Below are 121,896 nucleotides of genomic sequence, written 5' to 3'. Positions count from 1 at the left end.
ACAGGATGTCTATTTTTGGGAGATGAAAATGTCACAATTATAGTCCAATATGTGACATGCCATAAGAGAGATCATGTCTGGAATGTCTGAAACACGTTTTATCACCCCCCAGTACCTAACATCACATTTGGTAGACAGTCATGCGTTTTTGATGAATGAATGACTCAGTTCCCCCAGCTGGTTGTGAACGCTCTCTTCTCTAAACTGGCCCAGATATCAGCTGTTGTCTAGTTCTACTATAGGTTGTCTTAGAGGTTTTCCTGTCCATATGCTATCTTTTCCCTAATCCCGGGAGGCAAAGAATGCCTGAGACAGAGCCAGGCAACAGGAAATCTCAGCCCCGGAACCAGAGCACAGAATGTTGTAGACGCCGGTGACAATAATACCGACTATGTTCTGGGTAACCCATGTGGCCCTTTTGTTGAGGCCGTCAGGACACAAAGGCCCCACCGACAGACGTGACCCTCCGAGGCTAGGGAGGCCCGGGGGCGGGGGCACAGCGGGAGCCCCAGCCTCGGGGGCGTCGCACCGCACAAAGGAGACAGCAGGGAGGCGGCCGCGGGCGCCGATCTTCGCTCACCAGCCACTCGCAGTTGCGGTTACAGACCTGCAGCTTCCCTCCCCCTCCCCACCCAGGCCCGCCCGCCCGCCTTTCTGTCTCCTCTCTCCCTCCGTACTGGACGGCCCGGGTCCATTTCCGGGCTCCGGATACTTGGTATCGATCGGGGCCGGGGGCGCGGGAGCAGGTGGCTGCGGCGGGGTAGCTGGACCGCCAGCCTGGGGCGCCGGGACGGGTCTCCCGACGCCTTTGTCGCCAGCCCTTCCGCGGCGGCCGCTCCTCCCCCAGGTCGGCGCGCACTGCCCGCCGGACTTTGCGCCGCGTCGGGCGCTGCTGCTGCTGCGCGCGGGGCCGCGCTCGGGCCCGGCGGCGGCGGGGAAGCGGGCGGCGAGAGGCGGCCGGGACCCCGGCCCAACATGGCTGAAGTCACCATCGACCAGTCCAAGCTGCCCGGAGTCAAGGAAGGTAGGGGCCCGGGCGCGAGGCGCGAGGGGCGTGGGGCCCCTCCCCTCTCCCAGCCTGGCTCTCTCCGGGCGGGGAAGTCGTCCTTTTGGCCCCCGAGGCCCTAGCGCGGGGCCCCCCTGGTGCCCTGGCGCCCTGGTAGGGGACAGAATTGACTTGAGGTTCTACTGTGGTACCTTGGGCGAGTCATTACGTTCTGAGCCCGGTTTCTCCACTGCGAGGAAATGGGGGGAGAGAGGAGAGCACCACCCTCAGCAAGTGGTTGTGCAAATGTTCTAGCGAAGAGCAAAGTGTTGGTGAACGCTCAAAAGCTGGGTAAATCTGACTTATTTGTGTCCTTAAAAATCAAGGCCCAGCCTAGCTGGCTTGAAGGCTAGGAAGTGGGGAGGGGTTGACGTTCAGTTCCTTGTGGAGCCTTTGTTTTGAAACTTGACTCTTTCCCTCCTTCTCGCCACTTTTCCTAGCCCAGCGTCTGGCTGGCTGACTTTCCCACCTCCCTCAAGGTTTAAAAGTTTAGTCTTGGCACTGCCCAGCGTGGGCAGGCTGATGGGAAGCTGCTATAAGCATTTTCTTAGGAAAAGCAGGGGGTAAGGGGGAACAGAGGACTCACTGGTGACCTTGATTTTTAAAGGCTCTTTATACTGATGTCCTGGGAAATTATGGTTGATCAGTACTGGTCTGGTTTAGCTACTAGCAAGTAGCCTTTTGACTTCCCTTCCCTGCTCTTGGTTGACTGCTCCAAGATCGAGCATTTTTTTGTTGTTGTTGTTGAAATTTTGGGTGCTGGATCTCCTTAACCTATAGTTATCTTTGGCTCTTCTTTGGCCCCCGGAAGTGTGGAAATCCCAGAGTGCTATCCAGGCTTGCAGAGGTTGTCTTTGTTGTGAATGTCATTGTTTCATTTGAACAATGTGGCCTGGGGTGTCTTGGGAATGTGGAATTGAAAATAAGAATTTTTGCTTTCTTGGAACTGCATGTTCCATTGACAACTTGATTTGACTCTGATGGTCTTGTGGGTGTTCAGGCCGACCCCAAAATACCAAGTAAGCTTGACTGCTTTCTTTCCCAGAGTTCGAAACACTAGGGGATAGAGTAACTGGTTTTATGTAGAATTCTTAATGGGGCCAGGCTTGTCCTATTGTTCCTGAAGGGTATTAGAACTTAGACCTGAGATCTTTCAACCTTTCAGTTTCTAGCAAGGCTTTGGTGAAGATTCAGGTATTCACATGTAAATGTAGTTTTCACAGCACTGTCAAGTCTGGTGCCCCAGTGAGAGGAAGGGCAGATCTACACTTTGAAAGTCCTAGTGTGGGGCGCCTGGGTAGTTCCGTCGTTAAGCGTCTGCCTTTGGCTCAGGTCATGATCCCAGAGTCCTGGGATTGAGCCCCACATCGGGCTCCCTGTTTGGCGGGAAGCCTGCTTCTCCCTCTCCCACTCCCCCTGCTTGTGTTCCTTCTCTCGCCTTTTCTCTCTCTCTCTCTCTCTCTCTGTCAAATAAATAAAAATCTTAGAAAAAAGAAAAAAGAAAGTCCTAGTTTCTGAGATTGTCTGGTTGTACCTAGCCTTTTGGATAGGAGTTTTATGGACAGATGTCTGTATGTTGAACGTCCCTAAAGAAAAAGTGACCCTGTGTAGTGTGTAGTGCTTCCTTGTGGGTGGGTGATGAGTAGAGTGAACACTGGAGTTCAAACACAACCTTAACAGTTAAGTATTAATCATGTGGTGCTGTGATTTTACGCAGCCCCTTGTACCTGTCCCTGACCTGGAACAAACTCAAAACTCACTTCCTTTATATGCATATATACGACTCTTAGGTCTTCTGGTTTCTAACCAAGACATGAATGATGAATGATTTATTCTAGTACATTCTCAAGGGGTTCAAAAAAACACTTTCCATCTAAAAATGCAAGATGTTTCTATTCCTAAACTCTGGAATTTTTGCACATTCAAATTGGCTTTCACTTCGCATAATGTGGTGTTTGGCAGTCCAGTTTGTGTGATATGGTTAAGTGGGAAGGAAATTTGGTGTGGCTCTTTCATTAAGTTAGAATTAAATACTGACTGATTTTGAAGGTGGTCAGAAATTGTTGAGATCATTGTCTTTGCAAGCGTCTGACTTTTCTGGTTCCAAGATCCTCAAAGGAAATGATGTATTAGGCTAGGAACCTCCTAATGGTGGTGTAGTTTTTGATCTGGGAAGTATTCAAGTCTAATAAAGGGTATCTTTCTCTAATATAACTCTTAATTATGGCCCAGTAACTCCCTAACAATGCCTTTGAACCCTAATTTAAAGAGAATAAAAGTGGTGCCCATGTTTGGGTAAAACATACACATTGAGACTGTTCTTAATACTGAAACTCCAACTCAGTTTGTAAAGAAAGTTTAGTGGTAAATTGCTTAATATCCTGGCATAGATTTTTAAACTCTGTTTTTAAAAATCTGTCTCCTCCACTTCTCTTTTCAGTCTAAACTTTGGTAGATTGATACACAATTACGATTTGGGGTCATAGGGTGGATTCCAATAGAGATTAAGAATAATGCAGTGGATGTCTGTGGCTTCCCACTGCTTTTTCTTTGGGAGAGGTTGAGGGGCCCTGTGACCTTTGTTGTGAACATGTCAACAGAGGTCATGGGTAACAGCTGACGTCAGGGAATATTTTAATATTTTAAAATTTTCTTTTCTAGGTTAAAATCCAGTGCTTGCGTGCTTAGTTTTAAGGTGGTCAAAGATATTCATCATTTGAACAGACCTTTAAAAAAACCAAAGTTACAGCAGTATTTTTACCTTAGGAAATCTCTTAAAATAGGAGATAAAGGGACACATTTGAGTTCATATGTAAGTGAAAGGAATTAAGTCTAGCTAAATGTCAGCACATCATTATTTCTGGTTTAAAAGCACATTTGGAACACATGCATACTTTTTGTGATGGAAATACTGTTGCCAATGTTTAGGAATAGTCCTTTATTTCTTCTGAAACATTTGAGCTTCTACCCAACAAGATTTGAAATAATTCCAGCTATTGTTTTTTAAAGTATAACTCAAATGCATCGTGCAATTTGCGAATGTTAGACAAAGGTATAGTCAGGTTCCAACAGTATTCTGTAAGTTTCTTAGTTTAGATCTGAGCTGGGTATACATTTTTCTAAAAATGAATGCTTTTCTTCAGTTGACAGACTTAGGTTTTTGGTCAATTTTAGCTTCTTTGCTGAATTTTCTTTCTTTCTTCCTTTTTTTTTTAAAGATTTTATTTATTCGTTTGAGATACAGAGATAGAGAGAGAGAGAGAGAGAGCATGAGAAGGGGGAGAGGGAGAGGGAGAAGCAGGCTCCCCTCTGAGTCAGAAGCCTGATGTGGGGCTCCATCCCAGTACCCTGGAATCATGACCTGAGCTGAAGGCAGACATCCTACCATCTGAGCCACCCAGGTGCCCCCAAATTTTCTTTCTGACACAATAGTCCAGACCCCTCACTTTCCTTTTTTGCCCTTTCCACTTAGATTCCCATATCACTACTTAATTTGGAGTGGCTCATTTATCATCATAATATTGCCCGTTTTTCTGTGTAACAAAGTTTTGACCCTTAAAGTGTTGGTCTAAGAGCTAATGTTAGCCTGTCCATCAAAGCCATTTCTAGACCCTTTTAAACTTTTACCAACTCCTTTGTAATTTTATAGGCATTAGAGTTTTCCCATTTTTGCCATTTAGCACAATACACCAACCCTCCCATCAGTTCCCAGTGCCAGCCTTCTTTTTTCTTCTCTTACAGCAGTAAGAGATGCAGGATGTATTATGTGTATGTACTAGTCTTCAGATGGAAAGTTCCACCATATCCAGAGTTGGTTAACTGTGTGTGTGTGTGCACGTCTGAAGTCAATGCACCTAGTGATTTTTCTTGAAGTAAAAGCAGCTAGCTGTTCTGAAAGAAAATCTTTTTTCTTTTATGAAAGATAAAGTTTAATACATTTTCAGAAATATGTCTAGAAAGCACTGATTCATTTTAGGTCCAGGACACCCCAGTGACCTAATGAGGTAAATTAAATTAATGGCACAAATCCAGAATTTTAAGGGGAAAGATACAAAGTTAGGTCTGGTGTAATAAGTTAAGCAAGTTTTCCCAGAGATCTTAAGCATATCACGTGCACACTAGGCATGTAATGTGAAGGCAGTGTCTGTGAGATATATAGCATCTGGCTCCAGGGCAAACTCACTTTCTCTCTTTTTCAAAATTCTACAGCAAGTTTTTTTTGTTACTGTTTTTTAAGGAGACAGTGGCTGGATCTACTTGAGTTGGGAGATTTGTATCTTACTTATCTTTTTTTTTTTTTAAAGATTTGTTTATTATTTATTTTGAGAGAGTGAGAATGAGAGAGAGAGAGAATACATGAGAAGGGGGAGGGTCAGAGGGAGAAGCAGACCCCCCGCTGAGCAGGGAGCCTGATGCGGGACTCCATCCCAGGACTCCAGGATCATGACCTGAGCCGAAGGCAGTCGCTTAACCAACTGAGCCACCCAGGCGCCCCTGTATCTTACTTATCTTTCTTTACCCTTGTCTGGCTTCAGGTCTTTCACATAGCCAGAAAATATTCAGCACATATTTGCATATGTGAGTGAATGAATGAGTGAATGAGTGTATTATTAAATGCTCCCTGTTGGTTCAGGAATCATACCTCTGGCATAGTATATTATTATTATTATATATTAAAAATAATATTTTATATTCCTTCTCAGAGTCTCGGCAAGGGCAGGGAGAATGCCAGAATTAAATTTATAAAAAAATATATTTTTTATTTTATTTTTTTATATAAAAACTTTTAATCTTTTTTTCCTAATGTTTATTTTTCATAGGTGCATCTTAAAAATAGATTTTATCCTGTATAAATATATAAAACATAAAAAGTAAAAAAAAAAAAGCTATGCTCTTCCTTCTGTCCTTGGAGGTAATCATTATCAAGAATAAAATTTTAGTGGGCGCCTGGGTGGCTCAGTTGGTTGGGCGACTGCCTTCGGCTCAGGTCATGATCCTGGAGTCCTGGGATTGAGTCCCGCATGGGCTCCCTGCTCAGCAGGGAGTCTGCTTCTCCCTCTGACCCTCTTCCCTCTCGTGCTCTCTCTCATTCTCTCTCTCTCAAATAAATAAATAAAATCTTAAAAAAAATAAAAAAAGAATAAAATTTTAGTGAAAACACCTAACAAATGCTCTTTTGTGGTTTTGATTTTTATTTGAGTAATAGGTTTAATGCACTTATCTCACAGTTTGGAAGTTGGAAAGAATCTTAGATACATATTTAAAAAAAATGTGTGCCCCCTGTTGCGCAAGGGTAGTTACACAATAAAACATGCCCTGTGGTGCATGGACATGATCTTCACTGTAGTGGAGAGGCAGTTGTGTAGAGTTCAAGGAGTTGCTGTAAAGAACCCTCTAAATTCATACTGCACCCAAAATGTGTCTCACATAAAGGAAAAAGAAAGACTCTTCCAGTATGTTGTCATATGCAAGGATGCAATACTTTCTTGCTTGAATGAATTTTAAAAAATGGATATAGCTGTCATTTGTAAATTAAGATTTTTTTTAATAAACTTTTTAAGTCATTGAACTTTTTTTTTTTAACTAACAGGTACCTAAAGGACAACTTCTTCCATGTAAGAAGAAACTGGAAAGTTAATTGATTGTTAATCAAAGGATCTCAGAGTAGAAAGCATTAAAAACCACTAATCTAAGCCAACCTCCTCATTTTCCGGAGGAAAGTCTGAGGGCTAGGATGGGGAAGTGAGTTGTACGGAACTGCTGAGGTTAAGTAGCTAGGAATTATTAGCACATTGGGACTAGAATTAGAAACATTTAAAGCTGCAAATATTCTCTCCTTTCCTACGTTCTCCGTCCTGTCCCATTTTCTCCCTTCTCTCCCACCTTTTCCCTTCCTTTTTCTTCCTTTTCCCCCTTCTGCTCGTCATTTCTATCTTTTAAATCATTCTGTAGATACATAAGATTAATTTCTAATGTGTTTCATTAATACTCTCTTATGCTTAGAACAGTAGAATGAAAATAGTGACAACAATTTCAGAGACGTTTTGAAGTTATTTTAGGGATAATGTTTATGAATGTTAATGAGTTAATATAGGCTTTATTTTATTTTTTAATTGAAACCTTTTTTTAGGTTTTATTTTTGATTCATCAAATGAATTACTGAGTGAACTATGGGAGGTCATACTCCCGCCTCAATGCTCTATCTAAAAACAAAAAACAAAAAACAAAAAACATGCATGTCTTCTCTGCTGTATTCAGCCTGATGGGGCTCAAGTTTAAAGGCTTGGGCACTTTGAACATATAGAGAAATAAACTCAAAGAAAGCCATAGGCCGTGGTTTTTCCACAGTCTTTGTCAGGGGTATAGGAGTTTTTATTGAGATAAATGAATTTGTCTTAGTGATAAAAAGCTATGTAATATTCTGCTCATAAAGAAAGCATTTATAGATACCACAAAACTTTAGTAAACTGCTTGAAATCCTAGTTTTCTAACTACAGGAACATATTTTTAAAATGAACCACTCTGAGTCATGGGGGAAAAGCAAACCTATCATAGCTATATTTGCAGTTTCAGAAGTAGCTAGTGGAAAGTCTATTGAATTAATATTTTTAACTGATGACCCACTTAAAGGTGTCCTGTGCTTCAAAATGTAAAATTAGGATACCCTAGATCTTGAATAAGACCTGCAAAGGATAATTGGTTTATACATGCAGAAGGACTTTGGGGATTATTTAGGCCATTTATTCCCAGATGTTTGAATTTAGAAATCAGTGCAAAAGAATTCCCAGATATTACTGTTAGAAGTCATGACAAACACACACACACAACCATTTATTTTGATATCATTTCCTTTACAAAAAAAAAAAACCCACATACATTAAAGTACATATGCATATGCATATGATAGTTGGTAACCATACACTGACATAAAAACAGTGAAAAGTTTCTCATAAACCAGAACCAGTTGTAATCAGTTTTGTTTATATACCAGTATTTTTTTTTCTTTTTAGTCAAGTTCATTGACGCATAATTTATATACAGTAAAAATCCATCCTTAATTTACAGTTCTGAGTTTTGACAAATGTATAGTCTTTTAATTATTCCAACAGTCAAGATCAGTACAGTTACATAACCCCCAAACTTCTCTACCCTTTTTCTCTGCCTCCCACTAGCCATTGATTTGTTTTCTGCCACTATAGTTGTTTCCTTTGCAAAAATGTCATATCATTTGGATCATAGTAAGTACTTTTTTGAGTTTAGCTTCTTTCAGTTAGCATAATGTATCTGATACTATGTTGTATGTATTAGTAATTCTGGTTCTTTTTATTGTTGAGTTCCAGGGTTTGGCTGTACCACAGTTTGCTTATCTGTTCACTTGTTGAAAAACATTTGGGTTGTTTTCACTTAGGGTGGTTATAAAGTCCCTGTAAACATTTGCATATAGAGTTTTTTTTAGTGAAAGAAAATTTTCATTTCTTTTCGGTAAGCACCTATGGTAGAATTGCTGGGTCATAGGGTGAATGTATGTTTAGCTTTGTAAGATACTGTCAAACTGTTTTTTGAAGTGGCTGTACCATTTTGCATTCCCACCAGCAATGTGTGTGAGCTCCAATTGCTATCCTTGCCTAGAGTTTGCATTGTCAGGGTGTTTTTTTGTTGTTGTTGTTTTTTTTAACTTTTAACTATTTTATTAGATGTGTAATAACACACGTGGCTTTAGTCTGCATTTTTCTAATGACTAATGATGTTAAGCCTCTTATCTTATGCTTATTTACCATTCTTATATATTTGTTTAAGTGTGTGTTCTAAGCTTTTGGCCCCTTTTTAAAAAAAATAGTTTTCTTTTTATTGCGTTTTGAGAGTTCCTTATATGTATTGTGGAGTCAGGTCTTATATCAGATATATATTTTGCAGATATCAATGGTTTTTAAACCTTGGTGCAACATTAGACTGTTCATGTTGGGAGCTTTACTATAAACACATTCCTGGCCTTACTAGATACCAGCTAAATCTCTTGGATATAGTCCCAGGAGTTTGTAGTTTTTATACACCTAATATATACTTGGACTTACACAATGGACATTTGCAATATACTGACGGAAAATACTGTGGTCACCCTAGTGCAGGAATCCTCCCTACTCTAATTTCTCAAGCTTCTGCAGTGGCACCTCATTTCTCTGTTAGTGTTCAAGAATGAGCAGCATTTTTTTCCCTCTCTAGTAATTGAAATTTGTTCCTCTAAGGTAGGGGTCTGCACACTATGGACCATGGACCAATGCAGCCTACCCACCACTTGTTTTCTTATAGCAGGTGAGCTGAGAATGGGTTTTATATTTTTTAATGATTGAAAAAAAAAGAGGAAGAAAGATTGGTGACATATGAACATGCTATGAAATTCATATATCAGTTTCTATAAGTAAAGTCTTATCGGAACAAAACCGTGCTCGTTGTTTACCTATTGCCTGTGGCTGCGTTCACGCTACGAAGGTGGAGATGAATAATTGTGGCAGGGACCATATGACCAGGAAAGCTTAAAATTTTTATTATCTGGTACATTATAGTAACAAATAGTGGGGTTTTTTTGGACCATTTTTGATGAAACTTAAAAAAAACTTCCTGATTTAACTTTTTTTGATACTTATCACCATGAGCATCAATTATAACTTTTCTTTAATATGTCGGTGTTGTTGGGGACTATTGCTGATTGAACTCTTATGATAGTGTATTTTATATTTGTAGTGACTTAAAAATATAGACATACCTGATTTTTTCTTTTGAGGAAGAAAAAATTTACACTCCATATATATTTCTAGGTACTTCAAAATTGATTCTCTAGATGGAAGCCATGTGTAAAATAAGACTATGTCATATGCCAGCTCTGAGTAAGGGTCTGTGGGCTTTCATGAGTGAAGTGCATGAATAAACAGATTGAACTTTTTAAAAAGTTTGCTTATGACTTTTGGCTTATTGCTTATCACTGGCTCTCTTCAAAATGTATTACTGACTTTGCATGAAGGAAGTGTTACTTCATCTTCTTAGAAACTTCTGTCAGAAGTACCTGGGTTGATTTACCACTCAGCTTCGAAGGCTTAGTGTATAATGATTGTTTCCAGTCTCAACACAGTTCCTTAATGACCAAAGACCAGGGGAGTCTCCACTGGACTTTTTTGGCTTTTATTTTTCTAATGAGTCATAAAGGATGAGTCACTTTCCATTAACTTTACTTCAGGACTTTTAACTGCATTTGGAAAAGTGTGAGTGGTTTATAAGGGTATCTTTCCCTCTTCACTGCCTCCCAATCAACAACATTTGTTTTTGTCTTTTTTTTTTAATGACCATATAGAGGAGTCCATGATTTACTTTATTGTATTAATTACAGTAATATTTTAGTAGCACTTTTCTATCAAATGCTTTAAAATGTTAGTTTTTTTCTTTCATATTATGAAGGTCTGTAAAATATAGAATGTTAGGGTTGACAAATACTGTCCAAAGTCTTTATTGCCTAGATGGGAAACCTGAAGTAGAGAAAGAAGAGACTTGATTAAAGATGATTGTCGCCCCATCTGCACTTCTTGAGCTTGGTCTAACATCTGGGCCAATAGCTGATTGGAAAGAACTGCCCATTCTCAGTGTCTGTATTTACAGATCACTTTCTGGCTTTGCCTACAAAAGGTCCCTTATCCTATCAGTGATCGCTAGATTTTAACTTGACATGTCTGCTTCTCTTGTTTTCCCAGGTTTCCATGGTCAGACCTTATTATTTCAAATTGGGCTTTAGTGGACCCACAAAGCATTTCTTTTCTTTTTATAGTTACCCCATTAGAGGTTCACAGAGCCAGTCTTCATAAGGTCATTTTGGCTGTGTGTGTATGTTGGAGAGGAGAAACTAGAGATTTAGAAAATGGTTGGGGAGCCATGGGTAGACCCCAGTTTACTGTGCTTTTAACATCCCTGAAGTCCAGGAACTTGGTGTCAGTGACTCTCAAGCTCCCCACACTAGGATAACTACTAGGCTTAAAGACAGGGTCGCCAAAGAATTTATAGGCCAAACCTAGACACTGTGAGTAAAAAGGATGATTCTAATAATTTCACCAGAGTAGATGGATACTGGTAATCACACAACTAAAGGAGACATTGCTGAAATACCATGGGCAGTTGGGTGTGATGACTGAATGAGGTCCTCTTCTGGGTATGTGAAGTTTTCATTGGCACTTAAAACCCGAAGGGTACCTTTCTATCATAGATTGTCTTGAGGTTCTTTTTTTTTTTTTTTTTTAAGATTTTGTTTGTTTATTTGAGAGAGAGAGAATGAGAGATAGAGAGCACGAGAGGGAAGAGGTCAGAGGGAGAAGCAGACTCCAGGACCATGACCTGAGCCGAAGGCAGTCGCTTAACCAACTGAGCCACCAAGGTGCCCCTGTCTTGAGGTTCTAAAATTGTTTTGTTTCATAATTGATTACTATGTAAAACATGAAAACTTATTCTTTAGATTGTAGAATAGAAATCATTAGGGTGTCATTCAGCTATTCATTATTTGGGTTGATCAAAATTTTATTTTTTTTAGTTTTCTTTCTGTTCCCCATTTATGGGTTCTCTCCATATATTCCCCCCAAAATGTAGAGAATAGATGTTGAAAAGATTTGTGCCAATTAAAGGGAGGTAAGAAATGCAGACATTTCTGATTCCTTTACTTGGCAATATGTAATATGCCTATCATTTTTTTATTTTTAAATATAAAAGAAGGGTACCTTTTTACTCTGCCAACCATCTTTTTAGTAATTGAGCTTTTCCTAGAATTATTTTACAGTATTTGCTCTAGTTTACTGATACGTTAAATAATTCATCCCAATTGAAATCAGGTATAAAATTTAACTTCAGCAGACTGACTTCTTTCTAAAAGGAAATACCTTGAACCTAGACTTGTAAGACCTGGTTTCACATTTTCTATTTACCACCTGTTAGGTGTAAGAACTCATAGATAACACGCAGTATCTCTAAGCTTTAGTTTCCTTAGCTGTTTATTGGAGATAATATTTACTGTGCCTAATACATGGGTTTGTGATGACAGTTAACTGAAGAAATGGATATGAAAACTTTCCGTAAAAATGTAGTGGTATATAATCAAGCTCTTGATGACATTACTGTTCAAATTGCCCTGTAATACTTTTGACTTTTTCACTTCCAGATTTGTTCCTGTGAGCCCTGTTGCTCTACCTGGAGTTTCCTTCTCCACTATCCAAATTCGGCCTGTTTGTACACCCTCCCACCCCCACCAGGTCTCGCTCAAGTGCTCATTTTCAAAGTCTGCCCTGCCCTGTTTCTTCTTTTCTGTGATTTCTTCAACCCACTTTGAGCTACTTATTTCCTAAAGCAATATGATCATTCTCTGTATTAATTTACTCTTTCTCTCTCAACATGAGACTGGCAGCTGACTGATTTCAGTATTTTTTTGGGATCCTTACATATAGGAGCTACTCCAGAAAACTTGTCAGACTACCTGACAGCTTGTGCTCGGTGGGCAGACTGACCTGAGCTAACTGAACTGATGACACTGGATTAAGAGCTATGATCATTTGCATGAATTCACAGGGGTAGGAATAGAAGACTAGGAACAAGTCGCTTTTACTTTTTGTTGTATTTTTTTTCCATTTCTCAAATTTCTTTAAGATGTTGATTGGTATTGAGGTTAAATCAAGGCCTGAAAACACACAGTAATTTCCTTTGCAGACAGTGAGCTTACTTGTTTATGAATTGACTTTAGTTATGTAAAACAATGCTAATGTGTGCATATTTTCCAGGAACGTTATATGGTATCATTTTGTCACTGTTACTAGAGAACCCAGTTAAGTTTCTTAGATGGTGTTGGGTTCCATTCAGAATTTTTATGTTTACTATTTTCTCTCAGGTTTATTTTGACATAAAGGGAGCAACGTTCTTATAAAGCTTAACTAAACAGATCAAGCATAACATGTATTTTTAAAGTTCTTGATTATAAGGGGGGATAATTGTGAAGAATCTGAAAGTTTTGGATTGGAGACTAAGGAGATGGATGTACATATTGCAAACTTTGAGTGATTTATGATCAAAAGAAGGTGGGAAGGCATGAGCAAGAGCTCAAGAGTTTTTGCTTTGAGCATGAATATGTCCAATTGTACTTAATTTGGAATGGTTTTCTAACTTAGGGCACACTGTTTAGTCTCTTTCAGCTTCGTATGATGTATTAGGAGTTAACACTGCTTTCAAAACAGGCAGTGCTGTAAAAAATAAATTTATATTTGTAGGCAGCTATTATTTTAATTTTTAAAAAAAACGGCCAAAATAATTTTGACTCCTTTAAAAAACAGTGAAGCAAGTAAATCCTGTAGAACAGAAAGGATTTGGACAACTTGTCTTCCTGTTCACAGATGCAGCTGCCCCTGAGTTTCTTTCATTTCCTCTACAGGGGAATTACGTGATAACCAAGTATACCGTAGAATGTACTGAAGCCAGTTTCAGTAGCATTGCAGAGAGAAATCCAAGGCATTTTAACACATTCCACTTGAACTTAAAACATTTGGTGATCTCTGAGAAGCATTCTGAATATGGAGGGTGCGCACTTTCCCAGGCTGTACTCTGATCATCTGGCCCCACATAAGCCTTTTAGTTAATGACACAGTTCATATTTATATTCATTGAACACTAAATGACTGATAACATGGTCTCCTTTTACGAAGAAAGCAGTATTTGGTGCAGGAGAAAGCACAACAGTTATTCTGTAGGGTAGTCTTTTATATAGGCTGTGATGATCACATTTTTGATGATATGCTTGTGTCCAAGAGACAAGTGTGTATCACTTACTCTGAATCAAGTACATTTCATGCAACCCTGTGTCTAAGTTGGATGACTTTTTTTTTTTTTAAGATTTTATTTGAGAGAGAGCAAGCATGAGAGAGAGAGAGAGAGAGAGGACGAGTTGGTAGGGGAAAGGGCAGAGGGAGAAGCAGGTTCCCTGCCGAGCAGGGAGCCCGTCCTGGGGCTTGATCCCAGGACCCTAGGATCATGTCCTGAGCTGAAGGCAGATGCTTAATGGACTGAGCCACGCAGGTGCCCCAAAGTTGGATGAATTCTTAATTTGGACTATTTCCTTACAGCACAGGACATTGAGGTTCTGATTTGGAAAGTGACTTGTCAGAGGTCACTTGGTGAGCTGCCGACAGAAGCAGAACTAAAATTCTGTCAGAATTTTAGCAGAACTAAAATTCTGGAACTAAGAACAAGGCTCCTTTGTACTTGTGTGTTCCTTATATGCTGTAGTAAAGCCATGTTTCTATACATTGGGCAAGAAATATCTATATTTCTTATAGTAAAGATACCAAGATGTCATGTGGATTTGGCAGAAAGCCTTCACTAGAGCAACTCAAAGAACAGAAATTAGGAAAATCCATCTAGTTTTAGGCATGCACTGTTTTTAATTTACATGTTAGTGTGTTTATATTTTGACCAGTTATACCTCTACTCATACCCTCCTGTCATTCCTGATGTTGATTAAACTATTAATTACATGACTTTTGTATATAATTCTACTTTGCTTTCTAACTCGATATTCAATTGAAAAAAGAAGTTTGAAGTGATGGAGCTTATTAAACATTTTATACATACTGATTTTCCTTTGACTCAGGCCCACAATATGTGTAGGAAACATTCTCCTTCAGTTGGACATAGGTTAGAAAGAGCTATAGAAATGTAGTAAGCTGTTGATTACAGTTTAATTCTTTGCCAGAAAACATTTCTACACATCGTAAGACAAAGCAATGATTGCATATTCTATTATAGATTCTATGCTAGACAAGTGACTAGATCTGTGTTAATCAGTGACTTAGTTAAGGGACCTGACTGGAAGAAATACTTAATGGGACATAACTATGGGACCTAAGAATTCCTTAATTCTGATGCTGCCAATAATAATAGATTCCATTTATTGAGTTTCCTTTTATTGAGTGACAGATGTATTCCTTGGCCCCTCACTTACCTAATTTAGTTCTCAAAACATTTATTCTCATTTTACAAAGGAGGAACCTGAGGCTCAAAGAGATTAAATAACTTGCCAAGGGTCTTACAGCCATTAGGTAAGCAATATTTTAATCCTGATCTGTACAACTCCAAAGTTTGTTTTGTTTTGTTTTCCTCTGAAATACTCTTCAACAGTAGGAAAAATCCAAAACAGAATAATGTTGCCACTTTATATACTCTTTATTTTTGTATTATTGAAGAAATCTCAGTTTTCTTATTGGAATTTACCTCTATGCTTCAGGTTTTGCTTCTTTCTTCCCATAGTAGTAGCTGTGTTTCCAGATTTCTTTAGGAATAGGGAACCATTAAAAGTGCACATCTAACTTTTAAGTACCACTAAAGTGAATACAAATTTTTCTCAATAAAATAATAATAATAATAATAATAATAGGGCCTCCTAGGTGGCGTAGTTGGTTAAGTGTCGGACTCTTGATTTTGGCGCAAGTTGGGATCTCAGGGTCTTGACATCAAGCCCTGCATCAGGCTCTGTGCTCAGTGTGGAATCTGCTTGAGATTCTTTCTCCCTCTCCCACTCCCGCTTATGCGCACATGTTCTCTCTAAAATAAATAAGTAAATCTTTACAAAATAAAATAAAATATCCCCTCTGATGAACTACACAGAGAGCCAAAGTGGTTGACAGAATCACTTTTTTTTTTTTTTTAGGATTTTATTTATTTATTTGACACAGAGAGAGAGAGAGCACACAAGCAGGGGGAGCAGCAGGCAGAGGGAGAAGCAGGCTCCCTGCTGATCAGGGAGCGCGACGCGGGGCTCGATTCCAGGACCCCGGGATCATGACCTGAGTCGAAGGCAGGTGCTTAACTGACTAAGCCACCCAGGCACCCCGACAGAATCACTTTTTAAACTCTTGGCACAACTCCCTGTTATCAGGGTAGGGATTTTCTAGGTGTGCTTTGAAATACAGGCCAACTTCTTTCAGTTTATTGTTGGGTTGCTTCCTTCTGTTTAGATGGAATTTCTAGGAAATCTGACTTAAATGTAAGCCTACTTGTACTGTAATTAGGAAGATAAATCTCTTGATCTTCTGGGGAGGCATTTCCCTAAATTCTAAGAATGTACCCGTGATCTCAAGATATCTTGTAGAAAAACACATTTCTGGTCAGTAAACATGACCAATTATTGAGCATATGGCAGCATGTCAGAGTAAAATTCCAAAAATCTCAAGATTTACCCATTTGTTTTTTGTTCATACTTTTAGATTTATATGATCTAAGATTACTAGAATTGTGTGTAGAGTTCTGACAAATGGTTACCAGAGTGGAACTGTGAGTAGTACAGTTTGCTTTATGGGAGCAAGATTCTAAGAGGATCTTTTTACCATGCCTACTTACCCATGACTGATATTTGAAACAGAATTTTGGGACAGGTGGGGGGATTTTGAGTATTACTCTTGATTTTTTAAAAAAATTTATTTTTTTTTAGAGAGAGAGAGTGTGAGAGGGGAGAGGGGCAGTGGGAGACGGAGAGAATTTGAAGCTGACTCCATGCTGAGCAGAGCCCTACTCGGGGCTTGATCTCATGATCTGAGATCCTGACCTGAGCCGAAATCAAGAGTCAGATGGTTAACCAACTGAGCTACCCAGGCGCCCCTTACTCTTGATTTTTTGAAATTGAAATGTGTTTACTAATCCTAATAGGAAAGAAAGTGCTAGCTAAAGTATCTCCTTGCAGAAGAGAAGTTCAAAGTGGAAATATCTGACTCAGGGTAAATAGAATTTGCAGTAGCTAGTACTTAAGGAAACTCTCTTGTCATATGAAGCCAATAAGCCAAAATGGTTTTCTTTTCTTGGTGTAAACTTGTACTTAAGTTGGGTTGGATGTGATCTTTTGGGTTTTAATGGGCATGACTGGGTTTATCCTACAGGGGTTTAAGGAGATGGGTGGCTTTTCTTTCTAGGCTAAGGCAAACAGAAACCAAAACCATTTGAGGGCTGCCAAACCATTTGAGGGCTTGTTTAAATGCCAGGAAAAGTGCCATTCAAATAGTGGAACAACAGAAGGTTGGAGTTTCTTTAGGGATACATGGAATAAAAATAAAAGCAATAAATTCTTACAATCTGGATATTCTTAGTGGAAAACTGCTTTGAAAAAAAAAATCTACTGCTTATTTAAGGTATTTAAGTATTTTGGGTATTTTGAGGACTGCTTGTGGTTATCAAGGGTCTATTGTTTTCTACATAGAAAGTCTGACTATCTCCATCAGAATAATTTGTGAATACTTTTTTTTTTGAAGATTTATTTATTTATTTGACAGAGAGAGACACAGTGAGAGAGGGAACACAAGCAGGGGGAGTGGGAGAGGGAGAAGCACGCTTCCCGAGGAGCAGGTAGCCTGATGTGGGGCTCGATCCCAGGACCCTGGGATCACGACCTGAGCTGAAGGCAGACACTTAAGCGACTGAGCCACTCAGCCTCCCCAATACTTTTTTTTTTTTAATGTACAAATTTCCTGCAGTGCTCAAGTACTTATAGTGGTTGCTTTCACTCCCGTATTTCAGGTGAGCAAATGTAAGTTATATTAATTTGTTCAAGATTATTCATCTACTGAGTGTTAGGGCCAGGACTGCAATCAGAGTAAGAGTACTTAGTTACACTGTACTGCATCCTTATGCAGTGAGTATTCACTGAATACAAGTGTTCTGTGTAGTGTATTGCAGAAAACACTGTGTAAAGAGTTTCATCATTTTCTTTTTTTTTTTTTAAGATTTTATTTATTTATTTGAGAGAGAGAAAGACAGTGAGAGAGGGAACACAAGCAGGGGGAGTGGGAGAGGGAGAAGCAGGCTTCCCGCTGAGCAGGGAGCCTGATGCGGGGCTCAATCCCAGGACCCCGGGATCATGACCCAAGCTGAAGGCAGCCGCTTAACAACTAAGCCACCCAGGCACCCCATCATTTTCTAAATATAATTTTTTTAAAAGATTTTATTTATTTGAGGTGGGGGGTGGGGGGAGGAACAGAGAGGGAGGGAAAGGGCAAGCCGACTCCAAGCTGAACAGAGCCCAGTTCGCTGCTGGATCCCAGGACACTGATATCATGACCTGAGCCAAAACCAACAGTCTGAAGCTTAATGGACTGAGCCACCCAGGTGTCCCTCTAAGTGTAATTTTGATAGTCATCTTTTTATGTTCAATTAGGAAATTTTAAATCCATTTAAAAATAAACAAATCATTTTAAAGCAGGAGTGATTTCTTTTAAATCATTTTTGTGATATTAAAAGTAATTAACTTATTTAGCTGCTGTGTAAATTCATATATTTCTGAATTGTTCTGAAGTGGAGCATCCACTGAAAAGTAATTGTTCTTTAAGGAGTGCACCAAAGACCGTAAACTTAGGAGAATCTTCTCGACCTTTTATCAGTTTAATTTTCAAGGTCATTTGAGGTTCACAAATGTACATTTGCTAATTAGAATGCAGAGTTCTTCAGTAAGTGGTTAAGTAAGTATTAGTGTTCCAGTGGGTTTATTCAGTAGCCCACCAGTTAGGTGTATTTCCCAGAATTGAACTCCTTTAACTGTATTAAAAATCTGTTCACTTTCCTAAGTGGAGATTTGCTCACTTTGTTCCTGTGATATAAATCTGCAGAGTAGTTGTTTGATAAATGTAGAACAACTTTTGATTTTTTTCACTCTGCTGAAGTTAGCAAAGTTACCATCATTTTATAGTTGAAGAAAAAGGAATAGGAGAAATACCTTACAAGAATTTTGAAGATAAATCAGTGGCTAACACAAAACCAATAATATATTCAAAACCCTTGGTTGCCCATACTGTAAAGTGAGTTACATATGTTGGTTAAAATATAAGTGCCTATGCACATGTGTTGAACACATACCACGAATGATTAAAATGGCTTTGAATGCTACTGAGTGGTTCAGTTGTTTAAGTTGGCAATAACCGATCTATCACACTGTGATTATTTTTTATTTTTTTTAAAGATTTTATTTATTTTTTGACAGAGAGAGACACAGCGAGAGAGAGAACACAAGCAGGGGGAGTGGGAGAGGGAGAAGCAGGCTTCCCGCGGAGCAGGGAGCCCGATGTGGGGCTCGATCCCAGGACCCCGGGGTCATGACCTGAGTCGAAGGCAGATGCTTAACTACTGAGCCACCCAGGCGCCCCCACGCTGTGATTATTTTTTAGAGCAGTGCTGTCCAATAGAGCTTCTGTGATGATGGAAATGTTCTGTATTCCACAGTGTCCAAAATGGTAGGCATCATCCCCACGTAGTTATTTAGCACTGAAAATGTGGCTAGTGAGACTGAGGAACTGAATTTTTAAAATTAATTTTAGTTAATTTGAAGAAATAGCTACATGTGAGTAGTGGCTACCATATACAGTGTGGGGAGAAGATTGTGACCCTAGTAGATAGAATAATGATGGATCAATAGAACATTCAGATTTGGTCTAGTTTAAGGAAATCTTTTCTAACATCTGTTCCGACGTTGGATGATGTAGATGTACATCATACGGGATTTTGAAGGGAGCTCACTCATGATCACTTGGTGAGAATGCAAGGACAGAGCCCAAGCACCAGTTTGTTGGGAAGGCAGACCAAGTGACCTCTAGGTTGAGGTCCTTTCGAGATGATGGGATGCTTCTTGAGAAGAAAGGAAGCTCAGTTTCGGTGATTTTTGTTAGTATCTAGATCTGCTTTTTCTAAAAATAGACAAGGTCTGAGTGGTAACTTTTCTTGAGTAGCTTTTTTTGTTACTGCCAACACAAAAAAGTTTGGCTTCAGAGTACCGATCCATAAAGTTGATGCCTGCAAACACAGGAAGCTTGTGAGGTTGTTTGTGTTTGTGGGTATTTTTTATCCTTTATGATAACTTGAGTCAGGTATTTCCTTATGGGAAGTCTTACCTGACAGTTCTACCAGGATGGGTAAATACTGCTCTGTTTCTACCCTGCTACCTTCCCTCCCCCCACTTTCTCACTTTTCCTCTCACCCTCAATCTTTTGCTCTGTCAGATGGAAATTTCTGACTCAGGCATTTTCACTTTTCCAATAAGTTACCCAGTTACTCTGTGGTCTCTGATAATGATGTAGATGGTTTGTGATATTAAAGTAGTACTTCTGATTTGAGGACTTACATTATCTCAGCATTTTCAAAACCCACTTGCCTGCAATCTAGTGTGTCTGTGGTTAACTATAATATATCCACTTGCCAAACAAGTGGTTTGGGTTACTGGGGTTTTCATTTAACTTGGAATTTAGGGGATTAGAAAAAAACACAAAATTTAGGAACTGATTTTAATAAATTGCATCAGAGGGAAATGTTGGGATTAAATCAATTGTTTTGCTTTTTAAAAATGTCTCTTTACTGTGCTTAGTCTTGTGCTTTTGTTGAAGGGGTGTGTGTGTGTGTCTAGGCACACATTTAAAACTCATGCTTGAACTGTTGATGATGTCCATTATATAATTTAGTGCTTCCTATTTAAGTTCTAGCATTATAACAATTTAGTTTCGTGCTTGCTGCTAGTAAAACATTTTTTTTTTTTAAGGTTTTATTTATTTGTCAGGGAGGGAGAGAGCACGAGGAGGGAGAGTGGCAGGCAGAGAAAGAAGCAGCCTCCCCGGGAGCAGGGAGCCTGATGCGGGACTCAATCCTGGGACCCTGGGAATCATGACCAGAGCTGAAGGCAGACACTTAAACGACTGAGCCACCCAGGCATCCCAAAACATTTATATTCAGTGAATAACTGGTGTTCGTTCTTTTTTAGACAATAAAAACGGAGCAACTTTCATATTTCCCTGCTTTCTGTGGTTCTCAGGAAGATCAGATACAAATTGGGGGCCTTATGTAGACTTTATATTTGCTAGCATACTTTTTTCCTTAACAATAACAAAAATAAACCTTTGATTCTGTAACCTTAAGGAAACAGTATAATTAAACTGAATCAAGAAAACATTGCTAGTGCAACTCATTTTTTCCTAGTAAATATTTGTTTCATTGTTTAGATGTGAAAATTAGATTAAAAACATTTTATTATAAAATATTATTAAAAGGATTATAAATAATAAGACTACCCTTCATGGTAGATAAATTGGAGAATATAGAAATGCTTAAAAAGGAAAATGAGTGACATTGTAATTCTATAGTACATTATCAGCGTTAGGATTTTAGTGTTTATCCTTCCTAATATTTTATGACGTTGAAAAGTCAGTTAATGTCACCTATAGTCAGAAAGGCTCACAAGATCAGCCCATATAATGGAGAGTACCTTTACTTGTGCCTAGTTCATATAAGTCACATGGATAGTCATCTGTCTATAGGGTATATAAAACAACAGATTTCAGAGTGCCATTGTTTATACAAAACACCCCCATCTACCCAAGGCTGGAAATAGGATCAGTGGATAATCTCTATAGATTGGCAGTTTTTATCTTCCTGAAGACCGTTTTACTTATAGTTATTTACAGGGGGACTGTGTTGAAAGGAAATGGGCTTCCTGGGGCTGAAACATTTAAGAGGATGGTTATTTGGACAGGATAAGGGTAGACTTGACAACTGTTAAAGCTCTTTCTGATAATCAGTTTCTATAATTTTAAGAAAGTGATGAATCAACACATTTTTATGACCAGTGTTTGAAGTTTAGAAATATTTGAAGAAACTAGGAAGCCTGGCCTGTCATCCAAGGCCTTTATTATTCTTAGAGATATTCATAGGAGATTAAGATTCTTGATACTCTAAGACAGTTTGGTGCTCTCACTAAAGCAGTGGCTTTAGCAGACCAGGTGTTTGGTAAACTTTGCAGAGATCCTGAGTTACACTATTCTGGTCCTTGTAGAGCTTTTTATGAAAAGGGTAGCTTTCTATCTTTAATGTTTGTGGCAGGATAATTCACCTGGAAGATGTTTTTCTGTTACAAAGATCCCCTGACTTTTTTGTTGTTGTTGTTTCTTCCAACCTTGACCTGTTTTCATTTACCTTAATTTACTAACACTTTCTAATTTTCAGGACTGTTTGGCAGCCTGCTACTGTAGAGTATTTCTGAAGACATGAGGAACTTTTTCTCAAGTGATTCAGGACACTAGCTCCAAGATTCTGAAAATTCCTATCAGCACCTTAGTACAGATTGCATTCTCTGCTTCAAAATGCCATGTACATCCTATACATCCTTTTGGGTTATTTAGCTTAACACATATCCTCCTGTGTAGACACACTTTTCGTAGTCTGGGGGTCTCATCTTAGAAATAACACTTAACTTGTGTGATCCTTGGCATTGTTATTCCAACTCTCAGAGCCATCATTTCTTAATTAATTGCATTATGCATTTAATTGTGGTCTAAAGGGACCAAGAATTGACCATCTGTCTGAATGTACTACCTTTCTAGATATTCTAGGATTCTATCAGCTTCTATCCATTATAATACATATATCTGTAATTTGGGTGATGGAAGCAAAAACCCTTTACTGTTATTTTATTTTTAAGATTTATTTATTTATTTTAGAGAGAGAGCGAGCAAGAAAAAGGGCAAAGGGAGAGGGAGAGAAGCAGACTCTCCGCTGAGTGGAGAGCCTGACACGAGCTTGATTTCATGACCCCTGAGATCATGACCTGAGCCGAAATCAAGAGTGGGACACTTAACTGAGCCACCCATGCAGCGCTCCCCCCCCCCGCCCCTTTACTGTCATTTTAAGTAATGTAGGTAGACATGCAACTCCTCAGCCTTTTTTCAGGTGAGCTGGAAGGTGAGGATGGCTCATATCTGCAAAAAATGCAATATTTAATTGTACATCACGTTATTTATATTAGTCATCTTTTTTCTTAGGAGCCCTCATTTCCACAAGTATTTATTTGAAAATCATTATCTCAGGCATTGTGATAAATGTTAGAGAGAAAATGACCCATAATATTTTTCCTGCCTTGCAGGATCTTGAATGTATGCTGGGGAAACAGATAGGTAAAGGTAATTATAATATGATTAGTGTTATAGTACTATATTTACTATATGCTGTGAAATCACCAGGGGGAAGGAAAAAAGCATAGGTGAATCTGCTGGGTGTGTGAGAGTCAGTTGTGATGGTTTGGGTTTTATTCTATACAATTGAATAAATAGAGAAATGACATTTGAATGAGGGTTTTGAAAGTTGATTATGAATTTTTTAGACAGTGGAGGGGTGCCTCAGGCAGACACTCATACAATCTGTGTTATGGTGACTAAGCTTCCTTCAGACTTGCAAGACTCTCCTGTTCTCTGTGTTCCACACCCACACCAACCAACCAAAACATAAACCAAAACCAATAACCATAAAAATCCCCAAACAGTTGAAACATTGGTTAATAGTACTTGACTCAATCATTTGTACAAAATTTGGGTGAAAGTCTGTCTTTCATAAAGGAATTACAGAAATCTGTGTGCACTTTGCAGGTATTTTAGTAAGGGGGGCAGGTATACTAAGGGTAACTATTACAGAAAAGTGGGTCTGACTTAATTCTATCATGGGTCTCTTCTCAGAAGGATCCTGTATCTTCCAGACAGAGGGGATAGCCATAGTATATGGGATAGAAGAGGAGATTTGGAGACTTGATCAGAAAAGTAGTCCTGCCATTGGTGACTTTGACTAGGAACGAAGTAAATGAGGACAGAACACAATGTCATTTACCAGTTTTTCATCAGCCAGAATTAGGTGCCACTCTCCTCCTTCTGTCATACGGTACTTGGATTTTGTTAATTTCAACAGGATGGACATCTAGGACACTAAAAGTCAGAAGGATCAAAGGTTTCAGTTACCCTTTATTCGCTAGTAAATTAATTGCTCAAACATCACTGAGATCTTATTCTCATTGTTTCAACCTTCTGCCTGAAAGGGAAGTTCAGTTGTCAGAGTGGTCAGTGACTCAAAGCTATGTCTGCTATTTTGGGACTCATTATTGGGGCAGATGGTTAAGAGAGTGTCCACAGTCTGCAGCTGGGCATCCCTAAGAAGCTCCCAGGCTGGTGGTGGTACTGGGGGTAGGGGTTCATTTTGGTGTTGGTATCAGTGGTGGTGATATTGGTATACTCTTAGTCCCTATGTATGTAAACTTTGTTGGGGATGAAAATGTCATTAGGGTGATAGCTGTTTACAATTTCTCCTGCATCCCATTTCTCTTCTACTCAGGCAATTTTATTAGAGCTTTAAATAAAGAAAAGAGACTCTTCTTTAATAAATTAGGGAGACATTCCTTTTGTAGGGCAACAAACAAAGGCATAAGGATTTACATGTGTTATTTCTTCATTCAAATTGTCTTCAGCATCTCTTGGACACATTAGTCTGAAATTCATTAATACTGTTTTTGCAAAGGGAGGGAAGCTCATTGATGTTGGATGGAGAGTGGGGGACGTGGGGGGAGATGGTTAGATTCCAAAGGGAGATTTTCCTCAGAATTTCCCATCGTACTCACAGCTGAGGGATTTTCTTGTAGATCACCCATGAAACACTGCAAATGAACTTTTTATTGCCCTTGTTTTTCAGAAGTGAACACAGACTGATTGCTCCAGACTTATTCTTGGGAGATAGATAGACAAAATAAATGAGGTCCCATTTTTTTTAGGAGACTCTCTGAGGTCCCATTTTTATTGCTCTATTTGGGGACCTAGAATCCACCTTCTGAGCACATGTACCAGCCTTACCTAAATTCTTTTGTATCTGCTATTTCAGAGAACCGAATGCAGATTTGTCTTATTTACTATTACTCTTTTCTGACATAATGAATTATAGACTCATTACTTCCTCCAGGAGTTCTTTGAGCAGAAATATTTGGGGTCAGAAGAACTTGGTTTGGTTTCCAATTCGTTTGTTTATTTGGGGGTTGGGCTATCTTGGTCAAGTCACTTTATTTCTCTGAGCCTTCGTTTCCTCATAAATAAAATGAGAATATTGATGAAACCTTTACCTTCAGGTGGTTAGGAGGAATAAATATGAAAGTGCATTGTCATCAACAAAGTGCTTCATCAGCATCAGCTGCGGCAGCCTGTCATTACCAAACTTTTCAAGACAAAATGTGTGTCTGGGATATCATCCTCAATCATAGAGGCTGTTTTCATGTGTACAGAACAAAGGAAAGCAAGTATCATCCCTGCTCTCAGTGTAATGAGTATGTATTTCATCTGCTGCTAACAGCATTTACGCAAAAATAGAATAATTCACAAGCTACCAGAACATAAAAGGCAATACAGACACATTGAAAGAAATAGTTTCTAGGGAATGTATTATTAATCCAGGCATTTGTATGTGGGTGGAAGCTTGTAAAGATTGACTCGTTAGAATTGTATTTTCAGGAAGTTTTGGGATGTGGGTAAAAGGACAGAAGGGGAATGACTTCTTCACTGTTTTTTTTGGTTAGTAAGAGTTAATTGGTCTCGGGCGCCTGGGTGGCTCAGTCGTTAAGCGTCTGCCTTTGGCTCAGGTCATGATCCCAGTGTCCTGGGATCGAGCCCTGCATCGGGCTCCCTGCTCCATGGGAAGCCTGCTTCTCCCTCTCCCACTCCCCCTGCTTGTATTCCCTCTCTCTCTTTGTCTCTCTCTGTCAAATAAATAAATTAAATCTTTAAAAAAAAGAAGAGTTAATTGGTCTCTCCACTGAGAATGCCTACCCCTTTTGCCCTTATAAGAATTTTAACCTTCCTTTGAAATTTGTTTTGTATGCTAGCTACTTTAAGGTTTCTTGATACCTCTGTCTGAGTCGCTCCCATTCCTTATACTTACCTCCATTTCATAACAAGCATAACTCCTCCATTATTTATGCCTTCAAAGAATATTCTGTAGGTGTTTATAACATTAAATTATATTATGTTCATGTACTTTTCTGTCATCTCTACCTTCTTGATGGCTTGGAGATGATTTATTTATCCTAAAAGAGAGCTCAGCAAGTGTTTGTCGAATGAATGTGTTTACTAGATACATGCTATGTCATTTATTTAGGGAGATTCATAAATGAATGAAAATCTCTTCAAGGAAAATGGATGGGGGGAGTGTGTGTGTGTGTGTGTGTGTGTGTGTGTGTGTGTATAAAAATCCCACTTATTTCTGAGATTTGCTTGGGTTAATGTAAATAATTCATTGTATACTTACATGTATATATCTGGATTTAAAAAAATCACTAAAACTCTATTTCATTTAATGGGAATGGGTGGGAAGGTTTCTAGTTTTTATTTAAATGATATTTGAAAATTTTACAAGTCTCTGTGATGCTGTCATAACAACAAGCTTAATTCTATTCATAAAATTGTTTTCTTTTGTCTGTGGCATTTTTACTGTTTTTTAACTTTTTGACCAGTGTTTCTTCATTTTTTTTTCTATAAATATCTCATGAAGTGTTACTGCATGCTACATCCAATGCTAATTGTGTGGAAGGCGCAGAGAGTAGTCCCACATGGTCCCTCCCCTGAAGAGTTTGCAACTGGTTGTGGAGGCAGCTGTGTATTTGAATTGAAGGATAAATATATTTCTTTCTGTTGATCCTCTTCAAAAGCAAGGAGGCAGAATTGCATGGTTATCAGTTTTCAAAAGAGACTTAGGCCCTAATTGTGGGGAAAATATTTGGGGTTAGAGGGAAGTCTGAATAGGAATGAAGCGGAGTGATGGCGTTGCCTTAATGGCAAGATCAGCCTGGAATTTGGGTGAGTGAAAGTGAACATAGGAGGGAGAAAGTTTGAGAAGTGGGAGGATAAGAGTTCAGGGTCCAGGGGTACATCTTTTTTTTTTTTTTTTTTAGAGATTTTATTTATTTATTTGACAGAGAGACAGCGAGAGAGGGAACACAAGCAGAGGGAGGGTGAGAGGGAGAAGCAGGCTTCCCACTGAGCAGGGAGCCTGATGTGGGACTCGATCCCAGGACCCTGGGACCATGACCTGAGCCGAAGGCAGATGCTTAACCAACTGAGCCACCCAGGTGCCCCTCCAGGGGTACATCTTAAATTTGCCTGCAGAGAAAGGTCAGGTATGGTGAATTTATTCTGTTTACCCTCAGTAAGGTTTATACTGTTTACTTTGAAGTAGATTAGGGAAGGAGCAAAGACCTAGGCTCTGAACTTGGCCTGGCTATGAAATTTTTCTATAATTGCCAGTCTGATTACTGATTTACAAAGCTGGCCGGATGTGATTATTTTCCAGCCTGTAGTAGAGTCATGCTGTGAAGAATACAGAGGCACATCTTGAAGGGAACGAGTGGATGCAGAAGAAACTGGATTAAACACATAATACTTGGTATAAATGAGATTATATATTTGGAAGTTCTTAGTAAACTCTGAAGTGCTAAGTCAGTGTATTGACAGTACAACTCTGTGTATGAGTGTGTGCACTTCCTTGTAGTCATTGAAGATCTTCTAGATTCTCTTCTAACTCAAGCCCTAACCCATATATGCTCTAAGAAGATTTAGGATCAAATCACCATAATTGAATATAATTTGTTCTTGTTGTTTAAATATTAAGAAATCATTGAGAAGAGTCATTGTTATGGTAACTGGTAATTCATAAACTCCTTGTACCTGTTATGTTAGTGTGTCTCCAGGTTTATGATTTAGCCATATATGCTGTTGATGGAATTAAAGATGTAGATTTTTAAAAAGTTTGTATTTAATTATAGAATTTAAAATGTAATATGTAAAAAATTTCAAAAACCAAAAGAAATACAGAAACCCACAAACCTCTTGGTCAAATTTAATAGATGTTAATATTTGCCTTATTTGCTTTAGTCTTCTCTGTTTTGTTCGTAAAGCAGTAGAACTTCATCTGATATAGCAAAGACGCTCCTGCCCTTTGTCTCTCTCTGTAGGTGAGCACAATTCTAAATTCAGTTTGTGTCAGTGCTGTATATTAAAAACATTTTTATTACAGGTGTTTATATCCATAAGCATTGTGTTTTTAATGTTGCACTGACTAAAAGAAAAAGATATTAAATTATTGCAGTTCTTCATATGGTTATCCACGTGGAAAACTGCAATAATTTTATAATTTTTTAATTTTATTCAGCATGACATTAAAAATATATAAAATATATTGTTTGACATAAAACTTTCTGCCCTGATAACATAAATTGAAGTGGCTTTTAAGTTTTTTTTACTGTAACCTACAGGATGAAATATGTTTTATATTGTGACCTAATACATATCATATACATGTATATATATATACCTGTGTGTGTACATGTGTGTATATGTGTGTAAAACTGAAAAAGTTTCTCCATACCATAGTTGCCTCTGCTGTGTGTTATACTCTGTTCTCTAGCCTATTCATTTTTAAATGCTTTTTCTAGACTTAGTAAATTGATTTTATGACCTAGTAATAGGTTGCCATCCATGAATTGAAAAATATTAATCTCAACAATCAATCTAATCTTAATCTAAAATTAATACTGACTTTAGTATACAGACATAAACTTTCGTAGTACAGTAAAAGCACCTCAGATAATAAGGCAGCATATTAAAATAGCATTCTTTTGCACAAGATTTGATTACATCCATTTTCGTTAATTGATTCTGAATATTTGTTTTCTGGGAACTAAATCCTACATGTCTTAGCCATTTAATCAATTACTATTAATTAGCTAAGCATTTGGTCAGTATCGGATGTCTCCTCTGGCCTGTCCCAGCCTCCTGGTCTGCCTCAAGTCCAGGAGAGCTTTCATGGTGTCAGGAAAGGAAAGAGCTCTTTCGGGCTCAGGCACTGGCTTCTCGCCTCGTCACGAACAAACTGCATACAACTTTGTAAGTCCTTGGTTCTTTCGGGCCCTCATTTTCCTCACCTAGTAATTGAAAGGGTTAACTAGCTCATTTTGAAAGCACTTTCATTCTCTGAAATACAGACTAGGATCTGGGACACAGTTGTTAGAATTTGCTGAGAATATATCTGATGTTAAAGAATAGGACTTTCTACTGGAATTACTAGTTTCACAGTTGCATTTGAACAAGGGGTAAACAGGTCATATATAGTTTAAATAGTTCTTGGGCAGAAATGATTCGTAAAACCATTTTGGAGTAACCTTAATGTCCCAAGATCTACCTACTTTTTTATTGCATTATTTCTCCGGTACAGGGCTACATGAATGTATATGTCAGCATATGTAAGTGCTAAGAATGGCAAAGATGTGTTTCTTTATTCCATTTTAGTTAAATGTCCTCATAGGCAAATCCAGAGCCGCAGAAAGAAATCTATAACCTCTGGTATTCCTATGGTACAGTTTTCTGAGTCCTACCTATTTAGTAGTTTATGGCTTTGAGGAATTTTCCTTTTTTAATGTGAGTTACATGTTTGGAATAGAGTAAGAAGGTATCACCTAAACTACATGTCCTTCAGACAAACAAATAAAAAGCACATTTCATGATACGAGTCCTTCGTAAGTATTGTTTTATGTATGTGCTTGTGTTAAGAAACAGGGATTTTGGTGTAGAGTGGACCTTGGAGACCATCTCTTCTCATTTGCTTCTAAAAAGATAGGCCAATGAGTGCTCCTGCCTGGATCTCCAAATCGAGGCAACATTAGGGGCAGGTTTCTGTATCCCCTAAGGTTCCTATTTTCTTTTGGTATACAGATTCATTTTAGGGAGCTCTACATTTAGAGAGACCTGGGGAGCCAGTTCTAACTCATGTCTGAGGGTGTGGATGCATTAAAGAATGTGATTATCCTTGAGGTAGAGATCTTTTCCTAGTCCGAGGGACTAATAAAGGTGTGTTTTTCCTTAGGGACACCAGGCTAGATGTCAGTCTCTGGGAGAGGATCCCCTCAACCCCAGATGACTGAGGCAAGGGCTAGATTTCTCTTAACTCCTCTGACCATGCGAGAACTCAGTTTTCTCTCAGCTGCAGTATGCAGAACGTTCTTGTCTCTTGTATTATGGCAGCAGTTCTTGCCCTCTCTTAATAGGTGTGGATTAGAATTTCTGGACCTCTGGGTTCTGATTCTGTGGTTAATATAGTTAGGCCAGGGACCAGAGCTAACCGTTATTTTATGACACCCTGTGCTTGGCACTGAGCAGGTACTATGTGGATTTTTGTGAATGAAGACTTAATACTAACTAGTCACTGTTTTGCATTTGCATGTTATAAAGTTGATCATCCTAAAATATTTGAATTTATTTTTGAAGTAAACAATTCTTTTTTTAACATATTAAAATATCACCGATGAGTCTTCTTTGCTTTTCTTCCTTCATCCTCTGCAGTGTGCCGAGATTTTGCTGTCTTAGAGGACCACACCCTGGCCCACAGCCTGCAGGAACAAGAGAGTGAGTAATGGCCCTCATTATGTTCTTCCTGTTTTCTTTTTTAGTGGTAGCTTGAGGCAGGTTTCTTAGGGTGAGGCAGGAGAGAACAGATTCACCAGGCCACACTGTCCTTCTATCCTGAGGGATTTATCTAGGCAAATGTCACCCGCGTGGAGAATGAAGTTCTGGGTATTTTGAAGTATGGCAGCTGCCAGGGAGGAGGAGACTGCTGGGTAGGTGGGAGGAAAAGAGGGACTTGAACCTTTTCTCTTGCCCTAGTGTTACAGGAGGGAGGCACTATCTGGCGTCTTTTCCTTCCCCTAGAAGAGGGGCCTGAACCAGATCTTTCCAGGCATTGGCAGGATCTAGATTGTGGATTTTTCTTAATATTTATGTATGTAATTATGGAAGCTAAATCTAAGCTATACATGTTATATAAAAGTACATATTTGTGAATATGTAATTTGAAAATCATTCATGTGTCAATATAAAAATTAAGTCTTGAAAAATGTAGTTTATAAAGAGAGTGTCAGCTGGTGGAGCAGAAGGAGCCTTGGCCTTAGCCTTAGAGTATATGTGTGGAAGACCTGGTACTACCACTGTTTGCCATGGGACCAAGGGCAAATTGCTTAACCTTTCTGATCCTCACTTTTATTAATGGAAAGATAAGAGTAATTCCTCTGCTGCCTGTTATATAGCATTATTGAGAGCATACAGTGAAGTGGATATGAAGCTCTTTTTAATGGAAAAGCTCTTCTTCAGTTATTGTGAGGCATAAACCCAAAAAACACAACGTTGTCATTCCTTTCTTCAATCTTTCTGTCCAGTTGAGCATCATTTGGCATCGAACATTCAGCGGAACCGTTTGGTCCAACATGATCTCCAGGTGGCTAAGCAGCTTCAGGAGGAAGATCTGAAAGCTCAGGCTCAGCTCCAGAAGCGCTACAAAGACCTGTGAGGCTTTGGGGTGTGGGAGGGAGTCATGCTGGGACTGGTTTTCTCTGTGGAGTCAGCAACCAGGGCAGGGAAGAAGACTCTGTGTCTGTCCCTCTCATGCCTTTCACTATTAGATTATAAATCCTGTAGTGGCTATCCCATAGTTTCCTTTGACTTGAAAATTTTTGTTCATTGATGGAACACTTTCTGAGTTTTGGGACATGTGGATTCTGGTATGAATTCTTAACACTTTTAACTGTATGACTTTGAGACATTTGTTCCACCTCTCTGAGTCTATATTCCTTCCCTGTAGCATGTGGAAAATAATCTCTGTCCCTTTTGCCTATAGGTTGTTTGGGGGAGTCCAGTGAAATACTGGCTATCAAAGAACGTTATGAGTTGTATTTGATTCCTTTCCTCTTTCCTGGTGGTGTTTGCTGCTCTTATTTTCCTTGAACCTCTTGCTTTTCAGGGAGATGCAGAATCTTCTGGAAAGCTCTGAATTACACCCTCAGTTCTTTTTATAACTTCTGCATCTAACAAAAGTTCTTTCTCAGTCTTCTCTTAATAGTTAGAAAAATGGAAAGATCGCATCTAAAGTCTCTTCCAGCACAATGACTTATTATTTTTTTTAATGTGCTTTGAAAAAGCTCACAAATTGCATTTCTTAACTTGAGAGTAGCCCCTAACCCTAAATCTCAGATGGTGGATTTTATCACAAGGTATTGTTTTGAGGAGGAAAGGGTAAAGGAAGAAGTGAAGGGACCCTTAATTTACTATAGTTCATGTTCAAAGAAACAGGAAAACCTATCATTTTTGCTGTTTTGAGGAACGGTTTTTCTGTTTTATTATTCGTAGAGAGAATTTTAGTCATCATTTTGTTCAGCTTCCTTATTTTGGAAATAAACATTCTTACTGACTCTTGCTATACAAAGAGACCACAGATAGGAATAAAATGTAGCCACTGCCTTTAAGGGCCTCAAAATAAAACACTGAGCATTGTAAATCTACAGATACCTGCACAAGCCACAGGGAATTGGAGAACATGTTTCATGCCTATGAAGAGGGGAGAGACTGGGAAACCCATCCCAATGCAGACAGTACAGTTAATCTGAACCTTGATGGTTAATTAGAAGTGTGTAGTCATAGCTGGGGTAAAGGATTCTAGCCAGAGGAAGTAAAAGGGAAGATAGGAGGTAAAAGAACCTGGAATCTCATGGTAGCTACATGAAGTTTTGTATTGCTGGACTGCAGGGTGTGAATAAGGGCATGTAGGGGATGAGGCCAGAAAAGTAGACAAAAGCTGGACCAAAAGGTTACATAAGTTATATTTTTAGGAATTTAGATTTTGTAGATTTTATGTTATAAACAGCAGAGAACCTGTTGGGGTTTTCATTTTGGGGCCTTCTCTGGGGGCTGGATCGTTGAAGGATTGTGGGGGCAGCTGTTAAGCAGTGGTCAGATGAAGAAATGACAAGACTTGATTTGAGGGTAATGGCAATAGAATTAGGAGAGATTTGACGTGCCTCTGGGTGGCTCAGTCAGTTAAGCGACTGACTCGATTTCAGCTCAGGCCCTGATCCCAGGGTCATGAGATCAAGCCCCATGTTGGGCTCCATGCTTAGGGCAGAGTCTGTTTGGGACTCTCTCTCCCTCTGCCCTTACCCCTGCTCTCTGGCTCTCTCTCTAAAATAAATAAATAAATCTTTAAAAAAAAAAAAAGAAAGGAAGAGACTCGAGATGTGTGGAGCTTCAGGGTCATAACCAGAGGGAAAGTCAGAGCCAGAGCTAGAATAACATTCTAGAGTTCTCAGTTATTGTCCCTTTACAGGATTCACAGTGCTTTACTCTGAAGGGCAGTTCTGAGGCCGGTGCAGAGGTTTAAGATCCAAAATTAGGGTAATGATAGTGAGTATAAAGAGATTATTCAGAGATTATCGAGATAAAACACTAAATATAAATGAGGATTCCGACAGTGATGGATTATAGGTCTTAAATTAGAGGAGAGCCAGGTATTATATTTCTGCCTGGGACTTCAGGGTTTTAGAGGTATTCATAGCTGAAATAAGTAAGTTAGAAAGGAAGTTTTTCTGATTTTCACACCCCGGTAATTTTGACATTTGCACATCAGTGGATGGATGAAATGCTGTAAATATTAATGAACTGGAATGTCTCACTCTGTCTGCATCCTGGGGTCCCTGTCCAATGTCAGGTTTGCCAGTTGTTGACTACTCCTTTCTCCCTTGATTTTTCTTCCTCAGAATTCTGTATAATTCTGGGCCTGGTCCTTCATGGAAGTATGATTTGAAGTTATTAAGCTCAGCTTAAAACTCACTTCTTTAAATTTTTTTTATTATTTTTAAAAAATTATTTAAATTCAATTTATTTAACATATAGTGTATTATTAGTTTCAGGGGTAGAATTTAGTGACTCATCAATTGCATATGACACCCAGGGCTCATTACATCAAGTGCCCTCCTTAATGTCCATCCCCCAGTTACCCCATCCCCCCACCCACCTCCCCTCCAGCAACCCTCAGTTTGTTTCCTAGAGTTAAGAGTCCCCTGTGGTTTGCCTCCCTTTCTGTTTTCTTTCTTTCTTTTTCTTTTCTTTTCTTTTCTTTCTTTCTTTCTTTCTTTCTTTCTTTCTTTCTTTCTTTCTTTCTTTCTTTCTTTCTTTCTTTCTTTCTTCCTTCCTTCCTTCCTTCCTTCCTTCCTTCCTTCCTTCCTTCCTTCCTTCCTTCCTTTTTTTTTTTTTTGTTAACATATAATGTATTATTTGTTTCAGGGGTACAGGTCTGATTTGTTAGTCTAACACAATTCACAGCGCTCACCATAGCACATACCCTCCCCAGTGTCCATCACACAGCCACCCCATCCCTCCCACCCCCCACCACTCCAGCAACCCTCAGTTTGTTTCCTGAGATTAAGAATTCCTCATATCAGTGAGATCATATGATACATGTCTTTCTCTGATTGACTTAATTCGCTCAGCATAATACCCTCCAGTTCATCCACGTTGTTGCAAATGGCAAGATTTCATTCCATTTGATGGCTGCATAATATTCCATTGATACATACACACATCACATCTTTATCCATTCATCTGTCGATGGACATCTTGGCTCTTTCCATAGTTTGGCTATTGTGGACATTGCTGCTATAAACATCGGGGTGCACGTACCCCTTCGGATCCCTACATTTGTATGTTTGAGGTAAATACCCAGTAGTGCAATTGCTGGGTCATACAGTAGCTCTATTTTCAACTGTTTGAGGAACCTCATACTGTTTTCCAGAGTGGGTGCACCAGCTTGCATTCCCACCAACAATGTAAGAGGGTTCCCCTTTCTCCGCATCCCCACCAACATCTGTCGTTTCCTGACTTGTTAATTTTAGCCATTCTGACTGGTGTGAGGTGGTATCTCATTGAGGTTTTGATTTGGATTTCCCTGATGCCGAGCGATGTTGAGCACTTTTTCATGTGTCTGTTGGCCATTTGGATGTCTTCTTTGGAAAAATGTCTGTTCATGTCTTCTGTCCATTTCTTGATTGGATCATTTGTTCTTTGGGTGTTGAGTTTGATAAGTTCTTTATAGATTTTGGATACTAGCCTTTTATCTGATATGTCATTTGCGAATATCTTCTCCCATTTCCCTTTCTGTTTTCATCTTATTTTTTTTTCCCCTTTCCTTATGTTCATCTGTTTTATTTCTTAAATTCCACATATAGGTGAAATCCTGTGATGTTTGTCTTTCTCTGACTGACTTATTTTGCTTATCATAGTACCATCTAGTTCCATACAAGTCATTGCAAATGGCAAGATTTTGTTCTTTTTGATGGCTGAGTAGTATTCCAGTGTGTGTGTGTGTGTGTGTGTGTGTGTGTGTGTGTGTCTGTGTGTGTGTCCGTATGTGTGTCTGTGTGTGTATACACACACCACATCTTCTTTATCCATTCATCTGTCCATGGACATCTGGGCTCTTTCCATATTTTGGCTGTTGTTTATACTAGGAAGTACATCTATGTCACATTTGATTTGGACTTGTCCTCTCTGCTGAGCTTCTGCTTTCTTCCCATCTGTTATCATCTGCATATAATTAATAGTTGTTAACTCCTGTAAAGATTTTACATGAATTTGGAAGATCCGAGTAGAGAAGTCTTTGAAAACGAAGACCATGATTTTGTATATGATTCTTAATTGTTAGAAGTGAGTAAATGAAAAGAGGATATATAAATAAAAATTATTCTGAGTAGATTTTCAGTTCTTTGGTTTGAGTGGTTAAAAATCCTAAAATATTAGACCTATAAGATGAAGTCGTTAAGTCCAAATACTTCTAGAGCTGGTAAATTGCCCATGAGAGGGCACGGCCGTCTGGCTGTCAGTGACGGGACCAGAAATCCAGTCTGCAGCAACCTTCTCCAGTGGTTTTCCTACTGATTCGGAGGGTCTTGCCGTCCCTTACTTGTGCTGTCTTACCTTCTCTGCCTTCCTTTCTGTCTTGTGTGTGCGTAACACATGTGTACACACCTACGTGTATACACACATCTTCCACCTACACCTGTTTCCAAGCATGTTGAAAGTGACCCGTTTCCATATAGAATAATTAGAATAATTTTTATCCTTTCAGTTTTGTCAGAATAGAGTATATGGGTTTTAATTCCTTAATTGCAATTAGGATTATTGCCCCCTACAACACTTTTGAATTACAAAATGCTGTTTGTTAAACATGGAATATACCACCAAGACTGAGATTCACTGAGTATTTTTTTTTTTTTTTTTTAAGTAGACTCCACACCCAGCATGGTGCCCAATGCAGGGCTTGAACTCAGGACCCTGAGATCAAGACCCGAGTTGAGATCAAGAGTCAGACACTTAACTGACTGAGCCACTGAGGCACCCCTACTGAATATTTTAAGTTCACTTGGCAGGGGGACAGTGAGAGGATATATTTGTTTAGGAAACAGACTGCATCCATAAGTCACAAATGTAATTTTATTCTATCATCTTTTTAAATAGTAAACTCTATGCATGTTTCTGCTCTTCATTCCTAGCTAACAATTTTGTGTAAAGGTTGGTCTCCAGAACTATCGCATTTGGGAGTTTTGGACTGTCTGTTGACATTTCTTGAAACCTGAAGCCAAAAGACATGCACACTTGTAGCTACCTCTGAGAAATCCAAGTCCTATTTTGTGTTTGAACTGCTGTTTTAGAGGTGCTGTTTTAAGGATCTGTTTCTTCCACCAAAATCATTCTCTTGTTTCTTCCACCAAAAAGTATTGTGAGCCTCTGAGTGCAGAGTGAGGATTTCCTCATGTTTGTATCCTCAGTGTTGAGCATAGTGCAGGTGTTATTTAAATCTTTGTTGAATGCATGAATGCCCAAACAAAACAAACTGTGCTGGCCACAGTATTACATTTGATTTTCTTAGGGCCCTGAGTATTAAGAAAACTGGCATCAGCCAGAGAGGTGTCTGTTGGGAACTGAAGTTGGGGAGGAATTTAAGTATTAGTGAAACTGAAAAATACATCTAATTTAAAAATTTATGGAAATCATTTTAAAGTCATACCGGCACCTCTAAGTGACCACAGTGACATATAGTAAGCTCTCTCCCAATTTTTTTCTGTGTACTCCATATCTATATTTTGATACTTGTGGACATTAATCTCATAGTCGATGTCTCCTTTGCATATTCTTGAGAAAACATGGCTGTCTGTAGAGTGGCCCCGGTATGGTGAGGTGATTCAGGAGGGTAGAATAAGCATGGGACTTTCCATTGTAGTGCCTGGGGATTGGATTCTGGTTCTGCCACGTATTTTCTCTGTGATCTTAGGGAAATGGTTTCACTACTCTGGGCCCCAGATTTTTTATCTGTAAGATGTGATAATATCAACCTCTTTGCATCACTCTTGTGAGGATTAAGTGAGATAAAAAATGTGCATGGGCTCATAGTGAGTATCCAGTAAATTGTGTTATATTTATAGAAAAATCATTCCTTATTTTCTTTATTCATACTGTTTTCACTTTTATTTTTTAGTGAACAACAAGACTGTGAAATTGCTCAGGAAATCCAGGAGAAGCTGGCTATTGAGGCAGAGAGACGACGCATTCAGGAGAAGAAGGATGAGGTACAACTTAGATAAGGCCCCTCCACCCCAGCACAGAGGAATGGCTGCTTTCAGTATTCACGGGCTCAGGGTAGGGTTCCCGGATGGGCAGCAGAGCTCTTGTCTTTGGGGGTGCATAGTCCAAGTATTGCCTTCCCTGGACCACCTTTTATTGCCCCTTGATAACCTAAGTGAAATCTTAAAAAATGACGGTAATTCAACATAAGGTGTGAATTAGTTTCCTAGGACTGCTTTTAACAAATCACCAGAAACTTGATGGCTTAAGACAGCAGGAATATATTCTCTCACAGTTCTGGAGGCCAGAAATCCAAAATCAAGGTTTTGGTGGGACCCTGCTACCTTCTGGGAAAGATGCTTCTTTGCCTCTTCCTGCCTTCTGGTGGCTCCTGACAGTCATTGGCATTCCTTGACGTGTCACAGCATCCCTTCAGCCTCTGCCTCTATTGTCACATGGCCTTCTTCTTGTATCTTTGCTTCCTCTTCTTTTCTTATAAGGGAACCAGTCATTGGATTGAGGACTGGCCCTAGTCTAGTATGACTTTCTCTTAACTAATTACATCTGTGAAGACCCTATTTCTGAATAAGGTCCTATTCTGAGGTTCTTGGTAAAAATGAATTCTTAGGGGACACTATTCAACCCAATACAGGCTGTATGTCTGTGGGTTATTCCTACAGTCTTAAGAGAGAGCAGACGTGAGTGTAGGCTGAACAAGAGTCAGGGGGTGTCACTGTGAGAAGCCAGGAGCCACCATTGCTCCCACTCTTCGTTGTTTGTGGCTTCACTCTCCTATGAGTGCTGCCTCAAAGAACTAACTCATCTGTTTGATTCTGTAGATATTTTTAAATTGTATTGTTTTTAAAGCTGAAAATGACTAAAAGTAGCAACAGCGTTTTGTTGGTAAGAGGACTTGAATTTGCAGTTAAATATTACTTGCCTTTGTGTTGGACTTTTAGCATTTCTTACAAACAGTTCTTTTTCAGTTTGTATTAATTCTGTGTCTGCCTTGCTGTTCTTGGCCACAGATTAAGGTTATATTTAGGAAGAAAATGATTTATAATTTTAATAATAGAATGGCCATATGATTTATTGTATGTGTACTCAAATACTTTTCTGGGTTAAAGGGGGTAGTATTAATAGTTACATAAACTGGGCCTGTCCTGGGTACCAGCACACGTGGTCACCCTATTAAATAGGTGGGATGAGGGCCATCCGTAAACTAGCCTGGATATATTGCTGCTCCCACAGAGCCATCCTTGTTCCTGTAAGACTCCTTGTTCTATGCCAGGTGAGCATGAGACACCTGGTATGTGTGTATTTAGCTGTTTCTTTAAGAAACAGACCATGATTTTGTGATCATCAGAACTGCAAGTAAGAATTAGGGATTGCTTTTTAGCCTTCCTGTTATCAACACAGGAACTCTTTTTACTACAGGATGTGTTGCCTCTCTGTAAGGCTTTGCTTTGGGGATGAAACTGGGAACTGAAAGAAGTGATTATATTTTCTAAACAGGAAAGCTTCTATTTTAAAAATAACAGAGTAATGAAGTTGGCTTCTTATAAATGCTACTGGTGTCCTGTGATTTTTTTTTCCCCCCATTCAGGAAAAATAGGAAAGAAAGAGAAACCAAAACACTTTATTTAGGCATGTCGAATCTAAACAGCAATCACAATAAATAGTCTCCTGGTAATACCAGATAAAGTAAGCAGTTTAGTGATTAACTCTTTTTCAAATTAAGAAATTAAGACTTGAAGAATCAGTGACTAGTCCCCAGCTATAATAAGATGCCAGAGAAATGTCTGTACAGTTCAGGTCCCCTGACTGACCGCTTCTGACACAGATGTCCTATGTATGACACAACAGAAAACATGTAAACTTTGGAGTTAGAACGTTCTGGATTTGAATCTTAGCTCCTTAACTTTTAGCTGTGACTTTCAGAATCTCACTTAACCATGTAGAACCTCAGGTTCCAAATTGGAAAAGCCATGATAATTGTACATATCCTGGAGGGCTGTTGTGAGGTGTAAGTGAGATCATGTATGTAAGGCCTCTGGGACATACTAGGTTAATAATTTCTCTTCCCTTTTTACTTTCTTGCCAGTCGTTTCCACACCATTCGGCCTTTTATAACAGCTCTGATTTCTCTTATAGAAAGAGATGTGTGCTAAATTAGAAAGGGGGAAAATAAACAGGCTTAAGTGTATTCCAGTCTGGTGTGATCTGAGCAATCCTCAAGCATTTCCTTGCCGTCGCCGGCCTCCCAGCTAGCCTGCCTTCCAGTACTGTTTGACCGGCTCTGATGGCCCCATTCCCCAGTGCAGTGGAGAGATTAAAGGAGAAATCCGGTTGGGGGAGATTTTGTGAGACTAGCCTTAAAAACTCCATTCAGACTCTTTGATTTTCCAGCTGATGCCTTAGATTAGAAGATGCCTACCATGCCGAGATATTCTCTTATCAAAAGATAGGACTCTCAGCTGACTGGTATGTTATTAATATTAAATGAACAAAATTTGAGTAGTAAAGCTTCTCATTGAAGGATGTATGATGCCTATTTGTTTATTTTAGTCCCTGTGCCTCGCAGAGGAGACTGAGACTGAGATGAGATAATAGTGGAAGTTTTTCTGGCCAACTCTTAAAAAACATTGCCTGTTACTCATGAACTGTCGTAATTCTTTTTTAATTTTTTTCTCTGTCTATGCTCTTCTATTTCCTTCTGGAGTCTGCTTAGCTAGTAAGTTCTTATTGAACAGCAGGGCTATGGAAAATGCCTCTCTGATCACCCACATGTCCTTTTCAGAGATTTTTGGGGTCAGCTCTCTTCAGTAGTTTATAACCCCCCAAACAACCAGATGTAGAATCCAAGGCCTCTTTTCTCTTGGGGCAGAGTGTTTTTCTTGAACAACATTGTACATGAGAAGTTATACAACTCTGTGTGGGTGAATTACCATTTCTGGCTTTGTCATGCTATAATTTTATTGTGCTTTTTAACAGAGCATAGATGAAAGTAGCATTTCCATGCAGGGAGACAGATGTAAAAAGTTTTTTTTTTTTTTTTTTTTTTTAAAAAAGGAAAGAAAGGAAGGGAAGAAAGAAAGAAAGGTCTTCAATATTCTTACCAGATTGTAGCCTCCCCTCTCCTGCTTCTCCCCTACTTTCCCCCTTCTCTTTTTTCTTTTTTCTCCCATCCTTCCTCCTTTCCTCCCTCCCTCCTTCCTTTCCCTCTTTCTTCCTTTTTTTCTTTTTTTTTTTTAAACTTTTTTATGTAGTGTGACTATAGTAGTTGCATTGCTCTCTAGGCCCCTGTTGAAGCAGGGTTATAGCCTTTGAGAATACTGGACTGTATGAGTTTGTAACTAAGAAAAGTGGACTAATCCCATTGGGATTATTCTCTTGGGTTTATAGCATTAGCATTTGTCATTGTTTCATAAAGCTAAGGAATGTGTGTTTAGTTGATGAAGTTATTTTTAAATAAAACTCTTAAGCATATGTTGTGTGTGTTTCTGTATGTGTGTGTGAATATCTATAGATACACATATGTGTCTTTTGAACCTAGATCCAAATATATGTGAATGTGCAACTATTTTAGGGCAAAATTTTTTTTTTTTTTTTTTTTTTTTTTGCTTAAGTAAACATTAGCATGACCATGCTATGAAAAATCTGTGGCACTAGTCCAACAGTTTGAAGCCACTTATAATATGAACTGTTCAGGGATAGACTTAGTAATCAGTTTACATTAAAAATTAATCTAGTGTGAACCATGGTACTTTTTCATAACATTCTTAAAGTGATTAGAATTTCATGTTCTAAAAGAATATTTATGTAAGTTGGTAATATTTAGAGCATAGCTCAAATAACAGTACATTTTAGCTACTAAAAAAAAAGATGCCCTTTGTTTTGGCACTTTAAAAATAAGATTATACATATATGGCCAGAAATGGGGAATGAGTAGAAGGTTTTTGGTTGAGAAAATTCTTCTCTCTTCTTATCTTGGTCATAAGGATGTTTTTACATCCATAGAATTGCTATGTTGTTTTCTGTTCTTAAACCCTCTGAAGATTATACCTGTTACGAGTTTCCTACTGAATTAGATGTTAATTGCTAGTTGATGAAGAAATGTAGCAATCTAATGGAGTGGCTTTCTTTTTTTTTTTTAATTTTTTATTGTTATGTTAATCACCATATATTACATCATTAGTTTTTGGTGCAGTGTTCCATGATTCATTGTTTGTTCATAACACCCAGTGCTCCATGCAGAACGTGCCCTCCTCAATACCCATCACCAGGCTAACCCATCCCCCAACCCCCCTCCCCTCTATTTTTTTTTTTCTTTCCAATAGTCACTTGACAATCACATTTTTAGATTTCCTTGATTGTTTTTATGCCAAAGATTTCCTCATTTTGAAACCCACTACCATTGAGGAATAGAAGTGGAAACTTTCAGGGAAAAGTAACCCTGATATAAAATTATATAAACCAAAAAATAGCCTAAGGAATCCAATATAATAGTTTAGTAATTTTTTAAAATTTTATTTATTTGAGAGAGAGCGAGAGAATGAGCAGGGGGGAGGGGCAGAAGGGAGGGAGAGAGAGAACCCCAAGCCGACTTCCCACTGAGTGTGGAACCTGGTGCGGGGCTCAGTCCCAGGACCCCAAGATCATGACCTGAGCCGAAATCAAGAGTTGGACACTCAATCCATTGAGCCCCAATGGTTTCCTAATTTGCCATCTACTTGGGAAAGATGTTTTAGGCTCCTCTGGGCTCTGCTGCACCTTGTTTGTGATAATGCCTCTCTTAGAGCACTCACCTTTGCTTGTCTTAAATTACACTAATCATTTTGCTTCTAAAACTTAATAGGTAAGAACTTTGCAAATATTGGCCATATATCCTGTTTCTCTATAGGTCTGTAGGAGAATGTTTGGCCTATTGAAGGCAATCAGTAAAACTATGTTTTTATTAAAATGACTTTTTTTCTAGCATCTAGAGATCCTTAACTGTGTTCTGTCTTAATGCTCACAGTTTCACATTTTCAAGATTTGGATACAATGGTGAATTTTCATTCCAATAAATCTATTTACCAGAAAGTCTTCTAATTACAGAGTTTTTTTGTGTTTTTTGTTTTTTGTTTTTTTACACATGAGCCCAAAGTAAGCCTACCTGATTAATATGATTAATTAAAAAATAATTGAAAATGACTTCAGAAGGGCTTATGAGTTCTTTTAGGTTTGTTTTCTCAAGTTATGTTTTGTGAAACAGTAATTCTATAAGGTTTATACTTTTTATGTAAAAAGCTTCTTTCTCAAAATAAATTTGAGTATTTTTAGGTTATAGGAAGATAACAGGTTTCTTTTACCAAAGTTTTAAAGTAGGCTAATATGCATTTTAAAGAGTTGGATGTAATACATGCTTTCCACTGAGTGCCTTGTGTTTTTTGGAGAACCTTTAGAGACTGGGGTTCTCAGGAACAAAGCTTTGGAAATGCTGTTCTAGACTAACCTTTAACAGGAAGGAAGCTGAGGAGGACCAGGGAGGTTGTTTATGTCGTGGGTGACTAAGCTGCACGTAGCATCGTGACTAATTGCCATCTTCAGTTTGTTTCAGGGGACGTTCTTTCTCCTGACATCACCTCCCTGAAGGCAGTGCATAGTAATGCTGCAGAGGGGGGAGGGGCATGCACTTGGGCCACGCCTCAGCTCTTAACACAGCAGTCCCTTCTCAGTGAGGCCCTGATCCTTTCCCTCATAGGCCTTGGCAGCCTATCCTCTCACCCAAAAAAGAGCTGAGAGCTTAAAAGAGCAAGAGGTTTGGGTGCTAAGGTGCATAACTGTTATTTTCCTTGATGAAAAGCACTTTCTTTGACTAGTTAATGCACGGTCAAGAAGCAGCATCATCCTTGTTTCTTTCCTGGTTTTTCACACAGAGAACACGGCTTATTACTATGTATTCATTAGGACAAAATTCAGTAGCAGAAAAGCAAGTATAAGGTCTCTAAAGCATAGTTTAATTTAATAATTTCTGCTGGCAGTTGGACCTAGTAATTTTCCTTTATATTTTTACTCCATTACGGCAAGGGAAATTTCTTGTTTCCTATAAAGCAAACCATTTGTACTGTTAGGTTCTTAGTAAACATGATGACAACTCAGGGAAATTTTGCATTTTCTTCCTATTTTGCAATAAGAAGTATAGGGATTTGAGAAACTCTTCTATAATAATACTAGCTTTGGGAGAACAAGTTATCTGTCTCTTGAACTGACTGATGTATTACTTTATAAGACATCAAATATGAACCTGGCACAGGGGCTATACCTGGTAATAGGTTTATTAAAATGATGCATTAGGGAATCAAGACGTTTGACTTTAAGATTGATTGGTAATGTATGTGTATAAATAGATGTGTGTGTGTGTATAATATGTAGATATAGATATGTACGTATATCTATAGATATGCATGTATGTGTGTGTATATACATGTCCATATATATAGAGATGATTGAGTAGTTGATTGGTAGAAAGGTATGTATATCTTTCACAAAAATTTATGAGAAGCTTCCAGCATAGAAATCAGTTAAAGACATTATATCAATAGTATATTCGTAAGTTTGAATTTAGATTTACCTAGCTGCGGCACCCATCATGTTTCTACACTGACATGAAAGTAATTGATTCATTCAGATGAATTTTTTTTGAAGTTTGCCTTCCAGCCTTAGTATATTCTTCATTTTGACTTATTTGGAAAATTGCAAAAGGGAGAGTAGTAATGAATTCTTGCTTCAAAATTTATATCAACATCTAAGTACTTCTTGTATTCCTTATTGTAAATATAAAGTAAGCACCTCAAACTACCTATGATTTTTATTTTTCACCAGGGAGTGCTGTTGCATATTTGTTTGGTCTTTAAGAATCTGGTGACACCTAGGGACCGTCTTTCCATAAAAGTGTACATGGAACAAAGTTTATGTGCTGCTTTGTGGTTCTTTCATAGAAATAAGCTTCAGAGTCAGAACACTGCCACTGTTTAGCTCAAACCTTTAGTAACCCTTGATCCCTTACACTGTGGACTCCAGACTTGTTGAGATTATGTGTAAGGAGTGCATGTGATCCAGTCTCAGACTGTTTTTCTAGCCTCACTTTTCTCTGTAACACCCCAACTCCTGTGTTCTAATGGACTGTTGGTTGTTGCCCATTAAAACATTCATATTTTTTCTGAGGTGGTTCTCCCTCCTTACTTTGCCTATTGGAATTCAGTTCAAAACCTAACGCAAATGCAAAGACTTGCACTATTAAGCAGAAATAAGACTTACCTCTTTTATACTCACATTGACATTTTTACCCTCTTACTGAGGCATTTATGATTTAATGGTATTATAGTTATTTGCACATACCTTTGTTTTCATACAATGATGGTAATCTTTTGGGGGGCAGGATCAGAATGTTATTCATCACTCAGTAACTGCTAAAAACTTGCCTGGAGATGAAGCAAGGGGGAGACAGAATACTGTTTTCTCTTTTTCAGTTAAGACAGTGGTACTCTAATGCAAAGCTAAATCAAGGATCAGCTGAAGAATTCTTTTATAAAGTTTTAAAATTAAATTATACACACAATTTGTAAAGTTTCATAGATTACTGCACTCTTCCATCCAGACTTACTGAATCATCAGCTTGGAAAAAGGGCCCACAAATAAGTATTTTAGAAATTCTATTGTATAACCAGCGTTAGGAATACTAGGTTTGTAGGTCTCCGGACTGAATTAAATTTAAATTTAAATTAAAAAAAAAAAAAAGCCTTTCTTGTTCATCTGGATCATGTGCCACTCCTGTTGAGCAGTTATGTATGGCATTTGAATAGCATGAGCTTAATGCCAGAAAGTCTGGAAAGCTATGGACAGAGCCCACAAAAGCTTGGCAGTGGAATATCAAACCACTGACTTGTAGGGCTACTGAATGGAATCTGTTCCATTGTAAAAGGTTTGTTCATTTTCTGGTAATATTGATTAGCCTTCTCTCTGTACTTGCAGGACATAGCTCGCCTTTTGCAAGAAAAGGAGTTACAGGAAGAGAAAAAACGAAAGAAACACTTTCCAGAGTCTTCTGGATCCAGTGCTTATGGAGATAGTTACTATTATGAAAATGGAGGTAACAATGGCTACATTATGATTTACTCTGTCCTTAGACTCAACCATAAGATGTCCCTTTAAATTTGTCTGTAAAGTGACCTCGGGGCCCATGTGGATTTGTGGCCAAATACTCTCTGAATCTAATGAATTCATCTGTTCCTTAGTTGAATGACCAGAGCTATTTTTATGGCTCTTAAAACAACTGTGGTTTTGTGAGATTTGACATGCATTCTGTTGTGCTGTAGCCACTTGGAATGCTGTACTACATTCTAAGCACATAAACTGGGGTGTAGAAAATGGGGATGAGTCTCTGGGCTTGATCTTTCTCAAGGAGTCTGGGCAGAATGTCCGAAGCAGCAGAGTGCCACGAATAATGAAGATGATACATCATACATCAGTTGGGTAACAAAGCTTCTTTCCATGCCTCTTGTATTTCAAACATAGGCCGATGAGTATGTGTGCTGATGACAAAATTAAATTCAAATATACTGTGTTCATTATTTGTCCTTGATGCTTCCTTGCTATTTGATTGCCATACAGAAAAATTCCTGAGGGAGAGAAGTCCCTTCCGAATTTCTCTTCTCTAGTATCTGCTTTTGCAGTGTGGTGGTGGTGATGGCATTGTCGTGGTGCCAGTGATTCTTTATCTTAAAAGTGTGTTGGGAAATGAGTATTTGCAAGTATTGTTCCATCTTTTTTCAAGATCTATCAAAGGAAAGACATTTCTTACCTATTACCAGTATTTATTGTAGTTCAGCTTGGAGACCAGACTTAGGATAACAAGTAAGTAAAACCTAAAGCATCTTCTAGAGGGTAAAGATATTAAGGTCAGTGATCCCCAAGGCCTTTGTGAGCCAATTATCAATTACTTCTCTATAATTTCATTGGAAAAAGGAAGTAGGTATTTGTCTTTGATGAGTAGAATGAAAGGGATGCACATGTAGATGTTAGGATTATTATAGTTGAGTGCAATCTTGCCCAGTCACGCTCTAAATTTATTGTTATCAGTAGAGCTCGGCTCTATTGCACTTAATGAGCAGGTTGGTTCTCTATTGATTGTTTGTGCTCTTCTTCCATATGTAAAATGCTCAGCTCTTTTTTGAAAGCCATTTTCATTATGCTGGTTTTTCTAATGAAATCATGTATTACATCATTTAAAAAGAAAAAAAAAATGTTGCCATATATTTCTGTGCTAGAGACCAGAAGGTAAAGAGTTTATTCTTGAGCTTTAATTAAAAGCTTAGAAATGTGCACTGGTGGTTTTCATTTGTTTTTATTTTTATTTCTGCTCTGGAATCATGTTCACTGCAAATAAAAGCAACTGTTTAAAACTATTAAGTCTATAAAAACATTAGGATGGCAAGTAATTAAGTATACTGAAGTATTAATTTTGGCCTTCCTCTGTTAAAACCTTTGACTAATTTCAATCGGGGCTCAAATCTGGTGGTTTTAACCAGAGTGCTATCATCCTCTAGGGCAGGAGACCATGTTAAGAATTCAGTGGTTTTTCAGGGACACCTTAAAGTAAAAAAAAAAAATTGTGAAGTTGTGACTTCCTGATCATATGCATATAAATATTAGAATTCCTCTTCAGTTGTGTTGTTGTTGAGAGTTTATAGATTGCTGAACATGTGTGATCCTCTTTCATTTGCCTTTGAGTCAGACCAAGTTAAGTTCCATAGAAACCACATTATAATTCAGTTCATATGCACAAAGTATAATCCTTGTGTCCTTTGCAGTGGTCTTTTCCCAACACATAGGGATATTATTTAATTGTGCTTCTCTATCTTTATGTATGCTATGATTTTTGCTTTAATTACATAATAATTAAAGTAGATCATTATAGAAGTGGTTTTCTTTTTCGCTTTTATTTTACTCAAGCTTAAATCTTAAAAATGATCATTTATAGATTTTCTGCAAATCTGAAATTATCTAAAACATATGTCAGATTTATATCAGCTGAAAAGGTATGTCTTGTTCAGTTGTGAATCCATGTTTTTCTTTCAAAGCCATACCTGTATCATAGGCGTATTAGTAATTTTTTTTTAAATCATGGTCTTTGGAGTCATAAGACCTTAGTTCAAGTTCCATCCCTTCCTTAGAACAATTGTGGTGTTGGGAAGTTATCTACTGTAATCACACTAAGCCTTTTTCTCATCTATAAAATGGAGATTTTAAAAAATACATCCTTCACGTGGATGTTGAGAAGATCAAATAATGTAATTTTGGTGAGGACTTAAGCTTTAAAGTACTGTTGTTTATGCATATATCAGTATTATGTGTATATAACAATATCTTGCATATCTACACAAAAATCATCTTATTTTGAAAGACAAACATGGAAGCACACAGATAAAATGTGTATATATATGTATGTGTGCATATAAATATATATGCATTGGCTATAAGTAAGTTAGTTATATTTGCCAAGTAACTTGGTCCAAGGAACATACAAGTCTCAGTCCTTAACTGGATAGGGTTTCAAAGGATTCAAACAGATTCCCCGACCCCAGTCTTTTTTCTTTCCCAGGTTTAAAGATAACCACAAGTGAACTAGACGCATATATTTTTTCCTGTCAACTCTGTGAAAATGTAGTGACAGCTCTGTTCTCATTCTTGGAGCACACTTACCTAAAGTAGAAGTACTAATATCAATTAACTTTTTAGGAAGAATTAAAAGCAACAACAAAACAATCATAGCCTCACATATCCATGTCAAGAAATAAAGCCGCCCTTGTTTTGGGGCAGGAAGGCTGACTTTTTTCACGCAGCTCTCCGTGGAACACCGGTATTAACACTAAACCATCGTTCCCCGAATGTGGGCATCGTTTAAGTAGCAGGTCAATATTATATTAATAATTCACAGCAGTAGCCAGTTGATTCTTTCTCAATTGTCAAGATACACTTAAAATAATAGTTTGGTAAAATAATAGCTACTTCTCTATCATAGAGAATAATTGTTCTGGTTCACTTTTATGTAAAAAATAAATGTAATAAATTCTACAGATGATTTTGTAAACTTTTTAGAAGACAGATTTTATTTTATTTATTTTTTAAAGATTTTATTCATTTGAGACACAGAGATACAGAGAGAGAAAGCATGAGCAGGGAGAGAGGCAGAGGGAGAGGGAGAAGCAGGCTCCTCGCTGAGCCAGGAGCCCCATGTGGGGCTCGATCCCAGGACCCTGGGATCATGACCTGAGCCGAAGGCAGACGCTTAACCATCTGAGCCACCCAGGCGCCCCTAGAAGACAGATTTTAGTTTAGACTTCATCTTTGAAGCAAATTTCCTTTTCTTCTGGAAAGCTCGAGAGGAAACGATTTGAAGTTTTTGAGAACCCTTATGGCATCAATGATACATTTAGCACGTATCTCCTCTTCCTCTGTTCCTTTATTCGATTAGCAATAACGAACTTAAAAAAAAAGAAACAAAACCCCTAAAAATTAAGAAAATGTATAGCTCATTATTTCCTCTGTATCCCATCAAACTGGGGTCGCTGTTTCAAATGCAGTTCAGCAAGTGGGTAATTTCAACAGGGAATGTATCTTAGCTAATTTAGCAGTTTTCTGTGGAATTAGGATGTCTTTTTATTACAGAATGTACTTAGAAAATGTTAAAATAAATATGCCTTGCAAAGTGCATAGTAATGTCTTTCCTTTGTTTTCATAGTATGCTCCTGCCTCAATGAGACCTAACAAAAGCACCCCTCTATGTGCTGTTTTGTGTTACATTTAGGGACTTGTATAGTTAGCACACACTATTTTTATACAAAGAATACAGTATCATTTTTTGAAATGAATGTAGGGGTGGAAGTGACTCCTTTTCCTGTATTCTGTTATGGCATCCCTTTTTAATTTTTTCCTCTGCCAAAGTTAAGAAAGTTTGGGAGCAGAGTTATCTAAAGACAACAGGGTCATTTACTCAAAATTCTCTATTCCATCCTTTTCCACATTGAACTGCATGGCGGGAGAGAGTAGGGAAATACTAAAATCTGGGTCATTTCTCCAAACTAAATGGAAATTAGCAACATTCTGATAGAGATTTATTGTTATTTCCAGTAAGAATATTTGAAAGTCTCTTCCTGGAAAGCTTAGTTATCACCAGGCTTAGTTGTTCTCTGTTTTTAAGACTCCCTCAACCCCTATTTTCTCCCCAAAGTAGTTCCAAATTGGTGTTATAAGTAGAATTTAACATTTAATGGCTGTGGTTTTTGTTATTGGCAAATATTAAAAGTACTGTATTAAGTCCCTAATCATAATCAAACTCCTCTTTCAGATTTATTTCACATAATTTTATTTTAGTCTTTTACGTTTTTGACTGGGTACCCAGAATCCTTCATGTATCCATGGACCATTCCAATAAATGCCTGTCCCCTCTTTTCAGTTTGTTACGTTGAAAAAGTAGTCTTCTCCATTTTAAAATACATTAAACTTGGGCTCCGTCTTTCCTGTATAGTGAGTTCATGCTCTCATTAAGTTAACCTGCATTTCTATTTTTCACATCCCTGCACTTCCACTCAGACCCGCCACCGTCAAGGAGGGCAAGGGAATTGGGTTCTGGAGTCTCGAGGTCATGTAGACTCCAAAGTGATGGAAACACTGTGAAGCAAAGGAACAAGAAACCCAAACATCCAGTGGAGAACTTGGAAGAACTAGAAGATCATTGTTCATCAGGGAGATTTCTCTCATCCTATAGCTTGGGCAGAGTGAGGGCCAATTCCCAAATTGACACTGAGCAGCATGAAAGGAAACGGTCTGATCATGAGAGACTTCGGAGACCTCCGCTTCCCAGGATCAGTGGTGAGGTGTTTCTGAGTACTGGATTTGATGATGGGGAGGCTAACAGTGTCCATCGACCTCGGAATTCGGAAAAACAGTCCAGACACCAAGACCGACTTTCACCCAAGTCTTCACAGAAAGCAGGGCTTCATTGCAAGGAAGCTGTATATGGGGGGGGCCGTGGGCAAGGTGAGCAGAGAGAAAGGAGACACAAGCCCAGGACTCCCCCCTTCTCAGAGAGTGAGGGACAGCTCCAGCTCCGTGACCCAGGTAATGAACAGTCGCCTTGAAAGTCCTGGTACCGGGTATGTGCATTCAAGCGAATGTATTTAATAAGCATCTTAAGCAACCTGTTCTTTCCCTCTAGTTTGTACTCATGGATTTAAAACAAATCCTGGAGCTAAATATTATAAAAGGTATCTACTTAATATCAAGTTTATACTAAGAGGAAAAATATTTGTACCTTTTTCCTACTGCCTTCTAAGAAGGTACACCAATTCCTTACCAAGGTCTTTTAGCCCCAGATTGCAGTGGAGGTGCCCATCCCAGATACAGTTCTTCATGTGCCAAGACTGTATACCAGAGAATCAGATACCAAATCAAAGCTCCTGAATTTCTGGTTGTAAGTCAGGTGTGTTGACACTGTCTTCATAATATTTGCCTAACTAGAAAACCAACAAGGCTGGAAATACTAGCTTTTCTTGGTCTCATCTTTCCCATTTGTAAAGTGAAGAGATTGAATAGGCAGTCTCTTATAACAGCATATTTCTAATTGTGGGCCTTAGGCTATTTTTGTCAGAATCAGCTGGGCTGTTTCCTAAAGAGGCAGCTTTCTGGATCTCATATGATCATTTCTGTAGTTTCTCCTGGTGATTTGGACTTGTTTTAGACTCGTACTTAACGTTGGAAGACTGTTGCCTTAAGTTCCTTTCTAAGCTGTAACCATCTTCGACTCTAAGGCTGCAGTTGGTGTTCTGAAATGTCAGCATCGGGTGTGTTCTTGGCATTTGTTTGGAAGGAGGTGAATGTTAGACTTGAGCCTCAAATTTCTGGCATCTTTGAGGCTTAACTCTGACATCCTTCATTGAGACAGTAATGGTTCTCTCTGTTCTTACCTGGAAACTGCCGTGATGATGTCTTCCTTGTGGCTCTACCACTCACTATAAGTCGTAATTAGACCATACTCCTCTCCCTGGTTCTATTTTACTCTTCCTGAAGTTTGACAGAGACACAAGGGTTACTGGGGAGTACCATGGAAGCATCTGTTCTTATTTTCTTCCTTATCACCGCCCAGCCAACCTCTACTTCTGGGTCTGGAACTGGCTTCTGTGTTGCAGATTCAGGTTGATTCAGTTGGTTTCTTCTATCATGTTATCTCTTCCTATGATGTTAGTCATTTAAGTTATTAAAAGACTTGGTCATAAAGAAAATGAAACTTGAGTGCAGCAACCATACTGAGTATCTGCTGAAAATATTCCTGCCTCAGGCTTTATGTTCGGGGATATATGCTTGGATCTGAGCCTCAGAGGTATAAGTCAAACCAGAAAGTAGAATGAATGTAAACAAACAATTGCAAATTAGATATACTTTGAACAAAGAGCTACGTGGGAGTAGAGGAGGCAGTGATAACTATCTCTAGTAACTTATACTATCTATATCCAAATGCAGAAAGACATGTTGGAGTCCTAACATGGGGGAGGATTGCTCCTACCACTACATTTCTGATTCTGTGATTCTGACTTTTTAAGTGTGCTCTGAGGGCCGGTTGATCTTTATGGCTTCTAGTTATACTTGAGGCTTTCTTAAACAGCCTTAGGAAGGGTAAAACTAACATGAAACACTGATTCATAACCCTCCTATTGGAATTGTGGGTAAACTCCTTCTTCCCTGCACCCCCCACAAGTAGTTTAGAAAACACTGTGGCTAGGCAGGTACTAAAATGGCTAAAATGTAGCTGCTAATCTGTCATTCTGTATTCAACTTTACAAATTTTACCTTCCTAGGGACCTGAGGCATTTGATTTTGTGACCCCCTAGAATAGAGGATTACTGGCAATCTTAAAATGCAGTTATTAAATACTGGTGTTTATTCTTGTTTTTGTAAAAGCACAGTTTAACTTAAAGTTGTTAGCATAGGCCAAGGTTTTATTTAAGTTAGTAATGAACAAACTAGCAGGATGACAAAGAGCTAGTTCTAACAACTTGCATAGTCAGTTGAAAAAGGAGTGCAAAATACAATTGCCAAATTAAATATAAGATTAGTTAACTTTCTGAAGGTCAGTAAAACCCTGTCTCCTTGAGGGTAACTTTCCTAATGAGCTATAAATCATAACAGCTTATTATTTCCTGCAGGTTAACTTCTAGCCTCTCAGGGCCATAAAACATTTGTACCCTTCTGCTGTGACATTCCCCAAGCTTCAGACTGGCTTATTAAAAAATACTCTTGTATGATATCCAAGAATCTCTCAGTCCTCATTTTACCTTATCCCAAGTTTGGGATAGATGTGTCTTCAATATTAGTACTTCTAATAATTTTAGCTTATACTGTGAGAATTTAAAGGTAAGCTTTATTTGTGTTTGTTGGGGGAGGTTCTAGTGTCCCTAAACTGGAGAATGATGAACAAAAGAAGACAAGCAAGGATTAGATTAAGAACTGAATGTGCAGGGGCGCCTGGTTGGCTCAGTCGGTTAAGTGTCCCAACTCTTAATTTTGGCTCCAGTCATGGTCTTAGGGTCATGAGATCAAGTCCCCTGCCGGGCTCTGTGCTGAGTGTGGGGCCTGCTTAGGATTCTCTCTTCCCCCTTCTCTCCCTCTCTCTAAAAGAAAAAATAAAAGAATCGAATGTGCAGCCGTTAAGTATGGCTCCCCTGATCTTTTTTTTTTTAAGATTTTATTTATTTATTTGAAAGAGAGAGAGCAAGAGAGCAGGGTGGGGACAGAGGGAGAAGCTGACTCCCCACTGAGCAGGGAGCCCGACTTGGGGCTCGATTCCTGGGATCATGACCTGAGCTGCGGGCAGCCGCTTAAACCGACTGAGCTACCCAGGTGGCCCTCACCTGATCTTCTGAAAGCTAGTTTTTGGATTGTTTAGGCTATTGAGATAAGAGCAGCCATTCTGTTAATTTCCTTCAATTAACTGTACTTTAAAAACTTTTAAAGCATCTCTGTTTTCTATAATGAAATGTACAGCCTTCCAATGTAGTATCTGAAGTTCTTCTTACATACTTACACAAGCTCTTTTTACCTCTGGTACAGAGCATACTGCATTTAGTTAGCAGTCATGCCAGAAATCTAATACTGAGATTTTCTGCTTGTGAGACATGTAAATTCCAGTGATGTATCAGTAGTTCAAATAAACTATTTCCCCACTAAATATTTGGGACTTAGAGTATTACCTCAAATACTCATTAACTATTCATTCGTTCATTCATGCATTCATTCATTTATATTGAGGTATAGTTAACATATTAGTTTCAGGTGTACAGCACAATGATTCAATATTTGTGTATGTTGCAAAGTGTTCACAGTAAGTCTTGTTAACATTCATCACCATATACAGGTACAAATTTTTTTCTTGTGATGAGAACTTTTAAGATGTACTCTCCTAACAACTTTCAAATATGCAGTAAGGTATTATTAACTATAGTTACCATGCTTATTTATTTTATAACTGGAAGTTTATACCTTTTGACCCCCTTCACCCATTTTGCCCACTCCCTACCCTCTGCCTCTGGCAACTGTCAGTCTGTTCTATGTATCTATGAGTGCTTTTCTTTTTTTATGGTTCTCTATACGTGAGGTAATAAGGTATTTGTTTCTCTCTAGCTGACTTAGTTCATTTAGCATAATGCCATCAGGGTCCCTCCATGTTGTTGCAAATGACAAGATGTCCTTTTTTATAACTGAGTAATATTCCATTGTGTGTATAACATCTTCTTTATCCATTCACATGTTGATGGACCCTTAGGTTGTTCCCATGTCTTAGCTTTTGTAAATAATGCTGCAGTGAGCATGGGGGCACATATATCTTTTTGAGTTAGAGTTTTTGTTTCTTTCAGAAAAATACCCAGAAGTGGAATTGCCGGATCACATGGTAGTCCTATTTTTAATTTTCTGAGGAACCTCCATACTGTTTTCCACAGTGGCTGTTCCAGTTTACATTCCCACCAACAGTGCACAAGGGTTCCCTTTTCTCCACATCCTCCCCAACACTCATTATTTCTTGTATTTTGATAAGAGTCATTCTAACAGATGCAAAGCGATACTTCATTGTGGTTTTGATTTGCATTTCCCTGATGATTAATGATGTGGAGCACCTTTTCATGTACCTGTTGGCCATCTGTATGTCTTCTTTGGAAAAATATTTATTCAGAACATCTGCCCATTTTTAAATCAAATTGTTTTTTGCTATTGAGTTGTATGAGTTCTTTATATATTTTGGATATTAACCTCTTATCAAATTTGTAAATATTTTCTCCCATTCCATAGGTTGTATTTTCCTTTTGTTAATGGTTTCCTTTGCTGTGTAGAAGTGGTTTAGTTTGATGTATTCCCAGTTGTTTAGTTTTCCTCTTGTTGCCTTTACTTTGGTGTCAAATCCAAAAAAATCATTTCTAAGAGCTTATGTTTTCTTCTAAGTTTTATGGTTTCAGCTCTTATGTTCAGGTCTGTAATCCACTTGAGTTAATTTTTTTTATAGAGTATAAGTCCAGTTTCATTCTTTTGCATGTAGCTGTCCAGTTTTCCCAGCACCATTTATTGAAGAGACTGTCTTTTCTCCATTGTATATTCTTGGCTTCTTTGTCATAGATTAATTGAACATATATGCATGGATTTATTTCTGGGCTCTCTATTCTGTTCCATTGACCTATGTATAATTTTCTTTTAAACTGCCTGGAACTGACAGTCTTATCACCTTGTCAAACCAATTAAGTCTGAATGTCTTCTAAGTGTCTTTGAAAGATACTAAAACAAAATATTTTTTCAGCGAATTCTGTGATGTAGAGTAAGAGTGGAGAAGGTTTAGTGTGTTGAAATATGAGCACATCCCACTCTATTGTTTCTTTCACTGTGGCAAAATGGAAGGAGCAAGGCCTAAGTGTGATCTTTCCTGTGAGACTCAGTGAAGCTTTGAGCTGTTTAAAGAAGTATCAGTTTCCTATAGATGGGAGAGTACCACAGCCTCTTTTCCACCGACTTTGTCCAATTTCCAGTTCCCTATCTAATTTCATTTATTTTCCCTGAAATAATGTTTTCTAGTTATGACCGAACTATGATAACTCAGGGAGGTTTATATTTCATTTAAATATGGTCCACTCTTGGGAATATCTCTCTTTTTCCTGACTGTCCCAAACCACTCAGAAATCTGGGTTAAAGCCAGCCCAGCCCAGCAATATGAGATTCAGTAGCTCTAGAGATGATGGGAAGTTGAAGTGGATTCTGTATTCTGAATAAACAGGTGCTAATAGGCCTGAAGCTAAGAAAGCCAGGTTTAATTGTCTGTATTTGGGGGGAAGACAGATGAGTCCGTGGCTTTTGGATTTACCACAAAGCTGGGTATAAAGCTCTATAGAGACTTCAGATAATTTAAATTTCTTCATGTGCCCAGAATTTAGTTGTATTTTTTTTCTTCCCTTTTGTCAAGTGTAGGGAGGCATTTTGATAAAAATTGTTTTAAGGTATGGTTATTCTGATGGCTATAATATAGTAAACTAGTAGTTTCAATGCCAATTTCAAGCAAGCATCAACTATTAGGATTTAAAACAATCAACCAAAGTACCGACAGCCAGATCTCATCCAGGCTACTTAAATTAGAATCCTTGAGGTTTGAGTCAAAGATTTTTATGTTTATTTAAAGTACCCCAAGTGATTTTAATATATAGCTAGGGTTGACAACCACTGGTACAAAGAAGTAGGCAATTAGGAGTAAATTTTCTTTCTCCCTTCAGTAGTTCATTTACTGGAAGTCACTCTTCCAGATGATTAATCTTGTTCATGGCATTAGAAATTTGTATTACTTCTGAATACAATACATTCACATTGTTGAATAATTGTAATTTATACAGGATACCAAGAGGGATATATCTGCAATTTTGAAATAAACATTAGCAGTTACCACTTGATTAAAAGTTATAAAAGGAATACATGTTGCTTATAACATTTCAAAGTAAAATGCCAAAATTTCCCATCAGTTCCCCACGTACCTTTTCCCTCAGAGGAATAGAAATCTAAGGTCATTCATTATGTTCTCTGGTATTTCCCTTATGTTATATCTTGCCTAAAATGTAGCTTTGAACTAATCAAAGCTATGGGAAAGATCTAAAGCAAGTGGGTTTGTTGACCATCAGAGCGGAAGCTATGGTAGAGCCACTGGTCGGGTCGGCTCACAGATACTGTCACATAAATCCCAGGTGATACTCTTTCTGTTCCCTCTGAAGTAAAGTGTGCAAGGCTGAGTTAAATAGAGGGAAGACCCTCATTTCCTCCAGTCTTGACAGTTTGACTCTTTAAAACTTCCAACTCTGTAACTTTCTTTACTCTCTCTTTTTTTTATTTCAATGGCTTCACCTTTTTTTCACTTGCTATTTTGCAAAAGCCTCACTTAGAGTTCATTGCATGATTTTCTGCTGTTGAAGAAACTATGTGAAAGGGGAGTTTTTTGCCTGGCAGTTTTGTGTGGGTAACTTTGTTTCAATGTGTGGATAATCTGCCTTGCCATTTCTAAGCCTAGGGGAAAAACTATTTCAGGCGCACCCTACACTGAATTCTGTGGTGGTCACAGTATTGTCAGTGGCAGATACTAAAGAAGAACTTCTTTAAGTTTTGCACCTTTTCAGAAAACAAGTGCAGTTGCCTTATTACTTTGAGTTTTTCTAGGAATGAAGCCAAGAGGGATGAAAGAAGCTGTCTCTACTCCATCACGAGTGGCCCACAGAGATCAGGAATGGTATGATGCTGAAATTGCCAGAAAACTGCAAGAGGAGGAAATTTTGGTGAGCAAATTTTCATGCAAAAGTTTAGGTGATAATCACTAGGTTTTCTTGAATTGAATCATTCTTGAGATTATGTAATAGGCATAATGTACCTTTATGTTGAGTTGAGAAGCTGATATCTTTTTTTATGGGTGGAAAAATCCACACAACAGGAATAGATTGTCCAGTTTTACTTACTGAGTAAGCATTAGCAACAGAATTCCATATCCCTATCTCTCTGTTACTGAGTTCAGATAATCCTTTAGTAATCTGCTTTGGAATTTGATAAAAATAGCCCCTGCTCTGGCTGGTGAAAGTATACCAACTAAACCTCAGGGATGTTAACTACAACTGGTTTGAAATACCGGTTGATTTTTTGGAAGCTTTTTTCTTTTTTTTTTTTAAGATTTTATTTATTTACAGAGACACAGCGAGAGAGAACACAAGCAGGGTGCGTGGGAGAGGGAGAAGCAGGCTTCCCGTGGAGCAGGGAGCCTGATGTGGGGCTCGATCCCAGGACCCTGGGATCATGACCTGAGCCGAAGGCAGACGCTTAATGACTGAGCCACCCAAGCGCCCCTTTATGGAAGATTTTTTAAAATGGACAGCACAAATGGACAGCACAGATTCTAATTAAATTACTCTTTCATGTATTTTCTATACCCTAGGCTACCCAGGTGGACACGAGAGCAGCTCAAGTAGCGCAGGATGAGGTGAGTTCATATTAGTTAATAAGTCTGTTTAGCCAGTGCTCTTTAGAAATATCCCAGTAGTTTTGGCCCACAACTCTGCAGTCAATGGTATTGACTGGATTTTGTTTAGGAAATCGCTAGACTTCTCATGGCTGAAGAAAAGAAAGCTTACAAGAAGGCCAAGGAGCGGGAGAAATCATCTTTGGACAAAAGGAAGCATGACCCTGATTGGAAGGTAAGTTCTGTTGTTTTTCTGATTTTTATGATGGGGACTTTGCTTTTAGGATAAGTCTGCAACTGTATTTAGGGTATACAAATTCTCTGTAGTGCGTGTATGAATCTAATTTGTAAAAGTGACTTCATTACAAAAAATCTTCATTCTTCAAAGTAACTCTGAAAAGATAACTGCTAAGATTGAAAACTCATTCCATTGATTTTAAGATCAGTTGAGGTGCAAGTGCCTCTGGTCATGAGCAATCTTAGTTTTACTAATATTTACCTTACAGGAGAATATAGTATTTTCACTATTTTTTTTTCCCCAGTGGCCTTTTCTTTCTCTTTCTACTTTCTCTGCGTGCTTATATTGTCCATCCATGATCATGTAGCCATTATTTCTCTTTCCTCTGACATAACTTGATCCATGGCAGACTGGCAGATACCACCAGCAGCCATTGCTTATGTCAGAAAGTAGGAATTGTCTAGCAAGAGCTTGGACTGTCGTCTTCCCCTCATTAGTCAGAAACACTAGACAAAATAGTGACTGCAGTTTATTCTGCTGTAAAGTAATGTAATTGTTGTACGTGGTGGTTGCAAGTCCAGTTTCACAGACTTGACTCTTTAGTTACTGTGTGCAGTGTACCACTCTGGACTTAACAGGGAAGGTCAAAGATATATTTTCCTCATAATACTGTATAATGTAGGAAGACAAACAGGACAATGTAGACAGCTAACAAATACAAGGTCAAGCTGGCTGAAGAAAACAGAGTAGAAGAACAGAGTTGCAGGGAGGAAGAATTCCTAAGGTACAGGTTTTTCAGAGAGGGAGTTTGTACTAGGCCTGGGAGGATGCAGCTAGGCTGTGTACTCATGACATAGTGATGTTTAGCACTGTTCTCTCTCTCTCTCGAACAAATTCCTCCCTTGGGTCTCTGGTTCTGTCTCAGTTTCAGCACTGATTAGGAGGAAAAAGAGGACTTAGAAACCATGATAATAGCATTGCTCTACTGTTTCCTGCTGCTCAGTTATTCAGTTGTCAGTCTGTAAACAAATGAAAGCATTATTAATTATGTATAGGTCTCTCCTTCTTTTACCCTCTTAGTAATTCAGGATTTTTCTTAAATGTATTTCAAATGCTTCTGCTATATAAGTTAAACTACAAATAATTGCCTGGGAGTTACTCAATTCTTTGTTAGCTCAACCATGAAGAAGTAAGTAGTTTTAAGAATCGCAAATCAGGCAAGTAAAGGGGGAAAGCCACATTTCTAGCAAGTATCAAGATTTCTTTAATTTCTAGATTCTGTAATTGGTGCTGGTATAGTTCTTCTCTTAGAAAGGTTGGATTGAATGTTCCTTAGTTTCCTGGCTTGAAAATCGCCATCCCCAAGTCAGATGTTCAGAAATAAGTTTAAGAGCACAGACCTACATTCCGTAGACTTGGGAAGTTCTTGTCAGCTGCTGTGCAGCTATTATGTTAATAATGGGTAGCTGGGCACACTGCTGTTGGGGAGCATGTTCATGTGTAGTTAGCCCACTCATCTGGCTGCCCTGACCGCTTCCAGCGTACATATGTGACTATAATTTTTTTTTTTAATCTCTGAGTGACCATATGTAAAAATATCTTAGGTTGTTCAACTGAATGTAAGTAAGTTGAAATTACTAGAGTTTGACATGATTTAGATATTTTCTAAACCTAACAATCTTTGTTTATTTGCCGTTTTCTATATGTGTGTTTTTCTTTCTCTCTGTCTTTTTTTTTTCTTTTTCTGTCCTTAGCCAAAAACAACTAAATCGGCACACTCAAAGTCAAAAGAGAGTGATGACCCTCACCGTTCTAAGAATGACAGGCCAGCACGGTAAGATGCCACCTGAAAAGGGGAGTGAGGAACTTGACTTTGGGGTGAGTAAGAAGATGTGGATTGTCTGAGAAGAGTGTTCTTTAGAGAGGAGATCCAGAAATCGGCAGTTGTGAAGTGGTATCAAGTCTTGCAGGATTATTCTCAGACTTTTTTTCCATTCTTAACCTGGATTGAACAGGTCAAATCAGGAAGATTGTAATTTTATAGAAACTAGGGCGTATAAAGAATGCTGTGTTTTTTGTTAGGACCAATTCTTGTCTTTGGATTCACTGTCCTCAGCTAAGAAGGGATGAGCTTAACCATTTTCCCAGTAAAATCTCAGGTTTTAAAGTTTAAAGTTTTACTTATGCAGGGCTAGAGTTTCATGGTCACACTGGTGTGTGCATGACATTTACACCTGCTTAAATTCGTTTCTGCATGAGTCTCAAAGTCTTGGAAAACACTTATTTGAGACATGGTGGACTATTCTAAATCCCACTAGATCAAATACCTGTGGTTATGGTGTATGTACTTTCAGACTTCTCTCAAAGAGTCTTGGGTCATAGTTCATGGAGCAGTTGCTGTCTCTCTGCCTCATACCTGAAGTTGGCAATATTTAAGTCTCTGGGGAAGCAATCCTTTTTTTTTTTTCTTTCTTTTTGTCCTTTATTGCTTTCTGTTGCTTTTCAAAACAAAACTTTATTGGAATAGAAACAGTATTATATACAAAAAGACAAAAGTAACACTAAATTTAACATTTGAAAACTTTTAAAACTTTGAATATTGGTCCTAATTATTAATTTATGTATTAACTTTTATCACATTGAAAAATATACACTGTTGCCACTCATTGCCCACACTTAAGCTGCTAGACTTACTGACTTAAAGTGAATATATTTAGTGTCCTTAAAAGGCCAAATTCTTTTGGGATGCCTGGGTGGCTCAGTCAGTTAAACATCTGACTGTTGATCTCAACTTAGGTCTTGATCTCAGGGTCATGAGTTCAAGCCCCACATTGGCTCCTCCACGCCCACCTACTTTAAAAAAAAAAAAAAAAGCTGTATTCTGTTTTTAAACCCATGGGCTTTTAGAAGATAATATCCTTCAGAAAACTACATCAGGTTTGTAAGGCTCTTAGGGCAACAGTAGTATATTCTGTCAATTGTTTAAAGTTGGTTCTTCTTGTATCTTTTAGTTAACTACATGCCAAAGGTTTTTTTTAAGGCCAACTTTATTTTCATCCCTGCAATATCCAAGTAAAATAAGAAGTAATTAATCTCTTCTCAGTAGGTAAACAGGCATGGCTTATTATGTTTCCTTTAGTCAACTGAATTAAAATAATCTTTTGGGTTTTTCTGCAGTCTTCCAAATTTTGGGGCTCTTTAGAACACTAATAATTTTGACATCAGATATGATAGACCAATCTGGAATGTCTGTCTAAAAAGATGTATTAAAGTTGAAAACAAGTTTCTGAAATGTAATAGTTAACTTTAAAAATATTTGGCATATTGAAGAGTGAATAATCAAATGAGCCTATATTAAAAATAGCTATTATAAATGAGTGAAAGTGACCTATGACTGGTAGAACTGAAGTCTTTTTTACTTGAAAGGAATATTTGTCTTTATCAGTTACAGAAAGAAAAACTAAAAATACCATATCATTTGTTATGCTCACATTAATTATATTATATATTATATATGTATAACAAAAGGATGAAAATATTAAAAAATAAGCCAAATACCATTTGGAAGTATAAGATACATATGTGTGTGTGTGGGGGGGTAGTCTTGAATGCCGATACTGCTGCTGATAAAAATACACACCTGTGTAGCACAGCAGAGTGTAGTAAAGAGCACCCTGACTTTGAACTGCAGTTGAGTTTGAGCTCCACCCCTGCCATCTAACAACTGTTTGAGCTTGGACAGATCACTTACCTCATCTAACCTAATCTACCTCTAAAATATGTGTGTGATGATAGCTGCCCTGCAGACTTGTACTCAAAGTTAATTGAGATCATCTGAGTAGAACCCATAGCACAGTCCTCAATATATACACAAGTTTACATCCTGTGCTGACCTGTGGCAGCAAGAGACCTGGTGCTTAGGGACAGAGTGGGAAATTTAAAATCATTTGTCTTTATTCTTATATGACAGAGCCCTTTGTACCAAACTCAGCATAACTTTCTGAACTCTAGTATACTTACACCTTCCACGTTGCATATATGGTTGCAAAAAACATCCTACAACGTGGTTATATATTTGATGTATTCTGTTACCTCATCTGGTTCTGTGCTTTAATGCAACATTTAAGTATACCTCTGAGAAACAACAACCAAAAAAAGGGTTTTGTTCTTATCTTCATCAATGCCAAATGTTTGCAAGAAAATCTATGTAACATGATTTTAAAATAATTAAAATTTTGGAGTAGCAAAAATGCCCCAGTGTTTTTTACATTTTGTCTTCTTTTGACGTGAAAAGTTGCCAGTGTAGGACTGTCCTTTCCTTCTCTCAGCTCTGCTTTGCCACCTAGTGGATTGAGGGACTTTGCTCTAGATTTTATATGCTGGCCCATGCCCTCTCCCTCCCCTTTCCTTTTTTCCTGTCCTCCCGCCTTACCTGCCACCCTCACCCTCCCTCCATTTTTTTTTTCTTCCTTTCTTAACTTTCTTTATTACTTCCCTTCTATCCTTGCCTTTTTTCTTCATAAAAACTACCAAAACAAAGTCAATTTCTCATCAATGGCAGTGGTTACACATCTCATTAATGTTTGTTTCTCTAGTCCTTAGCACAGTGCCTCACACATATTAGGTGCTCAGAAAATACTTGTTTTTTTTGAATTATGTGCATCAATGCAAAGGAGCAGTAAGATAAAATAATTTATTCAAGATTATGCAGTAGGCGAGGAACTAAGGTGAGAATTCTACTACACTGTGGCTTTGTATTTCTCCCAAAATGTTTTACCATGTATTCCAATGAGAGGTGGAGTTGTGGTCACCACTTATTAGAATATCTCTTTAAATTCTGACTTCCCTTCAGGCCACCACCACCTACCATGACAGAGGCTGAAGATTTGGATTACACTCATTTTACAAACCAGCATAATTCCACACGTCATTTCTCAAAATCAGAATCCTCTCATAAAGGTAAGAAAAATATATATGATCAAGCTTAGGATTTTTTTTAATAATCCTCATGCTATGTTGGAAATATCAGATGATGTCTTATAGATTGCTAGAGTGGCAAAATAAGTTATCCTTCCTTTTGGAAGATTATTATTACGGTATTCTTCATTTGTTAAAAAAAAAAGATAAAACAGAAAACAAAACACCTTAACCTGAATGCAAGATTGTATATGTATGTGCATTTTCCTCCAGGGAGAATTTGTAGCTTTCATCAGCTTGTTAAAGGGTGACTCTAAACAAAACAAAGGAACAAAGGGAAAAGAAAAAAAGAGAGTCAAACCAAGAAAACAGACTCTTCACTATAGAGAACAACATGGTGGTTATCAGAAAGGAGGGGCAAGGGTGAAATAGGTGATTGGGATTAAGGAGGGCACTGTGATGAGCTCCAGGTGCTATGTAGAGGAGTGTTGAATCACTATACTGTACACCTGAAACTAATATTACACTATGTTAACTAACTGGAATTTAGATAAAGTTAAAAAAAAATTAAAAAATAAAAAATAAAGTACACACATACGTATACAATTCACACAAAACTTTTATCACACGAAAGAAAATCAGGGCAAAGGAGATGAGGAAAGAATATGAGGTCTAAGTTGGACCAGATCTTTATTGTATTGTATTGTATTGTATTGTATTTCATTTTATTTTATTTTATTTTATTTTTTACTTATTTTATTTTTTTATTTTTATTATTTTATTTTATTTATTTTATTATTTTATTATTTTATTTTATTATTTTATTATTTAATTTAATTTAATTTAATTTTTTATGTTATATGTACCAAATCTTTAAAATGAAAGGAATAGATAGGTGAGGTTCAGTGAGGTGGAGTCCGGAGCCGATGACTAAGAAGACATCTTTGGTGCAAAACGGTGGTATATTAAAGCAGGGGGTCAGGACCCATGGGCAGAAAGAGCTGCTGCATCGGGTGGTGAGGCGTGACTGATTATATACTATGGGGTTGGGGGAGGTAAGGGAAAGGGAGGTTTCCAGAGAACTTTCATCCGCTAAGGAGGACCTACAAGGTACCGGAGGCCTTGCCATGGTCAAGTTAAGGTTGTTTTTCCCCTCTAGCGAGGCATTAACATTAAGATGAGGAGATTCCTGGAGGACTGTCACACAGGTCCCACTCAGGAGGGGGGGTGGGGAGATTGTAGGTTGTCAGCTTCTGCTCTGTCTGCAGTCAGCTTGCTGTCCCCTCAGCAGTTGCATGTAGCTGTTCTTCCAAGCATACACTAATTCACTTATGTGTATTTTTATGATACTCAATAAATGAAATAATGAAAAGGTGGTAATTCTTAATTTTTTCATCTAAAAGTGGAAGTGATTTTAGTAGTGTCAGTGTTGTCAGGATCATGTAAATTAAATACATGAAAGCACATTGCAATAGACTTTACAAATATTAGGTACTGTAAATTGATGTCTTGTTTGTTACAGCTTTTGAAGATTTCTTAGGTCATGTTTTTATTATCCTTTTCCAAATCTTCCCAAACTTAATTTTTTTTTTTCCCCCAGTGGTCATTACAAAATATCAATGTACAGGTGCTACTCCAGACTGACTAAGTGAGAATTTCCAGGGGAGGGAGGTTGCCAAGCATTTATGTTTTTTTAGATAGCTCTCCTCACCCCAACCCTCTCCATTCAGACATTCATCCAGTGTTGATCCGACAAAAGACATTATGTAAAAGGTGGAATTAGTTGGACATTACCAGAACAACCCCATACACTGTAATTTCCATCAGTTGGTGGACTTTCCATCATGGGCTGGCTTAACTGGAAGTAGCTCATGATTTTTTTTCCCTCAAATGAATGCACTACTTTTTAGGGGAGGCCTTTTTGTCTTTTACATACATTTGATATATAATACTAAAATAACACAGTGACTATGTAAATATTTTACAATCAAGAACTAAGAAAACATGCATAGAAATAAAGATAAATTATTTTGCCTGAGCAAGGAGAAAGAGCATTTCTGAGGTTTTTCCTTAATGGTGTTTCTTATTTTCTCCTTTCCAAGGTTTCCATCATAAGCAGTAAAACCCTAGGAATCTGCCTTGAGAACGGACTCACTGTAGCAATCATTACTGGATGATACAGAATGCGTTCCCCACTCATTTTTTTCCCTCCTGTGTTTGTATTCCTGGGATTTATCTTCAAGTGTTCTTCTGGCCGTAAATAATTTTAATTCATTTAAAACGTTTTTGGTTATTCCTGATCACTTGGGCAGTACAAGAAAATCTAGCTTCTGAATATTGGCCACTTCTCTGCTGCATATGCTTCCTGGGATATAGTATCTAAAAGCTCTGTAAAATGTCATTTTTGTTAGGTGTGGAGTACTAGTGTCTAGAGACTAGGCTTTATTTAGCAGTTAGAATTTTGTGGAGATTATGATCAGAGTAAAACAATGTTTGGATGCAATACAGAATAAAAGAATATAAGAAACAGCTTTTTTTCGTGCATTAGTGTATGGTATATTGAAGAATCTTTTGCTTTTTGTATTCTTCAGGAAAATAAAAAAATTCACAACCATAAAGTATTAAAACAAACAAACAAAACCTGGAACAGTTGGAGCATGTTATTTTGACCAGCAGGACTGTAGCAGTTTTGCATATCCTTATAAGCTCTCCTGGGCGAATTGGCCCAGATGTCATTCTCTGACAGTTTCTCTACTTCTGCTGAATAGCAAGTCTTTCGGAGTCCTCTGGGCACTGGGCTATTTATTAGTATTTATTGGCAAAAGTTTAATTCTATGAACTATTAACTCAGGTCTGTGCAAAGTCAACTGAAAGTGAAAAAGTGAAAAACTTTGCACCCCTTCTCTTCTTTTACATTTACATATAGAGCCCAGGGAAGTGGAATCGGAAGGATGTTTATATAAGTGATAATGCCAGCATTCTCTCTGGGCATAGATGGATAAGTTTTCCTCTTACTTAAAAAACAGTGGTATTTGTTGGCAGCCACTCAAAAAATATTTTATCTATCTGTCAGTAATCAGATTAATTGAACGTGAAGTTGAAGTAGATAAAATGGTTCTTTACCCAGGTATTTGGCTCTACATATTCGTTAGTGATACATGGCATTGGATTCCTTTGTACAGGACCTTTAAAGCCCTCTTTGAGAAATCTAGTCTTTGTCCAGCCCTTAACTTTGTGGAAATGCTTATTTTCCCATACTTGTTAGTTAACATAAATGGCAGTCACGCTACACATATATAAAAATTTTTCTTCGGCTTGACTTTCCATTATTTTTCATTGTATAAATCTGATGTTTTTGACATTCCAGTGTAGTGTTTGTTTTAGGAAAGAAATACACAGATGACAGGGGAAAGGTTGTTAATCCATTTTTTCCCACTGGGAACTGCCTGTTGTTTGCCTTATCTTTCCGGATAGTCTTTCAAGTCAGGCAATATTCAGGAAGCTATTTAGGATAGTTTCTCGGAGTGGATTTGGGACCTTTGATTTTGAGAAAGATCTTTAGTTCATAACGTTTTTGGATTGTAGAAACTTGGGTAAAAGGTAGCTAAGAGTCAAGTTTTAGGGAAATGATAATCTAGAAAGAAACCCTAAAAGATGTCATTTTCAAGAAATGGGGAAAGAGAAAAACAAACAGGACTTTGAATGACCCTGATGAAATGAATGAAGGAGAGTTAAATAGGCAAGGGCTGGTGAGATGGAGGTCCTAGCCTTAGTCACATTCTAGAGGGTGCTTTCAGTATCCAAAACTTAGGCCTTGTTGACTTCTAGTAATGCTATGTTTTTCTTTGTCTGCCCTGTGATTTTGCTTCATGTTTTAAAAAGTTTTTCTGTGGTAACTTTAAAGAAAACACAATGTATTTTTATTTTGATAGGCAACATCATTTGCCGTATTTTTATTTCATACATGTTTATTTTTCTATCTCATGCAGTGATCAGATTTACTTTAAAAATTCTGCACTTGTCTTGCTTCTCATGTACTTTATCCAATCATATTTATTACTGTAAAATGCTATCTGGAGATATTTTCATTCAAAAAAATGTGAGGCCACTTAACATTTAAGCCTTGGATGTTAGTGTTTCAGCTGTCTTAGTGAGCGGCCAGAGGTGATATAGTTCCCCGTGACACCCAATTCAACATCTGTATTGAAAATTTGTTACTTTTTTTTTTTTTAGGTTTTTAAAAAATTAGAATTTTAAAATATTTTTATTTTTTTGTAAAGCGAACACTTTTTAAAGAGTATCCAGAGTAATTCTTGTCTTCTTAGTTAAATCCTCTTATTCTCATTCAAATATTATAATTATTATCTTTAAGACTATAGAAGTAACTAACAACTATATTAAAAGGAACTGCCAAACATTCTTCACTGTGTTCTCTGCTTTTCACTTGGTTATATTTCTATAAATGTGGAAACGTTTTGTTCCTCTTTCTACCACTGGACCACACACAATTTAATTTTTAGGCCCACAGTGTATTATGCTTTAATGTTGTGATGCAAACTAATAGTCTGGCCTTGGCAATCTTTCTGTACTTCTTTTCTCTGGAGGCCCCATTTAACACTAGTATTGCTGAATGAGCACAGTATGTTTTGAGCGTAAGGCTTCTGGATGTGTACACCCTCTTCCCCCAACCTGACTTTTTGTAATTCATTGCTTGGAAGCAAGGTCCGACAAGGGTCAGATTAAATGTTCTGAGTTGAAAAAAATTTGTGCTGTGAAACCATTGTTAGACATAATTATTTTGCAGGAGACTGGACAGTTGCTACATATGCTTTGAAAGAACATTGAGATTTTTAGAAAGTGACTTTGCATACCTTTGAATTACTTTTTCTTGAGTGACTTTACAACAACCAGCAACAGACTAACGAACTTCAAAAAAGACTTAGGTTTTTGATCATAGAGAAACATCTAAATTAGAAAAGAAAGATATGGATAGATGTTTCCCAGGAGGAAAATCTTTTCAGATTTGCAGCGGCCACTTGGATCTCGATCAACATATTCCAAGGTGTGTGACCTCGGGCCTTGTGTTCCACTGAACTCACTCTAGAAAATTGTGAACCGGACCCGTTTTCCCCTTTTCTTTTCTGCTGTGGTCTGCAGCCGAACTGGATGGTGAATAAAGTCATTGCTGACTCTGTCCACACGTTCCATCGATGTCAGGACTTTTCAGTATAAATGTAATTAACTTTTAATGGATAATTATTTTCTTCAATACTGTCAGATATTCTCTAATTTTTGTCTTGTGCCAAATTGTTCTTTGGAAACATCTGCTATATAATATGGTGCATTCAGTTTACCACATCAGTGGTTAACATTTTAGGGCCTTGCTTTTGTAATGGGTGTTGCCTTTGTATAAAAATCACTTTGGGGAATATCAGAATTACTCATTTATTCAGTGATGGTTTTCTTGAAAGGTAACTGGTGACTGGATGTAAAAGCTTCCCTCTAAATAAAGGGAGTGAGACCCCGGTGTAATCAGCTTTCCGAGGGACTGAGAACAGAATAGAACTTGCACTGAAAGGCTTTTTTCCCTTTTGGGAAAACAGTATTTGTGTGAAAGGGAACACCGTTCAGGTAGATTTCACTGCAGGTAGTGTGCCATTATTCTCATAATGCAGGCTTTTTAGAAACAGTCATAAAATAACCAAAACCTGTTCTTTCAGCCGAAAGGAAAAAACAGATTTTTAAAGTACTTGGTCCCTTACTTACTACTCATAGTCAGAGAAGCGACTAGATAAAGTGGTCCCATTTTCTCCTCATATCTGGTGGTGCCTGTGAGTCTTAAAGCCATAACTGCTTATCTTAACTGTTGATAGAATCCTGTTTTTCTCCTTTAGCTTATAACAGGGAATGTGGTCAGGGGGGAGCGAACTGGAGACTGTTCTGATAATGCTGCATGGGGCACAGTGTCATCCAGATTCCTGGTCAGAGAATCTCATTTATCTCTGATGATACTTAGGATTATTAAAGGGAAGAGTCAAGGCTGTTGTTGCTCCTGACATTTCATTGTTGTGAGAAATGCTGCAATTTTCTTCCAGAGAAGTCAAAAAGGAAGGGGTAAACTGGGAAAATTTTACTTCTTACAGAGTCAGTTTTCTGATGAGGCTTGCACTTTGTGCCAGCAGTGTCTCGAGGAGCAGTATTGCCTTAAATTAGTTTGATTCTGACCAAGGTCAGTGTACTGTACTTCCTATATGTGAATGACCGTCAACTCTCCATTGAGATACACAATTCACGGGTGATCTCCGCAAACATCCTTGCCATCAGAAACTCTGGATTTCCTCCCACTGAGCTATGGGTGACCTATACACTGATAAGATACATCATTTCATTGAGTTGCCTCTCAACCTGTGAACAAGCAGTGGCATGACCAAAACAGGCTGGCGGAAGGAGAGTGAGAATTCCCTCGCCAGACTGTCCAGGTTATCACTTCCTGAATAATTGAGAGTTGACTGTCTTTCTGTTCAAAGTGACTATGTAGAAGATACTTCCAAAGGCTGTATTGTGTAGCAAAGTCAATTATTATTGTTTTGTGAGGATTTCACCAACACTCTTGTGTTTTTAAATGCATACCATTGACAAAAAAAAAAGAGAGAACCGAACAAAACAGAGACATTTACTTGAAATGGGAGCTCCTTAGATGTGAAGAGTGTTTCTATTTTATTACTTTTAGAAGAAAATTAACCAGGAAAACTTCTGCTGTGGTAAGGAAAACACCAGAGTGTTTTTATAAGGTTGTGTTTGATGCCATAAATTGACAGAATCATCTAAGTAATCATGTTGATTTGTTGGAAATATCTAGTGCTGGAAACCATCTTCTTCCCTTTTGTATTTGTGAATACTGCCTAGGAACATGTTCCTAATGCATTTTATATGCTATTGTTTATTCTTGGCAAACTAGAGGATGGGTTTCTCCTTTTGAATAACTTGCGATAGCACTGTGAGCCGGCACTGTCAGCATTTCAGATGAGGACAGAATTAATTATGCATCTTAGTTAGTGCCCCATTATTCATTGCTGAGGTTCATATAGAAAGAACAGGAGAATTGAAAGACAGGGTTTTTGAGGGACATGTCCTTCACAAAAGAGCAAGGACTAAGAGCAGTAAAAAGCTAAGAGAATATACCATGACACATTGCATACTTAGGCTATATTTTTGTTGCACTGAATTTCAGACCATAATTGCTAAAATAGTTTCTAGCTATTAAATTTAGTAAGAGGGTTTTTGATGTCAGAATTGTTTTATTTCTGATTGAATTAACCCCTGAAATCACTGTAGGCTATAACTTTAGCTCTTGCTATAAACTGAAAGCCAAATGCCCTTTTTCAGAAGTAGCTATATTTTTCACCTGCCTCTTAAAGGCAGCCCAGTATTTGTTTCATGAAGTATTATAAATAATGAGGAGATACAGTGGGAAGATAGCATATAGGTATTCCACAATGAGAATTCTCTATAATAGGGTTTTCCTTAAAAAGAATCCATCCCGGAACAACATTATATTTTGAAAAGGTGCTGGATTATAAAGTACAGGAGTATGCACATATAAACCAAGTTGCTCAGGAAAGGAGAGGTGGTGCTGTCATTTGTCTTATAATTCAGAAAAGTGCTTTCCTGAGAAAAATTGCATAGTGTCCAGGCAGTTTCGGATTCTTTGGTAAGAAGCCCTTTGGTATCTGAAATGTGGATATGTTTAAAAAATGAGTGAGATGTTAACCCAAGTGCTCGTCAACTTGTAGCCAAGCCCCAGAAGGAAAGGCAGCTTTGAAATAGCTACTTCATGGAACTGAACAGAACCTTAATGGAATCCAGTTGTCTGTCTGAGGACAGAAAACAAAGAGGCCACCTCAAACCACATGCCTGTTTAGAGATTAGATGAAACTGTGAGGGACACTCTCTGGATGCCTTAAAGGTGACTGGTGTTGAGTACTGGTGGGTATGTACACACCCATCTGGACTAGGCTGACGGAAACCGTCTATTTCCATTCACCTTCACACAGCACAAGTCGTTCCTGTTCATGACCTCATTGAGGAACACGAGAAACATGGTGCTGGTGACTTCCGTGTGTCTTGGGAGGTTGAGGTGGTCTTGTCAGTCAGCACTCTTCAGTGCTCATGCCTCCCTTAAATGCCAGTTCTACATCTACATAGTTCATCTATGCAAGCTTACGTTTTTATGGTTTGTTTTCTACACTCATGTCCCATTTGATTCTTTAAATATCAGGTTTAACATTAATATTATGAATAATTTTTAAACCAAAGTATGTATATGTCTGTGTGCTTGTTTTCCTGGATGGTTTGAGGCAAAAACCAGTCTTGTCCTTCTCTCTCAATAAAGTCATCCATTTCTTACAATGGTCTCATGTTTTCTTTACTGCATCCAAGGATTTGGGAAGTTCTGGGAGGAGTGTTTTTTTCTTTATGAAGTAACTCTAATATATATTTGTTTAAAAACAGAATTTTCTCTTACTCCAGTTGCATCCACATTCTGTAACCATGTAGAGCACTGATGATGATATCTAGTACTTGAAATTGTCAACAAATACTCTCAGATCGGATGCCGATACCTAGTACATTGAAGTCCTCAACAAATATCCCTAAGTCTGAAGTTCCTTAGAGAAGTGGCTTTGTTTTGTGTGTGGTGGTTGGTGACTTAGTTTGATGTATGTGGGTGAAAAATAGGTAAGTGGATATTCACAGAATAATCCGAATGACAAAAGACTCCGTGAGTGCAACAACTCAAGTATGCACTATACCTCGTACTCTAGATTTTGAGAAAATAGATATTAGTACAACTACCACTTAACTTTTTATCTTTTTTTTTTTTTTAAGATTTTATTTATTTGTCAGCACAAGCAGAGGGAGCGGCAGGCAGAGGGGGAAGCAGGCTCCCTGCTGAGCCCGATGGGGCTGGATCTCAGGACCCTGGGATTATGACCTGAGCTGAAGGTAGTTGTTTAACCAACTGAGCCACGTAGGTGCCCCTAACTTTTTATCTTTACAAGTTTGTTTCTTCTTTTTTTGATTGATTAGCCGCAATACGGAAACCGATGCTGCAGAAATTAGAAGGTATCTTGAAAATATCCTATTTTTCATGACTAAATTTTTAAAGAGATAACTAGCTTCCCTGGAGCACATTCTCTAGGCCTTAGTTTCTTCTCTGGCAAATATAATAGGAAATCTAAACGATCTCTGTAATATATCTCTACTGATATCACTACCAGATGCATAAGGCACACCAGTGACGTGCAGTGTTGAAGAAAGTATATTGATTTCAACCTTCCTTTTCTAAAGAATTACTGGATAAAAGTTGACCGTGAAAGAAGTAGACATATCTACAGGCCAATTAAAAAAAATTAAATATGCAATTAAAGTAGCTCCTTTTGATCTGCGGTAGGAGGTACCCAGTATGATTGGGTGGATTTTGTGTAATGTGGCTGAGTTTGATGTTAAACTGTGGCCATGTGTGGAGAGCTTGGCACACTAGAAAGCCCCTTCTTTTTTTTTTTAAGATTTTATTTATTTATTTGACAGCGACACAGCAAGAGAGGGAACACAAGCAGGGGGAGGGTGAGAGGAAGAAGCAGGCTTCCCACTGAGCAGGGAGCTGGATGCGGGGCTCTATCCCAAGACCCTGGGATCATGACCTGAGCTGAAGGCAGTTGCTTAACCAACTGAGCCACCCAGGCGCCCCTAGTCTAGCCCCTTCTTAAAACACAGGTGGCCAGGAGAACGTTCACCTCCTACACCTTGGAAATTGGGTGAAGTCTTTAAAGAAGTCTTTGGATTACTACAAGTCACAGGGTAAGGGTAGGGATTTGGCTCCCCATTATATCTGGGTTACCTGCTTAAAGACACGAAGGCTGCAACATAGTGTACTAAATACATCAACAGGAATAAGGAGACCTGGGTGCTAGTCCTGGCTTTGAACTTGCTTCAGGACCTTGGGACGCCACTTATCATCTCTAACTCAGTTCTTTTACATACAGTAATAAGCACCTTGCAGCAGGGTTGGTGATCTCTAAATACTCCTTCAAGTCTAACATTCTAGAATTCCTGCTATCAAAGGCTGCTAGGTTCCTTTAAGATGCCCCAGAACGAGTAGCCTCATACAGTACTGAGGGCCTGGAAAGTCAGACTTCCTAAACACTTGGCTGAAAGGCCTCCTATCTGATCATGGGTTCTTCTAAAATTTTTTTTTAAATTTTTGATAAAACTATTGTGTACAATGTGATGTTCTGATGTGTGTATACATTGTGAAATGATTAGCACAGTGAAACTAACAGCCATGAACTCCCTCGTCCTTAGCTTGTGTGTATGTGTGTGTGTGTGTGTGTGTGTGTGTGTGTGTGTGTGTGTGGTGAGAGTGCTTGAGAGCTACTCTTAGCAAATTTCAAGCATACAATACAGGATGATTAACCATAGTCACCAGGCCGGATGTTAGATCCCCCAGACTTAAACTGAGAGTTGATACCCTTTGCTGACCATGCGTTCTTGGTTGTACTGTGCCATTGCTCTTACTTCCACACCCAGCAGATTGCCAAGAACCAATTTTGGTTTTGTTGATTCTGTTGTCTCTGTTCTCTATTTCATTCATCTCCATTTGAATCTTTATTTTTTCTTCTTTCTAATAATTTTCAATGTTTTTTTTTTTCCCCTAGCTCCACAAGATGTAAAGTTAGGTTATTGATTTGAGATCTTTCTTTTTAATACGTGCATTTACAGTTATAAATTCCCTCTGAGTATTGCCTTTGTTGCATCCCTTAAGTTTTGTTATGTTGTGTTTTTTGCTGTTTTTTTTCCTTTTCTCCCTAGGTATATTCTAATTTCCCTTTTGATTTTTGTTTTGACCCATTGGATGTTTAAAGATGTGTTGCTTAAATTCCACATATTTGTAAATATTCTTGTTTTATTCTCTTGATTTCCAGCTTTATTACTTTGCAATCAGAGAAAATACTTTGTACAATTTCAGTCTTTTAAAATTTATGTAGACCGTTTTATGGTCTGACATAGTTTCTCTGGGACAGCATTCCATGTGTACTTGAGAAGAATGGTATTTGGTTGTTGTTGGATTGGGTGTTCTATATATTTGTTAGGTCTAATTGGTTTACAGTGTTGTACAAATGCACTATTTCCTGATCGATCTCCTGTCTAGGTGTTGTATTAAAATGGTGTTTTGAAGTCTCCAACTATATATTTTCCCCTTCAATTCTGTTAATGTTTGCTGTATTTATTTTGAGGCTCTGTTTGGTGCACATGTGTTTATAGTTGTTATGTTTTCTTGATGAAATTGACCCTCCTATGTCCTTCTTTGTCTCTTGTAGCAGTTTTTCACTTAAAGCCTATTTTTTCTGGTATCAGCATAGCCACTCAGCTCATTTTTCCCATCTTTTCACTTTCAACCTATTCATGCCATTATATTTACAGTGAGTCTCTTGTAGATAGCATATAGTTTCTTGTGAGTTTGTATGTCTTGTGAAAACTGGACAGTTGAATAATATGGTAACTCTGGAGGTCATGTTCTTCCTTTTCCCCAGGGTTTTTGTTTTTATTTTACATTTTGATTGTTGAAAGTTGTTGAAGGTCAACCTTCACTAGTCATTTGTCTAGTGACTTTTCCTTTTTTTTTTTTTTTTTTTTAGAGATTGTATTCCCTTCATTTGTGGTCTCTACAGTCTCTGTTTCTTAGGATTTATTCATCTTGTGTTTGATGGAGATTTTCTTGAACACTAGAGGTAAGGAAAACAATCACTTTTAAGGTCTTTGCAGATTGGCTCTCTTCTGAAGCCTTCCTTTAACACTTAGCTGGATTTTCACTGAGCCTAAGGTCCATCTGAGGTCAAAGCTTAAGAAGAATCTTTTCTGAGTATTCATTTTGCCTTGGACTTGGGCATGGCTTTCTAAATTTCCCCATAAATATGGGTATTTTTTTTGTTTCTGTTTCACAAAGAAACTTTCTCCAAGTTTCCCTCCTAAGATGTAAGCTGTCTATTATATGTCTCAACTGTAATGTCTTGCCTCAGCTGTCTGCAAATTGTCCATTCACTTTTACAGTGTTTTCAAATAATACCTACTGCTTTTCTGTCCTCAGTGAGTTCCAAGTTAGAGAAAACAGAAATGAGCACCTTGCACCACTCCTTCAGCTAATCCCCCAGTCAGGTTAGAACAGATGTGCAAATAAATCCTGCTCCGCGCTTCCTTTGGAACCAGGAATAGGGTCCCCTCAATGGAAAGGCAGGCTGCTGTCTTCAAGCCTGCTGCCCAGCCAGAGAGGGGATAGGGCAAAGGCAAGCAAAACACTGAATGCTTTTCTACTGTTTTTAAGTTAAATTTTCGTGAATCTGTGTTCACTTGGTTACTATAAGTCTTTGATTATATGATATATACTATGACTCTGAAGTTCCAGAGTTCTGACAATGTTGGTTCTGACGATTTCTGCTTGTGTTTTTTCATATTTCTGTGGGGGAATGGAAGCTTGGAGCTGTGTACTTAGTCACTTTACTTACATCACTCTTGGAAATTTCTTAGAAAGCAAATTGAGTCATTTTTTAGATCAATGTTGAAAAATTTATTTCATTTTGTTTTCATAAATGAATCATGGAGTACTAGTTAGCCGGCAAAAGGAATGAGGGAAATCTCAGCCATAGGCTGATCTCCAGGATATATTTTCAAATGAGAAAAGCAATGTAGAGAAAGCATTAAAGTTTTCTACCATGTAGTTGGAAAAGGAGGGGAGGGGAAATTATGCTACTGTGTATGCATTTTTTATAACAAGTAAAATGGAATGTCAGGATTTTTGAAGTTAGGCTCTAAAGAGGGAGGAGAAATACATGTGTAGGGGGGAGATGTAGAGCCCAGGCATGGTGGCATATACCTTATTTTGTAGATCTGATGTTAGAACCAGATACTTTAAATAATTTTGAAACAAAATTTTATACATTAAAAGGGAACTTTAAAAGTCAAAGTAAAATGAAACAATGAACTTAACTAACTATACCTAATTGGTACATAATCACACAGAGGGAACTATTTCAAATGATTTTATCTATATATGAATTTATATCTTCTCTCTCTCTCTCTCTTTACACACACACACACACACACACACACATACACATTTTTTAGAGAGAATCTGAGATAATGACCTAAGCCAAAATCAATAGTCAGATGCCTAACCGACTGAGCCACTCAGGCGCCCCCACACATACATATTTTTAACAATATTTTCCACCATATTTGTTCACTGAAAATGCCAAGAAACCTAGAAAGAGTGGAGGGGCGCCTGGGTGGCTCAGATGGTTGAGTGTCTGCCTTCGGCCCAGGTCATGATCCCAGTGTCCTGGGATCGAGCCCTACATTGGGCTCCTGGCTCAGCAGGGAGCCTGCTTCTCCCTCTCCCTCTGCCTCTCTCCCTGCTCATGCTCTCTCTCTCTCTTTCTGTATCTCTTTGTCTCAGATGAATAAATAAAATCTTAAAAAAAAAAGAGTGGATACCCTAGTAGCAATGAACATTTTTTTCATACTCAAATGGTGGTCTTGAAATATTTCCTACCAAAAGAAAACAGACTTTCATAGAGATATGGCTAGTTTTAGGTATGAGTTTAAATTTACAAGATAAAACTGGAATATCTTTATTACCAGATAGCAAAGAAGTTATCGAAGACTACTAGGGTCATATCAATGCTCCAACCAGCCAGAGATAGGAGGTTGTGCATCAATAAAGATAATAACTGAAGTGAATAAAAATATATCAAATATGTTTAAATCCATGTCTTTATAAGCATCTTTATCCTCTTAAAATAACCTTTACTACTTACCTATGGCAGATGTTATGGGCCAACTCATTATTTTTGAAACTGGTGAATAAGGGGAATAATTGGGCATTTATCCTGCTTGTTTATATATATATATGATCTGTACCTTATTGATGAATAAATGAATAGTTGGTGAGAATACATTTCCCTTGATAGAAATTTTAACTAGTAGTCAAAAAAATGATAGAATGAGATCATTTTGCAACCCTCAAAGAATTAATAGATTTAGGTAATTATTACCAACATTTGGTATCATAAGAGGAGAGAGAATTGGATATTATATACCTCTAAATGGAAGTAATAATACTAACAACAAAATTACCAAGTTTCTAGATTTATCTACCAAACTATAGGAAGTAGAGGGCATTAAAGAACATTTTAAATAGCAAATAAGGTTGTAGTCTACAAAATCAGACTGTGAGAAACTTTATAAAACAATAGCAAAAATTCTCCAAAATGAAATATATCTGTGAGGAAACTGCAGAGAAGGAGGAGTATAAGATGCAAGCAATAATTTAATTACAAATAAACTGAAAATAGAGTTCATAAGGTGATGGGGAAGATGTGCACACTGGCTGGATATTTGATGATATTGAGGACTTAGTGTTGATTTTTTAGGTGTGATGATGATGTTGGGATCAGATTATAGGAGCCCCTATGTTTCAGAGACACACACTGATGAAATGGTATGATGTCAGGGGGTAGGAAGTGAATGAGATCCAGGTGAGAAAAGATCAGCTGTCTATCAATCATTAGGAATGGGTAAGTCAGGTATATTATAATGTCCTCTCTACACATACCTGTTCAAAACTGTCCACTAGTAAAGTTTTTTAAATGACTGAGAAATAAACTTTTCAAACTAAAAGTATGGGAAGTCACACTCTAAATATGTATGTGTTCTTCAGGCAAAAGGAAAATGATCATGGATGAAAGGTCAGAAATACAAAAAAGAATGAATATAAATGGAAAGTATATGTGGTAAGAAGGAACAAGGAAATGAGTATAGAGTGCGTAGTTGGCTTGGTGTTCGGGGATTGGCTGAGTGGATATACTGCATTTTGGATCAAGTGGAGCATTTACAGGGGCGTGAAAGTTGTCTACCTTTGGCTTATTGACATGGCGCCCAGGGCAGGCGCAGCTCCATTTGGGGCCTAGAAAGTTATTTCAACAAGAGTCTTACTCAAAATCTAATGAACAAATTAATGAATGTTAGGAAGAGTCTAGCTAACGATCAGAGAGGCCACCTGGTTGGTGTGTTTTTTTGTTTGTTTGTTTTATTATATTCAATTAGCCAACATACAGTACATCATTAGTTTTTGATGTGTAGTATTCAATGATTCATTAGTTGCATTGCACTTAGCATAATCCCCTCCAGTTCCATCCCTGTTGGTGCAAATGGTGGGTGTTCATCCTTCCTGATGGCTGAGTAATATTCCATTGTGTATATGTACCACATCTTCTTTATCCATTCATCTGTTGAAGGGCATCCTGGCTCCTTCCACAATTTAGGTGTTGTGGACATTGCTACTATAAACATTGGGGTGCACGTACCCCTTCTTTTCACTACATCTGTATCTTTGGGGTAAATACCCAGTAGTGCAATTGCTGGGTCATAGGGTAGCTCTATTCTTAACTTCTTCAGGAACCTCCACACTGTTTTCCAGAGTGGCTGCACCAGCTTGCATTCCCACCAACAGTGTAAGAGAGTTCCCCTTTCTCCATATCCCCACCAACATCTCTTGTTTCCTGACTTGTTAATTTTAGCCATTCTGACTGATGTGAGGTGGTATCTCATTGAGGTTTTGATTCGTATTTCCCTGATGGTTGGTGTGTTTTTGACCTATCAGTTGCTTATAGATTATGTTTGCAGAAATGAATATTTCAAATGAATGCCACACATCTCATGTTCAGAGATTTGTGAAAGAGGTCTCATATTTTTTTGCAGTTTTTGTGAAGGCAGCGAGTGGGGGAGAGTGGGCCCACTCAGAAGGGCAGTGTGTGTCACATGGCGTGTGTGCTCCCCTCTCCCTTCACCCCCTTCACGGCCCTTTACTCATATTGAATTCCCAGCAGTCACAAGCCCAACTCCAACTCCCTTTCACCCTCCATGGGCCCTCTTGGAGAAGCTGTGGTCGTGACACACTAGTCCACACCTAGCCTGGGGAAAGGGCGTTCTTAACTCTGACAATGTCTGAAAGCACAGTTGCTTTCCTGGTCACAGACCTCTTTCTCTGCTTCCTTGGGCCCCATGGCCAACCTCTAGGGAAGCTCACTCAGTGGTGCAACTGACACCTCAGTATGCTTGAAATGAGGCACGGACACTTCCCACCCTGTCCGGTCTGCGGGAGGGGAACTGGCCATTCCCAGTACTTAACACATCACTAACTCTACCCAAAATTGATTAAAAAAAAAAAAAATCAGCAAACTCTTCTCCCATCTTTACTTTCCAAGTCTTTTTATGCCCCCAATATATATGCAAGATGATTTCGTGAGTCTTGAACTGTTTTTTAGCCACCTAATTTGATGTGTATGCACGGTACTTTAACTTTGGAATGAAGCATCTATGGCATGTTATAAAGTAGAAACACAATGCAAACCAAATACATAATTTAGAATTTTTTTCATAACCGTATGTAAAAAGGTGAAAAATGAAGAGGTGAAATTAATTTTCAAAAGATATTTTTATTTAACCCAATACATCCAAAACATTATCGTTTCAACAAGTAATCACTATAATTATCAATTAGATGTTTTGAAGTCTGTTTTCCCATTATAATTCTTGAACTGTGGTGTGTATTTTACACTTAACAAAACCGGTCAGTTCTAACGAGGTGTATTTAAAGCGCTCTGGAGTCGCCTGCTGTTCGAGACAGCACACAACTATTATATGCAGCTCACATGGAGACAGAGAGAGTCCTACTGTAAAGTGTTCACCAGCCGTTATACAATAACGGAAGTGAAAACATAAACTGCAAGGTGATTGATAAATACGAAGTAGTGCTTTTTTTTTTTAACTCACCTATCTTTATGTTATACCACCTTTCGCCAGCAGAGGGCGCTCAGAGCTGGCAAGACAGCCTAAACTTTGCTGGCTCTGAGACAGGGCACTTTTCAACTAGACTTGCTGGCTATAAAAACCCATGCGCTGTGTCAGTTAGGGAAAATCACACTTTTATAAAAACAACACTTTACCTATAAAAGTATAGATGATAATTAAAGAAATTTTTAGAATACTGATAAGTACAGTCTAAGTCAATTAAAGCATCATCCATAGACCCACCGAAACACAATTACAAACCCTTTTCACCACATTCTGTTCCAAGCCCTTTTCTGTACAGAGGATTTAATTCCATGTCATTGTAGTCATATTAAAGGGAATGTGGGGTTCAGGGATCTTTGAGCATGTTCAAACGCTGATGGAAATGATGAACTAGAGAGAAGAGCTTGAACATGGAAAGAAATTGACCAATGAGAGAATAAAGTTCCTGTTCAAGAGGGGAGCCAGAGATGCAGGATCATATACATGCTGTATGTGTAACAAACATACAGAGAGGAGGGGCTGGCTGGGGAGACCCCACCGGAGAATGACCTCTTCTACGTGACCTATTCATGCATGACCACGTGTGATATGATGGCAGGAGGAAAGTGTGGCAGATGACCTGGATCTGGTGGTGGGAAGTGGCTGGAGTGTCTATAGTTTCTTTCTTTTGTGTCCTAGAAGGGGATTGATTCTCAGTGCTGAGAATGAGGGGGCAAGGTTGGAAGCTTGAGGCATGTGAAATAAGACGCAAGTTCTATTCTGCACCAGAGAGTGGGATTTAGATGCTTATGGAAAATGTGAGGGTCTGGAAGAATGCCTGAGGGACAAGATGGAGGGACTGACTGGGAAGCGCTGAGCACCAGAGATTGAGCGGGCAGCTGTGACTGGGTTCTACACATTTATGGCAGCGTCGGTCGTCATGGCTACTTGGTTTGTGGCAGCTGCCTCAGCAGCTTATGTGTGGAAGCAGAAGACAGGGCTGGTGAGAAGTGATCCACGTTGATGTGTAGGCGTGCCTGTGCAGCACCGTCAGAGGGCCAAAAGGAAAGAAAGAGGTTGAGGTGAGGCAGCGTGAGATCTTGGAATGAGGCCCCAGGGCACGGAAGTGACAGTCTGTGGGAAGAGGGCAGAGTTCTCCAAGAGGTCACGGGGACCAGAGTGCCAGGGTCGGGAGATGAGGGAGGGTAAAGGATGAACTGTTTTGGTCAGAAGGAGGGTGTCTGAGATACAGAAAAGGACTTAAGCCCAACGACTAAATGACTGAAGTGGAATGCGAAGGAAGAAGACTGTAGTTTGGGGTCAAGGGCGTGGGATCCTAAGTTGTCTAAAGTGTTATTTACATAGGTACTGAGGCCCAGGATGTGAAAGAAGGCACTGTCACGGAGGCCTGCCTTAATAGCAAAGAAAACGGATCTGGGAAGGACAACAGTTTCGTGATGCTGCTCTCCAAGGTAATCCTTGGGTAACCAGGAATTTCTGTCAATTTCTAGGCATAGGACTTGGCAATGAAACCAATGCTGCCAGAATAAAATAAGAATACTTTTGAGATAGTAAATTTGGACTGTTTTCCGGCCTTGCACCCTGGGGTTCAAGAGCATCAGATTTGGGTTTGAAATAGGTTTTTGATGCTCTTGCTAGCTGTGGGGCTTGGCCAAAATAGGTATCGGCTCTGAAAGTTAATTTCCCTATCTATAAAATGGGGATAATAATATAATCTACTTCAAAATTTTATAGTGCCTTTTTCATAGAAAATATTCAATCAATGACAGTTACCATAATCAAAAGTAAGAGAAACCAGGTGTGTTTACTGATAGAACCCAGAACATATTCAAACTAGACAGATCCTCTGAATTTGTCATATATCAAGCTTCACTTGTGGGCCCAGGGAAACAGAGAAAAAAGCCAGGAGCTGTTCAAGATCATTTGGCAGGGTTAGCAGGATCTCTAACTCCTCCCTCTTAGCAGGATCTCTAACTCCTCGCTAGAACCCAGAGCATCATCTTTCCTTTCGTTAGACTATCTGGCCTAAGTCCTTCTTAGTGTGGGCATTGCTTACTAAAGAACCTTTACCTGGCTTCTCTTTGAATATTTCTCAGTGCGGGGAAATCACCACCGCTCACAAAAAAAAAAAAAAAAAAAACTGCTCTTTTTCTTTCCCCTCCTCTCTCTCTCTTTATTTTAATTTTCTCTTGGTAGCTTTAAGAGGTTTTCTTTTTGTAGCATAAATCTGTTTTTCTTTATTTCCAATCATTTGACTTTCTTATGCCCTCTGGCAATTCTGTTTTCTCTTGGATGTGACAGCGCTTCAGACATTTGAAGCCAGTGACTGTGTCTTCCCTGACTTTACACTCCACTAACCTCGACACCCCTGGGTTGTCCGCATCCTTTCACAACAGGGTCCGGCCTTTGCGCTTCCCACGGCCTCCCTGCCTGTTTTCATCCATCTCTGTCCCTCCTGGCACTTCACCTCCGGGCACGGTCTGAATTCCAGCACTGAGCAGGGCCATCGCCATCCTAAGTTTGGACACAGTTCATGCAATTAGAGCCCACATAGCTCTTCTGTTAAGCTTTCCATCTGTTTCCCCGTGCACCACTCTTATGGACTTCTCCAGAAATGCAGATGAAGTTGGCAACAAAGGGCAAGTCTGGCTCTTTCTTCAGGTTACATTTCATTTTGTAGATTTGCCTGTTGTCTATCTTTGATGATGTTGGGGGGATCCTGATTCTGGGAAACTGGATTTCTGTGTAGATTTGAAGAACACCAGCTAAGACTTGGGAGACTGGCAGCTGGCTTCACTGAGAGACTTGGAAATTATCCTCACACTGAAGGCCCCGGAGCTGTGCCTGCTCACGTGGGGAGGCAGGAGGGAAGGAGGCCCCACATGGCCTCTGGCAGCATGCTCCTTCCTTGCAGAAGATGAGCTGGAGACAAAGCGCTTGCAAACTGCCCTGTTTGTACTGACTCTGGCCCATGACCACATTTTTCTCATCAGAGGCAGAAGTATTGTTCCTTTTTGAGAAGGATTATTTTTTACTTTTCAAATTATACCCTTTCTACTATGAATTTTAGTGTTCTTTAGTTTACAAGACATGTGCTAGTAAGTGGATTTTTTTCTTTATTTGCTTACTTGGAAAACAAAATTTGGTAATCTGCTGATCTACCAAATTAGGGACCATTGTTCTCTGACTTGTTTAGATACATTAAATAAATTGAACAAAAAATGTTCTGTAAGGAAGGAAAAAGTTATCCTGGACCTTCTTAGGGTCCCTCACTGGGTCTACAAAAGATAGATTTAGCAGGAGGAAAGCATAAAATTTTACTGAATCTTTACATGTACTTGGGAGCCTCCAAAAAGTATAAAGACCTGAAGCAATGATGAGAGCAGGAAGCTTTTATGCCTTTTATACAAAGAAATAATAAATCTGTGAAGAATCGACAAAACAGAGGAGTTAAGCAATTAAGGCATAGTGAATGGTGAAGAGGTAACTAGAAAGATCAGGGTTAGTTTAACAAGGTCTGTTCCAACAGATCCCCTGACCCCCGAATCCCCATCATGAGTGATAAGAGCATCCGCCTTCCTGCTGGTCGGGAAGCGTACCTTTCACATGGCAGTCTCCTGACCCGTCTCAGGGAAGGAAAGAGGTCAGGGTGAACATCCTAATTCTGCCGTTTTCCCAGACTCCTGCAGCTGAAGATATTCAATATGCCAAGGTGTTGTATTTTGGTGGGTAGTGCTTCCTGAGCCCATCAGCTTCCTCTGAACACTAGTTTCCACTTAAGAAATAGTGCCTAGGGGCGCCTGGGTGGCTCAGTCATTAAGCGTCTGCCTTCGGCTCAGGTCATGGTCCCAGGGTCCTGGAATCGAGCCCCGCATCGGGCTCCCTGCTCGGCGGGAAGCCTGCTTCTCCCTCTCCCACTCCTCTTGTTTGTGTTCCCTCTCTCGCTGTCTCTCTCTGTCAAATAAATAAATAAAAATCTAAAAAAAGAAAGAAAGAAAGAAAGAAGAAAAGAAAGAAAGAGTCCCTAAACTAGAACTCACTATTGTTAGGATAAGAGAGCTTTGCCAACACTAACAATCTCACCGCTGACAGCAATTCCATGACGACTATGAATTCCCACGCTGCAGAGAAGACTGTTAAGTGGCAGAGCCAGCGTGGTGTGGTAGGCTTGGCTTCTAACCGGCACTCTGCCTGGTGATTGCCTCTCTGGGTCTTAGATTGGGTTCTTGAAATATGGCTGGTTAGCCACATAGCTGTGCAACGGAAGCTGGCATCTGCTAGAAAGTGAATTAGTTAAGTAGAGCTTCTGTGTAGCCTTGGGCAAGTCACTGCACCTCTCTGGGCCTTACTTCACTCCTCTAGGAGACTATGTAGTGTGGCTCTAAAAATTACATTTTTAGCCACGTTGATGGAATATAATAGGAAAATACAAAGGACGGATAATACATGAATGAGAAGAAATGAGGCCACTTCCTTCACATCTGGGTGTGAGGCCCGAGGGGGTTCTCTCCTAATGGAAGTGTGTGGTATTTCTCGGAACAAACCCTTTTGCTACAGAGGGGACTGGATGATCGGAAAGAAAAAAGTCATCAAGTAAGGTAAAACAGACCCTGAAATCGGTTGCTGTGTTCGTGATGTTGGTGGAGGAATGACCTGCCCATGCATCAGGTAGGCCGGTGAGGCAGAAAGCAAGCCATCCGCCCAGCAGGAACTGGGTTATCTCGGTAAACGGCGAGATCGCTCCCATCTTCCTCTGCCCTCTTCCACTCTGTTTTAATTGACATGTTCAGCGCTGTTTGATCTAGCGCAATTAAGAGGCAGTTTGTGCTGCGGGCAGCTGGTCAGGACTTTGAATCTGACACGAGGCTGGGAGGGAGAGCTGCAGCTGCTGTGGGGACCTGGGCTGTCAGGGGAGGGCAGGACTAAGCGCTCTCACCCAGAGGCAGGCGGCCTGGTGCAGGGTGCACCGAGTGAGCAGACTCAGAGGAACGAGGGGGCAGAAAGAATCCCATCACATCTGCCAGAGAGCGTGCGCAGAAGCCACAGCGCTCCCACAGCTGTCTGGAGGCCGCCCCTGAATATGCGGCTTCTCCAAAAGCACAGCTCATCCCACAGGCTGTCAAAGGGAATGGATAAGGCTCTGGCGAGTGCAACGACCTCTCTGTCCCTTTCTCTCTCTCTCTCTCTTTTTAAAAATCCATCTTTTCCAGTGCACCACTTGCAGATTATTAAGAAATAATATTCTGTACAATGTCTATACTTTTTGGAATTTGGGGCGTTCCAATTGGATCCCATTTATTTCTTGGGGAACTCTGCCACAACTAATCTGAAAGCTTTTAAAAAAGCAAGAGATGTTTCTTTGCCTTCCTTCATTACAGAGCCAGATGTTGAAATGAAATGAAAAACTGCTTCATTCCAAATTCGAAGACTCTATTTTGCTAAAAGCCATGCCTGAGGCAGAAAAGTAGTGTATCCATTTCTATATGAGAAGGGATATTTTAATCTCCTGATTCATGACTCTTGGGCCCCATTCTCTGTTTACTGTCTCATTCGGCCTGTGACTTCATAAAGAGAAAGGGTCACTTTCTCAGTAAGGTAATTTTGCTTTTCATTTTCTTTATAATCACACTGTCGCTATTTGGGATTGCACTCTCAGCAGGAAAACATTTAAACATTTTTAAGTAAATATGTTTACTGCAATTAAACCAACTCAAGCTTGTTCATTCTGAAGGTTTGAGTTTTGCTAATTTTTTTTAAAGATTTTATTTATTTTTGAGAAAAAGAGAGAGCAGAGTTGGGGGAGGGGCATAGTGAGAGGGGGGGAAGCAGACTCTCTGCTGAGCAGGGAGCCTAATGCGGGGCTGGATTCCAGGATCCCAAGATCATGACCTGAGCCTAAAACGCTTAACCAATGAGCCACCCAGGCGGCCCCCCTTTCTTTAAAGATTTTATTTATTTATTTTTGAGAGAGAAAGAGAGCGAGAGCAAACATGAGTAGGGGAAGGGGAATTTTGCTAAATTTGTTTTAAAAACATACCTTATGTCCCAGAAAAACAACTCACTCCTCTGTTGCAGATGTCCACATTGTGGAAACTGAGGCCCAAAATGATCACAGGAACCGCCTGGAGTTACCTGGTTTGTTGGTGGCAAACAGGTCTTAGATTCCTTGACTCCACCCCTGTGTTACTCCTAATTTCTTGACTTCACCCCTGTGTTCTTCCTAACTGGCAACTCCACCTCTATTTTCTTTTTTTTTTTTTTAAGATTTTATTTATTTATTTGACAATGAGAGAGAGCACAAGCAGGGGGAGTGGCAGGCGGAGGGAGAGGGAGAAGCAGGCTTCCCGCTGAGCAGGGAGCCCGATGTGGGCCTGGATCCCAGGACCCTGGGATCATGACCTGAGCCGAAGGCAGACGCTTAACTAACTGAGTCACCCAGGCAGCCCTCGTGTCCTCTTTCTTTTATATGAATTTTGATATAAGTGGTAAGAGGTCTGGCATCACAAACCTAAACCTTTCGACTCCTTCTGTGGAGCATGGAGCAGGGGGCCACTTAGCATGCTGGGCTTGGATCTCTCTGTTACTTCCTCTCCTCCCCAGCCCCAGTCTCTGCCTGTCCTCTCCCCTCTCACTATTCCAAGAATTTACTAAAGCACCTTCTTCAAAACCATTTTCTGTAATGCCAATGAAATGACTTTTAAAACAAAACAAAACAAAATCTGAGAATCTTACCCCCTACTTAAAGCCCACAATGTCTTCTTTTTTTTTTTTTTTTTTAGGATTAGGTAAGAACTTTTTAATTGACCTACACCTTTTTTTTTTAACAGAAACACTGCTTTTAATTCAACAGAAGGTAAACTCTAGGCAACCGTCATCTTTCTGCCTAAAAATTAGCAAAATTGTTGAAACGAGGCAAATGTTTCCCCTATACATGCTACATGGCTCCAGTTACCAAAAAAAAAAAAATTATGGAAATGTTAAAACATAAAAATGGAAGTCTGAGATTTTTTAAAAAGTGTATTAAAAAACTCCCACAAGACCCATCAATATTGTTCCTTGTTCTACAAAATAGCACCAGTAAGAAGAGCAAAAGGAATGAAAAACCATTATGATAGCATTTCTGAAATGCAGCTTTCAGACCTCCCCATTCCCCCTAAAAATGAATAGAAAAGGACTTTAAAATTTCTAGAGGGAGAATCTGAATGTTCACTGTGATTCAACTCTGACCCAGTTCACCAATGCAATGTGTGATCCTTGACTGGGTCCTGGATAGAGAAAGAAAATTCCTATAAAGGACATTAATGGGACAATTAGAAAAGTTTGAATGAAATGTGCAGTCTGTATCAGGAGAAGTAGCCCATCAATGTTAGTTTCCTGATTTTAATAACTGTAAGATATTGTAAGATAATGTCCTTCATTTTAGAAAGTTGCAGTCAATTTAGAGGGAGAGGGGGCATTTTCCTATCTACAGCTTACTTTTAAATAGTTCCGAAAAAAATATATAATACACACCCACATAAAGAGAGAATGGGCGAAAGAGAAACAAAAACACATAAACATGTACAGTAAAATGTTAACATTTAGGGAATCTAGGTGAAAGGATTTTAAGATTTCTTTGTACTATTACTGCAACCATTCTGTGAGTCTAAATTTTCATGTAGATCATCCTGTTGCTATTACATTTATGCTATATGATAGTGATCCATGAAATATCTTCATGACTCACTTTTGACTAAGATGAAGGCTCATCAAATAATAGGCACATTGTGATTCAAGTTATATAAACCATGTATACATGCATATTTTAGAATAAGAAATAGCCTGGAACAATAATCTTATAAATGTTAAAGACAGTCATTCCTTAGCAGTGGGATTATGGGTAATTTTAATATATTTTAATGTATTTTCCTTTTGCTTGTATTTTTTCTTAATTTATTCAAATGACTGTATTATTTGTTAACATGAGAAAATAAAAATTATTATACTTGCAAATTAAGTGGTTTTCCTTGTAGTTGGTTTCTCTTGGTTGTTAACATGGAAAAAAAAAAAACAGAAAAAAAACCCCTCTTCTTTCCCAAACTTTAACCAATAGTTCTCCTACTTTAATACTGGAATTTTAACTGTAGTTGCTAAAAATGGATAAACTGAGTGGTTTGAATAAAGTATACAGTTGCCTGAAACCCACTGATGAAGGTTCTAGAAAGTGCCAGAAAGAACAAAAGTCAGGCACAGAGAAACTCCAAGGAAACAAATGCCCTATATTCTGTCTCTATTTAAGGGACGTGAGTAGTTACATATTTGTTTAATGAAAATTAATCCCCAAATAACTGAGCTTACCCACAGCAAGATAATCATTGTACATGGAAAAGCGATTTGCTAACTTGGAGTTTTCATCTAAAAACAACAAAAATTATAGAATTGTAAAAGGCAAGGTGACTTTTTCCTTAGGCTTTACCTGCATCTCTTCTATCATCAGCCTTGAGAGAAAGACCCTTTTTTTTGAAGATTTTTTCAAAGATTTATTTTAAATCTTTTTTGATTTATTTTTTTAAATACTTTTTTTCCAAATATTTATTTATTTGAGAGAGAGAGAGAGCACAAGCAGGAGGGATAAGGGGGAGAGGAAGAGAGAATCTCAAGCAGACCCCGCACTTAGCGCGAAGCCCAACATGTGGCTTGATCTCAGGACTCTGCGAGCAGGACCTGAAGCCAAAACCAAAAGTTGGACGCTTAACTGACTGAGCCACCCAGGCATCCCAAGAATACCTTTTTTTCCCTTAATTTTTTCTAGTTAAAAGCCACAAAAATGTAGATAAGTTAAAAAATACAGAAAAGAAAACAGAAGGGGAAATTCCAGAGCAAAAAATAACAACTCATCTACATTCTTCTCAAGCCAAACACACACCTAAATGCACATATTTATTTTACTAAAATGTGATATTATTTTGTAACACATCCTTTAAAATTAAATTTTGGGAATATCTTTCCATGTAAGTGTTCCACTACATGATTTTACCATAAGCAATTTAAACTAGTTCATATTTATTTGATATTTATGTCATTTCAAATATTTTTCTTTCCTAATTAGAGACAACATTTTGGTGACCATCCCTGTAGCTATATATCTGTGTACATTATTAAATATTTTCTTAGGACAAATTTCTGGAAATATAATTACTGTGCATTTTAAAAGAATTTTGATAACTGTTTCTTCCTTCAGAATGGGGGCAATGCTATATATTCCCACTTTGAGAGGTACATTTATCCTGCATAATCCTGGACACTATTTTTAATCTTCTCAACTTGATTGCTGAAAAATACTATCTGTTCTTTTTTTCCCCTTTTTTTAAAATTTAAATTCAATTTAGTTAATATATAGCATATTATTAGTTTCAAGGGTAGAATTTAGTGATTCATCAGTTGTATATAACACCCCATGCTTATTACATCATGTGCCCTCCTTAATGCCCATCACCCAGTTACCCCATACCCCCACCCACCTCCCCTCCAGCAACCCTGAGTTTGTTCCCTATAGTTAAGAGTCTCTTATGGTTTGCCTCTCTGTCCTTATCATATTTTATTTTTAATTCCCTTTCCCTATGTTTCTCTGTTTTGTTTCTTAAATTCCACATATGAGTGAAACCCTATGTCTTTCCTATCTGTCTTTCTCCGACTGACTTATTTGGCTTAGCATAATACCCTCTAGTTCCATCCACCTCGTTTCAAGTGGCAAGATTTCATTCCCTTTGATGGCTCAGTAATATTCCATTGTAAATATATACCACATCTTTATCCATTCATCTGTTGATGGACATTTGGGCTCTTTCCATAGTTTGGGTATTGCGGACATTGCTGCCATAAACATTGGGGTGCATGTGCCCCTTCAAGTCACTATGTTTGTATCCTTTGGATAAATACCTAGTAGTGCAGTTGCTGGGTCATAGAATAGTTCTATTTTTAACTTTTTGGGGAACATCCATACCATTCTCCAGAGTGTCTGCACCAGTTTGTATTCCCGCCAACACAATGTGAGAGGGTTCCCCTTTCTCCACACCCTTGCCAACATCTGTCATTTCCTAACTTGTTAATTTTAGCCATTCTGACTGGCGTGAGGTGATATCTCACTGTGGTTTTGATTTGTGTTTCCCTGATGCCCAGTGATGTGGAACATTTTTTCATGTGTCTGTTGGCCATTTTTATGTCTTCTTTGGAGAAATGTCTATTCATGTCTTCTGCCCATTTCTTGACTGGATTTTTTTACTTTTTGGGTGTTGAGTTTGATAAGTTCTTTATATATTTTGGATACTAGCCCTTTATCTGATAAGTCATTTGCAAATATCTTCTCCCATTCCGTAGGTTGCCTTTTAATTTTGTTATTTCCTTTGCTGAGCAAAAGCTTTTTATCTTGATGAAGTGCCAATAGTTTAGTTTTGCTTTGGTTTCCCTTGCCTCTAATGTGTCTACCAAGAAGTTGCTGTGGCCGAGGTCAAGGAGGTTGCTGCCTGTGTTCTCTTCTAGGATTCTGATGGATGCGTGTCTCACATTTAGATCTTTCACCCATTTTGAGTTTAGTTTTGTGTGTGGTGTAAGAAAGTGGTCCAGTTTCATTCTCTGCATGTGGCTGTCCAATTATATACTATCTGTTCTAAGTCACAATTCATGATTAATAGAGTAACATTTTTTGTCCTATGCTTATTGGCTATTTATAGTTCTGTAAATCATCTTTCATTTTCTAACTAATACTAAAATACTAAAATATGAGAATGCCACAAATTGATGAGCTTGTTTTTTCTTTCTTTCCTTTTTTTTTTTTTAAACAGGGAACCTATTTTCAAATGCAGTCTTAGAAGGAAACCATATGTAAAATAGATAAGGTGTAGCTGTACATGTTAGGGCAGGGCTGTGGGAGCTGGAGGACAAAAGTTAGCTATAGGTTTTTGAGCAGGGGAGCAAAAATTTGCAGAAAGAGTGGAAGGGAGAAAGGACTGGAGGCAAGACGACCAGGTAGAAGACATATACTCATGCAAATGAGTGAGATAGGCCATAGGTATTTATCATGGACCAGGAAAATTACAAGACAACCTGATCACTGTTTTTCTCCTTCCTTCTTACTAACTCTTTAGAAAGGTCTTAAACCTTGGAGAATGTTCCCAGATTTAATTCAGTTAGACATATAGGAAAAATCAGGAAAACCAGGATTATAACTTAATTATTGACTTCTGGAATGTTCGAGTTACAGGGATATAAGAGAACACCTAGTTCTGTGCTTTTCCAGCTCATATATTCACACGAATCACGTAAGGATCTGGTTAAAAATGCAGGTCTGGGGTGAAGACCTAGGTTCTGCACGTCTAATAATCTCCCAAGGGATGACCATGCTACTGCTCTAGGGAGTACGTTAAGAAGCAAAATCTGGCTCAACTCCTGTATTTACTAGGGACTAAGAGATAAGGAGACCTCTGTCGTATTTACCCGTATGGCCAACTCTTTGACCAGAAACCTCCCCGGAAAACAAGCACGCACACGCATGCATGCAGGCACACAGCTACTCGGGATGCTGGATGAAATACAATTGTTTACTGAAAGCACAAGGGAGGTTTCAGTAGGACATCAGTTACGAAGTCGGAAATCTTCAGGAACGCTAAGGAGAGAACTGAAAAGGAGAATGTAAGTACATGAACTGCTGCGGAACACGGTGAGAACTACTCATCTAATTTTCTGAGTGAGTTCCAAAGAGGTAAATAAATGACTTGCTCAAAATTGTATTCTTGGAAACCAGGTGTAAGCTCTTGCATCATTATCCAACAGAAACTGAAGACGATTTTGACAAATAAAAATGGAGGAAGATCTGCATACCAGATAGTAAAACTTACTATAATGCTATTATTATTTTAAAAAGAAACAACAGGAATAGACAAATACATCAGTAGATCCACGTAGAGAGTAGAAGGAAACATAATTGAATGTAAATGTAAATGTATATTTTCTTAGTATCTGAGTAGGCTGCATTTTAGTTCAAGGGAAAAGGAAAAGGGTGGATTATTTAATAAATGGTAATGGGATAACTGACTTTCCTTTGAAAGAAATCAAGATAGGTATACAAGATACAACGGCACATTGCAGTCTAAATGAAAAAATCAAATAAATTAATAAGTGTAAAATATGACTGTGAGAAGAAAATAAAGGAATTTTTTTGTATAAATTGGGTACTATGCCTAATATGTAAAGTCTTCCAACAAAGTAATAAGAAAAACACAAACAACCCATAGAAAAAATATAAAACATACAAAAGATTGTTCAGAGAAGGTATGCAGATGGGAAACCTAATGGTAGTCAGGAAAATGCAAAATATTACTGCAGTGCCCACTCTGCTTGACCAGTGGCAATTGATCTTAGGTTTGATGGATAAACTCATGAGGGAAAGAATAGGCTTTACTCAGCACCAGTTCATTTCACTTAATGACAGGATAAATTAAAGGCAACCACAAATCATGCGTGACACCAATATAGTGGAGTCTTTTGACTATTAGGCACACCTTGCAAAGCCTCCAAGTCATTACACACTCAGGACATGTGTGGTAACAATGAACAAAGCTGAGCTCTTGGAAGCCATCAGCCCTAGATGCTCCACAGTTCTACATACCTTGCTAGTTGTACCTCTGGTACAGCAGCATCTCATTAATATTATTTACTTAATACTTGGAAAATCATCTTGATGATAATGTGCAGGTGGTTGGCCCAGTATATTTTCCTCCAGCTGCTTATTATTTATCTTGGATCTGCTATAGCTATGATTCCAGTTGTGAGTTTTACAAGAAGGACTTAACCGGCAATTAAATATATGTATCATAGGAAAGAGTATGAATACATGTATACCAGTCTGGAAGAAGCAAGAAACTTAATTTTACTTTATAAGCTCTTGCAATTTCCTTTAAGTTGTTATAGCAAACATGTATTACTTTGGGGTTTTATTTTAAAAAGTAGTTGGTTTCAGGAACTTTGTTAAGGAAATAACAGTATCAGTTAATGCTAAGTCTGACCCAAAGGTTAATGATCTGTGAAAGTGACCACAGGATGGCTCAGCAGAGTCCCAGATTTTCAGAGGACATTTGGGTCTTTCTAAATGAAAGCCATTGGTATAATTGTGGGGTTTTTGTGCCTTGCAGAATTATTTATTCTATGGGTGTCCCACTTTCAGGAGAATGAGATTTTCCAGTGACTGTCAGACTTCCCCAGGAACTAACTGGGCCCCTAAACACTTGGATTAGCCTGAGGTTTTTTTAGTAGTAAAAACCTCTAACTTCAGGCTCCCGAGGCAGAGATAGATATTCAGTTATATCATGTCTCTTCACACGAAGTCAACATTCCCCAAGAATCTGGTGAAGTTCACCTGGAGGCTTCTCTGGTACAGCAATATTAACTGTCCAAGTGTACGGTAAGTTTCCAGAGGTCTCAGAATTGAGGTCCTCTGGCTGTGACCAGAATGTGATCTCCAACTGCAGGTTTTAGCTCAGTTCTTGATGCCATTGACCTCACCAGAGTTGACTGGTGGTTCCTGGTGCTCACTTTGAGACCTTCAGTTAGTTCTGAAAAAGTTTTCAAAGGGCTGCATCTAGAATACTCACTAATGACTGCTGGCTTTTGCTTTAAGTTGAGAGGATAAGCGACATCCCCAGCACGCTCCAGAAGATCTAAGAGAGTCTTTGCGTTCTTTATCTTGGATCGCAGTGCTCTCAGTGGCCTTTAGCTCTATGTTCTTACTGGGGGTTTGCTTCATGAGAAAGTGAGGACAAAGATTTCTGGGGGTTACCACAGCATAGTCAGCTCAAGGGGGAGCCTGGGCATCTTCTCTGGACCTGGAAGTACTTTATGAGCCAGGATCTGCCTCCAGAGGAACATATACTGCTGTGGGATCAGTCAGGGACAGAAGGATCTAGGATAATCACTGGGTGTTCTCACAGCTACTGTGCGCTACAGAAACAGTTCTCGGTTGCCTCAGGGTTTATACGTTATCTGGAATTCCATAACTTTGGAGCTTCTCAGAGATGGTCTGAGGAGCTTCCAAGCAGATATCCAGATTCTGGGGCCTCTGGGGACACTGCAGCTAGATTCTGTAGCCCTAAGTCCCTTAAGGCCAGAGAGGACAGTCTTAGGGTTAGAGAGCTCTAAATGAAAGCAGAGTGTTTAGAAGAACCCACTGGAATTTTCTTAGAACAGGAGAAGGCTACTTCTCTCAGCCACTTGATCTCCTGGGAGGAGGTCATCAGTCATCAAGCCAGGAGGTCCCCAGTCTAGAAAAAGTATCTTTGTTCCCCGCCCTCACTATGGTAAGAAAAATCACTTAAATTCAACCCTGTGGGATCAGGGTGACTAGTTGAAATTGTGTGCAAGAAGTTCTGAAAAGCTAGATTTGTAACGCTAGACACTACCTAGATTAGACCTGTTCTGGAAGCAATTGGGAAGACCCATGGTGAGGTTCTGAGGCCTTCCAGAAGCGGTGGGAAGAGAAAAAGAAAATCTCCCATTTCCAGGGATGAGATTAGTCCTGGAATGCCTACCATTCCATTACTGGCTCTCAGTAAAGAACAGCTTTTGCTGATGGGCATGGCTGTCTTTCTTTGGCAAATTTTCACAGGGTTTGGCCTATTTAAAAGGACAACCCTAATACTTAGAAGATCCGTGGGTATTTAGGTAAATTATTTATGGCCTGAAATCTTGTACATTCACCCTTCAAAGGAGTAATGCAAAATGGATGAGGACTGAGTTCTGCCTCAATGCATAAACCATGCTCAGCATTCTTACAGAATGGTCTCCATGTGGAGTCTTTGGCAACCTCTGTGGTTTTTAAACTCAAGCATTGCTCAAGGTGAAGCAGGTGTCCATGGAATTTTATTTTATGTGGAGTGGTTGTTTGGTTCTCTTCTCTTATTAGGGTATATCTGGGCTATTTTTCAGCAGGAGAACACTGGCTGTTATGATTATTTCAAATCCTAAAATAATACAGCAAGGAGGCGTTACTTTAATTTTGTTGGAAAATACATTTAGGCTATGAAAAATAAAATCATTTAGCCTAGATGACACAGTATACAGCCGAATCTGTTTATAAGTTCAAATTTGACCTTAAATTTACTTCTTCCATTAGCTCTGAGGTTCTGGAACTTTAGCATGCATCAGAATTACCTGGAGGCATTTGTAAAAGGCAGATTTCTGGATGCCACCTCCAATGTTTATGATGAAGTGAGGCCCCCAAATTTGCTTTTCTAACAAGTTCTCAGCTGATATTGATGCTCTTGGTCCAGGGACCATATTTTGAAAACTACTGCTCTAGACTCTGTCAAGGTTTTGGAAACTTCTGGAAGCTCATCTACTACAGTTTTGTGTTAGAAGTTTATATTGCTTTTTAGCTTGAAGAGTGCCATCAACATCTTTTGTATTGTTCTATACACGTGAGTAATCTACAGGTAGTTCTAGGTCGTGTTAGATAGAGATTTTCATTTTTTAGATTCTTTCAAGACAAAGACTTTAGCTCCAAAGGAATGCATGTAACTCAATAATTTGGTTTTATTTTCCTGTGGATACAGGACAACATCTTGCTTGGGTATGGCTGAAATAATTTATCCTCTGACATCTCTGGAACAGATCTGAAATAAAACAACAAATTTTTTTTCCTTTGAAAAGAATGGAATTTAAACCTGAGTATGCCCTTTGTGTTTGGGAATATTGAGGACCACATTTCCCAGGTTTCTGATATTTCTGACTGCTTAGCCTGGACTCCTTGCTTAGTATCTGTGTGAGCAGACCTAAGGCCCCACCTCCAGAGCATTCACGTTTTTCATTTGTCAAGTCAGAGGGATGCTTCTGTGTGGATCATATCAGATAAGAGATGTGGCAGGGATTCATACATTCTTCTGTAACTGTGAAATGGCATTATTGTAATTTTAGAAGACTGAAATGAGCAGGGGTGAAACTATTTTGCTAGGATAAATAATCTTCCTCTAGAAACATCAGTATAATGAACTACTAGTTCTATTGGAATATTCACAGATGAGTGGGAAAGCTCTGCTAACATTCTTAACACCTGTGGGCTACACGTGTTCCCCATTTCCGAGGTCTTGACGATACTTGATTACTTTTTTTTTTTTAAGATTTTTTATTTATTTTCTGACAGAGAGAGAGAGACAGCGAGAGAGGGAACACAAGCAGGGGGAGTGGGAGAGGGAGAAGCAGGCTTCCTGCTGAGCAGGGAAGCCCGATGCGGGGCTCGATCTCAGGACCCTGGGAACATGACCTGAGCCGAAGGCAGACGCTTAACGACTGAGTCACCCAGGCGCCCCAATACTTGATTACTTTTAAAGGGTTATGCATTACTTCGGCTGGCAACACTCAGTGGGGTTTCAGTATGACTGTGCTTATTAGAATCCCTAGAACAATTCTGTTAGGATTCACATATCAAAGGCTTAAACTGAGTGTAGCCATAAAATGCAGCCTCAAGTATACCTTACTCGGTGGCCTATTATTACTATTTCTTTCTTTCTTCCTAAAAGACATTTAAGCACCATGCTGTTTTCTGGAACTAAAATATTTAACATTTAAAATAGCATTGCCTTTATCCTTAAGGTAACATTAAAATCATGGTGTTCAGTTTTCATTTAATTCTTCACTAAATGAGAGTGTGAGTAGCTGAAAGAGACCAACATTTCTGGGGTGCCTTTTGAAAGGCATTGGAAATTGACTGCTATTGGAGGAAACCCCTGAACTCAGAAACTCATTGTATATTCTGTATCTTTTTGCAGAAAATACCTAAATTACTCATAAAACTTTAATGAACAAGGCAATTTTTGAAGCTGAAAAGCATAAAATAATGTTGAAACTCTCCAAGTGAAGATAAAATTGTTCCTCAATGCCCCCTCCCCCCCTTCTATTTTTGGCCCAGTTTCTAGTGGAAAGCTCTTCTAAAATTGCTGCCCTTTCACTTCCTCTTTTCTGAGTGACTGAGGTGTAGGGAATTTTGTTTTTCCTTGGATAACTTCAGAGAATATAGCTTTTGCTCACTGGATTGGGCACATGTTTGTGTCTGTACTATTTTCTTGCTCCAAAGGGCAGGACACGGTCATCGGCTTTTTTTCACTCTTCGCATCATACCCATTCTGTGGTCATGTGGCAAAGTGTATACAGACTGGCATTCAATAGGAAATCCTTTATAGCATCAGACAGAATCCTGATGGGAAACAGGAACCATGTTAGTCATTTAAAATAGAGTCGACTTGATTCAGGGTATCGTTACACAGTCATTGAAGACCTGGTGACCTAGAATTTGAGCTACAGCAAGAACCTGGGATGAAGAGGAAACAGAGAAGATAAGGGATACAGTGTGTGTGGCTGGCTTGGGAAATGCAGCAAGAAGCTGCAGGCTTGACGGGGCCTCATCACCGCTACAGCAGCTAATGGGGCTGGGTTGGAGGTGAGGCAGGAAGTTCTCTCTCCACCTGCCCCCCTTCCAGTGTCACTGGGCGCTGCCTATTGGCACAACTTCTTAGTCAGCCAGCTGGCATGGAAGTCTGGGAAAGATAGTTGGCGTATTTTGAACCCCAGTGTCTCAGAATATAGAGTCAATTTGGAGGTAGAAGCAGATGGATAACTAATCAGCATAGTCACAATAAATTTTAACACAAAGAAAGTAATTTCTCAGTGTACTATCTCCTTATTAATGTACTACCTACTGTCACTGCAGGGTTCTGTAATTAAATATATGACAAAGTTTCATCAAATGACCTTTTAAATGACTAATTTTAAACTCTATATGTTTTTCATTCTATAATTCGTGAGTTTCTGTCTATCTCTGTGTCTTTGGTAGGCACTATTTTAAATCACCATAGTATGACAAATAATTATACATACATGCGTATATAGCGTAATTTGGAATGGGATTTTCACCTTCTGTGCTGATTTTAGAATTTAGTTAATCCCTGCGTAAGGTGGAACCGCACAGTATCTAATAATCTAGGATACAATTTCAAACAAAGTAAGGCAATTTAAATAGAACCAAAATATATAAGAATTATTTTTCTCTAAAGAAAAATTTGAGAACATAAAACAGAATTTTTAGAGAAAGACTTCAGAGCTCATCTAATCAATGAGACTTAAGTTTCTAAAGTTATTTCTACAAAATAATCAATTCTTCCCTTAAAGATTTTAGTGCTGGACTAAGACACTAATGAAAAAGATAAAATAAATTTACTCAGTTTTCTTGAACTGCATGCATTGAAAATGTGTCAGGAATGGATGCATAAACGGTACTCAGAGAAATGGGAATGGACGAAATCGGTATGTTACCTCAGCTCGTTCAGAGAGATATAATTAGAACCCACACTAAACAAAAACCAAATATGCTTTGAGGATGCTCTGTCTGTATACTTAGGGGAAAGTATTGAATTTCTTCAATGGAGGAAATGACCAAATTGTTTATGACAGTGAGGCAGAAAACATCCCTAGCAGCACAAGGATTTATTGAGGATTTCTAAAATGGAATATAACTGTGGCCTACCCTTCATGTCAAAGAGCTAAGCGAAAGGCCAGAGCCGGAAAGCAGGTTTAGGACTTAAGTTTCTCCTCTGTAAAATAAAGACAGGAAAACAAATGATCTTTTGTAGCTCACATGTTCTGGTGTTGCTCTTCTTACTGAAGATAACAAAAATTGCTTTCAAAAGGAGAAAATGGATTTGCTTTCTGCTCAGTGCCCCCTCATTTAGCACTCAGACCCCCCCGAACCCTTAAGCACAATCTAAGATCTAGTTAGGTGGCAGCATCTGCATCTCCCAAACATGTGTGCGTGCGCGCGTGTTTGCTCCTACCTTTCTCTTAGCAGGAAATGCCCTCTCCTCTTTTCCCTTCCTCTCAAACAAAATTCACCCTATCTTTCAAGACCCAGTGCAGATTCCGTGAGTTCCATAAACCTCTCCAAGATTCTTTTTGCTTTATTCAGTTGCTTCTTTTTGCCCCCGAGAACATTTTGCCCTTTTATTTTCTGTCTCCTACACAAATAGTTTCTTATTCAAGGATATGTACTCATCTGATAATTCTACAGTGGACTGCAATAGATGAAAGCCTTACATTCTTTTCCCCAGAAAATCATGCATATTTGCATACAAAGAATCTTACCTAGAATTTGCTAAGAGCTAAAGGTTTTTAAAGGTAGATTGTTTTAGATATCTAGTGCACCATTTCTTTTCTTGAAAAATGAAATACCTGACCTCCCCTCCCTCACCTTCTTTCCTTTCTCCCTTCCTCCCTCCCTTCCTTTATCTCTTCAACTTATTTATCCTTTAATAGTGGTTTCTACTTTTTATTTAGAGAACCAAAAGTTTGGGTACTCTTCCTGGAATGGAAGCATATCTTGACAAGGCAAATCGAATTGAAATCCTACACTGGGGGCCCCTGGGTGGTGCAGTTGGTTAAGCATCAGACTCTTGGTTTCAGCTCAGGTCTTGATCTCAGGGTCTTGAGATGGAGACCTGTGTCCCTCCGGCTGAGAGCTCAGTGAGGAGTCTGCTAAAGTTTCTGTTTCCCTCTCCCTCTGCCCCTCCATACGTGCTCTCTCTCTTTCTCTCTCTCTCACACACACATAAATAAATAAATCTTTAGAAACCCTAAACTGATATAGTTACTCTAATAATTTTGTTGAAGGAAAAAATACATTACTCTCTTTCTAATATTGTATCTTTAACAACATTACAGAATTAAGTAGTGGAAAGAACACTGGACTTGGTGCCCAAACTCATGGGATCAGTTTTAGGATCTACCAGTTAGTTTGTATGTGAACTTTCAAATTAACATGATATTGTTTACCCTAATATAACTCTAAAATAAAAAAAAAAATCTAAAAGAACCCTATATGACTGTGGAGATCAATGAAACATATATGGGAGCATTTTATTAACTGTATATTGAATTAGTTAAGTTGTAGAAGTTGTTTTTATTATGAATAAATAAGGATCCTTAGGATGTAAGATCATATTTAAACATGAACATCAAATTTCTCTTGGAGTATGAGACATTTCTGACAATTGAAGAAGAACACTTATTGTCCTAAGTCAGGGACCTTAATCTAAAATGTTTCATGTATTGCTCATTGTAATACTGTCTCATTTTTTATGAAGAGTGAGCCTCATAGGCATTGAATTGATAGGAGTGAAAGAAACTATAATGCAGCACAGTGTAGTAGGGGTCAGTAGTCTTACTGTAGACACATCCGTGTCATCTTCTTACTGTCACTGGGCCTAGCTTCTGTGTGTCAGATGTGGTGTCACCAGGTTACTGGGAGTAAAGAGCCCTCATAGTAGTGGGGTTAGACATGGAAGGGGAGCCTTTTCTTTTCTGAGTACTTTTTCTTGGTGGTTTAGTTCTCCTCAGAATGGTTAAGCCATGGCTGGCGTTACCTAACTGTGTAGGTTTCTACTTTATTAAGGGACCCTGATGGTTTAATGGCACATAAGTTCTATTCCCTGGGATTCTACTTGACAGGAGTTTAATGCTGGAAGCAGATGAAGTGTAAACTGCCCCTGTGGTACCCATTACACTAACATAAAAAAGTCTCATCGTGAATGGGTACCACATAGAATCCCTATTCTTTTTATTTTGTCTTACAAGTCTAAGTGAGGCTTTAAAATTACAGAAAAGACCCTAGAGGCTACAATGTATTAAATTAAACTTATTCCCAATGAAGGAGTGAGATATACTTAATTTTTTAAATTTTAATATCTTATGACTTTTCCATTTACAGGCTATATGATCTTACACAAGGTATTTTTCACTGAGTCTCAATATTAATTCTAATATTTTTGAAGCCTCAAAGATGCATTTGGTTATTTAAAATAATGTCTTAAAGAGACATATATGTAATGTTTCTCTTTACAAGACTATTATTAAAAAAGGAATTGTAATCTCAAAAATGTCAGATGAATACCATTTACTTACATAAGAATTTTTATCTGCGTGTTCCAGTTTCATGTGCCTAGTTACAATAACTGTCTTTCCGGTTCATAAAACATTTTAATAATTTTGTCAGAGCTTCCTAAGATAATATTTTGTATTTCTACAGAATAAGAAACTTTTCTGCATGTGTGTCTGTGTATGGGAACACATATAAAATTATGGACAAAGATGTTAATGTCTGCAGTAGGAAGGACCAGTCCACAAATTCCTGATTTATTTTTCATTTATACATCTATCTATACATCCATAGGAAGCAAAATAGTTGTGCAGTTAGGCAGATCATATGTATTTATCATATGACTAACCACAAAGGAGTATTAGTAAGTAGTGCTTATATTCATTTGTTCAGCATTGATGGAGTACATAATATGTGCCAGTCATTGAGAAAGAATGGAGATGTGAAGAAGAGAGGATCCATGCGCTCAAGGTACACTGAATCCACCTGCCTAGAGAGTGCACCAGTACATACATATACTCTCATAAAACAATAAGATGATCTTATAGCTAAGATTAGTTCAATGAGCTATGAGAATACACAACAGGAGAATTTCCCCAGTCCCTTAGGAGAGAACAAAGCTTCCTGGGTGATGCTGGAGCTGAGTCAGGAGAGAAGGATGTGCAGAGGTGCAAATATTTGAAAGAGCATGGTTTTTCAGGGATTCATTCAGAGCATTTATTTCAATATGATTGAAATGTCAGTATTTGGTATATACATTTCAGTAGGATAAAACGTAGGCTGCAAGGCAAATGTGGTAAAAGACAAGAATGCAGAGATTAGCAGTGCTAGACTGTGGAGGGCCATGCCCAGGAGTTGATATTTTATTTTGAAGACTGTAGGAAGCCAATGAACTGTTTTAAGCACTAGTGGAAATGAGAAATAGCTTGATCATCTCTGCATTTTAGAAAGATGATCCTGGTAGTATTGTGGCAGAAATATTAAACGTAAATATAAACCGTGGGCAGGGAGAAGAGCTGGGCAGGGAATGTAAATGGCAGGGTTCTGAAGCTTCAGGAACTGTGCAGGGGAGTAGCATCTGAGAGAACTCGGACACCTTTCCGAGAGATTCCACAGGACTTGGTGAACAATCATATGTGAGGAGTAGGGAAGAGGGAAGTATCAAGCATAATTCTTGTGATTTGGATTAGGTGAGGTGTTAGTTCTATTGACTGAAAAGGGAGGAGGTTTGGAGAGATAGTAAAAAGTATTGAGTGACCCTGTGGGGCCTAAGTGGTCTCTGAATAAGTAGATAGGTTACGAAGGGGATTTGGTGGGGCCAGGTACCTTGAAGAGACATCTAGGTTAGAAGAATAGATCTGTGCTGGGCGCCTGGGTGGCTCAGTTGGTTAAGCGACTGCCTTCGGCTCAGGTCACGATCCTGGAGTCCCGGGATCGAGTCCCGCATCGGGCTCCCTGCTCAGCGGGGAGTCTGCTTATCCCTCTGACCCTCTTCCCTCTCGTGCTCTCTATCTCTCATTCTCTCTCTCTCTCTCAAATAAATAAATAAAAATCTTTAAAAAAAAAAAAAAGAAGACTAGATCTGTGCTTTGTCAGCACAATGTTAACAAAGATCGAAAGAGTAAATGGCACCACCCAGGAGGATCAAATACTGTAAGAAGAAAAGAGGAACAAAGGTGGAACTCTGAGAAACACTGTCTTTTAAGGGGTGGCTGTGAGAAGTCAAATCCTGGCAGAAAGTTGAGAAGTGGCCACAGATGTGGATGGAAAAATAGGCAAGAATTGTATCATGGGAAACTTCCAGGAGACAATTTCAAGTTTGGTCCAGACTTCTACAGACTTAAGAGAAATAAAGTAAGATCAAGGCTGAAATGTGTTCCTTTTATTGGGAATGATGAGGTAGCTGATCACCCTTGTGGGAAAAATTTCCCGGGAGAGATAGGGACAGGCTCAGATCGCAGGGGGGTAAGGGCAGAACGGGAAGGAGAAAATGTCAGCTACTTCTAAAGCAGTTGGTTACAGAGGAAATCAATGAGATTAGAGGATGGCTAGAAAACCCGGAAAATCAGAACATTTATTTTCTAATAAATAGGAGAGAGAGATTTATACTTATTTATGTGTGAAGAGAAAGGAAGCAGCTCTGCTGTTGAGGATGCAGAAAAGAAAGATGATGTGAGGGTTCTAAGGAAGGAGAGGAAGATTTAAGGCACAGTTGGAATGCTTATGTTTAGTCTTGATATAAGATAAACTTTCTTGTGAGGCTGAAGAGAGATGATAAGAGTGAGTGGGGATCAGCTCCTTATAGATGGACAGGGATGGACTCAAGGCAGGAAATTGGATCATGACCTAAACCTTGTGAAGTAAGAAACATTTCTTTTGTGAATTAAAAAAAAAATGATAAAATGAATGCCAATATTTCTGGGGATTTTCAAACTGTAGTTTATTTTCCTATGAATTCCAATGGTCTCCACAAAATTGAAATGGTATACTAAAGATATAAAATAATTTGTCCTGAGGCGCCTGGGTGGCTCAGTCAGTTAAGCATCTGCCTTTGGCTCAGGTCATGATCCCAGGGTCCTGGGATGGAGCCCCGTGTGCTGGCTCCCTGCTCAGCGGGGAGTCTGCTTCTCCCTCTCCCCCTGCCCTGCCCCCTCTGCTCATGTTCTCTCCTCTCAAATAATTGAATAAATATAATGATTTGTCCTATCAAAAGTTGTGTGGAACAAGATACTGATGCAAACATTCCAATGATTTTTTAATGCCATGGATGTTATTATGTCAATGTGGCCCATGTTTACATAGAAATTGAAACAAAAGTTATATACAGTAAGTAGTTGAGAATAGTTTATATCGGAGGTGAAGATGATAGGGGAATCAAAATCGATGTATTTAATGAAGTGAATGTGTGTCTGGCAGGACTTTTGAGACACTGACAGTTGAAAAGTGACTGGAGAGTCCACGGTCTCTTGTAATGTTGGGCCTCAAAAACATATTTTTGATGTTATCTCCAAGATATCACATGTATAATGATTGAATTTTCTAGAGCATAAACATAATAATTTGGTAAACGCAAACCTTTACATGAATCAGTTTTGTAGTCATATTTTGGCATTTTTTTAAATTCCGCAACTGAGGGTGCCTGGGTGGCTCAGTCGTTGGGCGTCTGCGTTCGGCTCAGGTCATGATCCCAGGATTTTGGTATCGAGGCCCACATCGGGCTCACTGCTCCACGGGAAGCCTGCTTCTCCCTCTCCCACTCCCCCTAGCTTGTGTTCCCTCTCTCGCTTTGTCTCTCTCTGTCAAATAAATAAATAAAATCTTAAAAAAAAATTCTGCACCTGAGAACCTCAAAAAATAGAAATGGCTTTGACTTTACTTGCTCACTGAGATACCCTGGTGCTGAGGTAGTAAGATTGGCTCTTAGAAGCATAACTGAAGAAGCCTCCGTTCCAGGATCACATATTTGAATTTTTTTAATTATTATTTTGGGTGCATAGTAGAAACAGAAGAAAAGAGAATGTTTGTTGATGGAATTTATCCATTTATGTAATAACATATCAGTTGAATTGTGAAACTATTTAACGTGGTAAATCTGTATAAAATCTAATAGAGGCATTATGCTAAATCAACACCTAGACATTACTGCCTGTTGCACATTTCTGGGTTTGCTTATTATTTACTATCAGCTGAATAAGGAATGATTTTTGTATGCAAAAAAACTCTACTCATACAGAATGCTGCTGTCTAGATGTCTTATGGAAAACCCTACTGAGAGCTAGAAGCAGACAAAAATATTCCTTCCAAACACCTTAAAATAGAAATATACAACCAGTGTGAGGTGGTATTTCACTGTGGTTTTTATTTGCATTTCCCTGTTGATAAGTGTTGTTGAACATCTTTTCACGGGCCTGTTGGCCATCTGAATGTCTTCTTTGGGTGTCTATTCAACAGACTTTCAGCCCTGGGGGTGCCAGACAATTTTATTTAAATATCCTGGCACACTTGATAGAAAATTACTCAGCCAATAATAAATAATATGGTAACTTTGATAATCTCCACTATGCTTTAGTTTGGGTATTAGATTATGTGGCTTTTGGTTGTCCTTCTCCCCATCTCATTTTTTGGCTTCAACATAAATAAAAGCATTATAACAAATGTACTGTGCTCACTTCCTATTGTCTTAAACATTCAATCTGTTTTGTTCTTTAGTCCATACGCTTCCCTCAAGTCTGTGTTTATTTTTTCATACCAGCACTAAATCATTTTATACAGTAATGGAAAAGCAAGTTCCTTGTTGAAAAAAAAAATCATTCATCAAGAAATGCCGTTTTTCCAAGATGCGAACATCATGTTCAAAGTACCAATTCTTCGCTAAAGAAAATGTGAAAGGAGCCATTTTCAAGGTGACAATAAGATTAGAATATTTCATTAAAATAAGGAAGTTACACAGTTAGCAAAACTTGAAACACTCATGGGACATTACAGTGAACTTTCAAAAGGCAATGCTTCTGCAGATATCTGGAAGTTCTGGTGAATGCATGTATTGCTCCAGAGAGCAAATGAATTAGTTCCTTAACAGCAACTTAGTCCTGCTGCAATTCAAAAGTTCAGTTCAGAACTGACCTTCTGTTTATTCTTACCTCTGAAAGATTAAGAAACTCAGTAAAAGAAAAATAATGTAGATTCCAGGTAGGCAAGTCTTTTGATAAGTCTTCGAAGTAGTTCATATCTTAAAGAATTCTGTAAGGTAAAAACAGGATGAAACAAAATGAACAGCGATGCCTTAAAAGATGGGGGTAGAGTGGGGAGTGGAGTTGGGGGTTAAAACAAAAATAAATTTGTCCCTACTGGGTAGTTGGTACACAGTGCTAATAATAATAACAATTTTAGTCAAAGGCAAGACATGGAACTTGACTGACTGCTGGTTTTAAAATACAAAACAAAACCTGGGGCACCTGGGGTGGCTCAGTTGGTTAAGCATCTGGCTTCAGCTCAGGTCATGATCCCAGGGTCCTGGGATCGAGCCCCACATCGGGGCCCCTGCTCAGCGGAGAGCCTGCTTCTCCCTCTCCCTCTGCCTGCCGCTCTGCCTACCTGTGTTCGCTCTCTATCTCTGTTAAATAAATAAATAAAACTCTTAAAAAAAAGCTAAAAAAATAACTTAGGAAACATTGGACAATTGGAGAAGTTTGAATATGCACTAGCTATTAGATGGCATTATGGAAGTATTGTTCGTTTTCTGAGATGTAGTTCATTTTCTGAAATGTAGTAATAGTGCCACAATTTTATAAGAGAATGCCTTATTCTTAAGACAGCATGCTGACGTATTTAGGGTAATAGGAGAGCGAATAAAACAGAACAGAACAGGACAACCGGATATTCACCCAATTTCATTGTATCCAGACAGTGTTGATTATAAGATGCTTCATTATCATTTAATAACTAACAGAGAAAAATATTGCCAAAAAAATAATACGTGCATTCATACCACTTTGCATTTTATTTTGTATTTATTGATGGAGGTTTTTAAGTCTTTTGTAGCAGTTTATAAAATTGTATATCTCTTTGTACAAATCTAAGAAATGAAAACATAAACAAGGTAATTGGTTAAGTTTTCCTGAAGCTTCTCCACATTTGGAGTTAGACTTGTCTGGATTGTGTTTGGACTCAAAGTCATCCACATCCATGACGTTTCTCACAATATCAGCCCCTGTACCGTTAGGAGAATTGTTGCTGCATTTCTTCAGAGTGCTTCACCCTTCACTCCAGGACTTTCTTCAGAGCTGCAGACACCTGTTTTGCAAGGGTTGAATATGGTTAGTTTTGATGCTTGAACTTATGCTACGTGGTGGCAGCATTACAAGATACCATCAGTTAAGGACACATCCTAAATTTAGAAATGTTGACTGTGGAAAAGTATGTCTGTCTTTGAATAGATGAAACTTAATACCTTTAGTTCACTTCAGACCCTGGCAACCCTAAAGCTCATTTACTAGATTTTATTTTCACCTTTAATTATGCTTAGTATATTTATCCGGTTTTTAAAGCCATAGCTTATAAAGAGGTACAACTTTAGAATTGAAAAGAATAAAATAATTTGCATATTTCTTCATAATTTGAAAACTGCATTCATGTGTCCCAACTAATTTAATTTTCCAACAAATTAAATACTTGTCGGGCACTCTTCTTATTGGGTACTATTGGATCCAATATACTAGTTGGATTGTTGGGTACTGTACTGTTATTTGTCTCCATGCCGACTTTACAGATGAGGAAACTGAAGTTTTGATATATTATATGGTTAGACCATGAACAGTAGGAAATGCCCGAATCTGAATTCAAGTGCCCTACCAATGAGGGGGGAATGGGGGCAAGAGAAAGCACTACTGGCATTACGGAGTGAGGTGCACGGATTCACAGCCTTGCAGCAAGGCAGAGCAGTGGACAGCGTGCAGCTAAAAGAGCTCAGAAATAGAGTGGTCTAGAGACGTTAAGTGTGGCAGTAAACAAGGTGGTGGGCGTGCGCGATGTTGAGTTGAGGTTTTGCGTTAACCAGTGTTTCTTAATCTTGCTAGGTCTTTTTCGATGAAGAAGCAGCCCAGTTTAGAAAGTTCAACTTCCCAAATAGTTCATTAAATTGGTATTTAGAAAATAAGTTTTGGTGGGGTGGCTGGTGGCTCAGTCGGTTAAGTGTCTAACTCTTGATTTTGGCTTAGGTCATGATCTCAGGGTCATGAGATTGAGCCCCATGTGGGGCTTTGCACTCAGCGTGGAGTCTGCTTGAGATGCACTCTCTCTCTCCTTTCCCCTGCCTGTCCCCGTCACAAGCATGCATGTGCACACTCTCTTTCTCTCTTTAAAATAAATAAATAAATCTTAAAAAAAAATAAGTTTTCGGAAATTACATATAGTCAAGAGATTAATAAATTATCATGTAGTTTACATTGCACTCAAGTAATTGTGACTTTGACACCCTAAGCTAAGCCTTCACTATTACTTTTCTGATTACTAATGTAATATATTACATTATAGATGCATTATAGATGCATTATTGCATTATAGATGATTTAGAATATCCAGCACGATATAAAGAAATTGAGAATAAAAATCAAATAAAAAAGTCCAAACACCTTATGTGGAATTTGAGAAACAAGACAGAGGATCATAGGGGAAGGGAGGGAAAAATGAAACAAGACAAAACCAGAGAGGGAGACAAACCATAAGAGACTCTTAATCTCAGGAAACAAACTGAGGGTTGCTGGAGGGGAGGGGGGTGGGAGGGATGGGGTGGCTGGGTGATGGACACTGGGGAGGGTATGTGCTATGGTGAGCGCTATGAATTGTGTAAGACTGATGAATCACAGACCCGTACCCCTGAAACAAATAATACATTATGTGTTAATAAAAAATTTTAAAAAATCCAAACACCTAAATAAAACCAATGTTAAAATTTGGCATATCCTTACAACTTCTTTTCCTGTGTATTCAAAAATATAACTGATATATTAAAGGTATTTAGTATCCTACATTTCTCCATAGATGTTACATAGTATTCATTTTATTTATTTGTTTATTTATTTATTTTTAAAAGACTTTATTTTTAAGTAATCTCTACACCCAGTGTGGGGCTTGAACTCAAAACCACAAGACCAAGAGTTGCCAGCTTTAACTGATGGAGCCTGCCAGGTGCCCCATATAGTATTCATTTTAATAGTCATATTTAAATACTCATATTTATGTTACATTATTTATATAAAATATTCACATTTAAATAATTTTAAAATAATCATTACATAGTATTCCATTTTAAATAATAATACCTGATATTCTATCTAGCTGAATACATTTCAGAAAATAATGAAATTATCATGTCAATAAATATGTATGTTTGTTATGCAGAAAGCAGGAGTACCGTCTGTTTTCCTATTGTCTCTTTTAAACCCAAATATATAAAAGCTTAAAGGCACTAGGAGCAGGCTGGGTGAACCGTCCACCTGGAAGTTAGTCATTCCTTTGGGAAGGCACAGGCTGGTGTGTTAGTACTGCTTGGGAACCGCATCCTCTGGCCTCCCCTGAGGACCCTGTAATCGTGAAACCAGCCTTTTTGTTGGTAGAATCTGCCTCTGTTCTGTAATGCTCTGCTTGTCGTGTGTTTAAAGCAGAGATGAAAGCTTTCTTTAGAGCCAGCTGTATCCAGCTCATAATTCACCACTCTGGGGATCCCGTCGGAACATGGAGTGTGAGCTGGCTCTTATGCCTCATCATTAGACTTTTAGATGTTCAGCTTACATTTTGGAGTTTTTGTTTTTACACTTACCAAACTGTCAGTACTCTGGGATTCAGTTTAGAATTTGACATCTCTGAGTCTGATGTTTGAGACCATGGTGGGACGAGTTACCTTTTAGTATTATTGTCTCTATAAAACTATCTTGAAAGCTTCTAAAATCTTTGGTGCACAATTGCTTCATTTGAATGATCCAAGGAGGAGAGAGCAAAGGGATGTGCAAGGCTTTTGTGAAGGGACTGGAGCCATTAGGGGGCTGGGAGCATAACTTTGCTGCCAAATCTCTCCCTTTGGTCCAGGCATTCCCAGTCATCGAAAGGGCCTCTCTGCCACTTCTTCTTCTTCTTCTTCTTCTTTTTTTTTAAGATTTTATTCATTTATTTGCCAGAGAGAGAGAAAGAGAGAGAGTGTGTGAGAGCACAAGCAGGGGGAGCGGCAGGCAGAGGGAGAAGCAGGCCTCCCACTGAGCAGGGAGCCCAATGTGGGACTCGATCCCAGGACCCTGGGATCATGACATGAGCCTAAGGCAGACGCTTAACCGACTGAGCCACCCAGGCGTCTCTGCCACTTCTTCCTTCAGAAGAATCTTTCCTGTAAATCACTATGTAATATTTCTTGCTAGAAACTTCCCTTTGTATTTCTCCTAATCTATTTTGTAGACATGCCCATGCTTAGAAAATGTCGGGCACTTACTATCCTTCCTGTGTTTGAGGACTTTCCCTTTATTTGTCTGTCACTGTTCTCAAATTTAGGATCCAGAAATTTGTCCTCACAGGGCTCCTTGCAGCAGGAACATAGGCATGTGGTGTAGACTCTGCCACCCAGAAACTTCCTCCCAAGAGAGCAAGGTGAGAAAGCAGTCACCACCATGGGAGTCATTTTCAGGCAAGCCTAGTGGCCAAAGTATCTGGCCTTTGGGGACAGCAGTGTTTGAGCTTCTGGCATCTGGAGTCCAGGACAGCTGCAGTAGGTGTCCCCGTGGTGGTAATGGTGGCAGTTCCCTGGACTTGTTCATAGTTGCACACATTTAATTCTGACTCTCTCTCCACCTCAGATAGATTTGGAGCCACCTAATGTGCAAAACCCGTTGTTTTTTTTCTTCCTAAAACAGAAGAAATTTTGTAGTTTGCAATTCTAAATACTGAGAAATACACCCTGTCCCTTTCCCCACCGTGCTGCACCCTTTATCTCCCCCAGGAAGGGGCTTTGTCTTCCTCATCTTTAGCCACCCTAACAACATAGCACCCGTTGACAGGGTTTACAAGGGCATCAAATCTGTAAATGGTTTTTGAGTCAAAGTAAATTATGTTAAAGCAGCTCCAGGCAGCTCTGTAAGAATTGTTTACTCTCCTCTTGTGAATGAAAGAGATTTTCCCCTATACTCTTCATAAATAATACTTTAAAAATTATTTTTTTTAAATTGGTGAGAGAAATCAATATCTCTGTATAATGTGAACACAGGTTTTTGAACAGGGCTGGCAGAGGAAAAAGTGGAACAGAAAGATTTATTGGTTTGCAAATGTACCAGGAAATCCATATGATTACCAGAACCCAAGTGAAAATGAAAAGTTGCAATTTAGATTAAATCCTCCAATTTAGCAGTCAGATCTTGACTAAACTCCAGTTAGTTAACACACAGTGTAATATTAGTTTCAGATGTCAAATTTAGTGATTTGTCCTTATCTAAGTCAATGTGGTATAATTGACCTACAAAGAACAAATTGGGATCCTTGTGTTCAGTGCCTGCTCCCTTCCTTATCTCTGTGATAATGACTTTTAGAACTTGTACATTTTCAAAATGATATTCTTAACATACTATCTTAAAAGCTTGTTATGGAGGTAGGAGGATGAAGTTGTTAACACACTATCTTAAAAGCTTGTTATGGAGGTAGGAGGATGAAGTTGTTAACATTATGACATTGCTTTGTAATTTGTAAGAAGGATTATAAGAATTGTTTTTCCTTGTGTTTGTGTGTGTTTGTGTTTCTCTAGAATATTGTTCTTCTTTCAAATAACTTCTAAGTGCTCCAGAGAATTTGGGATTAAAGTAGGGGACATACCATGTTGAATATCTGCTTCCTTAAGCATAATCTTTTCATTTTCATGGAGATTATATTAGAAAGAATAAATAATACACCCTGTACTTTGGAGAACATTAAAACTAAGAAAAGTTGTCTATATCTCATAATTAAATTTCTCTGTTAGGATTTTTGAGCTGCAAGAAATAGATACTCAAATCTGGCCTAAATAACCACCCAGAACGGAATCTTATTTTTTCCTTTTCATAGAACTGTGAAGTTCAGGGGTTGAATTTTCAGGCATAGCTGGATTTAAGTACTTAAACGCTCTTAGGAGTCTTTCAGATTCTGATCTATGTTGGTTTGTACTCTTTAGTTGGTCAAGTAAAGTTGATTATTTGTACTCTTTAGTTGGTCAAGTAAAGTTGATTACTACAATCTCTAGACTTATATTCTTTCAGTTTAGCAGCCCCAAGAGAAAGGTGGGGCTTTTCTTGATAGCACTAACAAAGTCCATGTGCAGTCATTGGCTTAGCTGAGTTACATGCCTATCCTGGATCCAAGCACTGTGGTTGGGGGATGGGGTATTCTGCTTGGTCATGTGTGGATCACATGCCCAATCCTATAGCTGGTGCACTCAGCAGTCTTTGAACTTCAGAGACTAAGAATAGGTGGGAGGAAAGATGCTTAAGAAGAGACTATGCAGAGAACCACTAATGCCCAGTTCAAGATTTTGAGAAGTAGCCAGGGCCAGTATTAAGATGTAGACAGTGCTTAAACTTGCCCCAGTGGAGTTTTGTTCTCTATAGCTTTTTTCTCTTATTTATTAATTGACAGCTTAGACACCACCCCTATTATCTCTGGAGCAGGTTGTTTTGCAGCGTTACCAAGAATATAAATGAGGTTAGGGTGCCCATCCTATCATCGAGATGGACAGATGCATACAGAGTATTCCTAAGATGTCCCTTTGGAAAACAATAAAAATAATAAAGAGGCTGCAAGAAGAAAATGCTGCAGAATGTGGCCGCTTGGGGCCTGCTTTTGTGATTTTTTAATAAAGGGCTCCTAGCACATAGAACTGTTATGCCTTCATTAGGGGTGATGTAGAGGCTGCTACCAAGCAGGCCATACATTCCAGGTGGCCCTAGGGTACCACATATCGGAAAGGGCTCAGAATATATTAGTTTTCAGTATGAGGCTTCCTTCCCATGATACATAGTAAAAGTCAAATACAAAATTCTCTAATATCAAAAGTGGATATGTGGAAGTAGGCAGAGACCTGATTTAGAACTGGAACACTTGAATCCTAACATCAATTCTGCCAAGAACTTGCCATGTATCCTAGGGCAAGTCACTTTTCCTTCAAGCTTTTATTTAAACTCCAGTTAGTTAACATACAGTGTAATATTAGTTTCAGATGTCAAATTTAGTGATTCATCATTTACATAAAATCACCAGTGCTCATCACAGAGGCAAACCATAAAACAGACTCTTAACTATAGAGAATAAACTGAGGGTTGCCAGAGGGGAGATGGGAGGCTGGTAATTGGGCTAAATGGGTGCTAGGGATTAAGGAGGGCACTTGTAGCAAGTTCCTTTTCCTGTCTTGACCTTCATTTCTTCACCTGTAAATTCAAGGATTTTAATATGATGATAACAAAGGCCACTTTGTGCCCAGTAATTTTATCCTACTAGAAATTCTGCATTTTGATTATTTTTTAAATTTAATTTTTTAATATAAATAATACATTTGCAAAATAATGTCAAAGGAACACTGAAATCTCATTCTTACCCCTGCCCATATCTACCATGTTCTGTACTGATCTCCACTTTCATCGATATATTTCCAGAGTTTATGAAAATTTAAGTAAATATAATTTATATTCATCCTCCCAATTTCTCACATAGAAGTTAGTGTACGCCTTTTTTTTTCCCGACTAAATATATTATGGAGCTCTTTTCATATCACTATATAAATCACTTCTTAATTCTTTATTTAGCCTCTTGCATTCCATTATTTCCGATATTTTGCTCTTAGAAATAATGCTATGCAAGATAAATTCCAGAAGTAGAGCTGCCAGGTTAAAGGGTAAAGCTTTTATAATTTATATTTTTCAGGACTGGCTTCTTTAGGGATCACACAAATTTATACTTAACCTAAATTGTGTAGGAGGGCCTGCTTCTTCACAGTGTCACCAACAGAGTATGTTGAAACACAGATTTTGCTTGTCTGGTAGATTAAAAATGGTACCTTGGCACAGTTTTCCATTTTAATTTTCTTATTAAGAGTAAATGTTTAGCAGATTGGCTTCTGTCATGTTAGTATGAGGCACTCCATTGACCTGTTTCCCTGTGAAACAGTAAAATGATTTAAAACACACACACACACACACACACACACACACACACACACACACAGCAAAACACAACCATTTAAAACCTTTGGAAATGGTCTTAAGGGCAAGCAGCAAAGGAAAAATCTATTCAAGAAAATCTACAAAACTTAGGTAAGAATGGCCAGATTCTCTGGTGTTTGAACTCCCTCTCTCTACCTTCCCACCCACCTTAGTGAGGTGGAGAATTTATTTCAGACTGCTATAGCCAAGAACACAGGGCTCCCTCTCCCCTCTACTCTCATAAGAGAATTTTTTTTTCTAGAAGGAGCAGGACTTCTGCAGTTCTCATTCTGCGCTGATACCTATTGCCGAATCTAAGTCTGGGGCAAGTCCAGTTGAGAGGTAGGGATTTTCATTTTATGTTTAGTCCCCACTTGTAAAAAGGAGGCTCTGCCTCAGGTACATTGTTCTAATACTAGGGCCCTGACTGCCCTTGTCCTGGCTTATGAGGTGGTGGTTATGTGCCAGAAGAGGAAAGCCAAGAGATTTCAGGCTACCAGCTGCCCCCTCTCCTCCCCACTAGGGGTTCAGCTCCTATTGTGGGGTTTTCTCTCACAGAGAAGGTGCCTACCTCCCACTCCAGAGCCTTGGCACAGAGATTATCCCTGGGAGGAGGAGCAGGTCATAAAACAGATAGTTACTAGTCAATTCCTAAAGGAACTGACTTCATTTGCGATAGAGCATGGAGAAGTTCAAACCTAAGCGCACTCTCAAGAATAGCGGAGGCTGTGGTGAAAGGTAACTGGGAGGAGATATGTGGGTTTAACGAAGATACAACCTAGACTGGAGGCTGGCTAGTTTGTAGGAGAGAACCAAGGAATAAGAGCAGGGAGCAAAGTTCCTGGGGTCAGAACACATATCAAGCACTAACTTCAGAAACAATTCCTTCAAAGGAGATACATTTGATTGGATTAGTTTGTAGAGCAATTTATACCACAAGACATTGCTGAAAACACTAGAACAATAGGTGGGCAGTTGGTGGAGTTTAACAACTGGGTATGGTCAGGGAGAAAGGAAGAGAGTCCTACTAATACCACTGTCATCCCAGGGTGACTGTGAACATACACAAAGCTGTGCCTCCCTGAGGAGCAACATCAGAGGCTTAATGCTGTGAGGGAGAGGGATAAGGAATAGACCTCATCAAGATAACCTCATCGGTCACTTATCAAATAATCCTCGGAGAAGAGAGACCGCTACTCAAAGTTGCTATAATATATATTTAAAATGTTCAATTTCTGATAAAAAATTATGTGGCATGCAAAGAAACAGGAAAGTTTCCAACCTGCTGCCCTGGGTAATTCAAATTCAATATTGGAACATCAACTCTTACCTAATAGCCTGCCCTATGGATTTCAAACATGCCAGCCCCCACAATCACATGAGCCAGTCCTTTAAAATAAATCCCCCTCTGTCTCTGTCTCTGTCCCTGTCTCTGTCTTATCTCTCTCTCTCCCTAAAGAAACGTCTCTAATACAAGGGCAAAGAAGAAATCTAAAGGGAATTCAGAAAATAATTTGAAATGAATGAAAATGAAGATACACATACCAAAACTTAAGGGATACAGGTAAAATATTGCTTAAAGGGATGTTTGTAACTGTTAATACTTACATTAAAAAAGATGTCTCAAATCCGTAATGTAACTTTTAATCTTAAGACCCTGGAAAAAGAAGAGCAAACTAAATCTAATTGCAAGCAAAAGGAAGATAGTAAATATTAGAGTAGAAATTAATGAAGTAGAGAATAGAAAAACAACAGAGAAAATCAATGAAACCAGACACTTATTCTTTGAAAAGATCAATAAAATTTAGAAACCTTTAACTGGATAGACCAAGGAAAAGGGGAGAAGATTCAAGTTACTAGAATCAGAAAATGAAGGAGAGGGCATTACTATAGACCTTACAAAAATAAAAAGGATCATAAAACAATACTATGAACAAGTTGGATGAACTTAGATGAAATGAACAAATTTCTAAAATGACACAAGCTATTGAAACTGATTCAGGAAGAAATAGACAATCTGTGTAGACTCATGAAAGTGAAGAGATTGAATTAGCAATTAAAAAAAAATTACAAAGAAAAGCTGAGGCCCAGATGGCTTTATTGCTGAACTCTACCACACTTTAAAGAATTCATACCAATTTTTCACAAACTCTTCTCAAAAAATAAAAGGGGGCCAGACACTCTCTAGCCCCTTTTATGAGACCAGTATTATCCTGATACCAAAACCAAACAAATACCTCACAAGAGAACTGCAGATCAATATCTCGTCTGGTCTACAGATAAAAGACGCTCCAAAATATACTCACAAATTCGACACAGTAACATAAAAAAAAAATTATACAACATGACTAACTAGGTTTATCCCAGGAATGCAAGATTGATTTAACATCTGAAAATCAATTAGTGTAATTCATTATGTCAATAGAATAAAAACCAAAAAATGATATGATCATCTTAATAGAGAAAAATTATTTGACAAAATACAGTATCCATTCATGATTAAAAAAAAAAAAACCAACAAACTAGGAATGAGAGGGAATTTCCTAAATCTGGTAAAAATCCTCTACGAAAACCCTGCATCTAACATCATAGTTAATAGTGAAAGACTGGATTCTTTTCTCCTAAGATAAGGACAATGGCAAGACTGTCTGCTCTTACCACTTCCATACAACATTGTATTGCAGGTTCTAACTAGGGCAATTAGGCAAGAAAAAGAAATGAAAGTCACCCAGATTGAAATGAAAGAAGTCAAACTATCTCCATTTGCAGATGACATGATCTTACACATAGGAAATCCTAAGGAATCCACTAAAAAGCTATTAGAACTAATAAATGAGTTCGGCGATGTTTCAGGACACAAAACCAACACATAAAAATCAATTTTTTCCTATATATTTGCAATGAGGAATCCAAAATAAAATTAAGAAAATGATTCCATTCACAATTATGTCAAAAAGAATAAAATACTAAGGAATAACAAAAGAAGGGCAAAAATCATACTCTCAAAACTATAGAATGTTGTTGAGAGAAATTAACTAAATAGGTGGAAAAATGTCCCATGTTCATGGATTGGAAGGCTTAACATTGTTAAGATGGAATGGAATTGAAAATCAAGAAATAATACATCTGTGGTCAACTGAACAACAAGGATGCCAAGACCGTACAATAGGGAGAGACAAAAGACAAATGGATTTCCATATGCAGAAGAGTGCAGTTGGGCACCTGCCTCATATTATATACAGAAATTAACTTGAAATGGATTAAAGATGTAAATATGAGAACTAAAACTATAGAACTAAAAAGATAAGAAAACATAGGGGTATATCTTCATGACCTTAGATTTGACAAAGGATTCTTAGATATAATTTCTAAAGCACAAGCAACAAGAAAAAAATAAATTGGATTTTATCAAAATTTAAAAGTCTTATTTTTATTTAAAAAATGCTTCAAAGGACATCATCAGTAAAGTGAAAAGACAGTGCATAGAATGGGAAAAATATTTCCAAATCATATATCTGATAAGGGACTTGTATTTATAATATATATAGAACTCTTACAACTCAATAACAATAAGGCAAGTAACCAAATTACAAAGTGGGGCAGTGTTTTGAATAGAGATTTCTTCAAGGAAGTTATACAAATATGTACTTAATGGTACATGAAAAGATGGCCAACAGTATTAGTCATCAGGGAAATGCAAATCAAAGCCACAATGATATATTACTTCATACTTACGAGGATGGCTAGAATCAAAAAGTCACATAACAATATTGGCAGAGATATGAAAAAATTAGAACCTTTACATGCTGCTTGTTGGAATGTGAAATGGTGCAGCCACTTTGGAAAACAGAGTGGCTGTTCCTCAAATGATTAAACGTAACATTATCATATGACCCAGTATTCCACTTTTCGGTACAGACTCAAGGGAAATAAAAATATGCAAATGCAAATATTCATAGCACAATTGTTCATAATAGGCAAAATGTGGAAACAACACAATGTCCATTGGTGAACAATAGATAAACAAATAGTGAGCTATCTGTACAATGGAATATTATTTGACCATAAAAATGAAGTATATGCTACGTGGATGAACCTTGAAAGCATTATGCCAAGAGAAGGAAGCCAGTCACAAAAGAGATCTTATTGTATAGTATAACACTTATTATGTGATTCCATTCATATGAAAGTCCAGAATGGCTAAATCTGCAGAGTCCAAAAGTAGATTTGTGGTTGCTTAGGGCTAGGGAGGGTGTTGGCAGATTGGGGAGTAGAGGGTGATAGCTAAAGCATATGGAGTTCCTTTTTGAGATGATGAAAATATTCTAAAAATCAACTGAGGTGATAGTTGTCATATGCTAAAAACTATTGAATCATATGCTTTAAATGGCTGAATTGTGTGTTGTGTGAATTATATCTCAATAAAGCTGTTAAAATGCAAAAAAAAGAATGAATGTTTAGCATCTTTTCATATGTTTAAGGACCATTAATAAATGCATTCAGAGAACTATTTATTCATACCTATGACCCTTTTTCGTTTTTGTTGCTTCCCAACCCCCCTTTCCCCTTCTAAGAGCTCCTTTTATATCTGGGAGATTAGTCCTGTATGGATATGAGCTGCAAAACTTGTTTTCTGTTTGTCATGCCTTTTGACTTTGCTTATGTTTTTCCCTCCAGGCAAGAGCCTGTAATTTTATGTAGGTGTATTAATGTATTGCTATTTTTATATCTTCTAGATTAGAGTCATAGAAAGGCCTTTCCCATTCTTATCCAATAAAATAATTCTCCTGTGTTTACACCAGGTTCATTTGTGGTTATGTTTCCAATTTTGCCTTTAAATCTTTAATCTATTTAGTGTTTCACTAACAAAAGTATGAAGTATGCATACAGCATTCTTTTTCTTTTTCTTTTTTCTTTTAGGCAGCCAGCCAATGGTACCAGAATCCTTTACTACAAATTTCAAATTTGCTCCACTGACTTGAAAAGTTATTTTCATTATATAGTAAATTTCCTAATATATTTGGCTTTTTATTTTGGCTTTCTATCTTCCACCATTGGTCTGCTTCATCATGAACCAAAGCATACTTTTTAAATATAGAAGTCATAAAATATATTTTAGTATCTGTCAACAGAGACATCCTTTGTCACTTTCTTTTAAAGAGCTCTATTATTGCTTATTTGTGAACTTTAAAATTAGCTTTATAGTCCCAATACACAAAAACATGCAAACTGTGAAAATAAGATACCATCATCACAAAAACACAAATAACAAAAGCCTGTTAGTTTTTAAATATCATGTACAGTATAAAGAAATCTAGGGGAATTGATATCTTTCTGATGTTAGTTCTTCCTATTTAAGAGGGGATCTCTTCTAATTTGTTCAGTTCTTTTGAAACCTTCAGTAGTGTTTTAAAGTTTTCCTTGTATAAAATATGAAAATTTCTTAAGTCTTTCACAAGAATTATATCTTTCCTATTTATTTGTTTGTTTGTTGCTGCTATTATAAAAATGTGTTTTTTTTAAAAGATTTTATTTATTTGACAGAGACAGCAAGAGAGGGAACACAAGCAGGGGGAGTGGGAGAGGGAGAAGCAGGCTTTCCGCTGAGCAGGGAGCCCGATGTGGGGCTCCATCCCAGGCCCTGGGATCATGACCTGAGCCGAAGGCCGATGCTTAATGACTGAGCCACTCAGGTGCTCCAAAAATGTGTTTTTCCTCCACTTAATCCTCTTGTTTGTTCTCTGTGTACATGGATTCTTTTGATTTCTGATTTATAGCTAGGTAACCTACTACATTACTGAATCTCTGACTTTTAGTTACTTGGGTCAAGGAATATAATCATATCATTTGCAATTATCAGGTATGTTGGTCGAGGAAGTCATGGAAAGGACATGACCACTGGCCAACCCTCAAGCTGCTCCCAGGGAACTGGAGACTTCCCTCCCTCCTCTGTCCTCATTCATGTCCGCGCCCCCATTCCCACAGTGGGAGCTGTTTGAAGGCCACAGCCTTGAGGGGGTGAGGTGTTGTGGAGAGCCTCTCTGTCAACTTGTAAGATTCTGGCGGTGGGTGTGGTGATCTATGTCTTGCCACTCCCAAGACAAGCCTGATATGTAAGTGCCTGCTTGTTAAAGCTGTCCCCTACCAGTTAAAACTGTCCCCTACCAAAGAGGCAAGTGACTTGCCTCTTTCCTCTGTCTCTCCTTGCCCTTTGAGGGGCTGATTTGCAAACGAACATGTGTTCTCATTTCCAGTGTTTAGTCTTATAATTAATTTTTCTTTTTTGTGTTAGTATAATGTTAAGTGAAAATGCCTCTACCCGGAATGTTTGTTTTGCCCTGACTTTAATGCAAATACCTTTTGTGTGACACTCCTAAGCATGATGGTGGCTTTTGTGAGGAAATCTGTATCCCTCATAATTATGGTTCTGTTGTCATCTTACCTTATGTCATGTGACATTATATTAGTATCCACCATTTCATCTTTTATTTAGTGTTTTTTAATGAATTTGTTCAAATGTTTAACTGAGTATCATCAAGTGATCTTTTTCCTTAAATCTTTCAACATGATATTATGACAGTTGTTGATTAAGTAAGCACCTTTGCATTTTTGGAATAAACCCTATTTGATAATGACATGTTATATTTTTTAATATACAGGTAATTTAAAGAGACTTTTTCTGCTGCGATTGTCTAGAATTATTGTATTGAAATTAGAAAATGCATTTTGTATTATTTCCACTTTGGGGAATTACTGACATTTTCTATATGTCTTCTTAGTTTCCTTGAATATAACCTGAACAATTAAAGATAATGTTTATTCTTATTTTTTAGGAACAGAGTCAGTCTGATACCTCTTTGATTATGTTATCTAGGTCTTCAATATTCATCTGTCTTGGATTAAAAGAAGTAAATTAAAGTCTCTTACTTTTGGGGCGGAGCAAGATGGCTGAGGAGTAGGAGACCTGGATTTCATCTGGTCCCAGGAATTCAGCTGGATAGGAATCAAACCATTCTGAACACCTATGAACTCAACAGGAGATCGAAGAAAAGAATAGCAACAACTCTCTGAACAGAAAAGCAACCATTTTCTGGAAGGTAGGACGTGCGGAGAAGTGAATCCGAGGCGATATTCGGGAGGATAGACGGCGGGGGAGGGGGCCTCCGTCGGCCACTTCTGGCAAGGGATAGAGCAGCAGAGCACAAAATTGGAACTTTTAGAAGTCGGCTCTGCTGAGGGACGTCGCACCAGTGGCTAAGCGGGGGTGGGGGGTGGGGGGGGTGGAACCCTCGCAGGACAGTGTGGTCTCAGGACCCACGGGGTCACAGAAAGACCGGGGGTGCCTGAGTGCGGCAGAGCTCCCAGGTAGTGGAGCGGGGAAGCCGGCTGCAGAGACGGAGCCAAGGTGCGGGCTCTCCGCTCGGGGTTGCCATAAACTGTGATCTGCGGCCCAGTCGGGCCACTGCTCCTCCAGCAGGGACCCAACAAGTGGCAGATCCGGGGAGACTCCCCTTTCTCCTCCCGGGAGGAGCGGCGCGGGAGTGCACCGCACGGATCTGCTGGGTTTGGAGACTCCACACAGGGTTGGGTGCCAGAGATAGAAACGCTCGGTCACAGGCCGGGTGAGCACAGAGTGCGGCCGGAGACCGGGGACATGGCAGTGACTGACTGCTTTTCTCTGGGGGCGCACTGAGGAGCAGGGCCCCCAGCTCTCAGCTCCTCTGGGGCGGAGATTGAGAGGCCGCCATTTTCACTCCCATCCTCCAAAGCTGTAGGGAAAGTTTGCAGGGAACAAAAACTCGCGAGAGCAAACCTGAGCAGATTGCTTAGCCTGGACTGGCAAGGGCGGGGCAATTCTGCCTCCGGCAAAGACATTTAGGAACCACGGCAACAGGCCCCCCCACAGAAGATCAGCAAGAACCGCCAGCCAAGACCAAGTTTACCGATCAATGAGAACATCAGACCTCCAGCGCTAGGGGAATACTGCACATAGAATTCATGGCTTTTTTACCATGATTCTTTAGTCTTTCAAAATTATTTTTTTAACTGTCTTTTTTTGTTGTTTTTGAATGATTCTTTTACTCTTTTTCAACCAACATCTTATCAATCCCTTTTTTATAAAACATTTTTATTTTTCATTTTTAGACTCATATTCTATCCCTTCATAGTAGTTACCTTTATTTTTGGCATATATATATATGTTGTTCTTCCTTTAAAATTTTGAGATACAGTTTCTTCTAACAGATCAAAATAAGCCCTAAATCTCTAGTGTATG

The 121,896-nt window shown here is 38.6% G+C and overlaps 1 protein-coding gene across 1 annotated transcript; it reads left to right on the top strand.

Annotated features, from left to right (window-relative positions):
- The first annotated feature begins 667 nt into the window (after positions 1 to 667).
- On the top strand, positions 668 to 71,477 carry CCDC50 (coiled-coil domain containing 50). Its single transcript, XM_088025047.1, has 12 exons — positions 668 to 1,024; positions 30,259 to 30,321; positions 31,128 to 31,254; positions 37,271 to 37,361; positions 45,373 to 45,490; positions 49,993 to 50,520; positions 57,127 to 57,242; positions 57,890 to 57,934; positions 58,044 to 58,148; positions 59,906 to 59,985; positions 63,004 to 63,110; positions 65,171 to 71,477. Exons 1-12 carry the CDS (start codon positions 976 to 978, stop codon positions 65,188 to 65,190), a joined length of 1,449 nt encoding a protein of 482 aa, XP_087881173.1. The 5' UTR covers positions 668 to 975; the 3' UTR covers positions 65,191 to 71,477.
- Positions 71,478 to 121,896: the final 50,419 nt, after the last annotated feature.

This window comes from Eumetopias jubatus, unplaced genomic scaffold (genome assembly GCF_037043125.1).
Source record: "Eumetopias jubatus isolate StellerSeaLion01/CBP00866 unplaced genomic scaffold, mEumJub1_p1.0 scaffold_1, whole genome shotgun sequence".
In the NCBI taxonomy this organism is placed as follows: domain Eukaryota; kingdom Metazoa; phylum Chordata; class Mammalia; order Carnivora; family Otariidae; genus Eumetopias; species Eumetopias jubatus.
This window is presented reverse-complemented; position numbering and strand designations above follow the sequence as displayed.

Bases quoted from the DNA above. Each gene is read 5' to 3' on its own strand.
- CCDC50 (XM_088025047.1), top strand. From the start codon at position 976: ATGGCTGAAGTCACCATCGACCAGTCCAAGCTGCCCGGAGTCAAGGAA. The intron at 30,322-31,127 runs GTGAGTAATGGC...CTTTCTGTCCAG, and splicing joins CAGCCTGCAGGAACAAGAGA to TTGAGCATCATTTGGCATCG. The intron at 45,491-49,992 runs GTAACAATGGCT...ACTTCCACTCAG, and splicing joins TTACTATTATGAAAATGGAG to ACCCGCCACCGTCAAGGAGG.